This window comes from Eretmochelys imbricata, chromosome 1, assembly GCF_965152235.1.
Source record: "Eretmochelys imbricata isolate rEreImb1 chromosome 1, rEreImb1.hap1, whole genome shotgun sequence".
NCBI lineage: Eukaryota > Metazoa > Chordata > Testudines > Cheloniidae > Eretmochelys > Eretmochelys imbricata.
Window position 1 is genome coordinate 204,959,878 of NC_135572.1, and position 144,179 is coordinate 205,104,056.

General features: G+C 46.1%; 2 protein-coding genes across 3 annotated transcripts in view; one reads left to right on the forward strand and one right to left on the reverse strand.

The window, feature by feature from the left end:
• The window catches only part of UPK1B (uroplakin 1B), a 10,587-nt gene extending 9,784 nt beyond the window's left edge, over window positions 1-803 (forward strand). For both annotated transcript variants that reach the window (XM_077807330.1, XM_077807331.1), the window contains one exon: window positions 753-803. In XM_077807330.1, the coding sequence (XP_077663456.1) occupies window positions 753-803 (51 nt within the window). The remainder of the gene's footprint in view (window positions 1-752) is intronic.
• A 15,794-nt stretch (window positions 804-16,597) lies between these two features.
• Window positions 16,598-101,357, reverse strand: ARHGAP31 (Rho GTPase activating protein 31). The gene is made up of 12 exons (XM_077807333.1): window positions 101,258-101,357; window positions 39,720-39,822; window positions 39,028-39,172; window positions 33,477-33,559; window positions 32,631-32,738; window positions 30,930-31,075; window positions 28,794-28,992; window positions 25,500-25,624; window positions 22,370-22,429; window positions 21,016-21,645; window positions 20,256-20,554; window positions 16,598-19,138 (listed from the first exon to the last, which is right to left on the reverse strand). The coding sequence occupies exons 1-12, from the start codon at window positions 101,355-101,357 to the stop codon at window positions 16,598-16,600; spliced, it is 4,539 nt and encodes a 1,512-aa protein (XP_077663459.1).
• Window positions 101,358-144,179: the final 42,822 nt, after the last annotated feature.

A 144,179-nucleotide genomic window follows, 5' to 3' on the forward strand; every position in this document is an offset into this window, starting at 1 on the left:
GATGTTCAGAATAAAATCTCTGTACTGTATAGCTAACTCTTAACTCTGCAAATCAAAAGCCTCTGTCAGTGGACTGATCCCATGGCCCACAAAGTGAAAGTAGTTAAGTGTGCTAATAAGTATGATCTCCCCAACCTTAGCCTACAGGTAGGTGATGAATGTTGCCAGTGTTGCTGCTGTTAATGCAAACAGATGTTCACTTGGGTATTCACCACTCCTCTTATTTGCTCTTTGCCAGCATTTGTGCAGCTCACAAGTCCTGTTCACAGAAAAGTGTCAATTACTCTTGCTGGAAGTGTTCATGTGGCCATTTCAAAGCTCTTTCGGCTTGAGTCATGAGAGCAGAAAAAATACACGACTTGGAGTATTTGCTATTCATGATGAGAGAAAGTCACCTAAAAAATAAATAGTCATGGCAAAAAGTTCAAGAGCAACCTCTAGACTGAAATCAATACATAGGCTGTGGAACAAAATGCTTAACTGCAGAGTTGTTAGCTGCAGATGGCTTGCCCTGCTCCAGCTCAACTGTTGTATTGAAGAGTTGGCTCCTGTGTGAAGACAGCAACCTTCTGTGGCTACCAGGGGTGGATTAGGTGATGGAAACCCCTGACTTGATCCACTGAAAGGATGAAATGTCATCTGACAATGGGATTGTCAGGGTGTGGTGTGTGTTTTGTTTGTTTTTATTTTTTGGGGGGGGGTTGGTAAATCTGCTTTCTTCATTATCTAATGGCCATTTTTTTTCTTTATAGTTCTGGGTTCTTATCTGCACTATGTTCTATTGGAGCAGAATTGAATACTGAGGATCCAGTGGCTTCCCAACAACCCCTCTGAAGTCTTGGCGCATGAAACTGCATTCGTTCATCTGTACTATTCCTCTTGTGCTAAGGAGGATTTGAGGCTCTCCCAGTGCCCCCATTATCATCCCACCCTCCATCTCCCTGAAAACCAGACAGACTGGTACACTGAGCTGATCCTTCCAAGAAAGAACATGCCTTCCTTTAGCCTCACTGGAGTTCTGTAGCTTTTATGCCTATTAACGGACCCAAATCCTTCACTGTTCTGAAGACTACTTGAGTCTGAGAGATGCTCTGATTATTCCAGAGATGGCCTTGAAAAGGGAAATGGCCCATAAATGTACTTGCTCTAGAAAACGATTTCTTTAAACTAGGGCTAATGTAAATGATACCAGAACAAATCTGACGCACAAGGCTGTTGGTGTATATAGTATATGTGAGAGATGCTGTCACCATGCCAGAGAGCCTTCCTCCTTGCAAGGAAGAGGAAAATTAGACATGTAACTGCAGGAATCGCCAAGTTTATTTAACATTCATATTTAGTTCTGGCCTCTATTAAAGATATCCGTCCTCTAAGAAGGAGGCAGACTCTCTTTTCTACCCTCTGCCATACCTAACTTCCCAGTCTTAAAAGCTAAAAGCAGGTTACTAGTCAACCCAAATCAAGGGCTAGTTCACTGCATCATAATATGCTTCCTATGTTCAAGCCTACCTCTGGTGTTTATCACTGATAAACTATAGGACCCCCATCTCTCTGAAATGGCGCCAACACATGCAATGTTTTACCTCCTCAAAACTGACTCAACAGTTTTTTCACAGCTCCTTGGAGATCTTGGGGGGCGGGGTGTGGATATGCAGTTTTGTTCTCTGATGTATTAACAGGACAAAATGTTCCTCCTTTCCCATCCCTACCAGCCTACTCCACTTTCCACCTCCAGCTAACTCAAGGCATAGAATTGAGCCCCCTTGATCAAGTAGAGTAACTTGCGTTCAAGGACAACTATTAATTCTTACTTGTATGTTCTTCTACAACCTCACTGAATCCCAGTTCTGTCCTAGCATAAGCAGTTAAAACTCCCAGTTAAGCAGGCAACTATTGACCTAAGTCAGACTTAAACGGGTCTGGTGTAATTCCTAATGAATGTCTTGTAAGTTACGTGCATTGTGTGACGCTTGCTCCTTGTACAGAATGTTTTATCTGAAATCTGTTTAAGTGTTGGGGGTCAGCCCCTAAGAACCTGCCAGCTGCCCTGATTGTTCCAGTGTTTCTGTATATTCTCCAAATCTTTAATAAAAAAGCTGAGTTTCAAATTCTCACTGTCCAGGATCTTGAGTAAATGGAGGCTCCACCAGTTGCCTCCAGACACCTGAATGTTGGACAGTGCTGGGTTCAAAAAGCTGGTGGCTCCAAACTTCTCGCAGGTACGGAGTTGCTACTGTCTGTGCATCTAGAATGTTGTGCTGTGGAAAAATCTGGCACTGAACCGACTTGCCAGCCTAATCAAAGGGCTGTGGGAATAGAACTCTTAGATTAGAGGTGGGTCACTGACCCTTGGTGGCATTTGGGGGCAGAGGTGGATGGTGGGGGGGAACCTAACGGAAGGCAGGCTGCCTTGGTGATGGGGTGGCTGCCTCCTTCAAGACTATGGACTCTAAAGCATCACTACAATCCAGTGTTTAGTCCCAAATACTCTCCCAGGGTTGACTTGGACGGATGGGTTGGTCCTCTTGCTTAGACCTCTCTTGAGGCTACAAGTTTAGTTTAAGGTGCTACAAGACACATGGGAACCAGTGACCCCTAACTCAGTGTAGCAACAGCAAAGAGTTGTAGCTTTTAATGTCAATTTAGAGGCAAAATCCCTGTGGGGAGTCAGGAGAGTAGAAATCAGTGTATCATTTTTATGTGAGCATGCACACACATGCAGCTTCTCCACTCTCTCCAAACACACCTCTGGTGTGACGGCCAGCCCTTCACAAACATGAATGAACACCTGTTTTTGTAACATACCCACTTCAGCATGAGATTCTGTGCTCTTACTTGGTTTTAGGCTGCCCCAGGAGCTCTGCAGAGCCACAATGCCTGGATGATGGTCCGCACAGCCTCCTCTGTACTGATGTCTCTGAAGAAGTGGCTTGCAAAAAATGAAATCAAAACCACAGGATTAGATTGCTGGGTTGAGAGAATATTTCCCGCAGGGAACTTCTGCTTTAATAGTGGTTGGTGAGGTGGGGCTATCCAGAGGGTAGAATAAAACACCCTGAAACTAATCTGACCAGTGGAATGGAGCGCAGATGCCAGATCCATCCCTTTTGTAAGTGAATGGGGAGTGAGACAGGCCTGGCTAGTGCTGTCTCAATACTGCTTCCCCCCAAGCACTCCAGTTGGGACTGGCTTAAAGCATTATTTCAAAATCTCAGGTTGGGGTTCTTTGTATTTTTGCCTTCTGGTTCCTGAGCCTCTGGGTTACTTGTTGGTCGTTTTAAACTTTCTCTTCAAGCAGGAGGTGCAGAAACGTCCTTTTAATTATTTTCAAATGTGATGGTTGCGTAATCACTTGATCCTAGTTCTATGGAGTTAAGAGAAACACCAACTATTGTGAGGGGCAGCAGTGCTGCTGTCTGGAACGGCAGTTTCGAGACAACAGCGGTTCCATTGAGGTGGCAAGAGCAGAATGGAGTGATGGTAGAATGTTGTCAAGCCGGCTCGGAGGAATCCTGCACAGCTCTTTCTGGTTTTCTTGCTTTGAGGGTCCTCATTCCAATTGCTGCAGATCCCCACTGGGGTTGTAGGATTCCCGTAGTGGGTGGGGAAGCTCAGAGCAGTAGAGACAAGGTAGCGCAAGAGATGAGGAATGGCAGCAAACAGGTTCATGTGCTAATTAATAGCTATCTAGGGCCCCTCCTAGCTTTCCACATTCTGGACTACAGCTTGGTGTAGGTCTTGCCTTACCTCTGAAATAGCCATCCTGCTTGGCTATGCGAATAAGTAATGTAGAACTGAGATAAGGTGGCAATAAAACTCATGAAAGTGCATCTGTGTCCTCACCGCACACATGCTGCGTAATCTCCCTAGATGAAGGGCTCGGAGGCTCAAATCTTTATCATCATTTGCACACAAAAATGTGCATTTGTAACTTTCATGTCCAGCTATCAACTGTATATGCAGAGCAGTACCTTTCTGTAGGGCCACCTCTGGTCACTTTCATCATACAACTTGAGATAGTCACTATTTTTCTGAAATGCCCAGTTCCTGGAACTGTGAGAAGAAGCTGTTTTTATGTATAACCTTTCCCGCTCTTGGCGTGGTCGAGAAAAGCTTGGGAAACATAGAGTGCCTTCAGGGCTTAACATCAGGCACCAAATATACCCTACATTTAGTGTGGGTTTATTTTATAAAAGCGTGGTTTTGTTCTTTAATGCTTGGTGTCAGCGACCCTGAGTGTTCTCGTTTTTCTGGGTGACATTACAGTTTAGTTCTGCCTTCGTTCCATGTACGCAGCCTACCCCCTCCCTTGTGCTATCATTCTCCTGTGGCCTCACTCAGAAAAGTACCTTCCTTCTCACACATGCTCTTGTCTCCTTGTGCAGGGGCTTGCACCTAGGCCCTCACTCGCTCTCCTCCTCAGCCTGTTATTGACCCACACTATCTCTGGCCAGTAGCTTTTGACACCTATTGGACAACATGACGGGCATTGCTTGTAGCTACCCTTACTGCTGCAGCCAGACACCATGTAGTGCTGTGGTGCATCCTAGTATTGGCCTGAGCCATCCTGCATCAAGAGCAGGGCTGGCAAGGAAAAATGTGATCTAAAATTTGCCAGCCAGCTTGTAACGGACTTCCTCTCACCTGCAGCAGCAATTAAGAAAAGCCTCTGAAATGTTGCTCATGGAGGCAGAACTCCCCCCTGCAATGGGTAGCCTCCCCTCTAGTTAGGGAAGAGGCTTTACTCATCAAGGAGCTGGGGCAGGATGCTGAGGCCTAGTTTTCACTAGGGTTTTTACCACGTTAGCTACTAGCTGAGGTGAACTCCAGGTACTGCAGATGCTGTTTGTAGTTCTCCCAGGGAAGTTAGTTCAGGGAAACACTCGGATGTTACCACGTTAGTTTAAGGGGATAAAATCCCAACTTTTTTTTTGCTAGTGTGGGGGCACCTTTGTTAGGGTGCTGTGGCTGGTGGAGAGATTGCAGAGGTGGTGGAGGCAGCTCCAAACCGAGTCTCTGCCACTTTCAATGCTCCAATGAATCAATCAGGCTTCGAGCAGCCCATTCCTGGTCCCAGCAATAGCTACACTCGCCCAGGCATTTGGTACTTAAAGTAAAATGTTTCATGGTACAAAAATGAATAATACTGCTTGCTGAGCATGAATGTTTGCTGCATTCAAGAACCGTGTCCCACTGCTTTTGAAGGGGGTTTTAGTGTATTTTAGGCTGTATCCATCATCATTCGTTAGGTTTTTTTCCTTCTCTTCAGGTCTTGCCTGTTTGCACCCTTCCTTCATGAGAGGTTTAACAAGGACAAGTGCAGAGTCCTGCACTTAGGACAGAAGAATCCCATGCACCGCTACAGATTAGGGATCGAATGGCTCGGCTGCAGTTCTGCAGAAAAGGACCTGGAGATTACAATGGATGAGAAGCTGGATATGAGTCAACAGTGTGCCTTTGTTGCCAAGAAGGCTAACAGCATATTGGGCTACATTAGTAGGAGCATTGCCAGCAGATCGAGGGAAGTGATTATTCCCCTTTTCTCGGCACTGGTGAGGCCACATCTGGAGTATTGCTTCCAGTTTTGGTCCCCCCACTACAAAAAGGAGGTGGACAACTTATAGAGAATCCCGCAGAGGGCAACAAAAATGATTAGGGGGCTGGAACACATGATCTATGAGTAGAGGCTGAGGGAACTGGAATTATTTAGTCTGCAGAAGAGAAGAGTGAGGCAGGATTTGATAGCTGCTTTCAACTACCTGAAAGGGGGTTCCAAACAGGATGGATCTAGGCTGTGCTCAGTGGTAGCAGACAACAGAACAAGGAGTAATCGTCTCAAGTTGCAGTGGGGGAGGTTTAGGTTGGATATTAGGAAAAACTTTTTCACTAGGAGGGTGGTGAAACACTGGAATGGGTTACCTACGGAGGTGGTGGAATCGCCTTCCTTAGAAGTTTTTAAGGTCAGGCTTGACAAAGCCCTGGCTGGGATGATTTAGTTGGGGACTGGTCCTGCTTTGAGCAGGGGGTGGACTAGATGACCTCCTGAGGTCCCTTCCAACCCTGATAGTCTATGATTCTATGTTTTATTCGCCCATCTCAACCCAGCTCTAGCCACAGTCACATCCTGAATCCTTGTGGCTTGTTCTTAAGCAGCAATTGCATAATCTTTGACATAGTGAAGCCTCTTCCACCAGAAGCTGGGAATGGGTGACAGGGGGATGGATCACTTGAGGATTGCCTGTTCTGTTCATTCCCTCCGCAGCACCCGGCATTGGCCACTGTTGGAAGACAGGATACTGGGCTAGATGGACCTTTGGTCTGACCCAGTATGGCTGTTCATAAATTTAAGAAGAACATAAATATGTCCAGGTCCTTTAAGATAAAGGATTTAAATACTCTCTATATATATATACATATATACGCACACACATTGCCACAGATGTGCTGTGAACACAATACAGCTCATTTGTAAAGCAAGGCCTGGACTGACAGCCTGGATCTGGATGCCCAAGGGCTTTGTCAAAGCTCAAAAACGAACCCTGGCGCCTGAGCCACATTTTGTAAGCTCCATTTTTTAATAATGGGCTGAACCAAAAGCCCTCACCTTAACACACATGCTCGAGCTAAGTTCTGGGAGCCTGAAAGCCAGACCCAGAGCTGAATTTTGCAGCTCTAGTCTGCCTGTAATCCCCAGTGCCCTGAATCACCTCATCCTTAACCGTCAGAGAGCTCCAGATGAGTTAGCCTAATGTATCCTATATCTGAGGACTGGCTCCCGCCTTGGCAGAGAATGGCCTCAAAGATCTAACAGCCCTTTTCCATCTCTCGCTATTATCCTGTACGTGGTTTTGGTTTTTTCTTTCACAGGCAGAGGTGCTGAACCTAGCGATGCTGGGGGGTGCTGCCGCAGCCCCTGGCTTGCAGTGGTTTCCATCATATCCAGGGTTTACAGTTGGGTTCAGTGGCTGTCAGCACCCCCAATGCACAAACTATTCCAGTGCCCTTGTTCACACACCAATACCCCGCCTCCCCCCACCAGGGCTAATGCCCTTTCCTACCCTGTTTGTCTCTCCTCTTTGCTACCAGTTTGCCTCCAGTTCTATGCTGGTTGCTGGCCAGGTCAGGTCAAGAACTGGCAGCAGCGAGGTGTGTCTTGTTGACAGCCCTTGGAGGGCTGGGGTGTGAAGCAGCAGGGCAGGTTTCTACAGGAGCCTTCCCCGGTGCCAGGTTTAACAACCTGTCTCCTGGGTAGAAATGGAAAGCAACCACTTTGGAAACATGCTTAGACATGGAGCTGTCATGTTGTAACCAGTGCCTCCAGCACAAACACTCTTGGTTCAGGCTAGGCTGTAATTTGTACTGTGTCAGCCTTTCAAACCCACAGTGATTTGCAATCAGGGAAAAATGACTTGGTGGAAAGTGTGCTGGAGCATTTCCATGTGTTGCAACATGGTGGCTGCCAGCACAGTTTAACTGTCGTACGTGCAGGGCTTTAGTGTGTAATTTGCTTGATTTCTTTAATCATGGAAATCTTGGAAGTCTGTTGAGTGTTCTGGGCAGGTTTATAAAATGCTCTTGGTGGCAAGCGAACAATAAGATGGGTATAAAGAGAGAAAAACCCTGTGAGCAAAATTAGTCATCAGCTAGTGGAGATCACAGTCAAGACAGAGTGTATTATGCTATTTAATGGCCACGTGACTGGTATGCTGCTTATATGCCAGTTGCCATAGAAATTTACAGGAAGCATATTCTAGTAATTTTCCTAAAGGGAAAGCAAAATTAAGGAAGGGTGTCACGGTGGAGGCTTTATTTGGAGTTGAAATCAAGCCCCATGCAGAGCTGGACAGGAAATCATTTTCCTGTTCCCCCAAGAATTTTGAGATTTTGACAAATTTTCCCATCCAAAATGGGACAAAACGTCAAATCTCAAAAAATTTTCTGAACGGAACAAAAAAAATTTAGCTTTGGGTCAAGCAAAAATATTTGTTTGGCTCATTCTAAACCATTGTTTTGACTTTTGATCTTTCCCAATGTTTCTGACACTTGTATTTTTTTATACTATATATTCATTTAAATTTTGAAACTAAAAGTTGTTTCAGAACAAAACATGGAATTTTTTGTTCTGAAAATGCCCAAATAGGGCATTCTGAAAGTTTTTCCGATGTTTTTTTAAATGGCAAATTAGTTTAAACTAATTCTTTCCAATTACCAGTGTCCATTTTGATGAACTGGGATTTTCCAGTGAAAAAATGTTAGTCAAAAGCATTCCCAACCAATTCTAGTCCCAGACTCAGCTGGTGCGTGGACAAAATGTATTTTCTTGAGCCGAAAGGCTCAGTTGTTCTGAGGAAGTGAACCGTAGGTCAGATTGCAGGGTGGGCGGCAGAGTTTACAAAGGGCTAGCAGCTCCATTTTTTCAAGACAGAGGACAGGTGTAAACAAAAAGTAATGTCACTAAGGCAGTGGCTCTCAACCTTTTCAGACTACTGTACCCCTCTCAGGAGTCTGATTTGTCTTATGTATCCCCAAGTTTCACCTCACTTAAAAACTACTTGCTTACAAATTGCTTACTATCTCATTTTAACCATATAATTATAAAATCAGTTGGAATATAAATATTTATTTCAGTGTATAGTATAGAGAGCAGTATAAACAAGTCATTGTCTGTATGAAATTTTAGTTTGTACTGACTTCGCTAGAGCTTTTTCCGTAGCCTGTTGTAAAACCAGGCAAATATCTAGATGAGTCTATGTACCCCCTGGAAGATCTCTGTGTACCCCCAGGGGTACAGGTAACCCTAGTTGAGAACCACTGACTTAATGCACTAATGGCAGGTGCTCAGATGCTATGGCAATAAGGAAGTTATAGCAGAGAAATCCAGTTTATGACTTTAGTTAGGTTCATAGTTTTCCTTTATCATTCATAATTATACGCAAGAAACATCAAACTAAAATGAAGTGCTGGGTCTTGTAGTAATTTCTTGTGTTGTTTTTTTTCTAGCCTGGTTTAATTTTTCCTTTTAGTGTTAGCAATGCATTGACCACCTATCTTTTTATTTCCCTTCTGTTGTTTGAAATAAAGCAGACTCCAGCGTGTAATGTACTAATGAGGAAACGTGCACTAACACCATGGAAACATCATCTAGTCAATATTATAAGAGGCTGGCAGGAACATGACCTCTAGCACATAAAACTTTAAACTCTTAAAATAAGGGTGAGTTTGTGACAGCCAAAAACCTCTGGCCTGACCTTCAAAGCTGCTGAGCAGCATCCACATCCCCCATCGGCTTCAGGAGGAGTCATGAGCGCTCAGAACCTCTGAAAATCCAACTACTCACTTATTTTGCTCCCTTAATGGAAACCCCCCTCCGCATTCCATGGTGCTTCTAGATGGCAAATTAGGGGTGAGAGGTGATAACAGAGGGAGACGGAAGTATTCATTCATCACATTCACCAGGATCATACGGGGGATAAGAAAGTCTCAAATCACCACTAGGGCACGGGTCTGTTTTATAAAAACTCCAGTTTAATCTCATGGTTGAGATCTGGCAAAACTTAAATTCTTAAAGCAATAAAAGGCACAAAGGCAGGCAATCCACCTGGACAATAAGGCTTAACAAAAATACGATCCATCGGGACTAGCAGAAGAAATAATCAATAGCCCATAAGCCAGTCCTTTTCACCCAACATCTGATTTCCAACCATTCCCCTTGACTTGCATCAAGTCAGTATTTTGAAGGGGACTAATGGATGCAGGAGTGAGCTGCAAGCTTTTCTGGGGTCTGCACTGACCACTGGGCCCTAAACAGGACTTGGCTACTGATTTCCTTCTCTTTCCAGGCTCAGTTCAGCTCCCACTGAAGTCAATGGCAAGCTTTCCATGCATTATGCTAGTAGTTGGAGCAGGCTGTTACTACTAAGCATTATGTTAATCAGGATCAGTTTAAGACTAAACAGGGTTTGGATCAACCATAGGATCTCACCAACCCATGTATATTTATTTTTGAGAGAAAAGATAGCAGAGAAGTAAAAATCAGGGAGCCTCAGGGAAAATGTGGAGTTGAAACTCCATCGGACATCTAAGGAAGAAATCTGTCATGGTATTTTGGGACTCGCCAATCTATTCCATCCTCTTCTAGGACCCAGTTCCGCTCCCGTTGATTTCAGTGGGAGTTTTACCATTGACTTCAATGATAGTAGGATCTACCATCGACCCACAACTAACAATAATCAGATCTAAGAATCTAGCTTCACCTTCCTGTGCTGGTTATAACTTGTTCCAGCTCACACTCTCAGCAGTAAAGAAATTTTAATGGAAAACTATATCTGTACATCAGCCCAAGTTTCACAGATGTGATGGACCTGTTTAGACAATTCCTTCATTTTTAATTACATTTTAATATATTTATATATAATGTTCTTTTATATATATATATATATATAAAAATTAACACAGTATTCATCAGTACAGGCATTATACAATCTAAAGAAAGAAAAGATAAAAAGATTTTGATTGCACTTTTTGGACTCTGGCTGGTGGAAACAGTTGCAGGCTTTTCTGCTGCTGTCTGCTGCAGACCTAACTTCCTCCAGAGCCCTAACGTGCTGAAAGGCTGCATCGAAGAAGTGCTTCAGCCTTTGTAAAATGAGCGAATGGGATGGACAGTCTAAGTTAATATAGTTTACAATGTAATGTACAGTCCTAGCTCCTGCTTTCCCCCAAGGACATGACTGCACCAGCCAGTCTCACACTCATCAATGCTCCTGCCATGGAACCAGGTGACTCCCTCCCCCCCCCCCACAAGCCACCAAAGCTCTTCCCTGTCAGCCAGGTGATCCCCCCCCCCCAACATCCAACACCCCTCCCATCCAGCTGGGTGGTCCCTACATCCAGCACCCCTCCCATTCAGCCAAGTGACCCCCATACCATACTACCTATCCAGCTAGGTGAATCCCACTTCCACCTCCCCTTGATGCAGGTGACCCCCACCATCCAACACCTCTCCCATCCAGCCAGGTGACCCCCCATACCCACCAACACCCTGCAATTAATGGGAGCTGCATGCATCCCCTCCTTGTACTGTATAGAACGGGAATTGACCCATCTGGGTATTCCTTGTCCCCTCTTCTAGATCTCATAAATTAACAGAAGTGTGATATACAATGTCAGGATTAGGCCTGAGGGCATAAGAGGCCACCTGAAAACCCTAAAAGAGAGGCCCTCACACTCTTCACAGGATGGGAGTGGGGGAGGAACTGTAGCCTTGTGATCTAGTTAGGAAAAGCATTTCCATGCTAATAAAACCAGGCAACAGATACCTCCCCTACACTTAGGAAGATCCTATATTGTGGGATGAACCTGTCTCCCATAAATGCTACTCCAATGGGTGCAGGGTATGCTGCACATGGACATGGGGCAGAAGTGCACCCAAAAATGGGATGGCTAATGTGAATGTGCTACACTATTACAACTTACTCTGGTTCAGCTGCACTGGTGCAAGCTGCAATGGTGCAGTTCTCTATTGCACATATGGTTCTACCAACTTCACCAAGACCCTACAGCATAGCTTGGACCTTTTCTCTAAGCTAGTAGCAACTGGTCTGAAACAGATTCCCAGTTCCAAGCCCTATGAATTCTGGGAAAGTTTGTTTCCAGAGCTGAACTTGGTGTCTTGGGCCCAGCTCTACAATCAGCTGACATGGATAATTTAATCTAAATCCTCCCAACTCCGCAGAACTTGATTTCCTGATCCAAACTTTGTGGCACAGGTCCATCTCTGATTGCTCTCTGGAGAAAATAATTAAGCAATCAATTTGCAAACAGCTACAAGATAATAAGGTGATAAGCAACAGCCATCATGGATTTGTAAAGAAGAAATCATGTCAAACCAACCTGATAGCTTTCTTTGACACGGTAACAAGCCTTGTGGATAGGGGGAAGCAGTAGACGTATATCTTGACTTTAGTAAGGCTTTTGATACTGTCTCACATGACCTTCTCATAAAACAAACTAGGGAAATACAACTTAGATGGGGCTACTATAAGGTGTGTGAATAACTGGTTGGAAAACCGTTTCCAGACAGTAGTTATCAGTGGTTCACAGTCAAGCTGGAAGGGCATGAGTGGGGTCCCACAGGGATCAATTCTGGGTCTGGTTCTGTTCAATACCTACATCAATTATTTAGATAATGGCATAGAGAGTGTGCTTATCGAGTTGGGAGGAGTTGCAAGTGCTTTGGAGGATATGATCTGGACAAACTGGAGAAATGGTCTGAAGTAAATAGGATGAAATTCAATAAGGACAAATGCAAAGTACTCCACTTAGGAAGGAACAATCACTTGCACACATACAAAATGGGAAATGACTGCCTAGGAAGGAGTACTGAGGAAAGGGATCTGGGGATCATTGTGGATCACAAGCTAAATATGAGTCAACAGTGTAACACTGTTGCAAAAAAAGCGAACATCATTCTGGGATGTGTTAACAAGAATGTTGTAAGCAAGATACGAGAAGTAATTCTTCCACTCTCCTCCGCACTGATAAGGCCTCAACTGGAATATTGTGTCCAGTTTTGGGTGCCACATTTCAGGAAAGATGTGGACAAATCACAGAAAGTCCAGATAAGAGCAACAAAAATGATTAAAAGTCTAGAAAACATGACCTATGAAGGAAGATCGAAAAAAATGGGTTTGTTTAGTCTGGAAAAGAGAAGACTGAGAAGGGGACATGATAACAGTTTTCAAGTACATAAAAGGTTGTTACAAGGAGGAGGGAAAAGAATTGTTCTTCTTAACCTCTGAGGATAGGACAAGAAGCAATGCGCTTAAATTGCAGCAAGGGTGGTTTAGGTTGGACATTAGCAAAAAAATTTCCTGTCAGGGTAGTTAAAGCACTGGAATAAATTGTCCAGGGAGGTTGTGGAATTTCCATCACTGGAGATTTTTAAGAGCAGGTAAGGCAAACACCATCAGGGATGGTCTAGATAATATTTAGTCCTGCCATGAATACAGGGGACTGGAGTAGATGACCTCTTGAGGTCCCTTCCAGTCCTATAATCCTATGATTCCATAAGTCTAGGAGTGTTTCTGTTAGACCAGAGGTATCAAACACACGGCCCGCGGGGTTATTTCCTGTGGCCCACCAAGCTCCCTGCCCCTCCCCCGGAGTTATTTCCTGCGGACCGCCAAGCTCCTCTCCCGCCAGCGCACCATGGCCCCGCTCCTCTGCCTACCTCCAGGCACTTCCTGCCGCCAAACAGCTGTTTGGCAGTGCTTAGCACTTTCCAGGAGGGAGGGGGAGGAGCGGGGAGCCACATGCTCAGGGGAGGAGGCAGAGAAGAGGTGGGGCAGGGGCGGGGATTTGGAGAAGGGGTTGGAATGGGGCAGAGTTGGGGACTTTGGGGAAGGGGTTGGAATGGAGGTGGGGAAGGGGTGGGAAGAAACGGGGCAGGGGCGAGGCCTCATGGAAGGGGTGGAGTGGGGGCAGGCCAGGGGCAGCGGGGCGGGAAGTGTCAGTGATGTAGCCCTTGGGCCAATGTACTAGTCCTCATGTGGCCCTCATGGTGATTCGAGTTTGAGATCACTGTGCTAGACCTTACCTAGCTTGCCACAGAGCTGTCCCTCTCTGTGGCCTACCTTAGTACTTTATGCATCAGCTGAAGCCAGTTAGTTTTCAAGGAGAAATGGGATCAAGCTGCAAAATTCGGATAAGATTTCAGACACCACAAGATTTGGGGATGTTCATGTCCAAGGTTTTGCCCATTATCAAAAGAGTGCTCATTTGTAAAATCCAGATCTGGGAGCTGGCTCAAATTTTGAAGACCCTCAAAGGGCTGTGGTGTTTGGGTCCAGGCTTTGGTAGTGTTAAGTAGCATTTCCTAATAAAGTGATCTTCTCTTGAAGGGTTTTCCCACTTAACCCAGAGACTTATTTCTTGAAGGGACACTGTCAAGATTAAAATTCTATATTTCTATAGAGTGACTCTGCCTCCGTTTCAGTAACAGGTTTGATTAAATGAAAGAATTTAAGGAGTCAGATTTTTGTTTTTGTTGTTGTTGTTTTTTTTGGACAGTACACTTTGTGAACCTAGCCTGGTCTATTTCTACTTTCACATTCCAGTTCCCAGTTACCGGCACAATGCCGCAATGGTTGGATTCCTACAAGGTCAGGGAGAAGGTGTAAATCACCACCCAAAATAAATGCATTCCCTGAAACTGAAAAACCCGGGAACCCTTTCCAGTCACATTACCATTTGCAGAATTGTGTAATAAACCCCTAAATATTGCAGCTAACCTACTTTAACAATTTCCCGTGGCGATGGTTAAGCCTCCACCCAGAGGAGCTACACAAGGGCACTTGGCATTCGTGGAACTGCAGCTCCATGCTGTATCACATTAAATGAAAGCTGGAGGACTAGCTATGCCCCTCTTTTAGTGGGGGGCTGCTGAGGGTTTTGTGTAGGCAGGGGCCAGGAGGACATCACTGCTGAGGGGCTGCATGCTCAGGCCCAGCTCCCACAGTGCTTACTCAAGTAAAAACCCTGCTGAAATCTATGGGAAAGCATGAATCTGGGTGAGGATTATAGGTTCTTTCCAGACTACTATCCCACCTGAGTTTATGAACCCACATGAGTTTGATTCTCCACCACCTTGCTTCTTGTGTGGTCTTTTACGTCCGGGCAAAGCAGGGGTCAAATGGTAAGATGATGTTGAAGGGCAGAGCATTCTGACTCAGTAATTTGTCCTTGCTTTGCACAAGAGTAAATAAGAAAATTGGATGCCAAGTGGTGGGGAATCATCCTTGGGTTCTTGGAGTCTATACACCGCTAGTCCCAACCAGACCAATGACATGGGAGTTTACTCTCCACCCAGACCGAATGGTCAACATTGGCTGGGTTTGCAAACCAGCAGACATTTCACCTGAGACACCAAGAATGCAGGTGCCTTCAAATAAAGATCTAAACACAGACAACTAACAGATGTTAATGAATTTATAACTTTGGATGGGAGCACCTCCTGATTGCCATTGGCCATGGGATTCATAGGCCTGCCCTTCCAGCTGCTCAGTTACTATTCCTGCCACAGCCCATGCTAGCTCGCAGAGGGACTATGAGCTCTAAGACTGGCTAAGAATGGCCCTCATGGACACCGTTACTAGGATTGTATCAGTACTGATGTCTCTATCTGCTGTAGGGTCACAAGTGACATTTTAACTGCAGAGACACCGAGGATAGTACAAGGCCAAGCACTTGCCTCTGGTCACACACCAGCTGACAGACGAGCCTGCGATTAACCCTAAGTCAAAGACTTTGTAGCGGAAGCCTTAATTCCATTCCTACGGCAGCTGTCCCTGTATGACCACGTATTGACAGTAATGATAACAGCCCCTCGGCATACAGTTTAATTCCAACAGAATTCCCTCCTGGGATAACATGCATGTTGCTCCTCCATTCCTGTGCACCAACAAATCATCCTCTCTATAATGTTCCTCCTAATCAATCTGAAGGCACCAACGGCCGGGGAGGTAAAAGTCAGCCAGGCTCTCAGTGACCTGGCCTCAAATCTCAGGAATCTGAAGTGCAAAAGTAGCAAGAGACCAGTGGCTGGGAACATGCAAACCAGGAGGGGAGGGGGCACCGGCCAAGGATGTGCTGATCAGAGGATTCTCATGATCTTGTCTAGCTGCTCGGATCCCACTGTGCCACTGCAGGTGGGAAAAACGATTGGGGGACGCTGTGGACAGGTCATTAAGCCCTAGGCGATGGTGAAAACTGATACTCTTGGTCTTTGTTTGGCCAGAACCTTTCTTCCACTAAAATAAGCCAGAGTGATGTCTAACACCCTGGAACCAGAGTGCCAGCTACAAGCCAACCCCCAACAAATAAGGAGGGACTGACTGCAAGACAGCCAGGCAAGTGGGAATCACTAAGTTGAAAGGGAAGCTGGGCTTATCTTGTTCAGCCACCTTCATTCCAGACATTGCACATTCAGGGACACCATGTCTGTGTTACAAAAGAACAGCTATAGGCAATGCCTTCAAGACAGAGTGTTTGCCATTGGAAGCTCTTTAGGTTAACGCACTCAGTGTGATCTTTACAGGTCAGCTTTACTTTCCCACCTTCAGCTATCACCGTTCTCCTCTGCAGTTTGCTTATGCTACGCAGAGCAGTACAGCAGGGATGGCTGGACAGATGATCCTGCATCATCACCAGGGGGTGCAAGGGAGAAAAATGTACCCGTCTGGTCTTACCTCCTTCACATACAGTGCACCCATGTCCATTGGACCATGCCATGTTTTTTTCAGACAAAGGGTGAGACTTTCACAGGGTGTGTTAGAAAACAAGACTGAAGAAAACAAACTTCCTTGGGAATTTTTTTTCCAAAGAGCAGATAATGTGGGGTTGCCCGAAAAGGAGGAAGGGAGATAAAGAGAATGAGAACCTCAGGAGCAAAATGCTCTGCAGGAGGAAATAAAGGATTTGTGTCCTTTTTGCATACAATATTTATAATCATAACAACAACAACAACAATAGCACAGTTGGTCTCAAGGTGGGCACTCCCATCTCATCCACCAGGGAAGAGGGGTTAGGCGAGCTGGCATTATTCTATCTGCCTCCCGCTTCTCCCGTCGAGAATCACTGACCTCCTCTGGGGCTGATAAAAGCAGCTGGTGGAGGTCTCCAGTCTCTGCCCATTTTTGGGGATGGTCATTTTGTTCCGCAGAGTGACCCCCTCAGGCGTTGTCTGCAGGTTCCCAGACAGGTCGCCACAAATAGGGTTTGGAGAGTTGCTCTGAGAGGGGCTTCTTATGGGTGATAACAACACTCTGGAGTCTGCTGAGGAAGATGGATGGTCCATGATGGGGAAGGGTGGGCTGAAGAGGATAAGGCTCTGGGGCCTTCCTGGTCTGGATCTGTAGGAAGGCTTGGAAAACCCCGATGGCCTCTCCATTTTTGAGAATTGTGGGCTGTCTCCTGCGGTCTCCCCCTCTGAAGTGCGCTTTCGGCGCAACACGGGCACCTCCTGGGTGGAATTACAACTGGAGAGGGAGAGATCTGGGAGAGGGTTGAGGCTGCCGTGCCTAGAAGATGTTGAATCCATTTGAGTGGGGTCACTGTTTTCTTTCTCCTCTTTGGCTTTCTTCTCTACCCGAGGGCTCTTTGGGGGCTCCAGCTGTCCCCGAGCTGCTCGGGGGGTCTGCCTGCTGCCTGAGTGGGCTTCTGTTTCCTTCCTCCCCAGCGATGCAGGGATGTCACGGTCGACGTTCTGAGTCTGTAGTGGCTGTGGGACCTGTGTGTACTGGATCTTGGGTGGTATCACTGGCACAGCTCTGGCCTGGCACATCTTAATCATGAAGGAGGTCCTCACCGCTGACACGCTCACAGGGGCAGAGTTACGACGGCCGGTGGCAGCATGGGCCACTGCCATGTAATCCAGGTCTAGCTCCCGGGGATCGAAGCGAGATCCCCAGGGGTCACCTATGTTCCCGGCAGGGCAGGCAGCAGGCAGTGACAGGACAGAATCACTGCTCTTCCCTTCCTTCTGCACACATAGGAGGTTTCCAGGTGAAGTGGGCACCGCCAGGCTCTCAAACTTGAAGAAATCAGGGGCAGGGAGGAGTGAATCCAAGTTGAGAGATGATGGCCTGGTTCTCACTTTACGGGGAGTGTCTTCACTTTTGTTGTTACTCAGCTGTGACTCACTGGTAGAACACAGCCCTTTGGTGACAGCCACTCCAGTGGGAGCAGCGTCCTGAGGCCTGGGTGGATCTTCATCTATTTTCTTTGCCTGCAAGAAACTGTCTGGGGTATTACAGTGTGGAAAAGGCAACTCAGATGTCAAGTCCTGAGGGTTTTCTTTGCTGCCATCCACTTCCTTCTCCCCTGGCTCCGAAAGAGAGGCAGCGCGTAGTTCCTCATGCCTGGCTAGCAGACTCCCTGCTGCAGGCTCTGCCTCGCTGCTCAGGGCATCACTTGATCCCTCAGGCTCTAAAGAGTCCTCTCGAGGACTCTGAGAGGTCTCGGCTCGCTCGACGTGGCTCAGCCTGGGTGGTGAGGTTGGCAGTGTTTCTAACAGGTCCTTGGTCCCCGATCTAGTGCAGCCACGTGGGAGCTCTTCAGCTGCACTTGTGAAAGATGGTTGAATAGCCCACACACTCAGCACCATGTCTTTGCTATCCAGAGAAAGACTGCGACTGAAACGTGGCCGAGCAGAAAGGCCCCTTTCCACTCCGTAGCTCTGTGACTGGAAGTCCTGCATTGCCTTTTCCTGGAGGTTCTTGAAGGTAGGGGAATGGAGAGGGCTGGTGACCCACTGGTGATCCTCCCATGGCTCTACCAGCTCAAAGCCCTGGACATTGTCTGTCCATGCATCCTCCTCTTCATGGTCGAAAGAGTCCTGGGCTTTGTTGGCCATGCCGCCCTCTTTGGGCTTCTCGGCTCCAGCTCCACTTGCCCTCTTTGATGAGATCAGGCCACCTCCTACAGTCACTCTATCAGGTTTCTCCCTCTGGGTCAGGACTCCATCCTGGCCTACAGCAATGCCATCCTTTTCACTATGCAGCAGGCCAGTGTTGCCTTTCTCCTTGGCTTGGTCTGGACGCATCCTTTTGGGATTTGAGACACCTTCTTTTAAAGGACGCTCAATGAGCTGCTGCTCATCATAAAGCTTCTGGTCTTGGTGGGGAGGTGGAAGATCACTGCTGACATTCTCCACCATTAGATGATTCTTTGGAGAAGCTGTCCCAGACAGGACAGTACCCAGTTCGGGTATGTTAGGAGAGCAGTCACGCTGTGCTACCACTTTAGGTTTACCACCCTGGAGGCCGCCAGGCTCCTTCAAACTTTCTTTGGAGGTGACACCAAATAAAGGCAACTGAGATGTGACCTGTGGGGTTCTGGCTGGAGTTTCCTGTTCAGCCAGTGTCAGGGCAAGCACAGAACCAGAAGAGAAGCTGTCCGTTTGTGGTGATGCAGAGGATGCAGAAGCTAGTGCTGAGTGCATTATTTCCTGGTGTGGGCCTGTCTTGGGGACATCTGTAGGCAAGAATGAGAGCTCCTCTTCAGATTCAATAATTTTGAGTTCCTGTTGAATCTCCGGCCACAGAGGTTCCATCAGGGCATTGGCAGCATCATCTTCAGCCTGAAAAACATCAGAAATGTCATAACCTGACAGCCATCACTCGACGTGCCCATCTGCCTTCTGCCCACAACGCTGCCTGTAGCAGCCCTCCAGGAATACCGTCAGACTAGTGGAAATGCTGGCCACCAGAAATCTGGTTAAATAAAATAATAATACCTTGCTCTTATGTAGCATTTTCATCAGTGGATCTCAAAGTGCTTTACAAAGGAGGTCAATATCACTACCCCCAGTTTACAGAAACTGAGGCATGGGGCAGTGAAGTGACTTGCCCATGGTTACCCAGCAGGCCACTGACAGAGCCAGGGATAGAATCCAGATCTCCTGATTTCCAGTTCAGTGCTCTATCCACTAGGCCACACTGCCTCCTTTGCATTTGCCTGTAAACAAATGGGTTTACCGGGGAGATCATCAGAGGTGGAGCTAGGACTCAGGTCTGGTGGCAAGTGGGCAAAGTGAATTAGCTGAGAAACAATAGCTACAATTCCTCAGACTGCCTCCCAACCTGCCCCATGAAATAGACTCACCTACCCCAGCAGGGGGCGCTACACACCCCATAAAGAAATGTTGCCAAATGCAAGGTCATGCACACTGGAAGGAATCATTGGAACTACTCATACACATTGCTGGACTCCACTAATCTGTAACCACTCAGAGGAAAGATCTGGGGTGACTAAGTGACTCAAATCAAAACTCCGCTCAGCGTGCAGCAGTGGGCCCACAAAATGTTTGGGTGATCAGGAATGGAATTAAAAAATCAGACTGAGAAAATCACAGTCCTGATAAAGAACCTGGCAGAAATAGGGGGAGGAGGGTCAGAGATGGAGGGTCAAAACGATTAGACATATGGAGAAGCTTCCAGAGACAGTACCGACAGCAGGGTATAGTTAACAGAAGAGGGGAGTGAGAGAGGACATGACAGCTGTATACTGAATAGAGTCTAACCCTGCTTAGCCTATATTATATGTCAAGATCACAGCTTGAGGTTGCTCGAATGCAGCCACACATGCAGCAGTTCCCCAGTGCCCCGTAGCAGTCCCCAGCAAGATGGGGATACTTCCATCTCCCTCGGGTGCTTTGAGACAACGGATATTCCTTCCTTTCAAGGCTCCCTCCTTACCAGCTCTCTCGGGAACAAGGCCTCCTCCGCTTTAACCCTTGGCGTCGCCTCCTGCCGGCTGCCTCTCTCTGAGAGGTTTTCCTGCGTCCTGAGCTGGCCTTGCTCGATCTCACCTGCCAAGTGCAGGCCTGCCGGGCCCTCGGGTGCTGGTGTCTGTTTCAAGCCAGGGCTCTGCTCTGGGGCTTGTCTTCCACTGGTGCTGCTGCCACTGCCTAGCAGCTCCTGGTTTTCTGTTGTTGGCTTTGAGGTTTCCGAGGTCTCAGGCTCCTTGGCTGCCATCAGTTGCTCGGTGGTAGGACCTGGATTAGAAACACGGATCAGCAATATAAACCACTCACGACACAGGGCCTGCAGCTGGCCCAGGGCATTGAGATAAAGGACCTGTGTAGGTTCAACTCATCCTGACTGATAAAACCCAAAATCCTGCACTATACTGCTTAGAGTCCCTGCCGTCATGGACAGGGCACTGCTGTCAGGAAGTTCACATGGCTTAAGTCCCACATTCCCATGCCCCCGTGGAATGACCTTACTTCTCTACACCCACCCAGCGCTTTTCCCCTGAATGCCCACCCTCCCCCCAAGCCTCCACTGGGACCACTGAGCTTCTCCCTACCCAAGGTGTGCCACTAGGAGCCCCTAGTCTCTCCACTGCCTTGCACTGGATGGAATGGCCTCACTGGACCATGGTCCCTACCAGGGGCAATTCCTCAGCCCTGCTTTAGCCCTGCATAGCTCATTGCGGGGGCTGTGCGCTGCTCACCTCTGTAAGTTTTACCTGATGCAGACTCAGCCCTGGGCTGCTTCTCCTCCCTGTCTGTGGCCTGCTCAGTCCTGGGCTGGCCATTCGCTTCTGGCTCTGTGGGAGCGGTGCTGCCTGGCCCCAGAGCAGATGATTCCTCCAGGCTGGAGAGGGCAGGCTTGTCCTTGGCAGGCACGCGGCATGGGGTGCTGTTGGTGCTGATGACTGCGGACACCCGAAGGGGCACGGAAACGGCGAAGGGCTCTGAGATGTTCAGGGCTTTCCGCTGGTGCCGGGGGGAGGCTTCCAGAGGGAAGAGGCTGCTGGGGAAGCCTGATTTGGAGGCTGTGTCGGAGGTGTAGAACATGCGGCATGTCTTTGGGGAGGTCTGCTCGCTTTCAGCATCCTCCATGGCCCGGAACACCTTCAACTGCTCTGGGGGTGGCCTCGCCTCGGGGGCCCTGGGGCCAGCTTTATCCCCGCTGAGCTCTGAGCCTCCCTCGGCCCCCACTGGAGCCCCCTCACGGTCCCATTCACTCTCCTTGCTGAGGTCACCTGAGCTGCTTGTGCCTCCTGTCCGCGTTTTCATCACCGGGATGAAAAACCCTCCAGCAGTGACTGTGCGTTTGAACCGGCCTTTCTCATCCTCCCCTGGGGGGAGGAGACAAATGGAGAATTGGCAAAGGGAGCAGTGACAGCGGAAAGCCTTCTTCCATACACCCAGGAGACAGGGCAGGCCCTAGTGAACAGCCCCAGCCCTGCAGAGTCTCCGATACAGGGCAAGGGACAGAACCTACATCCGTCAGGCTCCTCCCCCAGGGACTCTACCCAGAGTTGGCAGCTGTCACAGATAGCTGAAGCTAGACAGGATCCTCTCCACTGGAAACTGTGCAGGATCCTTACTGGCTCTGGGCATCGTCGTGTGCCCTTGCCAATCAGCCATGTCTGGGCCTTGCTGGCTGGTTGCAGGTGCCAGGCACTGCCTCGTCCTCTTTCCAGGCAGCCTTCCCACAAATAGGGACCTCGTGCCCACTGGAATAATGCAGAGCTGAATGAAGCCCATTGTACTGGTAACAGATATTCACACAAGCAAATATTTATACATGCCTGGACCCATATGCCACCATACAAGCACACAGACTGGTAGAGCAGTGCATATACACATGTATGGTAATGCATGGACATGTGTAAACATCTGATGGAAGAACATGAGAACATCCAACACAGAGAGAAACGTAACCACAGACACAGGTGGGTGAGCATGCATAGAAACAAAAACACCTGCCAACACCTATGCACACACTCGTGAGAGCTAAGAGCTCACAGGCCCATCCCGCAGCTCGGCAGCCCTAGGTACAGGCTGTCAGGGTCTCACCTTCTACAGGCAGGGAGCACAGCGAGTCCATGCTTTTAGCTGGTCGAATAGTTGCTTTTTCTGTGAAAAAATAAGTTTAGAAACCTACATCAGATCCTGGGACCTGTCAGTTTACAACCAGCTGGAGAGCACAGCACAATTAAAGCCAATACAATGACCGGAGGGTGGGTTAATGCAGTGAAAAGGCATTTAGTGTCCCATTATTAACAAAAAAACAGCCTGATCTCCCTCAGTGCACTGTTTAGTATAGATCTGGGCCCAGAAAGAACCCCAGGCTCCCACACCCCTACATTTTGGGAGAGGTCAGGCCTGGAAATGAGCACTGTAGCTCAGGTCCATGACTGGTTTGGGATGGTAGCGTGTTAAAAGTATTCCTTATCAGAGAGGTAGGATGGTCTTGTGGTTAAAACAGAGACAGCCACAGGCTTCTTGTGTGACCTTGCACTGCATATGCAAATCACATGGGGTGGGTGTGATTGCAGGTGCGCAAGTACACTGTCAGAGACGGGCTGGAGCCACAAAGCTTGGATCAGGATCTGAACTCTCCCAAAGTTCGAGGGGATTTGGCTCCAGGATTTTGATCCAACCTCACCTCTAATTATTATACAGTACCAACCATACAAGTGATACTGCAGTGTTGCCAACTCTAGTGAGTTTAGCGATATTTTTGTGATATTAAGGTTTTTTTCTGTAAAGTCTCAGCTCCTGGATTCATGAGACTATGTGAGACTCAATCCCACCTTTTTTAAAAAAAGAAAAAGAAAAAGAAAAAAAAGTAAGTTTCTGGCCCTCATGATTGCAGAGAAAAACTTGAACACATGAACCCTAAAGGCTCCAACACCGGACAGCTAATTAAAAGAACCCAAAATGTATTTTTTTAGGGCTGTCAAGCCATGAAAAAAATTAATCATGATTAATTGTGCTGTTAAACAATAATAGAATACCATTTATTTAAATAGTTTTGGATGTTTTCTACATTTTCAAATATATTGATTTCAATTACCACACAGAAAACAAAGTGTACAGTGCTCACTTTGTATTTATTTTTGATTACAAATATATGCACTGTAAAAAACAAAAGAAATAGTATTTTTCAATTAACCTAATACCAGTGGTGCAATCTCTTTATCATGAAAGTTAAACTTACAAATGTAGAATTATGTACAAAAAATAACTGCATTCAAAAATAAAACAGTGTAAAACTTTAGAGCCTACAAGTCCGTTCAGTCCTACTTCAGCCAATCGCTCAGACAAACAAGTTTGGTTACAATATGCAGGAGATAATGCTGCCTACGTCTTGTTTATAACATCACCTGAAAGTGAGAACAGGTGTTTGCATGGCACTGTTGTAGCCAGCATCGCAAGGTATTTATGTGCCAGATGTGCTAAAGATTCATATGTCCCTTCATGCTTCAACCGCCATTCCAGAGGACATGCGTCCATGCTGATGATGGGTTCCGCTCAATAACAATCCAAAGCGGAGTGGACTGACTCATGTTCATTTTCGTCATCTGAGCCAGACGCCACCAGAAGAAGGTTGATTTTTTCTTTTGATGGTTTGGGTTTTGTAGTTTCTGCATCTGAGTGTTGCTCTTTTAAGACTTCGGAAAGCATGCTCCCCACATCGTCCCTCTCAGATTTCGGACCACACTTCAGACTCTTAAACCTTGGGTCGAGTGCTGTAGCTATTTTTAGAAATCTCACATTGGTATCTTCTTTATGTTTTGTCAAATCTGCTGTAAAAGTGTTCTTAAAATGAACATGTGCTGGGTCATCATCCAAGACTGCTATCACATGAAATATATGGCAGAATACAGGTAAAACAGAGCAGGAGACATACAGTTCTCCCCCAAGGAGTTTAGTTGCAAATTTAATTAATGCATTATTTTTTTAATGAGTATCATCAGCATGGAAGCATGTCTTCTGGAATGGTGGCTGAAGCATGAAGGGGCATACGAATGTTTAGCATATCTGGCACATAAATACCTTGCAACGCTGGCTACAAAAGTGCCATGTGAATGCCTGTTCTCACTTTCAGGTGGCATTGTAAATAAGAAGTAGGCAGCATTATCTCCCGTAAATATAAACAAAATTGTTTGTCTTAGCGATTGGCTGAACAAGAAGTAGGACTGAGTGGACTTGTAGGCTCTAAAGTTTTACACTGTTTTGTTTTTTTGAATGCAGTTATGTAACAAAAAAAATCTACATTTGTAAGTTACACTTTCATGATAAAAAGACTGCACTACAGTACTTGTATGAGGTGAATCGAAAAACACTTTCTTTTGTCTATAATTTTTACAGTGCAAATATTTGTAATAAAAAATAATAATATAAAGTGAGCACTGTATACTTTGTATTCTGTGTTGTAATAGAAATCAATATATTTGAAAATGTAGAAAAATATCCAAAAATATTTAATACTTTTCATTTGGTATTCAGTGCAGGAGAATCTAGAGTTTGGGATGCTGGCCATTAGGAAAAACATCTTTTCGCCTGTAAACTCTGAAAATGTGATCTTATTTATCCAAATACCACGAGACAATAAACATGGGAACTCATGATGCCAGTTTATACAAAGACACTTTGGGTCTTTAATGCCCTGGAGGCATAGAACAGTCTCTCACTCAGTACCACATAGGGTGTGTTAACCTGGCCATGCGCCATTTCTTATGAGATATAATACTTCCAGGAGTGCAGCTTCCCCTAAATCCACTCTGGGTTAGCCAATCCATCAAATACAACACTTAAGGCCGAAATCCTCCATGGTATTTAGGCTCTTAAGCCTAAAAAGCTTTGCAGAACTGGGGCTTAGTGCTTCCTAGGCCCAGGGTAGGGTCTGGGCAACGAAGCACATTCACCCCAGCATTACAATGGATGTTCTGGGTTAGTGTTCCCTGGTTCTGACTGCCTCTCATTTCCATACTCAAGTGAAAGGCCCATGATGGAAGGAGCCAACTATGTGACTCCTCCCGCCTCCCAACTCTCGAAGCCTAATCTGATTTTCACCCCAGATCTGAATTCTTGCAGCACTAACATCAACAGGCTATCTATTGTACCATTGCCATACCAGAGAGGAGTGATTAGGGGAAGCTGGCTGAGAGAGGAAATTAACTGACAAGCTGGTTCTTACCAGAGAGTTTCTGCCCTCTCACAAACACACTCCCATTTCGACTCAGTTTTGATTTTGAATCTGATCCAGACCGGCCCAGGTTAAATATTGACTTCCATTTCTTGGATTTGGTGGATAATTTTCTCCTGGAAGAGAAAATGTACAGGAGATTAGTGCCAGGTACCTGGGGCTGAACACTAGTCCTGGTGTGCCACAAAAACCTGTCTCCCCCATCCCCCTCAGCCTCTGCTCTTCTTTTAGTGTCTCTCTCTCTCTCTCTTTTTAATACTGCGGTTTGCAAGGCAAACATTAGAATAACCTTAAGGCAGAGGTTTTTGAAGAGTCCCAGGGGTTTAGGCCCACAAATCCTAGTGACTTTCAATGGAAGTTGGGTGCTAAGCCCCTTGGGCCCCTTTGAAAAGCTCGGTGTAAAACTGCAGAAGCACCACATCTCATGCATATTCTCCTTTGTATACAGTATTGTGTGGATCTTTGTCTTCATCTCTCTGCCTCAGTCCCTCTGTTCATCTAGCATCAGACTGATCTTCTCTCTTCCCACACTCTCACCAATCTTGGTGGAAGAACCTTCTCTGCAGCTCCTGCTTTCAGACACAGACTCCCTGCATCTCTGCCTTGCCGTCAACAACCCTTCCTATCAGTTTGGTACAGAGAAGAGGATGTTAGAGGTACAGAGTCTCCTCTCATTGTGTTACGGAGGGACCAGGGGTTTAGAGGTAGGCCCGTTCTCCTGAAAGTGTGAGGAAAAGGACACTCGGGGGGAGGGCAGGAGGGGTTGAGGTATCCTATTCGGGGAGCGGGCTGCCTCTGTACCTCTTCCCTTTGTTGTGTGGTCCTTTGCTGTTACTATATGAAGTATGTAGATACATCACTGCTAAGGTTCCTTATGGGTCACTAATAAGTCTCCAGATGTAGAGGTTATTATCTCTGAGCCACGGCAATTCAGCTCCCATATTTTATTTAGATTAGATTAGAATAGATTAGATTAGGATTAGATAGATAATACTCTGTATTTATCTAAATATATATCTACCTGGCAACTGCAGCAAGGTCATCTGATTTCATCTTTTCGGCTATACCTCCACTACTGACAGCGCTGGTTCACAGGGTATGTGTAGATACACACGGCAGCGAGAGGAAGGCTGTGTCCACACCGTGGTATGTAGCTACGCACATCAGTGAAAGGCTCTGACACGGAAGAGGCAATGGGGAAAGGCTCCAGCAGCTCCCCGCTCTCTTCTCCCTTCAGAGTCTTTTCCTGTCTCACCATCTACACTGCTATTTATACCCGTACTAGCGGGGCGTGCAGGGCATGTACTCTACATGCTGCCATGAGGAGTGTGCAGTGTAGATGTACTCTTAGTGATACAGCAGGAGTGATATTTGTCCTAGTGGCTCTTCTCTTTGCATGAAGGGACACAGTGAATCATATAACTAAGCTAGGTTTCAGAGTAGCAGCCGTGTTAGTCTGTATCTGCAAAACAAAAAGGAGTACTTGTGGCACCTTAGAGACTAACCAATTTATTTGAGCATAAGCTTTCGTGAGCTACAGCTCACTTCATTGGATGCATTCAGTGGAAAATACAGTGGGGAGATTTATATACACAGAGAACATGAAACAGTGGGTGTTACCATACACACTGTAAGGAGAGCGATCAGGTAAGGTGAGCTATTACCAGCAGGAGAGTCGGGGGCCGGGGAGGGGGGTGGAGAAACCTTTTGTAGTGATAATCAAGGTGGGCCATTTCCAGCAGTTGACAAGAACGTCTGAGGAACAGCAGGTGGGCAGGCAGGGGAAATAAACATGGGGAAATAGTTTTACTTTGTGTAATGACCCATCCACTCCCAGTCTTTATTCAAGCCTAAGTTAATCGTATCCAGTTTGCAAATTAATTCCAATTAATGAATTGGAATTCATTTTCAAACTGGATACAATTAACATAGGCTTGAATAAAGACTGGGAGTGGATGGGTCATTACACAAAGTAAAACTATTTCCCCATGTTTATTCCCCCAAACTGGATACAATTAACTTAGGCTTGAATAAAGACTGGGAGTGGATGGGTCATTACACAAAGTAAAATTATTTCCCCATGTTTATTCCCCCTGCCCCCGCTGTTCCTCAGACGTTCTTGTCAACTGCTGGAAGTGGCCCACCTTGATTATCACTACAAAAGGTTTCCCCCCCCACTCTCCTGCTGGTAATAGCTCACCTTACCTGATCACTCTCCTTACAATGTGTATGGTAATACCCATTGTTTCATGTTCTCTGTGTATATAATTCGCCCCACTGTATTTTCCACTGAATGCATCCAATGAAGTGAGCTGTAGCTCACGAAAGCTTATGCTCAAATAAATTTGTTAGTCTCTAAGGTGCCACAAGTCCTCCTTTTCTTTTTACAACTAAGCTAGTGGTTTTAAATCCTTTTTTCATTTGCGGGCTGCTAAAAAATTTCGAATGGAGCTGTGGAACCTGTTGGAAATCTTAGTCCGCAGACCACAGGTTGAAAACTACTGAATTAGGCAGATGGACACCTCATGCTGCAGTTCAAACCAGCCACCAGCAGGAGGAGCTCTTACAACAAATGATTTCAAGATCTGTTTCATATTCAATCAGGTTGGGCAGATTCAGGGAAGTCAAGGCAGCTGCCTTACAGGATGGGCCTGTCTGGTTCTGTGCTGAGGAATGGTGGACGTATGAGAACACAGAGACCTAGAAAAGTTGTATAATCACATTTTCAATGCTTGCAAAGAGACAGACTGATTTCTTCTCCTTGGAGATGGGAGCACAGTAACCCCGATGGTGTTGGTATGTTCATCGATGGGTGGAGAAGGGGATCACAATGTAGGGAGTGGGCGTGCAGCAGGAGGGGGAGCATTCTGTCTTTCACATAACATTTCAAATGGCTAAAGTGGGACACAGCTGGTCACCACCATCCCCAGCTGCAGGAACCGTCACCAGAGCTTCACTTGCTGAGTGTGCGCCACACTCAGTCCCTGTCTTCCCGCCCAGCCCACTCAGAAGCAGTATCATTCCCCATCCCTGTGCTCCCCTGCAGCCACTGAGCACGCCCAAAGGGGCTGAGCATGCCCTGGAGCAGCTGAAGGCACTGTCTTCGCTAGCTCTGGCCCAGCCAATGGTGTGTACAGCTGCGGGCGCCACCGAATGCGGGAAATGTTCCACTTCAGTCAGCACAGGAGGTTTTTGGGAATCAAAGCGGGACAGTCCCGCCAAACTCATGACCGTGGGGAGGTATGCTTTCATCGGTTTGTATTTCAGCTTTCTCTGGGCACATACTTGCTGTCGGGTAGGTCAACGACAGTGTGGAAGAGGGATCCGGTGACTGGGACAATTTCAGGCAAGCTGTTCTCTCTCCTCTCTTTCCGGGCAGGGTGGGAGGCTGACAGACTCCGTGCCTGAGCTTCTTCCAGACTCACCAGTTTCATAGGCAGGGAGGCAGAGGGCAGGGTCAGACTCTTCACAATAGGCATATTCTCTGAAAAGGAAAAAAGAAGATTCAAGCCCTGAAGGGGGGACCTAAGAAGGGTTCTCATATGTTTCCTCCACAGGATCACCTCTTGCAGGGGCAAAATCACTTGCTTAGAGATGCGCCTGTCCAATGTGTCCTCTGTCTCCACAGCAATCTTCTTCATCAGACTGCAGTGCCTCCCAACAAGGCTCTGCTCACTAGCCACACTCTGTATTACGCTCTACTTGCTGCTGCTGAAGCCTGAGTATGAAAGATGTGTGTCCCTCCAAAACACCTGGATCTCAATTCTCCTGAACTTTGGGGAAGTTCAGATCCAGATCCCAACTTTGTGGCTGGCCCTTGTCTCTACTCTGTAGTCTTTCTCCCTGTTTGTTTAGGGGGGTTGTTTTGAACAGTGACATTACTTTTTCCTTCATAATTAATTTTAGTTCTGGCAAAAGGACAATCAGGGAGAGTGAAGGCCCCTGTTTGTGTGGGCAATAGCAAGACTAGATTCCCACACACTGCCTCACCAATGGGCCAGCCTCCTCTCAGAGTGGGAGGGGAGTTCAGCCTCTACAGTCTAATCAATTTTGGCCTTTCTGCTGAACAAGGGAATCAATGAGGGCCAGTGCTGGTGGCTTCTGTGATATGGGAACTTCCCCACTAAGAACTGGACTAAGACCGTCCGTGTATTCCTCACAGGACTCCACACAGCTGTTACAGGCAACAACGTTCAGTCACTACCAAAACAGGCCAGATTTGAACTGGTGACCTGGAGATCAAAGGCTCTGCAACGCATCACCAACCCTTTATGTTGGTGAGTCACTACTCCATCATGACATTTGTGCCAGTTTGAACTAATCCTAGGGCAGAATTATTCATTCTGCGGCCTCTAACCTCTGCCATGAGAGAACAGAAGGCCATAGGCATTGCATTAGCACTGGAAGAACAGGGGTGTCTGCAGGTCAGGGCTGGAGCTCTGAGCGGGTGATTTCCAGCAGAGGACTTTAAGGGTAGTGACAGAGCTGGGTGTGGGGAGGTTGCATAGCCACTGCCTACACTGTGTCTTTAGGCAACATGGTAAGTCCCTCACTTCCTTAAGTGCTAAACATTCCCCTAAAGCTCAAATAAAAGGTGAAAAGAATTACAAACTTATAGGGGTGCACATTTTTGAGGTTATGTGAGGCTAATCAGGACCAAGAGCCCCCGTTAAAAGCACTTTCTCTACAAGCCTGTATCTGAGTAACAAGAACAGTATTTCCCAATTCTGCTGAAGTCCAGGACAAATTCTCAGTTTATGAAATAATGCCCCCAGTTATAAAGCAGCAAATCCTTAGACATATGATCCGAATGCCATGCAAAGCACACACTGTAGTTTTGGACATGTTTTTTTGATGGCAGGAAGGGCTGGGATTAGACATGACAAGCAAAGGGAGGAGAAGGCTGTCGACAGAAATGGGGACAAGGGTGTGAAGAGCTATGATTGGAGAAGGCCTGACATTGCAAGGAGAAGATTTTAGGCTGGGCTCAGGCTGTTGGTGGGAAGGTTTAGGGTTCTAGGCATTGGTGAGAAGAGCTAAGTGGGGTGGCTAAGGTTAGGATGGATTGGAATATCAAGGGTAGATCTGTGAGCGTCAATGGGAAAGGTTAATGTTGGGATTGGGAGTACTGTCACGCTGGTGAGGAGGGAGTTGATGAAAAGTGTCACGATTAGTCGGGTCAGGCATTGGTGAGGTTTAGGGTGGGTTTGCATTTTGGTAGGGACTATCGGGGATGTTGAAGAGAAGGATCTGAGGTGTTGGTGAGAAGTGTTACAGTCAGTGAGGGGCTAGGGTACTAGTGAGAAGGTTTGGGAGCATCTATGAGAAAGGACGGGGTTGAAATTGGGGTGTTGGTGGGAGGGGATGGGGCTAGGGTTAGAGCGGCCAGCAGTTAGCGTATGTGGCAGGGGAGGTAGTTACCATCATTCTCCATGGAGCTGGTTGTTATATTGTTGCTGAAGATCTGATCCACATGATTCAAGATAAACTCAATCACCAACTGTTGGACTCGCACCTCCAGGAAAGCTGCATCTCCGTTGCAGCCAACAGCCTCGATCTCCTTCGACCTGTACCACAGGGGGAGCAGCCATAAATACAATAAAACCCCTGCATCCTAAGATACAGTATGTGAGGGAGAGAATTGCTTTGACCTTCCCCAGTAGGTCATGGGTGGAACCTTTCCCTGATACAGCAGGAATGTTCTGGAATAGGAATTTTTTACCCACTGTTGCTCTGAGTCTTGTTCTTTTTACTCTTCCAGTCCTTTATTCTCTCTTTAACTTTCCATTCTTTCTTTATTCTTTCCCCATTTCCTTTCTCATCTCTCCTTTTTCCTTTTGTGTTGCTTTCTCCATTTCCTCTCCCCTTTGCATTTTAACTAATTTTATTCATCAGAAGTTTTCTTTTTCCTATTTCCACCATTCTATTTTTCCTTTCCCACCTTCTCTCGGTCCTCTTACGCTATTCCTTTTAGAGACTAAACCGAACACTGGGCCCAGCACCCCCTCAGACTTTGGCTCCAGCTCCAAACTTTGTGGTTTGAGCTTATCTCTGTAAGGTGGATTTGAAGCCAAACCACCAGAACTGAACCCAATCAAATGTGAGGGAAGAGCAGATTTGAATTCCATGTCTTGGGTTCTTCTTTTTCCTGCTATTTTTTATGACTGTCTTTTATGACCTTAATATCTATGAGTCTATGAGTCCCTGTCCCTTCCTTCACTCCACCCAGCACTCTTGCATTCTCACTCGCTCAGCAGAAAAACCTTCCTTATCTTGACATGCCAAAGTGTTACTGAAGAAATTATCTCTGGGCAATGGATCCTTTGTAAAGTTAATGAGTGGTTTGTTAGATAACGGTTTGGGGCATTGCCAATGGGATAACCATGTAAGGAGACTGCAGTTGCATTGCCTGCCGCTTTCTTGTCCTCCCTGGGACTTGCATTACAAAGGAAACAGACTTCAGGTCATTTGACAAGAAGGACAGAAGCTGGAATGGAAATGTCTGAGTAGTAAATGTCCACTTTGCAATGTTCAATAGTTTCAACATTTGATCCAATCACAGGATTGGCTCTCAGCATTGATTTTCACGCATGGTAAATTACGAAAAACTGCTTGGTGATCTTGTGATACCAGCAAACGTCCACTAGCAACTATCTTAAGATCTTCAAACTCATTTCACTTGTGACCGAAATGGATTTGGATTCAAGTCATCTATAACATGTAGCACTATCTCCCCTTCCCGAGTCACTCATTGCTCTGTCCTATCAAACTCAATCACCGATATTTTGAAAACAGTTGCTTCAATCCCATAATGATGAGCAAACGCCTCATTTTTAAATGGACACTGTCAAAAAGAATATAGTTTTTAGAAATCCATAAATTTCCTTCCCTAGATATTATTAGTAAAACCTCAGGTTATTCAACTTGGGAGAATTTTTTAAATGATATTTACTTTGCACTATTATTTATGTTGTTTATTTCTTTGCATTTTTCTCAGCGGGCTCGTCTGTGACTGACTGGTCAGTCTCTGTTTACTGTCTGGTCAGTTTCACTCTTAGATGATCCAGCAGTAGCTCAGCAGCGCTCCCCTAAGAGTGAAGTGAAAAGAAGTCCTTACTGTACCTGAGGAGATTAGGTGCCCACACTAGGGCCAGGTTCCTGGTGTGCATGTTCGTCATGTTGCTGAAGGAGGCCAGATGAGTCAGATGCTTGATCAGGTATTCCAGAGTCCTGCAAGCATTTGGTTTGGATAAAGAAAAAGTCTTCAGCTCCTGCACATGTGATCAAGTCTCCCATTAGTTGCTAGCCCCCGAGATTACAGCAGTCTGCCATATAAGATCTGCTAACAGAATGCTCCTTTAGCTCAAGAGGTAGAGGCCTGTGTTTTGGTGCTGATAGTACTGGTTTCAGTCTCCCGCAGTGACTGTGGGGTCTGTATATATGAGACTGGCAAAATGGGCACCATGGCTCAAAGCCAGAGCAGCGATTTGTGATGTCAGAGTTTATGAGCAGTGGTGCAGAACACTGTGGATGTTGTTATTGCAGATGGCTTCATGTGGCACAACCCAAATGAATTTGAGGAGGAAGGTCAGTAGGAAGCAGAAAGAAGGGGGCTACTGATGCATATGGTGGCTGTGGAAATTCAGATCACATTGTATGCTTAAATACACGTGCTTAATTGCCTTCTCCCACTTGGACAGCACTGAGCAACTGGCCAAGTACGTTATGGCAGCTGGGAGGGAGAGTCGGGTTGACGGAAGCTAGAAAGGGCTGGTTGCTCTTTCAGACACATAATGCAATGATCTGTTTAATTTTATTTCGAGGACAGGTGAATTGCTCTTGAATTTGGTGGCAATGAATGAACCCACCTCTCAGCTCCTCCCCGAAGCTGAAGCTGTTTCAGAGAATCCTTCCCACAGCTAAGAGACACCGTATGGATCCCCACAGCCTCAACGGCTGAGTTCTTACCTGTAATGTGATGGTGGAAGTTCCTGGATGACATTTTGAATTCGGGCCAATTGCTCCTCCTCTGGGCAGCGAGATATTGCCTCCTGTGGAGAGAAAGGAAATAGTCCATTGAGGTGATGGATTTAGAGGAAGTGAGGAAGTGACAGAGAGAGACGCGTACAGAGGCCTGGCAGGTGTCAGAGGGAGCACTGTCTCATTACATTACAGAGCTATGAGTATGAAGTCCTGCCACTGACTTTCTGTGAGACCTTGGGCAAGTCACTTCACCTCCCTGTAAGGATAACCATACTTACCCACCTCGCTGCGGGGCATAGAGCCCTAGTCTCCTTCAGTTCACAGCTGAAAGTCTGGGCCTTAATTCATTAAACACTTTGAGATCTTCAGCTGCGAGATGTATTTCCTTTTTCTTCTTTTTGACTCCTGCCTTCTCCCTCCCCTCCTTCCTCCCACTCATTTTTGAAAATTGATTCCCCCCCCCCCCGACACACACACACAATGACTGGGAGAAAAATGGAAAGAAAAAAAACAAAAAAATACGGAGAGCGGGTGGAGGAAGAGAGGGAAAATAAATGAAAGGAAAAGAGGAGGAAATGATAAATAACAAATGAAAAATATTGAAACTTTTTCCAAAAAAAGTTTGAGAACAAATAAAAAATGGGTCCTTTTTAAACCCTGTGAAATGAAAACAGCTTGGGACTTGTGGGCATGAAAGGCAAAGTAATTTATAAATAAAAACAAGCATTATTATCTACTGTATGTAGATACAGCAGCTCCTGTGATGATGAGGTATTTTAGATGAGCTACAATGACAGGTGCCTAGAAATACAATTGCATAGACAGAATAACAAACATCTGCATTAGCCATTAGAGTGGAATAGCGTCGATAAAACGGAGGTGAGGCACCTCCCCACCACCACTAGCCCGGCAGTTCTCTGCAAAGCAGGAGCTGAGAGGGGATTTAAGAACGTATTGTCTGAATTCCTGAGAGTTCTTCTCTGCATTGTTAGTCTTCTGTCAGCTATTCCCTTTCAACATTACAATGGGAGAGGAGAAGCCATTAGGAACTTCAAACAATGTGAGGCTATCTAGGATCCACCTGCCCACTCTGCTACTGCTGGGGGTTGGAGTGAGTTCAAAGAAAGACACGGTGACCGCTCCTGCCAACTGGAGTTTTGCCTACATAAGGACGTCAGCAAATCTAGAACTGAGATGAAGAAAACAAGCCTTTCCTAACCATCAGTTGCTTAAATATAATTAATTTGAAATCACCAACCACAACCACAGAAACCCCTTCCTGTGTTTTCACTGTCACTACTACATTCCCATTATTTATTCTGCTGTCACTATTCTCGTCACTATTCTTTTCACTATCAGCCATCCTTTATGCAAAACCACATGTAAATTGCCATAATCAATTTCGCTACCAGAGATGGGCATTAACTGCATGCCGGGATCCAAGCAGCCCCCACTTTGGGAACCCAGATTTGAATTCTGTGCCTTGAACCTATTTCTGATCTTTGTTGTCAGCCCACAACCACAGGTGCATAGACACCACCACCATCACAATTACCACACCAAGCAACAGAAGCATCCACAATGTCATCAGTCAATACCTTCACCATTGTTACCAATGATCTCACCAATAAGAGCATAGCCAGGATCACCAACACAAGTCCTTTAATATCACTGACATGGTACACGTGTGCTGTCAAACTTATATACCATCAGGCATCGATCGAGGAGAGGGCTTTGCAGCAATAATGAATATATAGAGAGAGATCAGGTGTTCATATACCACCAGCCTGCCTCCAATGTCAAAACAGTTGATGGGGAGAGAGAGACGGACACCTTATTTGGATTAAATGAGCTCTAACCTTAATCTTCATTCAAAGCAGGAACTGAGCCTTTTCTGAGGTTCAAAGAAGTTAGTGGGGTGAAAGTTAACCTGTCATTTTTTTTTTTTATCTCCACAAGCCTCAGCTCCAGAGATAGTCCCAGATAAAAAGACAGCTCTGATACCTCTGAACTTGGGAAATCCAAATCTGAGCTTTGTGCCTGACCCCATCTCTGCTATGGGCTGAACTGAAAACCCAGAGATGAAAACTCCTGAATTGGGGGAAGTTCCACTCCAGATTTAAATCTTACAACTCAGACCCATCTCAGCTGATTATTTTTGTTTCAATCCACCAGTGAAAGTACTGACCTATAAAAAAGCCTGTTTCCACCATTCGAGAGAGAAGAAGCACAATAAATCCTACGCTTCTCATGTGAGATTTCCAGGCCATTGATTCTGACCAAAGATGGATCAGGAGAAGCATCCAAACATTTGGATGCAAAACTGAAACATCAGACATCAGCTGGGTTTTGGCTCACACATTTCATTTCTAGGTTCTAGGAAAGGAAGCTGAAACAGACAGCAAGCAAATGCTGATTCATGTGATGTCATGACTGACTCAGACCCAACAGCCATACTTCTCAGCCAACTGAGCTAGAAACCCATGGCATGGCTTACAAAACCATGGGGCACCATCTTCAACATGTGGAATTATAGATTCGGAGCATCAAGAAGGAGAGGACACAGAATCCCAGGAAAAGCCAACTGCTTTTATTTAATGTATTTTTTTCAAATGTAGCATTAATTGCTGATTGTTTCACCTTTCACCTTGTGAATGGGAAGAAAAAATTGGAAAGAGACAGGGAGTTTCAGATACACAGTCAAGGACAGACATGATCTCTTACCCTTCTACTACACTGACCACACTGGGTGTGCTCAGCTGGTACCCTGTTCCTCCTAACCTCTGGCTAGCAAGTGGAGTAAAACTGAGGGAAGAAGAAGGTGTGTGGCCTTCTGTTTTTGAATTGGTTCGATGGAGCAATCAGTCCCTTTACACTAGTGTTAGAATGAGTCTGTCAGTGCCAGAGTCACCAACTCGATCAGAACTGGATTATGAGCTGGTGAAGGCCCAGAGCAAGAGGGAGTGTCACACTGCAAAGGTAAATATGCAGCAATGCCATGGCAGGGTCATCGCATTTATAAATGTGATACCACTGAAGCCGAAAGGCTAATCCCTCTCTGGTCATTAAGAATTTTCCTATCCTGAGACACTAATGTCTGAATTACTGTGGTGACTCAAAGCTGTGCCTAGCCTTCCTCAGACACAGTGTTGAATGAGGCAGACAGGGTGGGATTACCAGGCATCCCTGCCTCCCACCCACACCCTGCTGTCTAGGCACTGGGGCACCCATCCTACATTCAACCAGACTCCCCATCTGGTGGTTTTCGCTAGACTTTGGGGAATAGTTTCTTTTTTGGGGGCTTCTGTTAGTATTTCTAGTCAAATGAGTTACCCACTGTAAGTAGAAATACCTATAGTTAAGGCTGCCCAACAGTTCCCATTATAAGACCCTGAAGCCAACATTTTTCAAAATGTTCAGCGAATCAAAATCTTGAAAAAAAATTGCTTCGGGTCAAAAAAAAGATATTTCATTTGACCCGAAACAAAATGTTTCATTTTGATTTTGAGTGTTTTTTTCACATTTTAATTTTAAAAAAAAATGTGAAGGAAATTTCCAAACAAAAAGTCATTTAGAGCTGAAAAAATGAAACATTTCCTTTAAAAAATGTCATAATGAAACATTTTCACATTTTTGGATTTTTTAAAATTATTTTACCTACACAATTTGGCAAAATCAACACAAATTCACAAAACGTTCCAGTGTCATCTAATCTTGCATTTTTTGCCGAAAAAGGTTTTGGCTGAACAATTTCACACAGCTGTAATAAGAACCTGTTTTCAGTTGCTTTTAACTTTGCCAAATCTTAATCATCCCAGTCCTCTATCCCCTCTACTCCTTATCCCAGTCTCCTCCCACACTACCCCCGCAGACCCGGCTCCTCACCCCTTTGCATTCCTATCAGCTTTTTCTTCCTTCTTGTCCTCCTGCCTGGGCCCAGCAGTGAAAGCACAAGAGAGATCATCTTCCTGCTCTCAGTTCCTATGTCGGGCATGATAGTTGTCCCTGGGCAGCCAAGAGAAGTAACTGCAGGGAAAGTCCTGTTCAGCCCCTGCAGCCCTTAGTTAGAGCATGCTCAATACAGATGGAATCTTTGGAGAATTTAGCTGCCAAACTCTAACAAGTCTCTAGTGAGCAAGTGCAAACTGAGATTGTTCAAAGACTTAAAACTTGGCCAACTTGCGCATATTTTCAAGGGGAAAACAAAAGGCTATTCTGTTCTACATACATTCATATACCATGCTCATCACTATAATATCTAACATTCCTGACACCAGAGTGATCCCCCTGCCAAATTTCTAGTCTCTGCTTCAAAGTTAAGGGGAGACACCAGAGCTTCTCAACAAAACAGTTCTAAGAATTTTTGAACATGGGCAATACAATGTACTTTTCCCTAATATCATTCTGAGAAATGAATGAACTGTTTTATCTGAAACTTTCCAAAAACATTCAATATGAGTCAGCCAGCCAGCGTGGAAAATTTCAGCCCAAATGATTAAAGATTGGCAAAGTTATAACCAAATGAATGCAGGGTTTTATAGTGGAAAGCATCAGGCAACCTTAACTACAGGTGTTACTATCTGCAGTGCCAATAATAAAATATTATCTGTCATCAAATTGTCCAGTTCTTTTAGAAATCCAGCTATGGTCATCAGCACAGACTTAGGGAGGCTCAGCAGCAAGGGTCATTGTCTATTTTTTCTGCCCCCAGCAGTCTGCTCCCAGACTCCTACTTGTATCCACACATAATCTGCATTCGCTTTGCAGAATGGAGTTATTACACTTTGAATTACAGTTACTTTAAATGAGGTTACAGATTTCTGCTTGAACAGTTTCCACCTTCACCTGCTCTTTGTATCCAGGACATGATCATTATGGCCTGATTTTCCATTGCCCTCTACTTTGTGTCATAATTTACATCAATGCAAACTGAGTGCACACTAGCACATCTGCAAGATGTAGTATTTTACACCCACTGTGCACTCACTGTGAACAGGTGTAAATGACTGCACAGTGCATCAGACAATCAGGCCCTGTGAATTCACATGTTATAAAAATTACAAGCAAAGGACAGCAATGGGGGAAAGAATCAGAATTAGGGAGGAAGGGAGGGAGGGCCAGAGGAAGGAAGGAAGGAAGGAAGGAAGGAAGGAAAGGTTCAATGAGACAAAGAGAAAAAAAAAGGGGGGGGGGAGCGAGTAAGAGAAAGAATGAGAAAAAAACAGAATGAGAGAGGGAGATATGGAAGAGAAGGAGACAGTGTAACACAAAGATAGAGGGATGGAAATAGCGAAGAGAATGAGGGAAACAATGAAGGGACAGAGAGAAACAAAGTGAGAAAGGGCGAGACAGCAACAGACAAAATGAAAAGATAGCAGGAGTGTGCATGAGCACTGATGGATGATCCCCCTACACACACACACACACACACACAAACCCCTGACACGGGGTCATCAGAGTGAGACTAAAACACAACCAACTACCTTTACCAAAACACATGTGCATGCCGGGCTGTGAAAAAGAATAAAAGGCTCACCGTAAATTTCTTGTAGAGCTCATAAGTGAGGAGCGGGTTTGGCAGCTCCCTGAAATACAGCTTGCAGAGTGACCCCACACAGTGAATGTCCTGAAGGTAAACTTCCCTTGTCAGGTCTGGACATTGATCAGAGCCAAACTCCTGCCTGAAACAACACAGAAAGAGACATAACAGCCTGGAAGAACAGGAGCTGGAAACAGTCCATGCCTAGTTGTCTGTCACAGGCAGAGGGGAAAGAGAAATATGTTATAGGCTGGAAAGCAGAGATCTGCCTCTTTTACCTGCAACCTGGACCAGATCTTCTCCTGAAGCTCAGGCTCCAGGTTCATTCTTCTCTGGTTTTCCTCACACAGCTCCACTGATGGGTCCTAAAACTGACATACAGCAACTACCCTCTCCTGAGGTTGGATACTCCTGGACTGCCCCCAAAGTACTCTGTTAATGGACCCAGAGTGGGGTGCTTTTGGGGGGACAAAAGTTAGTCTCCATAAAGTAGTGTGTTTGGTCTTTACCAGTGTTAGGAACTAAGGTTTTCTCTAAATCTGGTCTCCTCTTTACCGGGGCTGGGCCCTGCTGCCCTCATTACACCACCTTGGGACAACATTCAACAAGTCTATGCCTGGACTAGCCCCAAACAATGGTACTGAGCAATGCCACTGAACCCCCCTTTGCAGTCAGACCCCTGCCCTTACCTCAGCTTCTGTATGTTGGATGTCACTCCAGAGAGCCGGTAGATTCCATCCACAATGCCATGGGTCTCAATGAACTCGGCACAGCTCCTCAGCACGTAAGGGACTAATAAAGGAAAGGAAGATGAGGTCAGCAGTGACTAGGCAGAGAGAAGATCTTTCATGAGGGTCCTCAGAGGAGAGAGTCCCATTAAACGGTGGCAGAGCCTCTCTGCAGTGACCAGGAAAGGATATTGTAATTGGTGAGATCAAGAATAGCAAAATAAAATCATTGAGGTGGCCACAAATTGATTTACAGACCTAGACAGCAGGTCGCACGACAGTTCTGCAGCAGCCATGGTCATCATCTGCTCTGACAATAACGGCCTCTAATCACACGGCTGCTCTAGCCATACCATGAAATGCAAGAAAAAGGCTTTTTCCAGAGGGGAAAGTGATTCAATCGTAACTGGGAGCATGAAGAAGTGGGAATCCTCCAAGCAAGCTGTTCTCAAGAGGTCTCCAGCTTAGCTGTGTTGTGCCAACTGGTCTGATTAGTTTGCTTAAAAATCAGAGAAGCATCTACTCTTGTGTGTGAGCCTAGTGCCCAGTGACTAGGGTTTAGAAATACCTAGAGAGATTAGATTAGATGGAAATATAGGCCAGATCCTCAAATTGACATAGCTCCTTGGGCTTCAAAAGAGCTCCACCAATTTATACCAGCTAAGGATTTAGAAAAGAGCCCAAACTACTAAATTCATATCCAGATCTGGAGTTCAGGTGTGTTTCAATCTGAGGTTTTGCTTTCTCCCATTACACAAGTATCTGAGCCAGTCATCCTTTTGGTTCAGATCCATCCCCTGCAGTCCCCAGTGCACTCAGCTGGCAGAGTCCTTCCCTATTAAATGCAAATCACTACACTAATGCAGTATGAAGGCTGTACAGTTATAATCCCAAGACAGTCAGGAAATGCAGACGTTAAGGTTCCTCACAGCAGCATTAACTCGGCCACATTGTGTGTCCCATATTCTCTGTAGGACAAACAGTAATAGATTAAGCTGTACATTTAACCAGAAAACCAGGCCTAGCCAGTACCGTGAAGCGAGGCTACTGGCTGAACCTTTCCTGGGTTCTAGTGGTTATAATATGCAGCAGTAAGGTCATATCAGCAGGGATTTTGATATTTAGGACCCAGATCCAGCAGACCAAGGAGGGTCTGAATATAGCACAACTGGTGCGGTCCCACTGCACAACGGAGAAGGCATGCGGGAGCCATCCCAGGGGGGCTGTACCTCTTACGTACCATGCAGCACAGCACCACTGGGGCCATAACATGGAGCAGTGCATTGGGGAGGGATGGGAAGGGGTTATTGGATCCATTTCCTACACCAACCCACCAGTGCTGTTTTTTCTTGTCCTGGCCATTAAGGGAAAGGTTTTTGTTTTTTTCCTGGAGGATTTTGCTACTTAATGTAGCATGACACTTACATGTCCCCTCATGCCCACTCTCTCCCAGCAGTAGGATCCTGCTCAGGTCAGGCAGGGAGAATGTGTGGAGAGGTCACAAGAGGAGTAGTCATCTTTGCACTCCACTAAAAGTCTTAGCAGATGCCATGAGGTCAGTCAGAAGTGATTTTTCAACCTTTTATAACATTTTCATGCCTGCCCCTGCAAGCCAAGCCAAGGCACCAGTCCTTAGTGAGGTCTCTGCCCATGCCGAGGATCAGGTTTCAAACTTCAGCCACCGTCACTGTACTCCCATTCAGAACACAATGGGCCAGATATATCAGGGACAATTTGTTGTTTCAGAAAGTGGAGGCGGTAACCAAGGAGACAGCCATTTTAGACTTGATTCTGACCAACAAGGAGGAGTTGGTAGAGAATTTGAAGATGGAAGGCAATTTAAGTGAAAGTGATCATGAAAGGATTGATTTCATGATTCTAAGGAAAGAAAGGAGTGACAACAGCAGAATAAGGACAATGGACTTCAAAAAAGCAGACTGTAACAGACCCAGAGAACTGGTAGGCACAGTCCCATAGGAAGAAAATCTGAGGGAAAAAGGAGTTCAAAGAGAGCTGGCAGTTTCTCAAAGAGTCAATATTAAAGGTGCAACAGCAAACTATCCCAGTGCAAAGGAAAGATAGAAAGAATAGTGAGAAGCCAGCGTTGCTCCCTCAGGAGCTCTTTAATGACCTGAAAATCAAAAAGGAATCCTATAAGGAATGGAAACATGAACAAATTGCTAAGGGTAAGAACAAAAGAATAGCTCAAGCATGAAGGGACAACATCAGAAAGGCTAAGGCACAAAATGAGTTATACATAACAAGGGACATAAAAGGCAATAAGAACTGGTTCTTTAAATAATTTAGGAGCAAGAAAAGATGAAGAAAAGTGCAGGTACTCTCCTTAGCGGGGAAGCAGAGCTAATAACTGATGATATCAAGAAGGATGAGGTATTTCATGCCTATTTTACTTCAATTTTCACTAAAAAGGTTAATGGTGACCACATACTCAGCATAATTAATATTAACAACCACCAGGAAGGAATGCAATCAAAACAGGAAAAGAACAGGTTAAACAACATTTAGATAATTTAGGTGTATTAAATTCAGCAGGGCCTGATGAAATGCACCCTAAGGTACTGAAGGAACTAGCTGAAACAATCTCACAATCATTAATGATTATATCTGAGAAATGGAGAACAGGTGAGGTCCCACAAGACTGGAGAATGGGAAACATAGTACCCGTCTTTAAAAAGAGAAAAAAAGAAAAATTGGGGAATTATGGACCAATCAATCTAACCTCGATACTTGGAAAGATACTGGAACAAACTCCTAGAGGACAATAGTGTTATAAGTAATAGCCAACATGGATTTATCAAGAACAAATCATAGCAAACCAACCTTCTTTGTCAGGGTTATTGTCCTACTGGATGGGGAAGCTGTAGATGTGATATCTCTTGATTTTAGTAAGGCTTTTGACACTGTCTAACATAACATTCTCATAAGCAAACTAGGGAAATGTGGTCTAAATGAAATTACTATAAAATGGATACAAAACAGTTTTAAATACTATACTCAAAGAGTAGTTATCAATGGTTCGCTGTCAAAGTTGGGGAATATATCTACTGAGGTACTGCAGGAGTCTGTTCTGGATCTGGTACTATTCAATATTTTCATTAATGACTTGCTTAATGGACTGGAAAGTATGCTTATAAAATTCACAAATGACACCAAGGTAGGAGGGGTTTCAAGCACCTTGGAGGACATGATTAGAATTCAAAATGACCTTGACAAATTGGAGAATTGGTCTGAAATCAACAAGATGAAATTCAATAAAGATAAGTGCAAAATCCTACACACTCAGGAAGAAAAAAATCATATGCACAGCTACAAAATGGGGAATAACTGGTTAGGCAGTAGTACTGTTGAAAAGAAGTTATAGTGGATCACAAACTGAATACGAGTCAACAGCATGAGGCAGTTGCTAAAAATGTTAATATAATTCTGGGGTGTATTAACAGGAGTGTCATACATAAAACATGGGAGGTAATTGTCCCCAGTCTACTTGGCCTGGTGAGGCCTCAGCTGAAGCACTGTGTCCAGTTCTTTAGGAAAGATGTTTAGAAATTGGAGGGAATCCAGAAAAGAGCAATAAAAATGATACAAGGTTTAGAAAACCTGACCGATGAGGAAAGGTTAATAAAACTGGGCATATTTAGTCTTGAGAAAAGAAGGCGGAGGAAGGGCCTGATAACAGTCTTCAAATATGTTGAGGGCTGTTATAGAGAGGATGGTGATCAATTGTTCTCCATGTCCACTGAAGGTAGAACAAGAAGTAATAGGCTTACTCTGCGGCAAGTGAGATTTAGGTCACATATTAGGAAAAACTTTCTAACTATGAGGGTAGTTAAGCACTGGAATAGGTTTCCCAGAGAGGTTGTGGAATCCCCGTCACTGGAGGTTTTTCAGAATAGGTTGGACAAACACCTGTCAGGGATGGTCCAGGTTTACATGGTCCTTCCTCAGTGCAGGGGGCTGGACTAGATGAGCTCTTGAGGTCCCTTCCAGCCCTACATTTCTACGATTTGGTGCTCCCGGCTAAGTGGCTCTCTGAGGTTTAATCAGCAGAACGGAATCTTCGTGTGGTGTTGAGCCAGTTTTATGCCATCTCTGTTACTGACAACCCCCCTACCCCCAGTGTAAAAGATGGGGCCAAGAGAAAGGAAGCATGGCCAGAGCACTGTTACACTCTAGCAATCCCCAGCTGCAGGAATGGCCCCTTAAGGTTGTTCTAAGTTTCTCTGCAAGACCAGCAGCCTGAGGATCAGACTGCCCCAAAGGTGACTAACAGCAACCCTGGTGGCTCCCCACACCTCTGAACTGTACTGGGTACAAGATAATCTGGCCTAATGTGGTTCCGATTTGTTTGTTTGACCATTTTGCAATGGGAAACATTAATTTTATTCAATTTTTCATAACTCAAAAATGGGGGAAGAAAAGGGTTTTCCTCAAACTTTCCTCCTCCTCCTCCTAATCTAATACACCTTTGGGGAAGGCACCAAGTATGAAAAATTTCAGCCCGAATGTTGAGTGTTATGAAAGGTTGTGAAAATGCTGGAATAGAAATATCCCAAGCTATATATGTACTGGGTGCTCACGGGCATCTCTTTTCATATGCAGGGCTTTGGAGCGGAGCACGGAGCAGTGGAGCTGCAGGTTTTTGCCTGGAGCTGGAGTGGAGCCGGAGCACAGAAAATCCTGACCGCTCCACTGCTCCAGTTTTTTTTTTTCATTTTCAATCCAAAATGAATTATATTTAGCAAGAAAGTCCTAAAGATGCCAAAAAGTTTCAAATTGTATAACAACTGATATTAACATTTACTTTACCACTTTACGTAATATGTCACAGTTATTCTCACTTCGGCCGAAATCAAGATTTAATGTACAGATACAAAATTACAAAGTTTTGTGGAGATATGTTTTATTAAAGAATCAGATAATTATCAGACATCCTGCAACACTGCAGACGGCTCCCACCCTTGTGCCAAGGTTAGGCGAGTACGTACTCATGTAGATTAGTTAGATAAGTATGTGTTGATACTTCTTTTGTAAGGATTGATCAATGAGACGTGCTGAGTGCTGCGATTACGGAAAAGTGTGATGCAAAACGCAACGTTTAAGATATCACGAACAGGTATATTGCAAAAAACTAATGTTTTTGTTTATTGATATATTATGATATCGCAAGAGATATGAACCACTTACGCTCATTTCTCACACTGGCTCCCATTACCGGTACATTTGTTCATTTATACATGTTCCCGTATCATTCTGGCGGACTTATTTGATATGTCATCTGTTCAACGGCCTTTTGGTAGCGTTGTTTGTAATTTTAAATTTACTGAAAAAGTTGTGTGCAGCAGGCATATAAATATACAGTAAACATTTTTGCATAAATTAGGAGTGATTTTTGTGATATATCCAGAGTGATTGGAAAATGTCCAACACAATTTTGGGGGTGAATCCTTAGGTCATTTTAAGAAAAAATGTTTCTGTGAACACGTGTCCTAAAATTCTTCCTAAGGGAGCTACAGTCCCTTCAAGGAGGTGATGAAAAGTTAATTTCTGATTAATATCTCAAAAACGCTTTAATATAAAGTAATGAAATTATGTCTGTGTCTTAGCATTAGTATGTGCTACCATATTACGTTATCCAAAATTATTTAAACCATAGGCATCCTGAACTGGCGGTTGCTCATTTTTATTTCATATTTCAAGAAAGGCTTGTCATCGACTGCCCCTGGCTACGACCAGTACTACTTTGTTCCATAATAAAGTTAATAATTTTTGGTTATTATTTATTACATTTAAAAATTATGGTTCCAAAGCTGAAAAATAAGTAATAAGTAAAATTGTTTGTATCATTCTAAGCAGATTAAAATTTTTAAACAGTTTTCTCAGAAACGGTTAATTATACAAAATAAATTAAGAGTATCATTTTAATGCATGTTTTAGCATTAAATCATATTCCAGGGTTGTATCTGTTAAATACTAGTTTTTCACTAGGAGGGTGGTGAAACACTGGAATGCGTTACCTAGGGAGGTGGTGGAATCTCCTTCCTTAGAAGTTTTTAAGGTCAGGCTTGACAAAGCCCTGGCTGGGATGATTTAATTGGGGATCGGTCCTGCTTTGAGCAGGGGGTTGGACTAAATGACCTCCTGAGGTCCCTTCCAACCCTGATATTCTATGATTCTATGAAATAGTCGAAGATTTAAAAAATATTAAATAAAATTGGCCCAGTCCCCCCAGTTCACGATGCCTGTAGTTTAAATAATTTTATTTGAATGATGTTGTATGATAGAACGTTGGAAATAAACTTTAACGGGAAAGCGGATTCAAATTGCAAGCACAGTCCTTTTAGTAAAGAGAGCAAATTTTCAGAAATACATTTTTTCTTCATCAGGCTGGAAACATTATACAAGAGAGAGCAAATAACAGGTTCTATCTTGTATAATCTATTCAGGCTGATGAAACAAAAACCTATTTCCGAAAATTTGATCTCTTTACTAAAAGGACCGTGCTTGCAATTTGAATCCGCTTTCCCATTAAAGTTTATTTTCAACCTTGTAACGTGTAGCCTCGTTACTTCCCAACAAGTAATGTTGTAGAATAGCAATAGCACATACTAACGCTATGGCACATACCAAATTTCATTGATATATCTATATTAAAGTGTTTTTGAGATATTAATTAAAAACTTGGAAAATATTTTGAATATTTTTACCGCAAAATTTCATAAGAAAAACTAACTTGCAATTTATAAATAAAAATTTATATTATGTATATTAAAATACTTCTTACTTCATTAAAACTGCAAGAAACATGTTACAATATTAAAATATACTTTAATAATAATTTTGTGTAAAAAGAAAATGCGATCATTTTTGTCCAGAAAATCCAAAATAAATTCAAAGTACCTTAACTGGTTAAGATATCACAAGCAGGTACATTATAAAAAAAATGTAATGCTTTTGTTCATTGCTTTTCGAAGATCATAACAAGAAACATTTGGATGCAATAGCAGCACAAGAAGATCTGGCCATGGCTTCCACAAAAAAATCAAATCTGCCCCCCATGATTGATAGCCGATTTATGGAAAAGGATCTCAACTACGTCTTTACTTTTGAATTTGAAAAGCCCAAATTTGGGCTTTTGGGAAAAGCAAAGAAGAAATCTGCAACGTGCAAGGTGGAAAAGGAAGTGAATGGCGAGCTCAAACCATGTAGCTTCAAGACAAGTGAAGCAAGTGCCGTGAAAAGTTTCAGCCTTTGGCGGCATGTAAAACGTAACCATTCTGAAAACTATGCGGCTCTAGTTACAAAAAGGGACCAGGAAGATGAGGCAAAACAAAAAGTTGACGCAGCTAAATGACGTCCATCTGGCTCTTTGAAAACTCCTGTAGAAAAGATTTTTTGCGGAGCTTCATCTGAAAGGAAACCCAAAATTAAGCAAACAAAACTTGACTCATATTTGAAGTCCTCAAAGGTTACAATCACCATGGATGCCAATACTTTCTGTGAAGGGCTGATGGAAATGGTTTGCTTGAGTTCAACACCACTCACTACCTTCAGGCTAAAGAACAAAAGATCCAAAAAATTGCAGGTGAAATGGGTTGGCAGCTTGGCGTTTTGACAGGGCATGATGCGGTTCATCATTTAGTTGTCAGCACAGCTGAGTCTGGTCGCGAAGAGCTCAAGAAAGCTTTGGAGCAAAAGCTGTGCTACCTGAAAATGGATGCGGCAACCTGTGGAAACAGAAATTTCCTTGCAATCAATGCTCAGTACTACGGAGAAGGAAAAAATAAAGCTGTGGTAAAAATCTTGGACATAATTGACACTGAAGGGCGTCACAATTCTTCGTATGTGAAAAGTCAAGTAAAAGCTATTTTAGAAAAATTTGGGATCAGTGAAATGCAAGTGCTGAGCATCTGCGTTAACAATGCAGCAAACATGACGTGTTGCCGTCAAAAATTTCAGCGAGGACAATAAAACCATTTCTACCTCTGAGAACTGGTATGTGGACAGAACTGAAGCTATTTTGCCTGATGAAGGAACTAAAGGAATGGATGAAATCAAACTCAACATGGATGCTGCTGCGCAACGGGTTAATGACCCTAGCCTCATATTTCCAACATGGCTTCATGAGGACTACTCAAAAGTCCAACTGATGAGGTGTGGTATTCACACTCTTCAGTTGGCAATCTGGGATGGACTGAACAAAGAACATGCGAAGAAATTTCTAGCAAAAATTTGACAAGTCGTTGTCAAACTACGAACCCCAAGTATTCCAAGTGTTCTGCTTGATTTACGTGGGGTAACTCAATCATTGGATACTGTGACTCGCTGGGGTTCAACATTTGCGATGATTGATGAGCTTCTTGTTTTTCAATCTTACTGTGAACAAGTGGCTGCTGCTGGAACAAGAGAACTCAAGTTAACAAAAGCTGAATGGGACGAAGTGAAATACCTGCGAGACCTCTTGGCAAAGGCAAACCAAATAACCATGAATCTTCAAGCTGTCGATATAACCCTGGGAGTTTTAATGAAGGAATGGTGAAAACTGTCAAAATTCTTGCAAGAAAATGGTGGACAAATTGCAGAAGGAATTCTATCCTCCATGCAGAAATGTGAAGAGAAGCTTTTTGACAATATTCATTTCCTTGCTGGAGTTTATGTTGACCCACTGTATTGGATTCTTCTTACCTCAAGGGAAATACCAAAGGCAAAAGAAGGGCTCTTGATATTGCTTGACGACTTGAAAAACAAAATCTATTGCTACATTTGAACTCGGCGAAAGAGGTTGAAGTAAACGAAACACAACAAAAGGAGTCATCGACAATCGAATTTGCAGTTTCGGAAAGTTCACATCCTTCAGAAATAGCAGGCTGTTCTCAAACTTCCCTCTCCACTCTGAACTTGTTTGAGCGTCCATCCCTGAGACGTCTTCAACCATCACAGGGAAATGGAGATAATTCAAGCACCAATTCTTCAGAAGATGACGCCTTCTAAAAGGAATTGGATAAACAAGAAAGACGCCGGCAAGTTTCTGAGATTCATAATTGTAATGAAGCGAGAAACTTTTGGGGAAGATTGTGAGGCGATGGAGTCTATTGGTAGGCTAAAAGTTAAGTCTGTTTTTGAGGCCACAGCTACCCACACCGCATTCAGGCTGCCTGTAGAATTGCTTCGAGCATGCCAACAACTCAAGCTAGTGTAGAGCGACTGTTTTCGGCTTTAAAGTTAATTTTAAATGATTTGCAGCAGGCTATGAAACATGACTTGATTGCTGCAATAATTTTTTACAGAATGAATTATGAATTATTCTAGTTTGTATCATTGTTGATGACATTAAATTGTTTTAAAAGTCTGAATAAAAATGTTTTTTCAAAATTACAGTACGCACTTTTTTATTTAGTTAAAAATTAATTTGAGTCAGAGCGTGGAGCGGAGCTGTCACAATTGGTGCTGGAGCAGAGCTGGAGTGGAGCAATTCAAAAATTTGATTGCTCCAAATTCCTGTTCATATGTGTTCATTTGGCAATGTAAAAATGACACCAATCATTTCAGCAGCACATGAGCAAGTCATGTAAATTAAACCAATAAGACAGCGTGACTGCTTGTCACCCCGCCCTCTCCCATTGCCATTTCACAAATCCCATCCCTCCTTAGCCTACCTACAGTCTCCCTAAGCCACCCCCTTGTCAAAAGCCAGGGAATAGAAAGGCTTTGCAACATGGCTTGATAATCAACAGGTTTAAGCTGTGTCAGAATAGTCTCTATAGCACTGAGCTGGGAAGCCCTCCCTACAGAATTATTTCTATGTGGAGTTTCATCTGGGTGATTACATCGATGACTCCTCATGATGATTAATTTGAGCACCCACCCACTGCAGTCATTTTGGGAATTCTTGACCTTTAGTCTCCTGTGCGTTAGCCTGAGAATGCCCTCTTTCATATCCCTATTCTGCTTCCACACACATGCACTGAACCCCAGCAATGCATAGATCTCATACATCTGCCAGCAATTACTCTGAAAGTCACATGATCCAAACAAGTAACTCTCCTCTCTGGAGATTTCAAAGTTGTTGCACCAAAGTAACAGAGAGGAGAATTTGTCCTGTGTCTTTACAGCACAGGGCTCATTATACTGTCTCACTATCCAATACTGAATCAAACTCAAGGACCTTGTGCTGATTAAAGACCCTCAAGAGGATGGGTCAGGACTAACCCAGAGATGTGACTTCTGTCTCTGTGGCCTTCACCTGCTGTAATAGCTGTGTTCATTAGAAACCATGAAACTGTCTACAAAACAGGGAAAATGCATGGCAGCAAGAGACAGAACCTTCTCAGTAGCAGCCCCTTGGCTATACAACTCCATCCTGAAGGATTAGTTCAAACAGGAATTATTCTAGTTCAGACAGAAATTATTTCCAGGAAGTTTTATGACCTGTGCCATGCAGGAAGTCACACTAGATACTCAGACAGGTCCCTCCTGGCCTTCAAAACTATGCATCTATGGTTCTTCCATGATGTCACTGCCTTCGAGATGAAATGTGAGACTCATCCTTTCACAGTAACAGCATCCTCCTCCCAGCAACGGCAACTGTCCAGTTTTTTCACAGTTGCTATCTGGTCACCCTACCTTAGTCAGACAGCATGAAGGATAATCAGATATAAGAAAAAAATACCAGAAATTCAAGAGTCATTTACAAGTGACTAATTTGACCTCAGGGGAAAAAAACTTGTTTAAAAAAATCTCTTTTCATCTACTGAGCCTGGGATTTGTATGGAATAAATCAGGGCAAGAGGCCTCAGGCAGATGAGAGAATCTCTTATGCACCAGTGTGGATAAAAATCAGTGAAGCTGGGAATGAGTGACAGGGGATGGATCACTGATGATTACCTGTTCTGTTCATTCCCTCTGGGGCACCTGGCACTGGCCACTGTCGGAAGACAGGTTACTGAGCTAGATGGATCATAAATTCTTTTTTAAAAAAAAAACTGGATTTTTTTAATTTAAATCAGATTTTTTGATAAAATGCTTTTTTTTTTAGGAAAAAACCTGTCTAAAGATAGTTTTAATTAAGATGCATTATAGCGCAAAGATATCTCATCATGGCATAGGGATTACAAATTCTAATTCTATAGTATGAGAGAATATATTCATGTAACGTTTAAGAAAAGTTTTGTAAATGAGTTCCAATAGTTCATGGATTAGGGACCCAATCTTATGGGGCTCCAGGAGCTTCTGCATAGATTATTTAGGTTAATCTTTCTATCTACCCAATGGGACTCAGTGCTCAGTCTACAAGATACTATCAGAAATGCTTAGTTTTGAAGTTCTCAAATTGGATTTGTGTCTCCAGAGATAACATGCTTGTTAACAGCAAAAATGTTTTAAATAAAATAAATAAATAAATAATATATAGAGGTGAGAAATAACAGACCTCAACCCTATTGTCCCTCTGCAAATTTGTGTACACAGAGTCAATTCCTTATCTCTCTCTAAAAGAGCAAAGTTTCAAAAAGTTCAATGAATCGAAGATTTTTGGGGGCGGAATAGATCTGGACAAGGAGAAGAAGTCTGGAGGTAAATGTGAGAAGGGAGGGACAGGCAGTAGAAACAAAAATGAAACTGTTTGAGCAGCATATTCCAGAAGTCTTGAGGTCCTTCTGAGTGTAGCCTTCATTGATTTGAGATCTACCATGCCATTCTCTCATTAGAAAGGAAAATCTATAATGGCAGCAGGCTGTAAAAGAGACCCAGTTTGGGAATATTTTAATGATGTTCCTCTATCTGCGGGTAAGACAGGCATGCGTGCAAAATGCAAACAGTGGAACAAAGAAATGCAAGGCCTGGTTGCCCAAATGAAATAACATCATGAGAAGTGTTCCTTCGCAGGAGGAAGCTGCCTTGAAGATGATGAAAGGAACATGCAGGATCTTCAGGTTGGTAAATTTTTTTTATTTCTTATTTGTTTCTTAAGGACTGCCTGTCTTCCTTCTGGACTATTCTTGAATTCTCATGTTTGAGCAAAAAAATATAGTTGTTACTCCATGGTACTATCATTTTAGATGCAGTTGTGATAAAAAATAAACAGCTGAAATAGGCAGATCTTCCTTTTACAATTTCATCTTTAAAGTAGTACTGAGTATCAGTGAATGCAATGATGGAATTGGGCGCAGACTCACCCAGTGGCGCCTCCTGCTGGCTGTCTGGGAATTAGCTCTTTTTACCAGCTCTGGAGCGCCCTCTGCCAGTGTCTCGCCGTCGCTGGCCCCCGTGTCCCTCCCGGACCCCCGTGCCCTTTTACCTGGGGTGCTGCCCCTCCAAACCCACAGATCTGGGTCTCCCCTCCCCAGGGAATCCCTACCCACTATCTCCACTTTCCCTCAGCCTATGGGCTACTGCTAGTCACCATCTAGCCCCCTTTCACTGAGGCCAACTGCAGTCTGTACAAGCCAGTCATCATAGACAAGGGAGGTTTTGACTTGCTGCCTTCCCCTGCAACCCAGTACCTCCAAGGGCCTTGTACAAGGCCCTGCAGCCTGGGGAGTTGCTGGCCTGGAGCTCCCCAGCTCCTCTGGCCTTCCCCCAGCCCTGCTTCATTCCAGTACCCTTTAGCACTCAGGCAGCTAGGTCCATCTCCCTCCTCAGCTAGAGGGAGATTTTGTGTGCTTCTGGCCCACTACCCTCTTATAAGGGCCAGCTGGGCCCTGATTAAGCCAGCCGTGGCCTGACTGGGGTGTGGCCCCAGGGCCGGCTCCAGCTTTTTTGCTACCCCAAGCGGCAAAGAAAAAAAAAAAGAAGCAGGGCCCACCGTCGAATTGCAGCTGAAGAGGGAGAGAGGGAGTGAACCACCCGCTGCCGAATTGCCGCCGAAGACGCAGACGTGCCGCCCCAATCTCGGACAGAGTGCCACCCCTTTCTATTGGCCACCCCAGGCACCTGCTTCCTTCACTGGTGCCTGGAGCTGGCCCTGCGTGGCCCCCAGCTAAGGCTGCTTCTCCCAATCAGCCCTGCTTTTCCTTCCCTGCCATAGCCCTCTCCTCAGGCTGTTTTAAGCCTTTTAAGGCAGGAGCGGGTGACCACCCCTCTACAAATGAGTAATACTAAATGAGCAGTATGGTAATAATAATTAAATAACTGCATTGACTTATTTTGTTTAGGAGAATCCATCCTCAATATGCAGGATTCTGAAGACTATCCACCTTCAAGATCACCATCATTTTCTACAGTTTCAGAGTTATCTGCCAATGATAGTGTTTCAGTCACATCATGTATGTCACATAGCCACAGTATATCAACTGTAGCAAAAAGAAAAAAAAAATCTCCATTATCCAGAAACAACCATAGATAAATTTGTGATAAGAACCAGCAGATTACAAAAAGAGGTAATTGATGAAAAAATTGCCCGGTTTGTTTATGCAACAAACTCTCCTTTCCGTCTGATTGAGAACCCACACTTCATTAACATGGTTCAGTCACGGAGACCAGGATACAATCCACCCAACAGAGCAGATGTCGCAGGCAATTTGCTGGATAAAGTATATGTAAGAGAAATTGAGCAGTGTCCAAAAGGTCTAGAGGGTAAAATTGTTAACCTGAGTCTGATGGGTGGAGCAATGTCCACAATGATCCTGTTGTATGTGCTTGTGTGACAACACAAGAAGGGAATGTCTTCCTTACAGAAACAATTGATACATCAGGAAATGCACACACAGCAGAATACCTACAAGTAGCAGCAGTAAAAGCTATAACAAACTGTGAAAAAATATTCAAATGTCTAGTACACAGCTTGGTCACAGACAATGCTGCAAATGTATCCAAGATGAGAAGAAATGATTCAGAAGAGAGTGAAGAGAGTCCCAAGCTAGTAACATATAGCTGCAGTGTTCATTTGGTGCACCTCCTAGCCAAAGACTTTAAAGGCTAATGTTGTTCAAATTGAAAAATACTTCCATAACAACCACTTTGCACAGCTGCTCTGAAAAAAAAGTGGGAAGAACCACGCTAACTCTCCCACAAGACGAGCGATGGAACTCACTAGTGGACTGTTTTGAGCACTCTATCAAAAACTGGCCTAATCTGATGACAGTTTGTGAACAAAATCATGAAAAAACAGATGGCACTGTCACAGCCAAAGTTCTCAACACTGGACTTAAGAGAAATGTTGAACACATGCCGAGTACCCTGAAGCCTATTTCTGTAGCCTTGAACAAAATGCAGGGAAATAGCTGTTTTATTGCTGACGCTGTTGAAATTTGGAAGGAACCGAGTGAGAGCTTAAAAAGAGAAATATGCAATGACGGAGTTAAATTACAAGCATTAAAAAAACGAATGGGACAAGCACTATCTCCAGCTCATTTTCTTGCATATATTCTCAATACTCGGTACCAGGGTCAAACCTTAACTGCTGAAGAAGAGGAGCTGGCTATGACATGGACATCCAGCAATCATCCCTCCATAATGCCAACTATAATAAACTTCAAAGCTAAGGGTGAACCATTCAAGAAATATATATGTTTGCTGATGATGTTTTAAAGAAAGTCACACCAGTGAACTGGTGGAAGTCACTTAAGCACTTGGATTCAGAGACTTTTGAAGCGATAATCTCACTTTTAACAGCAATAGCTTCTTCTGCCGGAAAGGAAAGAATATTTTCTTCCTTTGGACTAATTAATTCCAAATTGAGAAATCATTTGGGACCTGAAAAAGCAGGAAAGCTTGTTTTTCTTTTCCAGAATATGAACAAACAGGAAAATGAAGGTGAAGACGACTGAGCTTGCTGCAAAAGCCAATATTTTAAGTTTCTCATGTTGACCTGGCTGACATAGTCAATTTAACTATTTTAGTTAAAAACAATTTTAACAAAAACAAACCTGATTTTAAAAAACTTGAACGTTTAACTAAATTCAAAAATTCATATGCTTGTTTTGTTAAAATATTATATGTTTGCTGTTGAAGAAAAAAAATCCAGAATACATAATGTTGTTGTTTTAGTTAAATAAAACAATTTAAATATCTGTCTGGTGATGTTCTCCTCCTAATACAGCATGGCAAGAAAATCCTCCAAATATTAATGATTAACCTGTTGAACTGGAGATAGTTCACCTGCAAATGACTTCATAAATATCTGCTTCAATTACCTATTGTAAATGAAATAACCAAACAATCAAACCAAACTGATACAGCTGTAAAACTAATCTGAAAAGTTTTCAAAATAAATCACTTTAAAAATATATTATGTGTACCTTCTAAAAATGAAACCTACATCTATCTCTGAGTTGTGAAGAATATGTATTAAGGTTATAACAACCAACAAGAATGCACTTTTATGTAGAAATCCATAATTAAATTGAGCCTTCCTGACTAGTGATTTAAATCATGATTTAAATGAATTTCATTTAAATCAATTTGATTTAAAGCAAATCTACCCTGTTATGCACCAATTGAGGGAGGCTAACCCAATCCACAGGCAAGCAACAGAAGGGACCTGAGGGAATACAGGTCAGCAGCAAACCTTTTCAATACTTTTACCGAGTTTAAACATTTGTGTGAATTTAGTATTCATGGAAGTGAGGGGCAGATAACTATGGAGACAGCCTAACATAGCATAAACAGGTAATATACAAACAGAGCCCCTGCTGTTCCAGTGCTGGGCTCCCCACACAGCTCTGCCAGTGCCCCTCAATCATCATGCACCATGATTTCCTTCTATTCCAGTCATTGGATTCTTCTGAACAGAAACACCCAGTTGTGTCAAATTGTGTCGTGGTTTTGTGATTCAAAAAAATTTCACATGGGACTCATTTCACTTGTGGCCAGAAATTATAGACTTGACCTCAGATCTCTGGAGGTGAAAGGACTGTATCAATTTCCTGCAAAGCAAGCCCCTAAATGCAGCCCTTGTGTGAAACTGGAGCACAATAAATGTTCTGTTTCAGCAGAACCTGCAGCACTGAAATCCCTCAGCAGAGCTGATCTCCTACAGAGCTGATTTATTAGGGCATTAGGAGGGAAGGGGAGAGTGGTAGTGGGCAGCTGACCCCCATTCTGTGCCAATCTGAGATCATTTCATTCTGGTTTGGCTGTTTTTCTATTTCAGAGATGAGTCAGAACCAAAACAATGGGTCCAATCATCCCTGAACTTGGGGATAAGTTCAGATCCAAATGTGAATTTTACAACAGGATTCTAGCTCTATAAGAGGCCAACCAGAAATCTTGGATCTGAACATTCTGGGGTTCTGAGGAAGTTCAGATTTGGATCTGAACTTTGCAGCAATGTGTGTGTGTGTGATGTGTGCATGAGAGACAGAGAGAGAGAGAGAGAGATGGGGGTAGATGTCCCAATCCTCATGAGTTTCTATAATTAAAAGCATGCTGGAGGCTTGGAAGTTGGAAGAGGCAGCTGGTGTCACACAAACCCCCGCTTGTTCTGCCAGACAGCCAAAATGTCCTCATTTGAAACTACAATAAAAAACAGATGGAGAAGAAGAGGAGAGTGTGGAACCAGGCATCAGTCAGAAGGGAAACTGAGTTATAAACATAACGCAGAGAGAGAAAATTATGCTTCTCTTCCCCTTAGACAAAAATAAAACAAAAGGCCAGTTTCAGTGATTAACACCATTCTTGCTGAATGCCGATGGTGGGGCCCTATGGTATGGGACTATGTACTTTTATCATAGACTCATTCCATGAACATGTGTCATGCCACATTCCTATACAAGTCACACTCCTCATACAGCAGTTACATATCATGCCTCCCTTCTATCCTGATCAATATCCCTCTGATGAAGGCCATGAATGGTCACGGTTTCCTACCTCCCACCAGGCTCCTGACTAAAGCTGGGAATGAAATTATTTTCCCATCCCATAAATATTTCTAGATATAGAACAATATTCCCATCCCAAAAATCAGTTTGGGTCAATCAAAATGTTGTATTTTGATTCTGACCAATTTTTTTATTTGAAAAGGCTCTATATCCCTTCTAAATTGCTTAATCCTAGCTAATGTAACTGCGGATGCTCATATTATCCACGTCTAATCCTTCTAAACTCTCGGCTTCAGTGAAATTTTGTGGCAGTGAGTTCCACGTGTTATATATGCACAAAGTGCAAATTAATTATTCCCTTTGTCAGTTTTGCTTGTTTTTCAATTTAATTTTATACCTCTTTGTTCTGAGATTAGAAGAGAGGGTAAAGAAGAGCACCTGATTTACCTCCATTCTACCACCCATTATTTTATACACTATACATTTATACAAATGTATTTTATACATTTATACATTATACATCATACAGCTAGGGCACACATTTTACCACATAAACAGTATTATGTTATTAACCTGCCTTCATATCACAAAAAGGAATAGCCATTATTACATATTGCAGCACAACTGAGTTAATGTCACTTTTATTTTTGCATTTCCTTACTTTTAATGACTTTAACTCTCCAATCTTATGCTGCATTAGCACTGCATTTTGCATTTATTGTTAGGTAAATACAGTCAATACACATAAATACAGTCAATGATGCTTTACATTTACAGAACTGCTTTCAACTGAGGATTTCAAAGCACTTGGCAATGGTGGGATTATTATCCCTGATTTACAGATAAGGAATCTGAGATCCAGAGGTGACGTGACCCTCTCGGGATCACACAGCAAATCAGTGGCAGAGCAGGGAATAGAATCCAAGGCTTTTGTACCAGTATAACTATTTCTGGCAGGAGTATGATTCTTTACTCCCGTTATACTAGGGTGACCAGATGTCCCAATTTTATAGGGACAGTCCAGATTTTTGGGTCTTTTTTGTATATAGGCTCCTATTACCCCCTACCCCGTCCCGATTTTTCACACTTGCTGTCTGGTCACCCTACTTTATACCATTAAAAGACCTCCTGTGGATGCCATTGTACCATGTAAAGGTGCCTTCCCCTCACCCTGCAAGAACAGTTATACCGGCATAAACACACGTATACCAGCATAACTGAATTCACATGAGGAGGGTTGTACCACTTTATCTATACTAGTGTATAACTAAAGTGTTAAAACTTTTTTGTGTAGATATCCCCTTACCAACATAGCTATGCCAGCAAAACCTCCGGTGTAGACACTGGTATGCTGATAGAGGAGTGCTTTTGTCGGCATGGCTAATGTTTGGAGAGTTGGTGTAGCTATGCCAGCAGAATTCCTACTGTTGGCTTATTCTGTATCTACACTAGGGGGCTCTGCCCTCCTATTAAACTCAGCTCTTAACGTTCCAACTTGCCTTCAAATTCTTAATTGCAATTTGTGACTGTTCCAAACACAACCTGAATCCCCTCCCCCACCCCCATCTCATTGTACTGGCACTGAATGGCCCCCCTGTTGGCAGCCTCAGACTGAACGGACCAGGGAGCCTGAACTCCCCTCTCGCCCCCAGAGAAATCCCTCCAACTCAGGGATAAGGCCCACTGGTGTGGAGCAGCATGGGGGAAAGCCTGTCCTGCATAGCTATGGGGATAGACAGAGAGCTTCAGTCTCCAGGGCTGTCAATGCAACACCTTTCACCAGCACGAGATTCACTTTATAGAAGAAGAAAAAATAAACTGCCTCGCCATCAGATTCCACTGTTAGTTTTGGCTGTGATGGCTGCGCTGCCGGAACCCTCACGCACCCTGTGTTTAAACAGTAAGAGGCAACTAAACAGCATCAAATAGGTTTAAAAATGAATCATCTCATTGGAGCCCTCCTTCCCTCTTCCCCCTTGGCTGCCATCAAGTCAGTCAAAAAGATGAATCGCTGGCACTGCTCTGATCCTGTCTATGCAGGAGCCAGAGCAACTAAATCATCGAACAACCAACACACTCTCTTTTATTCGTTTGTGGGAACCGTTGCTGCACTGGCACTGGGGTTTCCACAAAAATACCATTAGCAATCTATCCCAGCGACTAAAGCACAGCCCTGTGTTATCATTTTGACTGGCAAATCCATTCACAAAACGAGCCTAATCCTGCAAATCACTGAGCACTCTCAACTTCCGCAGACTACGCTGGTTCTAGTCCTTTGATTCTAAGATGATGCAATTCAATACGGTATTCAATTCTTTGGGCCAAACTTGAGTTCCATCGAAGGCAAAGGCAAAACTCATTGAACTTCAAACAGACCAGGATTTTGCTCCTTGATACAGTACCCATCTTGTGTTCAGTACACTCTTTGAGGGAGCTAAAATGAGGGCTGGGGGTGTGGGCTATGGGGTGGGGCTGGGGATGAGGGGTTTGGAGTGGAGGAAGGTGCTCCAGGCTGGGACCGAGAGGTCCAGAGGGCGGGAGGGGGATCAGGGCTGGGGCAGGGGGTTGGGGCGTGGCAGGAGGTCAGGGGTGCAGGCTCTGGGCGGCGCTTACCGCAAGCAGCTCCCAGAAGCAGCGGCATGCCCCCATCCGGCTCCTACACAGAGGTGCGGCCAGGCAGCTCTGCACGCTGTCCCGTCCACAGGCGCTGCTCCTGCAGCTCCCACTGGCCGCAGTTCCAGGGAGAACTGCTGTGGGGGCAATGCTTGGGGCAGGGGAAGAGCCCCCTGGCTGCCCCTATGCATAGAAGCTAGAGGGAGGACATGTTGCTTCTTCCGGGAGCCGTGCAGAGCCATGGCATGCATGGAGCAGGACAAGCCCCAGACCCTGCTCCCCAGCGGGAGCTCAAGGGCTGGATTAAAACGTCTGATGGGCCGGAAGCGGTCCACAAGCTGTAGTTTGCCCACCCCTGGTGTAATGTAATAATCTCCCTAGTAGTAAAGGCTTAGGTATATGAAAATGAGCAGGGCTCGGATGCTGGTGTTACAGAAGTTTCACCATTCACCTTGCTTCTGATGACACATGGCGAAAAGGATGCCTAGTTTAAGTGCTGTATCAAAAGCTGATAGAATATGGAAGCAAGCGGGTGCCATATACAGATGGGACATTCGAGGGAGCTGAGGGAAGGAGTCAGCAGGAGAATAATAAAAGTGCAAAGCTGTAATTGGAGAGTTTTCTGTTAATGAAGACTCCCCTGCTGATGCCTCCTGAGCACTCACTGATTTCAGTCAAAATCAGTAAACAGGTCCACAGCCCATGGGTGTGACATTATGTCCGCTTCTTTCTCTCTTTGCTCTGTTATACCCTCATCTACCTTCTTTTTCTCAGTTCTCTCCCTCTGTTAAAAGGAATGGGGAAAGACATAAGCCACATTAGTTCATCTTCGGGTTGTTAGGCAAACAGGAAAACATATAGTTTTTGTATATTTCTCATTCACTCTCAGCATGAGAGATACAACCCACAAGGGCATCAGCAGCAGGTTTATGGTGAACAGCAAGCCTGCTTCCATTTGCTGTCTCTACTCTCCTGCTGAAATACATTTGCCCAGTCACTTGCAATCAGTCCTCTTGAGGTGCCAGCAGAGCCCCATCAGCCATTACTTTAAGAGACCATGGGAAACAGCATCTCCCATGAAGAATGGGAGCAGTTGCAAAGGATTCCTAGAATCATTGAATCTAGTGGTGAAGTTAAAAACAGCTTGGTCCCTTCTAGTCCATCTCCCTGATGGCCAGTACAGAACTGTTCCTTGCTATAGTGTTTTGTTCAGTCTCGTTTTAACTATGCCAAGCAATGCGGATTCTTCCCTCACTTTTGGGGGGGTGGGGTAAGAAAGGCCCATAGGTCTCACTGTTAGAATACTGTTCTGGGTGCAGAGGTTCTGGGGTACACCTGAAGAGGACCAGCAGATAGTATAAGTTAGACAGTTTTAGAACCCCAGTGCTATGTCCCTCTTTTATCCCAGTTGCTCTCTCTCACACACACAATTTAGCCTACAGTATTTTCTATGATACAGAATTCTTCCTCATTTTCTGCCCTACACGGTAGTGCCATGTTGCTGTGTAGTTCTAAACAGCTGCCATATTCCACACCAGAGATGACTGCATTTTAATGGTGGGCAAAGTGATGTCTGTGTACAGTTAGTAATGTGTTTTAGGAGCCCTCAGGATTAAAGGTGCTCCATCTAAGTTATTACTATAATTAGATAGACTGAAGAGACACTAAGATGAAGAAAAGCAGATGGGCAGTGCTGCAGGTCTGTTACCCTCTCCTCAGGTCTGGCTCTAGGTTTTGCTGGGTCCTGTTTGAAGTAAAGCATGACTGGCTCTTGACAGACTTCAATGACTCTCACAGCACCTCAGGAATGGCTGTGGTAGGCAATTAGAGGGAGGGAGGGTTTCAGCAGTTGGTTGGGGCTGGCTCCTTGTGATTGTTGGGCCATGGAGGTTTGAGCCCCTAAGGTTCTTTCAAGCTTAGGGGGAAAAGGACAGGGAAGCTGGATGTGTGAGTTGGGAGAGGATGCTGACAAACTGGGATCCCCAAAAAATCAGTGCTCTGTATGGCCTCATACTGGGCACATATCTAGGGGCTGGACCTGAGTCTCACCTCCTCCAGAGCACATTGCTGAAGAATAGGGATGGGCTTAATCTGAAACCCTGGATCTGAATATCCATGATATTCAAATTCAGAGAAGTCTGGATCCAGGACAAACTTTGGACCAGAACTGGCCAGACATCCTGGAGGGAGAATGCTGGACCCCCTCCAGGTGTGTAACAGGTAGAATGCTCCCCCTGCACACCAATGAGATGCCTGGGGCAAAGTCCCTCCCGGAACATCCCAGGGGTAGTACATCTCCACTCTGCCCCCAGTGCCAATCAGGCACAGTTGATCCCTCTGCTGGCCCACGTCTCTGTCACAGTCCAAACCAAAACCACAGAGCTGAACATCTACAGACAGTGTAAGAAAATCAAGAACTGGATCCGGATCTAAACTTCACAGCTCAGGACCGCCTCCAGATCGCTCGAGTAGGCAACTATTCCCTTGCACAGTCAGGGGAATCTTTTCACTATAAATGTTTTTCTGGTAGTCAAACAGATTTGTAGTCTGGAAAGCAGAGAGCTGAATCCTGGAAGTGACAGGCCTGATTCCCCACCACCTGGCATCTTGCATCATTATTTGTATCTGCACTAAGTGGGCATGAAAGGATTTGGAAGAATTTTACACCCACTTAGTGCAGATGTAAATGACAACATGGTGCAAGGCAGTGGAGAATCAGACCTGGTATCCTTGTTTCCCTGTGGGCAGAAGACTGTTTGGCTGCACCCCATGTAGTATATCTTTGGCTTTAGGTCATGGTTTTCTTTTAAATGTTGCCCTTGGTCACACTGATACAGATTGACACTTTCACTCAGGCTTTTCACTGATCCACTGACAAAGAGCAGGCACAGCAATTTCCAGATGTTACCTCAATGGGCTTCTTTAAAGACAGCCCATGATTTAGGGCAAACAGCTACAAAACTTTTTAAGAAGCTGTGACGTTATTGACATGAACTGGGACCCTATAGATCATTGTTGCAACTAAAGTCCTGTAGTGGCCCCAAGTCTTGTATAAAGGGGTCAAATAAGGTGTCTAAGACAAGGTTATGGTTTGCTGGTTATGATTATGCTATCTGTATAGGGGTATCATTTTTGTAGTTAAAGTTATGAATATTGGCTCTATACTGTCTGTATTTCAAACTTATGCTATGCTTCTGGGGAACACCCCAGACAAGTTGACGTCAGCTCTGCCTAGCCTGCTTGATGGCCCATTCAGGACCATCAGCTATACAACTGACCCATTGAGAGAAGGCAGACACAACTTGTGACTCAGCAAGGTATGTACCTATGGACAGAACTCTGAGGTTTTTCCATGCCGTGTGATGGACAACATGTCTTTGGAACAAAGAAAGACAGACCACATGGCAAGAGAATATAAAAAGCTGCTGCAGCTCCTCCATCTGGTCTTCAATCCTGCTTCTCACCGCTGGAGGAACTTCACTACAAATGGAAGCTCTGCATAAAGGACTGATGACCTATCCCAGCTGTGGATGTACTCTAGAGACACGATTTGAACCTGCAGTTTATTCCATCACTGCTACAAGCCTGAACCAAGAACTTTGCCATTACTGTATGTAATTGATTCCATTTAACCAATTCTACCTCTCATCCCTATCTTTTTCCTTTTATGACTAAACCTTTGGATTTTAGATTCTAAAGGATTGGCAACAGAGTGATTTGTGGGTAAGATCTAATGTGTATATTGACCTGGGTCTGGGGCTTGGTCCTTTGGGATCGGGAGAACCTCTTTTCTTTTACTGGGGCATTGGTTTTCATAACCATTTGTCCCCATAACAAGTGGCACTGGTGGTGATACTGGGAAACTGGAGTGTCTAAGGGGATTGCTTGTGTGACTTGTGGTTAGCCAGTGGGGTAAAACCAAAGTCTTCTCTGTTTGGCTGGTTTGGTTTGCCATGGTGTGCAAAGGAACCCCAGCCTTGGGCTGTAACTGCCCTGCTTTCAGCAATTTGTCCTGAATTGGCACTCTCAGTTGTATCCCGCCAGAACCAGCCTCGTTACAGAAGCACTATGCATCACGGAAAGACAGCTAAAGAGCTCCGACTTAGCCTGCTGCAAATGAGAAACTGAAAAGTGAATGCAAACAGCAGCCTGGGAAAAAAGGAAATAAGGATTTAAGATGTCAAATTGGTAAGAGAAAATATGTGCAAGCGACTTAGAAATAATAAATAAAGAACTTAAAACAAGTTAAAAACAGTTCCATCTTTGCTTACTCACCAAGGCATGTATTTAGGGTTCAGTATTACCCTTGCAAGAATTGCTCCTGTTGGGCCTGTTCCAGGAGACCTCACACATGCACAACTCCCACTGACTTCAGCAGGCCTTTGTACACTAGGAAAATAACCCATTGGTGCCAATTCGCTGCTGCCTTACACTTTGTCATTTACACCTGTCCTAAGTGAGTGTACACGGCTACCAAATTTGACTGAAAGAAGTATTTACACTCATTTTCTACAGGTGTAATTAACGACAAAAGCTGCAAGGGAGAGTGGAGATTCAGACTTATTGCTGACACGCATTCCTTTCAGCCTCACTCAGATGAGGCTGAAAACAGTTTACCTACTAAGTGCCCTGTAAATTCCTTATAAGCAGCCTATTAAGCACAGGCACTCAGGGAACCCAGCCCCAGTGGACCTGCTGCAGCTGAGGGACAGGCGCCCCTCCCCCCGGCCCAAACAGGACCCTGCCACAGCCAGGGGAGAGGCGCCTATCCCCCAGACCTGCTGCAGCCAGGGGACAGGTGACCCGGCCCCAACCCAGCCCCGGACCTGCTGCAGCCAGGGGAGAGGCATCTATCCTTTGGCCCCAGCCCTGGAGCTGTCGCAGCGGGGAGAGGCACCTCTCACCCCCGCAGCCTAGGTGCTGCTACATGGACAAAGAACTGGGGGGAGTCTTTTCTCCCCACTGTAGCCCCGGGGCGGCCTGCACCCCAAACCCCTCATCCCCAGCCCCACCCCAGAGCCTGCACCCCAAACCTCTGCCCCAGCCCTGAGCCCCTCATCCCCAGCCCCACCCCAGAGCCCACACCCCCAGCTGAAGCCCTCACACCCCTGCACTCCAACCCTCTGCCCCAGCCCTGAGCCCCCTGCACACATCACCTCCATACTGGTGCACATAACAAAATTCATTTGGCACATGTGTGGGAAAAATTAGAGGAAACACTGCCCACCACTATAAGAGGGTGAAGTCATTTTAACTCAGAAAGCTGATGCTTCCCTGGTAGAATGAGGGGCTAGACCCTTGATGAAACCTGCTCCTGTTACACCAAAGTGTTAGACTTCTGGTGAAATTTCTGGTGCAACAAAGTTGCTCGACCTCTGGGAGAAAACCTGTAAAAGCCGGGAGCTAGATATACTGTGGAAGTTCAAGTGGAACAAGTTGTCTAACAACCAAAACATTTTCAACCTTAGTGAAGAAAAAGACCCCTGGAGTGCATAGTTGCCACACGTTGTAAACAAGTCATTCCCTAGTTTCGGCACACCCAATGGGAGATACATACATGTAAGGGTTAAAAGAAGTCACAAGCACGTAAATCACCTGCACTAACATGGGAGGAGCACCTGTGTAGATCATGCATGGTTGTTTTTATCCTCAGGGTGTCTAACGCTGAGCAGTAACCTGCCCACCTGAGGACATGGACTCTGTTTCTGGGCAGTATGGAGAAAACACTGCCAATAAAAGCAGGACAAATCTCTCAAGCTTCAGATAAGTTCATAACTGAACTCAGCTTCACTCAGGGGACTAGTCTACAGATGCAGCCTTTAGCTGATGAATGCTTGGTGATTTCAGACATATCTTTTAATCCTCAGGGCTGCAGTTTTCTCAGGTGCACCAGCCCTGATCTCAGGGGTCTCTTTAATTTTCCTTTCCATTTAATAAAGAGGACAGAAATGGGGGAGTGGTGTGTGCTATAAGACTCCTAACTGGCGTGGCTCCAACATCTGGATGCATGCTGTGCACCATGTCTCTTTCAAAGTCGGCAGCAAATACTATTGCAGGGGTGGCCAAACTGTGGCTCATGAGCCACATGTGGCTCACTTACAGTTAAAGTGTGGCTCGTGGACCTCCTCATGCCCTCTCCCCATTCTCCGCCTGCCACACTGGAGGGAGAGCTCAGAGCTTCTTCCCTGGGGCAGAGTTGTGGGGCAGGGGCTCTTGTCCAGCGGGGAAAGGGGTCTCGGGGCTTCAGCCCTGCAGGAGGTGCCTGCCAAGGCTCAGGGCTTCAGCAGGAGCAAGGTTGAAGCCCCGAGCCTCAGCAGGTGCCTCCCACAAGGCTGAAGCCCCCAGCCCCAGCAGGTGTGCCCAGCTCTCGAACTTCTGAAGATTATTGTATGCAGTTTGGAAGATCAGTAAGTTTGGCCAACCCTGTACTATTGTGTTCCATCTGCTGTCCTTGTCAGATCAATACTCCGCACGTGCTCAAAGTGACAGTTGTTTCCCACAACACTCTGCAAAGGTCAGAGGTGACAAACAGGAAGGTACGACTGCATCTGCAGCGAGCAGTGTGCCGGAATGCTGCTGGCAGCCACTGCTGCAGCACAGCCTCCAACCGGGTTCACTGCCTCCTTTTTTGAAGGGAGAATACCTGAGCCTCACTGTGCACTGTGTTCCGACCTGGCTCAATCAAGCAACCAGAGGTCTCTCGGCTGGGACACTAAATTATATCAGTGTAAAAGAGAGATCGGGCAGGGCAAAACTTTGCTCAGTTTTTAAGAGTTCAAAAACATGTTGTTATGGCAGGTGTTACTCAGTGTTGTTTTAACACCTAGTATTTCAAGGTCTTTCACTTAGTGTGTAAGCAAATATTCAGTCTTGGGAAAACATGCTTTGTGGTGCTGGTGGTTTTGTTATGCAATGTTCTGAGTACAGGGAGCCATGTAAGCAGCAGGAGAGTTTGCACCCTCCATTGGTCTATTATTAATGCCACTTCTTGAGGCAGAGTTGCTACCTGGGAACCTGGCATTGTTGTTGAGCTGAGATTCCTGGAAGAAGAGTTTGCCTCTATGTGCTGTTTATGACCACCTCTGTTCCCGGACTGGTGTATCTGTATAGATAAAGCAAGGTACACTTAGGGTATGTCTTCACTACGACCGGCTCGGCGGGTAGTGATCTATCTATCAGGGATCGATTTATCGCATCTCATCTAAATGTGATAAATCGATCCCCGAATCGACGCCTGTACTCCACCTCGGCAGGAGGAGTAAGCGGAGTCGACGGGGGAGCCGCCATGGTCAACTCACTGCCATGACGACAGCCAGGTAACTCAAACTAAGATACTTCGACTTCAGCTATGCGAATAGCGTAGCGGAAGTTGTGTATCTTAGTTTGAATTCCCCCCCCCCCCCCCCGTGTAGCCCAGGTCTTAAAATACACCCAGATTCCACATCACTGATTTCTCCTCCCCTGGGAAGCTGACCTACAAGGTCCCAGACATCTGCTACTGCTGGGTGAAAGAGCAACACTGAAGTTGGAAGAAGGGGCAACAATATAATGAGGCTGAACATGTGGTCACCCTCACAGTGACTCATAAAGGGGCAGCCCCTCTGAATTGGAACAGGGTTGAGTTGAACACTGCAGAATAAGTCTGCTCCTTCATCCACTAAGAGAAACAACCTGTAAAGGAGGTAATTACAGTCAGTATTTCTCTTAAATTCCAGAGTTTCTTTTCCTCGGCTGTAGGGGGAAGGCTGTTCAGCAGTGTTATCTGTATTTCTTTATCCTCATTCTTCTTTCTATCCCATGGCCTCCTCTGTCCCAGACTGTGAGGAGCTGTCTCTATACTTCTCCCTTGACCTCCTCCCTCACCCCCGTTCCCCTAGAGTCCCCTTTTCCCCCACACTGGGAAGGTTAAATCTTCATATCCCTTCAGTCACTCAATAGATATGCATGTGCGGCCACGTGGGGAGGGTATCTTCAATGCTAGCACTGGGAAGAAGCCAGCACCCAGCTGTTACAGCAATAATAAATACACTCTCTCTTCTCAGTTGTAGTCCCTGGCTTCCATACTACCCAGTGGATTTCTGGTATATTCCATATTTTGTTCATTTTGTTTTCCATTTGACAAATGACAGGCTCTGAACTAACGTGAAAAAAAACAAACACCTTTTTTTCCCCCATTTTGCTATCTCTGCTCCAAGTCAAAGCAGGTAGCGCTTATCATTTCCTCTCTACCACACACACCAGCGTGCATTCATTTCCTGCGAGCTAGTTCTAAACTACAGGCCGATATTGTTTTCGAGGCCTCTCTCACTTGGAAGCAGCAGTAGCTATGCTGCACAGGGCTTCCTGTTGATGTCAGGCCCCACTTCCTCCTAAAGCAAATGGACTTCCTGTCAGCATATGTAACCTTTTCCATGAGGACTGGAAGGAGCCATTTTCCTACACAGGAGCAGAAAAAAAAATGGGGATGGGAATAATGGGGAGGCTGCCAGGATTGTTTTATTCTTGCATTTGTGTGTTCAGTCAGGATAGAGCCCTTATCTCTAACAAGAAAGAAAGAGAAAGACAATACAATTATATCTCAGCGTCACCAGTGTTTGTGAATACCAGAGAAATAATTTATTGCACAGAACATCAGAGAATGATTAGGCTCCCAGATTTCCCACTGAGGAATTTAGTCTTAGTAAAGACAAGCTACAGCAATAGCCACCTTGGCCTCCTACATGGCTAATGGGTGGATGGCAAGCCAGGTGTGAATCTACAGTGCACCAGCCTGCTATTCAGGAACTCACCACGTGGACGCTGCTACAATGCAGTAAGAGTCCCACGGTGCCGTTTAGCGAACTCAAAGAAGCCAAATTTACTCCAGATTTACACATATCTAAATGAGAGCAGATTTGGTCCCCAAGGCTATCACTGTCTGCCCTGCAGATCCAGCTCCATCGCATGTGAATAAACTGGATTGTATTCCATCTCGTGCATCATCAGCAGAATTGTCAGCTAGGGTACAATTGAGACATCTTTATTGCTGGAGAGGGCAGCAGGGGCAGAAAGAATCCAGTTGCAGTCTCATATCAGGGATAGCGTGCAGGGCCCTGGTGAAGTCTGCAGCACTGACAATTAGAAAATCATTTGCCAAACAAACAAACTCAGCAGATTGGATCTGAAATCACTGATGCCCCAATCCCACACAATCCAAGTCACACTCTAAATAACAAGCTCTCTACAGAAACGGATCAGGGATTCCACAGAAAGTCACATTTTCCTTTTGCACCTCCTCTCTCTCTCTTTTAGTAGCTTTCTGTTCGTGAATGAATTACTTCAGTCCCTCTCAAGCACTGCACTGACCAGGAAAAGGGTGTGGGGATTATTAATGGAAAAATCCTTGAATCCTTCAGCCTCGTGCATGACTGTAGTTACAAGTAAAAGCAAACAGGATACCACACTGTATGTGCAGAGAGAGAACAGAAACTCAAAACGATCTCCAGCAACTGACTTATGAGGGAAGAATAACACACCTATGGTAAATAGGCATAGCTGGACCAAATTATGATGTATGGGGAGATGGGCACATAAACTTCTGGACATGGGTGTAAACACCAAGAACGGAGAGGGATTGTTTAGGTTCATCAAGGGGGTGTACCTATGGGGAATTTATGCTGAACAGTAGAAAAAAAATGTCCTAACGGTGAGAGAGTATTATGCTGTGGAATAGTCTGCTCAAAGGAAGTAGTGGGAATGCCATCACTTGAAACATTTAAAAGTTGGTTGAAGAATACACTGTAGGGAACAGTCTTGCATTGACCTCTGGGAGACAAACAAAATAATCCTGCTGGTCTTTTCTGTCTCTATTATCAGGTGAGACTTTCAGACAAAAGATCTGGCAAGTCCACCTGGAGAGTTTATTATATAGCAATAATAAATGAAAGCATATACAGCACGTACTCCATACAGCCAAATGCAGCTTCATTTTGAACTGGATCCTGAACAACAGGGGAAGCAAAGCCAATTGAAAATTTTCTGTTGGCAGTTTTATTTGGAAAATGCTGATTCAACTAAATTAAGATGTTGCATGGGAAGGTATGGATTTTGTTGAAATGTTGAATGAAAAAATATTTAAACATCGTTTTGAAAATGCTGAAGAGCTTCATTTTGACATTTATTATAAAAATCAAAACAATAAGTATCATATGATATTAATTTTTTCAGAAATTTCATTTTGCAGGAAGTTTCCATCTTTTGTTCCAAGTAGGGATGAAATTCCGAGTTTTGACCAGCTCTAGGGGGAAGCTAGTGAATTTGACTGAGCATGGGAAGAATGCGCTTGCTCTTCTTTGCACATGCGAAAAGAGGGGCAGCAATGTTCTGCATGGATGGGAGTCTAGGCAACTGAGATTTACTCAGGGCAAGACTACACTACAAAATTAAATTGCCCGAAGTTTCATCAACATACAGCCATCGCAGTAATTGAATCAGTTTTGCATGTCCAGTCTACACTCCCTGTGTCGGCAGTGCACATCCTCACCAGCAGAGCTTGCACCAATTTAACTACCAGTGTGGGGCATTGTGGGTTGGCTTCTGAAAAGCAGCAACAACCAATGTAAGCAACGCAGAGTCTACACTGAAACTGTCAACCTAAGCACTACACTTCTCATGGAAGTGGAGTTATTAAATTGGTGTAGTGAGTGAGTTACATCCACGGGAACTGCATTTTAGTGTAAACACTTACAGGTTAGGTCAACGTAAGCTGCCTCACTCCGTAATGTAGACCGGACCTTGGTCTGGGATACTGTGTGTGTTTCTAGAGCTTGTATATCACCCCACACCATACACGTAACTCTCATTTAAATCAATCAGTTACTCAAATCCCACAGTGAAAGGATCAGGCTCCAGCACAGTCTTACAAAAATGTATTTCACTTCCATCCGAGAAGCTCAAAGCTCTTGACAAACAGTAATGAATTCAGCCTCACAAAGCCCCTGGACGGAGAGCAATTATCATCTTCATCTCAGATGGGGGAAGTGACTTTGTCCAGGGTCACATGGTGAGGCAGAGCTGGGAGTGGAACCTAAATCTTGTGACTTGCACTCCCTGACTCAACCACAAGACCAGCCATCCTCCATATGAGCCTCACAGCAATAAGCACAGCTCTGAGTTCAGAGGGTTGGTGACGTACCCAGACATTTATATGAGCTTACTAGAATCACTGGGTCTAGAAATCAGGCTGGAAAACTCACAAGGACAGGCTTTTCTGGGAGATACCCTGTACTTCCAAGGCAGAAATACCTTTCTCACCCCAGATTTCCATCGCTATCTGAAACCTAGATGCAAACAGGCATATGACATTTAAATAAATAAATACACTGGAACCTCCTAAAAGGTTTTGGCCAGGGTTAGCAGGTTCAAGTTTGGGGCAAAGTTCTAGGCTGGTTCTTATGAGAGACCAGTGAGAGACTAAAACCCCGGACCAAAACTTCTCCTTGGGAATGTTTAGAACTGAATTCAATCTTTATTGCTCGTTCCCACCTCTAGTCCTTATTTTTTCCTAACTGGTTCCCCCATGACTAAATACCACCATAATGGCAAGAAGCTACCCAGAGGCCCTCTAGGGAGAAGCTACATGTCTAATTTTCTCAGGAAAGGCTAAAAGAGATGCAGGTTAAGTTCTCACTGGAAAAGAAGAACTTTCTGCCTGCTTCAAAAGCCAATCATGTCAGTCCCTAGGCATTCACTAAGGCCGCGTCCATTTCTTTCTGTCATCTGATCTCTTCCACCTCTTTTCTTTTTTCATTTCCTCTTCTTCTTTTCACAGGACACTTGGTTTCTTATATTTTTTCTTCCCCATCTCAGCCTGGCAAAGCTGACAGTCCCAAGCCACAAATTTTTAACCTGAATCCACATTTAGAACACACCAAAAATTAAGGATGTTTGGATCTGGGGTTTTGGTTCAGGCCCACCTCTTCTGACTAGAACTCTAAATTGGGTTGAAGTCAAACAACCTAGCCTTTGTTCAGCTCTCTGTTCCCCTGAAATGTCAGCAAACATCATGGTTTTGCTGATGCCATCATCTGGGTGGTCTGAACATCTCCCACACTGCATGCTGTGAGGGGGTGGGTGTTCAGCAGTCATCCAATCATAGGGATAGTTGCTTTAGGACATTATTGTTCCTCTCACCAAGGCGGCGGCCTGAAGCAGCAACAGTGCCATGAAATCTACACAGACACATACACCTCCAGCTGCCCTGGCTAGCAAGAGACACACATACTGTTGGTTTCAAACCACTAGCTGATTGTGCTGCTGGGAGCACAGGAAACCACACTGGAACTCAGGACTCTCCTAGAACATTGGGATGGGTGGCTAGACTCCCCCTTTCCTTAACACATGCCCTCCTCTTTACATAGCCTGCTTCTGCTGGGAGAGAAATGAGAAGAAAAGAACACTTGCTTGCCTGCATCACGGCTGACCCTGGGTTGGCACACAGCTGTGGGGCAGTCTGAGCTCCTCACTGCTGCTCTAGCGCCATCCTGCCTGGGTGCTAGTTTCTCTGTCTAGGTGGGAAGGGGTCCAACCTGTGGCCCAGAAGCCACTTGTCGCCCACAAGTCTCTGAACTGTGGCCCTCAAGGGTGTCTGTGTTCAAAAACTGCGTGTTTGATTGGGAATGGAAAACGTGCTCCCTGAGCCGTGTCCTGTGATTTTAAACCCAGGTGTTTCAGTCAGGCCGGATACTCTGAGGGAGAGATGGGGGCAACTCCTTCCCAGCTGCCTCCCATTGTTTCCCCTGCAGCCCCGGTGTGAGCTGGGTGCTCTGAACAGCTGCTGTCCCTTCTCTGCTCAGCAGTTCCCCACTGACTACCTGCTGCACCTCAGGGGAGGGAGGAGAGACCTGGTCTGACTGCTCTGTGGCCTGTTTCCAAGCTGGGCTGTAAGAGCCCCAGGGCGAGAAGGATCAGAGCTCACAGGGCTCTGCCTAAGCGTAGGGAAGTGCTAACAAAGGGTGTACCCCTCCCCACAGCCCCAGGCAGCCCAGGAGAGTGAGGAAAGGGAGACGCTGAGAATCACAGCCCCTGATTCACCACCCAGCCTGGGGACTGCTCTAACCTGCACTGTCTGGCAATGGTCCCCTCGGCACCATACTGCACCTGGGAGAGAGCTGGAGTGCAGTGTACACTGGCTACCACCACCACACCCCATAGCCCTCTCAAGATGCCCCTCCATCAGGGGCTGTGAGGAGGGAGGCCTAGGAGCCCCAGCATAGCTCACAGTAGGGGAATCCCCAGCAAGGGACCTGTGAGTTGCTCCTTCTGAGAGGACTCCCTCTGCACTGCCTGAGAGTCTGCGATTGTGATCTTTTGGAAATAACATGTTGGGCCCTCAGTCTGAAAAGGTTGGGCATCACGGCTCTGTCATATTCCTCAGCTGTTCACTGTACTGTATGAGCACCATTTACAATACTCAAGGGTCATATGGAATTCTCCTTAGTCTCTGCTCTGCACCTCTCCCAAGGCCAATAGATTTTGCTTTACAGCCATTTTTTTGTTTCGTGCTGGTCTGGTTCCTTGTCTCCAATTATTGTAGGGAAGGTTTGGCCAAATGGTGAGGTTTGCTTCATGCTCTGAAGGTGGTCACTCTTATCCCCTCCTTTAGGACATTCCCCACACAACTGCTCTCAGTGGTCAATGCCTGTTCTCTGACTTTATACACCCTGGGCATTGTCAGCTCCAGTGTCACTCTGACACAGCCATATCCCAACTCATTGAGGGCCCTGAAGAATTTTAAGACCAGGGGCTTGGGTTGCCTCCACCAGTGGAAGGTGCAGAGGATGGGCATGATGTGTTCTCAGCAGTTTGTCCTGCTAAACAGGTGTGCTGGTGCACAAGTTCTGCACAAGTTGCAGTTTGTGTTGCCTCTATCTTTAACTCCAGATGCAATTCCAATACAATACACTGGCAGTGACAAATGCATGTTAGACCTCATTATCCTCTCACTTACACAATGGACTTCATTGGAGTTACTCCTGCCTCAGAATGGCAGTAACTGGGAGAAGAATCTGTGTTCAGTCTAGAAGCAGCCTGTCACTGTGCTCTCTCCTGGAGATTTTACTTTTGTTCTTTCTTGTTGCTTCACTTAGACTACATGAAAAGCCACTGAAACTTTTAAAAAGAACAAGGAGTACTTGTGGCGCCTTAGAGACTAACAAATGTATTTGGGCATAAGCTTTTGTGGGCTAAAACCCACTTCATCAGATGCATGTTGCTCTTTGCATATGGAAAACAGCATGCCGGTATAAATCCAGAGTAATTCCACATGAGTCAATGGAGGCACCCCAAATTTATAGCAGTGTAATTGAGATCAGAATCAGGCCCAAGGCCACACAAACTATGCATCTGGAGTGACTCAGTGGTAAAAGGCAGCTTGTGAGAACACACAAATGCTGATACCAAGACCAGGGCTGCCTCTCATTGCATGCTCTCCTCTGTGGGAAGGAGCGAGGTATCACAGTGACACGTGGTGCTAGGACAGCCATAAACTTTGCAGAGCCAAGCACAGTAGGGTGACCAGATGTCCTGCTTTTATAGGGGCAGTCCTGATTTTTGGGTCTTTTTCTCACATAGGCACCTATTACTCCCTACCTCCTGTCTCGATACTTGCTATCTGGTCAGCCTAAAGCACAGTAATATACTGAAGAGGCCTTTTCCCCACCAGCACTTCAGACTGGGCTTGAAAGCAAACTGCAGTTCCAGTGCCTGATCCTGTATTCCTTCCACAACCAAACCTCCTATCAGTTTTTGGGGAATCTTGAGTGTGCAAGGAATGCAGGATCAGGCACCAAGTCGGGAAGACTGGGGAATGTGTAATTCACTGTGGACTCAGGATAGATTGGGATACAGTGCACCATGGAATTGATGCCCAGAACAGCCATACTAGGTGTTTGTCAAGTCCAAGCCAGGTGCTATGTCACAGTTGTGCTGCCAGTGCAGAAATATCCCATATCAGTTTGAAACTGGAATAAGAATCAACGGAAATCTTGTAAAAGATCATGAAATTTCTGAGCAAATCCAAGGAATTTATGAACCTGGCTTGCCTGCCAGTGACCTGAATCTACTTTATAAATCACATCAACGAGCCAGCGTTGGCTGGTGGAACACAATGGCTAATCACAAACTCCAAAGAACATCCATTATATGCTCAGCAGGTGATATGTAAAGCCTGTAAACATTTGCATCTGCTTTATGCATACATCCTGTGCTCGTGACCGGTGATTGCCTGCCCCCCCCTCCCCCCCCACACACACACACAGCAGAGAGAGCACAGGGCTCTGAACAAGAGATGGAGTCAGACAGCTAACAAAATCATCAGACAGCTAACAAAATCATCCAAAGCACAGGACTTGGTGGTGATGGGGGACTTCAACTACCCAGACATCTGTTGGGAAAATAACATAGCAGGGCACAGATTATCCAATAAGTTATTGGAATGTATTGGAGACAATTTCTTATTTCAGAAGGTGGAGACAGCTACCCAGGGAGAGGCTGCTCTAGATTTGATTTTGACAAACAGGGAGGAACTGGCTGAGAATTTGAAAGTGGAAGGCAGCTTGGGTGAACATGATCATGAAATGGTAGCATTCATGATTCTAAGGAATGGTAGGAGGGAGAACAGCAAAATAAAGACAATGGATTTTAAGAAGGCAGACTTTAGCAAACTCAGGGAGTTGGTAGGTAAGATCCCATGGGAAGCAAGTCTAAGGGGAAAAACAACAGAAGACAACTGGCAGTTTTTCAAAGAGACATTATTAAGGGCATAAGAGGAAACTATCCCCTGAGTAGGAAAGATAGGAAGTATGGCAAGAGACCACCCTGGCTTAACCAGGAGATCTTCAGTGACCTAAAAATCAAAAAGAGAGTCCTACAAAAAGTGGAAACTGGGTCATATTACAAAGGATGAATATAAACAAATAACACATGTATGTAGGGACAAAATTAGAAAGGCCAAGGCACAAAACGAGATCGAACTAGCTAGAGACATAAAGGGTAACAAGAAAACATTCTACAAATACATTAGAAGCAAGAGGAAGACCAAGGACAGGGCAGGCCCATTACTCAATGGGGGGAGGGGGGAAAATAACAGAAAATGTGGAAATGGCAGAAGTGCTTAATGACTTCTTTGTTTCAGTTTTCACCAAGAAGCTTGGTGGTGATTGGATGTCTCACACAGTGAATGCCAGTGAAAATGAGGTAGGATCAGAAGAGGCTAAAATAGGGAAAGAACAAGTTAAAAATTACTTGGACAAATTAAATGTCTTCAAGTCACAAGGGCCTGATGAAATGCATCGTAGAATACTCAAGGAGCTGACTGAGGAGATATCTGAGCCACTAGAGATTATCTTTGAGAAGTCAAGGAAGACAGGAGAGATTCCAGAAGACTGGAAAAGGGTAAATATAGTGCCAATCTATAAAAGGGGAAATAAGGACAACCCAGGGAATTACAGACCAGTCAGATTAACGTCTGTACCTGGAAAGATAATGGAGCAAATAATTAAGCAATCAATTTGCAAACATCTAGAAGATAATAAGGTGATAAGTAACAGACAGCATGGATTTGTCAAAAACAAATTGTGTCAAACCAACCTAATAGCTTTCTTTGACAGGTTAACAAGACTTGTGATGGGGGGGGAGTGGTAGATGTGGTATATCTTGACTTTAGTAAAGCTTATGATACTGTCCCGCATGACCTTCTCATAAATAAACTAGGGAAATGCAACCTAGATGGAGCTACTATAAGGTGCGTGCATAACTGGTTGGGAAACCGTTCCCAGAGAGCAGTGATTAGTGGTTCACAATCAGACTGGAAGGGCATAACAAGTGGGGTCCCACAGGGATCAGTTCTGGGTCCAGTTCTGTTCAATATCTTCATCAATTATTTGGATAATGGCAAAGAGAGTACACTTATCAAGTTTGCGGACGATACCAAGCTGGGAGGGGTTGCAAGTGCTTTGGAGGACAGAATTAAAATTCAAAATGATCTGGGCAAACTGGAGAAATGGTCTGAAGTAAATAGGATGAAATTCAATAAGGAAAAATGCAAAATACTCCACTTAGGAAGGAACAATCAGTTGCACACGTACAAAATGGGAAATGACTGCCTAGGAAGGAGTACTGCAGAAAGGGATCTGGGGGTCATAGTGGACCACAAGCTAAATATGAGTCAACAGTGTAACACTTGCAAAAAAAGCTAACATCATTCTGGGATGTATTAGCAGGAGTGTTGTAAGCAAGACACTAGAAGTAATTATTCAGCTCTATTCTGCTCTGACTAGGCCTCAACTGGAGTATTGTGTCCAGTACCAGGCGTCACATTTCAGGAACTTCCAAACTGTCAGGGTGGCTAAGCACTGTATTAAATTGCCCAGGGAGGTTGTGGAATCTAAGAGCACATTAGACAAACACCTGTCAGGAATGGTCTAGATAATTAGCCCTGCCACAAGTGCAGGGGACTTGACTAGATGACCTCTCGAGGTCCCTTCCAGTTCTATGATTCTATTATTCCAATTCTATGATTATATGAAAAACACTGGCCCTGAGCACCCCGAACACTGCGGATATTCAGATCCATAATTTGCCTCTCTGTCTCAACTCTCTTCAGAGCCATTTGAAAAGAACAAACCTGGAATCAGACAGGTTGCCTAGTGGGGCCTTTCTCACTCTTCACCTTAGCCTGATAAACAGCAAGAAGATCTGTGCTGGGATTCCAGAGACATAGGCCAAGTAGGATTCAAGGATGGGAAGCTGTATATATTTCCTCCCCCTAGGCCCGGACCTGGGATATCCCAGGACCTGGATACAACCCAAGCCAGCTTCACAGATTCATAGATTCTAAGGCTAGAAGGGACCATCCCTTGGCTTCTCACTGGGATATGCCAGCACTGAAGCCCTCCTTTTGAAGGGGAAGCTTTGTTTCTCAGTTTATTCTGGAATTCATAGAACCATAGGGTTAGAAGGGACTGCAGGGGTCATCTAGTATAACCCCCTGCCAAGATGCAGGATTTGTTATGTCTAAACCATCCAAGACAGACAGCTATCCAGCCTTCTTTTGAAAACCTACAGTGAAGTAGCTTCTACAACCTCCCAAGGCAGTCTGTTCCATTGTCCTACTGTTTTTACAGACAGATTAAATCTCAGGAAAAACTTCCTAGATCTGCTATGCTGTGGTTTGAACCCATTGCCTCTTGTTCCTGCTCTTATGGCAAGGGAGAAAAAAAATTCTCCATGTTTTTTATGTAAGCCTTTCAAGTATTTGAAGACTGTTATCACGTCCCCCCTTAATCTCCTCTTTTCCAAACTAAACATATTCATTTCCTTCAGCCTTTGCTCATATGGCTTGCATTCCATCCCTTTGATCATCTTTGTCGCTTGCCTCTAGATTATTATTGTACCTGTGTCTTTTATATTAAAGATGGGGGGAGCCCAGATTCACCAGCTTTTCTGACATTTGCAGGCCAGTCCCAGCATCACTGGTCTGAGCTGGCTTACAGAACATTTAAACAGTTCTGTATTTATTTCCAGTTTCCAGGCATCACACAGCAAGGAGTGGATGTCAAATATTCACATCCTGAAACAGCTGTGATGCACAATGTCAGCATGACACCATGGGGACCCAAATGTTACAATATTGTATACGATGCAGTGTCGCACTGTGGCAATCCAGTTGCTGCAATATCATGATGCAGTGTCAAGCCATGATATGATTATACTGTTCCACAGGGCAAATATATTTCAGGCAGCCACTGGGACTGGGTGAGATAGCGGTTTTAGGTCACAAAAATCTTTTATTTCCAGTTTTTCTTCACAAAGCCACAAACTGACAGCAAAACTCAGCCAAGATTCTCAAGTTTCACCTGGTTTCTACTCATATGGCCCAGCTTAAACCCAAAATGCCACCAAAGTTTGCCTCAAAAATGCTCTAGATTTGGCCAAAGGGTTTGCAAACCAAGCCCCAGGTTTAGTTCATAACAAAACCTAAATCCAGGCAGGTTTCCCCTACTTTCAGACTTTGTTATGGAAGTTTCATACATTTTGATTGGCCACCTTAGTAGAGCTTGTGTGACCTAACGCCCCTTTCACACAATAGCATGGGCACTCCTGATGGTAATTTTTATAGATGGCTTTAAAATGGAGGATTGGAAAACAAGAACTCAGGGAACAGTACAGCCATGATCCTAATAATCAGAGGGCAACAGGCACCCACTCACCCCTCTGCACCTGCATTGAAACTTGGAAGCAGCAACAGCAAAATCCGGTGAAGGAAAGCAGCATTGATTTTCATTATTGCCTTAGAGGACTTCAGAAAATTCAGTCAGTCAGAAAGTTAAACAAGGAAATTACAAAGCTGTATTTAAAAACACTTGAAAATGTTTCAAAATCTCCTTTGAGATGAATTGGGCCACTGTGTAATCCCAGGGTTTGCCAAATCCATCAGGAAACACAGACTGATGGGATGTATCAAGACAGGAAGGTTCAGGGCTGCAGTTGGAGAGATAGGGAACATCAGGAGATTCCCACAGTTCCTTTTTGGTAAAAAATATTAGTGCTATATGGATGTGCACACTAAACAAAAAGAGAAAAAAAAACACAGAACTAAAAAGTCCTCTTGGAATCTCCTGCTGGTATTTGTCTCTCTTTCTTTGCTCTTACCTCCCCAACTTGATTCATATGACCAGGATGACCATATGGCTGCTTCCTGCTTTGATATGTCATATTTAGATGCCTTTTCTATATAAAAAAAAATTAAAGGAGATAATTATTAGTGACTTGGCTGCATTGGATCAAGGGATTGGAAACTATTTTATTACCCACCGCTGTTTTTCTTTAAGAGACAGGTTGGCCACTTTTCTAAACACTTCCCAGGACAGGGCTGTTCACAGCTGACATGAAGAGGGCAACCCAATGCAGGCCTTAAATAAAGAGGCTCTCATATGGGCATGCTGGTACCTGGGGTCACTAAAGGAAATGTGTTCCCAGCAAAGTTCTATTTCACAGAGACTGCTGCTGCACGAAAACGCCCTGGGGGGAACAGATCTGTGCTTATTCCACAGCAGTCTATGAAAGAAGCAACTGTTCTGTGTTCTGAATTCTGAGAACCCCCTGGCCAATAGTGTCCGCTGCAAGCACCCTGATTAAATCCCCATTTTTACACCATTTCCAGTAGTGCTACTAAATCTCTCCCTGATGAAGAGCCCATCTGCCCAGTGATTCAGGGCGGGGAGAGGGAACTGGGTAGCTGCTGGGAATAAAGAGGAACAAGGGAAGGAACTAGGAAGGAGGGAGTAGAGAACAAGAAAGAAGAGGGCATGAAGAACAAAAGAAAATCCCCATGTAGTCTACAACACTGGGGTTCTCAACATTCCAATGCCAAATGCTTGGTTTTTCTGGGCCCTGCTTCCTTTGTGTCTCTTCTAGATAGATCCTCAAATGACTTGTCCTGCAAGTAGAGTTTGCTGTGCCATTGGCTTTAAGACGTTAATTATACAGCAGAAATCAGAAGTTGCAATATAAGGAGAGTTGTTGCAGGAAAAGAGTGTTGAGCTCATGTTTAATCAAACTTCCTTACATTTTGATGGCTTGTTGCATGGTAAATCAACTATCCCTCTCATTTCTAGGAGACTATGAAATGTGAGCACTTTCAGATCTTTGTACCATGGTGCATGCTTCCAGAATTAAGGAAGCTGATGCACTCTCAGAAGGCAACTTTTAAATGTCTATGACTTTACTTCAAAGTCAAATTTCTTCAAGTGAAGCACAAATACCTGGTGATCACGGAGCACTCCATGGACACATCGAATTTGGCGTTGTTCTGAGAATGAAGCTTGGTATTTTGTTTTTGTTTTTTAATTATCCAGGCACTAAAAGAACAGTGGGCAAATTTTTTTAACTGGTGAAAAGCTTGATTGCTCATGTTCCAGTCACACAGAAAACAGCTGAATGGCATTTTCTCAAACTTTCCAAAACAAGATTTGTTTCTTAGACTGAAAACAACCAGGAGCAATTTCACCGAAAAAGGTCAATGTTTTTCGGAGTCTGGAAATAGGAGATTAGGATAATAAAAAGAATTCTTTGCACTTCTATATTATATTCTCTCTCTCTCTTTCTGTTGCCTCTCCTGAGCACTACATCTGTTGCTGGCAGTGTAATTGTCTTGTACCTACCTAAACAGAAGAGTCTTTCCATTGGCTCTACCCCTAGCACTAAATCTGCCATGACTTTAAGTCTTGTTCAGAAAGTTTTGCACCTGCCCTTATTCTCCTGCCTATGGCAGGACAGTTCTTTGTCTTCTACCACTGCATGTCACTCTTCAGTTCTCCCTCCATGCCTTCCCCACGGCCATCCGCTCTCATTCAGCACCATTATTTGGCTTGCAGATTCCTCACACAGTTTCTCTCTGCCACCTTCACCTCTCTTTCATTTCCCCATTCTTTCCCTCCATTCTGCTCCACCACAGGATTTTTTCATCTCTCATACACACTCTGCTCCTTTCAGCCATTTCTTTAGCCAGCTGCTCCCCTGGCTGTGATATCAGCTGTGACAAATTAATTAGGGTAGGACGTAGCTAGTACTTGGATAAGAGATCTTCAGGATAAACCTAGGTGGTGGTGGCAGTCTTTGCTATGAGTCAGTAGCACTAATATCCAAGCATGGGCTCAGGAAAGGCTGGACTGCTGAAGGTGCTGTCTTTTAGAATGGCTGCAAAATGGAGGTTCTGGTCTCCAAAGCTCTCTTAGCACTCTTTGCCAGAATATCAGGGTTAAAGCCAGAGCCCTGGCCAAATCCCTGTTCAGGTTATCCCTTTTGCTCTTTCATTTAGACACTATTTTTTTTTCTTTCCTGTCCTAAGGTGTTGGGCAGTGTTGCTAGGTACTATTAAAGAGCTACCATGTTCTCTTCAAGATATAAAACCTCATCCTTCAGTGCATAAGCTAACCACTATCCCACCGGGGGCAGGAAGGCACTTCCCTTACAGGCATATAATCCCATAACTGTCCACTCTGCCAGTCCTGGCACCTCCGTCTGGAGCAGCTGGTGCTGGCCACTGTCAGCCAGAGGATACTGGACCAGATGGACCACGGTCTGATCCAGAAAGACAGTTCCTATGTTCCCTAAGGTGACTGCATTTCAGTAATAGGTGAAGTAATTCATGAGATCCAAGACCCTTCAAACCGTGTAACAATAATAATGAGTCCACACAGAGCACTTTCCCCCATAGCTCTTCAGAAAGATGGGTTAGTATCATTACTCCTATTTTTCAAATGGGGAAACTGAGGCACAGAGCAGGGAAGTGACTTGCTCAAAGTCACACAGTAAGTCAACAGCAACCCTGAAGTAGAATCCTGAACCTATTGCAGTGCCCTATTTACAGGCCTATACTCCCTCCGATTGCTTCTGTATTTTAGATAGATCAATAAACTGATAGATGGATGAAGCATTTTCAGATGAAAGGTCCTTCAGAAAGCTAAGGTGTTATTACTGTACTATGTCTGCACCACGTTATTAAACTGCCCACAGAAAAAGAAAACAACTTGAGACTCCAAAGACTCATTTCACATATGAATTTTTATGCCGCTGAGCATTCAAGTCATCAGCAGCTTCTTCCATTCTGTGCATTCCTCAATGGGCTCTTGGTGGGAGCGAAGTCATTCCTAATATTTCAGACAACTATGTTGCTGGTAGCTCGGAAAAGTGCTCGGCTGAAACTGCTGACACGTCTCAAATTCCCCAAGCAGTGTTACTGGCCCTAGCCAAGTAAGTTCAAGGAGCCATCTGGCTGGGGTTGTGACATCCACGTGCCAGCAGCCTGCCTCTCGCTCCCTGAGCTGGGATAATTGGACATTGTTCGGTCACTGAATCACATCTCTGTAGGGCTGCAAGCTTGTCTCGTACAGATGAGCTAATTAACGTGCAAACAGCCAGAGGAAGGAGGGAGTCAGTCAGTCAGTCAGAGATAGCCCTTACCCCTTCCCTTCCCAGATAATAAACAGAAGGTTTATGTGTAAGCAGGATGCTTAATGACACTGGGGGAGGAGAGGAGAAGAGGAGGAGCCCCCTTCTTAATGTTTAATATTTGAGCCCTACATGTAACACATAGCCTGCCTTGGGTTTGGGTGTGGGATTCTTCCACAGCCTTGTTCCCATGAGAAAGCAAGGGTTCTGAACTCCCAAGTAAGGCCCAAAGCAGCCTGGAATCCTGCAGCATCTGCTGCTGCACTTGCCATTTGATTTCTGGGGTTTGCGGTATGATATAAATAACTCTTTGCCTTCTCCAGCACCCCCACCCGCTAGAATCTCAAAGTGCTTAATGAAGAGGAACTAATTCAGCTTTGCAAGCTCCACTTGCCCCTTTCTGTGAGGGACAATAGGCCAGTACTATCATGGATGGTCAACTCCTCAATTTCCGACATCTCCAAACAAAATCTAATTGACATCACTGATCCTTCAGTATGCAGATGACGGAGTCATTCTTGCACACACCGAGACCGACCTGCAAAATATCCTAAACCTTTTTTCAGGTGCCTATCGCAGCCTGGGTCTCTCTCTCAACATTGGGAAAACCAAGGTAGTTTACCAACCCTCATCTGCACAAACTACAATTTGTACTCCACAAAACACCATCAGTGGAGAACCCCTGGAAAATGTGGACCATTTTCCATACCTTGGCAGCCACCTCTCGCAAACAGCCATCATTGACACAGAAATTGAATACAGGATCCGCTGTGCCAATAGTCTTCAATTATAGGGATCGGCAAACAGGCACCAAGATCTTGGTTTACAAGGCAGTTGTCATCCCCACCCTTCTCTATGGGTGTGAGACCTGGGTAACCTACCGACGACATCTCAAATGGCTGGAGTGGTTCCAACAGCACTGCCTCAGGAGGATTCTCAGGATCAGCTGGGAAGACTGACGCACTAACATCAGCCTTCTCTCTGCAGCCAACATCAGCAGTATAGAAGTGCAGGTCAGGAAACACCAACTCTGCTGGGCTGGCCACTGTGCACATATGCCCGACACTTGCCTCCTGAAGCAAGTACTTTTATCTCAGTTAAGTCAGGGAAACAGGGCTCACGGAGGGCAGTGGAAGCGCTTTAAAGACATACTGAAAGTACACCTTAAAACGGGAGGCATCAGCCCAACAAACTGGGAGGACTCGGCGTGGAACAGAACACAGTGGCGCCACCCATACACCAAGCCACAGCTCACTTGGAGGAGAACAGACGTGCTCAGGAAACAGAGAAGCGACAAGGGAGGAAAGAAAGGGCACAACAGTCCAGCCAACAACTAGATTTCCTCCAAAATTACACCTGCCACTTCTGTGGGAAAACCTGCAGGGCACGAACTAGGCTCCTCAGCCACTTAAAAACTCACCAGTGAACCCCCTTGGCAGACATGATCCTCGCGTAGAGCGATGGCCAAAGATTAGCAGCCTCATTTAACAGGCGGGGAAACTGAGGCACAAAGCAGCTAAAGGGACTTTCTTAAAGCACCGTGCAGGGCATCAAGGACGCTATTTGTCTCCCCTGGGTTGTGAGTGGCATCCCTTTTTATGTTCTACAGTGAGGCTCTGGAAGAGGGCAGGACCCCCCATGAACAAGGGGTTAACCTCAATTTACCCCATCTCTGGCACAGGGTTTTAACAGGTGGGGTATAACCCAGGGAGGCCAAGGGTACAGGGTGCCTTTGGGGAGGCTGGATGCCACAATCAAGGTCACAATTCCGAGCTGAATCCCAAACGTGGAACAGTTTTCTCTTCGCTTATCTATGGTCACTTAATTTTCTTCCCTTAAGGAAGAGACCCTGCTGATTGACTGCAACTGTATTTTCTTCTGCTAAATCATTCCACCACCTTACAAAGATTTAATCTCTATAATAAAAGATGCACTAAAATCAGACACAGGGAACCATTATTATTTCCCTTCTAGGCTGGGATGCGGCTGCTGTTTAACAGAGTACAGAAACACTATACAACAGCTCAGGACAGGGAATGAAGACAAATCATGGATCCAACTGAAACTGTAGAAAGGGAATTGAGGGATGCAGAAAGTACATATGCAAATGATAATCTGACCAGATAATCACCATGAACTTCTCTATCCTGGAGAAAAAAAGAAAACCAGCATTTTTTAACAGTGCTCAAGCAGTCAGGCGGCCCTTTGTTTTAACAAAGGGCAGTACCTCCTCACACCATCCTGGTGCATTCACTGTGTTGAGTGAGAAGGAAGGCTATCATCTATCTACTGAATCATCAACACCACTTCCTGCAACAGATTTCCTTGGAAGACTCCAATCCTGGATAGTGTATATGAAAGTGCTTCAAGCACAGTTTAAGGCTGTAGGTTTAGGTCTGCCATGTTTAGAACTCTACATCCACTTAATCTTCTTCACTATTGCAGCAGAATGACAGACAGGTATTTAACAAGGATACAGTTGAGGGCTAATTGGAACTCGTCACCCTTCTCTGGGCTGATTAGATGCTTCCTCCTCTCCCTCTCCAATGCCAGAAACTGGGTCTCCACTGGAAACCTCTCCTCACTGCTGATCTGGACACTGCCCCAGAATGAAGTGTTAGCCCAACAGTTCTAGTGACTAGGCCAGATCAGAGCTTCCCCACTCACTGCTATTACTGCAAGCCTAAACCGGAACCTCACATCCAAACCATCGGGAGCCCCCCGATCTAAACTTCACTGTTCAGATCTCTCTTGCCTATGCACAGCAAAGCCCAAAGCCACAACACGTGGCAGGCTGCCGCCACCTAGTCAGAAAGGAACAATAACAGACATCATATATCAAACATAGCTCTCCCGTTGCTACTGTTAAGCCTGCCCTGGGCACAGACGCTTAATGTATTGACTTTGGCAAGATGCGTGTATCTTGTCATGCCAATAAAGTAACTGAAATGGAAACACAAGCAACTAGGGATGGGTGAGTGAACCAGTTCAGATAAAACAAGAATTCTTTGTCCCCTCCCCACAATCCCAAATCTTTGCCTCAAACCAAACCCCAAACCTTTTCTGAGGTTCCAAACCATTTGGTTTAACTTTTCTTTGTTTCATTCCTCTGCCCTGTTGTACTTCTGGGTTCCAACTGGGATTGAAACGAAAAGTACTAAAATATACATGGGCGTTGCTCTATATTTCTGGTCTGATCAAAAGCAGGAGGTAGAACAAGTCTCATGAGAGAGCCTGTTTTCATTTGCTCTCTAGCCCAGATGGGAAGGAAGGTGTAGCTAAAGCTAACTGAACACAGGAGTGAGAAGATAAAATACCCACTTGAGAGCACTAGAGGCAAACAGGACAGGAGAGAGAAGGGAGGTAAAAGAAGAGCAATATGGTTCAAAGCTGTTATCATCAATTTGATCCTGCTGATTGCTTGTTTATTTCATTCAAATTACAACACAGACCCAAGACGTTCTGGATGGTTATCCAGAACGAAGGATCATCCTCCCTGATCAAAACTCAAACTTCTGAGGTTTAACCATCATTACTATAAGCAAAGCAACCCACTAATGAGGAAGTTCAAAAAGGAAACCAGTGCAGGCCTCACATGAGACTCTGAGAGTCTCCAACATCTTGTTTAACACACTTGCTCTGCCAGCCTCTCTTGGTGCAAGCCAACAACAAGATACTGAATAGCACACACTGCCAGAGACAGAACATGTGAAACATTATTGTTCTGAAATACAGATAGGCTCAAATTTCACAATTTGGATCCAGATTTCCAAACATCCACAATCGAAGTTTTAGGGGTGCTCAGATCAGTGGTTTTGATTTAGCCCATTATAAAGACAGGGGCCATTTACTCAATTCTGATCTGGAACTCATCTTAGGGTTTGAAGATGACCTTATTAAAAAAAACCCGAAGTACTACAGTATCAATTCCAAACAATATACAGTACAGATACTGCAGTGTTTGCGGCAATCACAGTGGTATTTTTTTAAATAAGGATTGGATCTGAGAGTTTGGTTGGGGCTTATGTCTAATTGCCTGCCTTTACTAAAATTAGAAATAAGTCAAGGGACCCAATTACAACATGACTGTCCTCTGCCCATTTGGACCATCCAGGTTTTTGACCCAGTTTCAGAGACACACAACACGACAACCTTTAGCTGTCTCACAAACCATGTCCCAACCCAGCTATAACTGGGAGAATGTAAAGTAGGGCCTAAGACAGAGGTGGGCAAACTATGGCCCATGGCCCACATCCAGTCCGCAGAACTGTCCTGCCCGGTCCTTGAGCTCCCAGCCAGGAAGGCTAGCCCCCAGACCCTCCCCTGCTGTCCCCCCTCCCTGCAGCCTCAGCTCGCCGTGTCACCAGCACTCTGGGCGGCGTACCTGCGAGCTCCTGCCGGGCAGCACAGCGGCATGACTGGCTGCGGCCGGGCAGCGCAGCTGCCAGACATGCTGCTCTGAGCGGCATGGTAAGGGGACGGGGAGTGGGGGGCGGGAAGTGGGATCCTGGGGGGGGCAGTCAGGGGACAGGGAGCAGGGGGCGGTTGGATGAGGGGGCAGTTAAGGGGCGGGAAGTGGGAGGGGGCGGATAGGGGACAGGGGACAGGCTGTTTGGGGAGGCACAGCCTTCCCTACCTCGCCCTCCATACAGTTTCAGAACCTCGATGTGGCCCTCAGGCCAAAAAATTTGCCCACCCATGGCCTAAGATGTAGGTTGGTTTGATTTTTTTAAACGGTTCTATAATTGTAGAAACAGACATAGCCTCCTGTTCCAAATGATAAGTCTTTGAGCTGCTCCTGGGCTTGGGGAGCATGTGGGATATTAGCATCTCTGAAGGCATTCAGTTAGTCAAGCTCTAAACATGGAAGGAACAGGAGCAGAAGATGAATAGCTGCAACCCTGCTCAGCTGCTAGAGCAGAATTCCAAGAGTAGCAGCAGGCAGCTGAGAATCTGGCAGCAGGACATGCATTCCCCATCCTCTTGCCTGTTCCCCACTCCAGGGAGGGGCATGCAACAAAGCCTCTGTGAAAGAGTCTGGGCATGTGTCAGGTGCTGGTGCACATGGGATCGCTTTACAGTGGCGTGTGCCGACCAAGAATCATCAGGGGAGGGAGGCCACTGCAGGCACCATACATTGCTGCCCCAGAATTTTATTTGTATGCTTTTATTTAGACAAAGATCCTGCATAGACCTGTGTGACCTATTATGAAATCTGTGTGTTAATAAAGCACCCATTTGTTCGTTGTTCAAGCTCAGCAGCAGTGGGACTGCAGAACTAACTACGACACAGAGGATCTAACCACAGTACCTTAAAGGACTCTCAGCACTAGTGTGATCTGAAGCTGTCATTAACCAAATACCAAATTCCCCTTCCTTCTTGTTTAGTTACAGACTCAAAGTCCGACCCTGGCCTGAGTTTTAAACAAACTTGAGGCTAATTTATAATAGGAATTGTCTCACATGTTCACTCAATAGTACTAAACACTAAGCTACTTGTGTTAGTGTCTCTGCCCTGCCTATATGTGTGCCTAGACAGGGGCACTGTTTGGAGCTTCTGCAATGATGCTGAGGCACACAGCATTAGCTGTTGGTAGCAGGGGGAGGAAAGAGGTTGGGCTCCTACTAAAGTCAAGGGTGTTTTCTCCACCTATGATTTTATTTCCCTTCCACACACCCAATTATTATTATTGAGGCATGGGTGCCCAATTCCCCTCTGCAATCAGTACAGTAACCTCTGTATTATTTAATTTGACACTAAATTCAATTTGTGCTACAATGTCCTCTGTGCAGTCCATGTCAGTCTTTGACTGTTGTAGATGTTTGTGTTGAAAATATATAACTGGACTGCAGAAGTTGTTAAGGGAGAAGCTGAAGGATTTGAGGAGCAGTATTGAGGACAATTGGGGTTTTTGGCACTGGGAAAGCCTGGGAAGCTGTTTGGGATTGTAGGACAGGCATGTTAGCTGGATGTGTCTCCCATATGATCAGCAATGCACCAATTGCAATGTTTACATTTATGTTATCATCTTTAGGATTCTGAGTCAACATCCCAAAGAAGATGAATCAAGCAGTTCACTCTGTTAAAGGTATTGTTTCAGGATGGCTGCTGACTCAGACAGACATCACTGCATCACTCACCCTCAGCTCATAGTCTCAAATTTTACTTCACAATTAATCTGGAGAAGAGAGGACTGAGAGGGGGACATGATAACAGTTTCAAGTACATAAAAGGCTGTTACAAGGAGGAGGGAGAAAAATTGTTTTTCTTAATCTCTGAGGATAGGACAAGAAGCAATGGGCTTAAATTGCAGCAAGGGTGGTTAAGGGCAGATATTAGGAAAAACTTCCCAACTGTCAGGGTGGATAAGCAATGTAATAAATTGCCCAGGGAGGTTGTGAAATTACCAACATTGGAGATTTTTAAGAACAGGTTAGATAAACACCTGTCCGGGATGGTCTAGATCACGGGTGGGCAAACTACGGCACGCGGGCCACATCCGGCCCATCAGGGTTTTGGATCCAGCTCACAGGATTGCCACCCCTGTGGCGCTGCAGGGCCAAGGCAGACTCCTTGCCTGCCCTGGCCCCGCGCCGCTCCCAGAAGTGGCCGGCACCACGTCCCTGTAGCCCCTGGGGGACGGGGGAGAGGCAGAGGGCTCTGTGCGCTGCCCTCGCCTGCAGGTACCTCCCCCAAAGCTACCATTGGCCACATTTCCCCGTTCCCAACCAATGGCAGCTGTGGGGGGCGGTACCCGCAGGCAAGAGCAGTGCACGGAGACCTCTGAGCCCCCCCGCCCCCAGGGGCCGCAGGGACATGGTGCCGGCCACTTCTGGGAGCGGCGCGGGGCCAGGGCAGGCAAGGAGTCTGCCTTAGCCCTGCTGCACGCCGTTGCCACCCAGGAGCCGCACAAGGTAAGTGGCCCCGGGCCGGAGCCCACACCCAGAACCTCTCCTGCACCCTGCACCCCAACCCCCTGCCCTGAGCCCCCTCCAGTACCCTGCACCCCAACCCCTTCCCCTGAGCCCCCTCGTGCACACCGCACCCCCTCCTACACCCCACACTCCCTCCTCCACCCCAACCCCCTGCCCTGAGCCCCCTCTAGTACCGCATACCCCTCCTGCACCCCAACCCCTTGCCCTGAGACCCTTCCTCCACACCACACCTCCTCCCACACCCCACATTCCCCCCTGCACCCCAACTCCTTGCCCCAGCCCTATATTCATGGCCCTGCATGCAATTTTCCCACCCAAATGTGGCCTTGGGCCAAAAAGTTTGCCCACCCCTGGTCTAGATAATACTTAGTCCTACCATGAGGACTGCAGTGGACTGGACTAGATGACCTCTCAAGGTCCCTTCCAGTCCTATGATCCCATGATTCTATGATTAAGAGGACTCCAATTTTTTTTAAATGAGAACTAAGATACTGAAGCAGAAATCCGTGGCACAGTATATACTCTGCAGCAAATATGGTGGTTGTAGAATTGCAGAATATACATAAGGCCACGGTTACAGATTAACCATTCTGGTACTGTGTCTGAATCATGAGAGCTCCAGTCTAGAGCGGGTCCTGACCCAAAATCTAGTTCCAAAATCAAAAACTCAAATTTGGGAAAAGTCAAATCTGGATAAGAGTTCTGCAGTATCTTTACTTCAGCTGTTGCCTTTGTATCATGCTAGCATCTCACCCAGTAAGGATATCTCCCTGTGCCTTTTGGAGCTGTGAAATCCTGTATACTGCAGCCCCCAGCAGTTTGCGAACAAGTCTAGATAAAATGTGCTGTTACCAATAAAGAGAAAATGTTTGCTAATTCAGAATGTGTCTTCTGTAAAACCTAGTTCAAATTATGCAGCCAGAACATGTGATTCATGCTGTTTGCAAGGGAAATGCAGGATCAAAACAGAGGGAGGCATGCAAACAACATGTCTGTCTCATGCAGTGGTTGATGAGGTAAATGTAAAGCAGGAAGCTGCCTGGACCCAGAATATGTGATTCACACATGAGTTAGCCAGGGAAATATAGATACAAAGCAGGGAGAGCTGTGCTTGCAACACAAATCTTCAACCAAGCTACAGGGATATGAAAACTCAGCTCCCAGAAACCAACAAACAGACTGAGGAAGTAATACAAACAACATCCAAAACAAGGAAGAACAGCAAAGTAACAACAGCAAACAGATGGCTTCTGCTCCCATTGTTTCCAGTGTTAACACCCAGCTCAGATTTGCTTTCTTGTTGCTTTCACAGTGCTGCTATAAAGGCTGGTGTCTGGGACCTGCAATATGACGCACTGCTAGTGAAAGTGGGTGTAGAGAAAGCAACCTTGGGATTATTACATATTCGCACACACTATCCATTGTGGCTGCCTACATCTATGTAGGAATCTACAGAAGCACCCCCTTCACCTATGCAGACCCAGGTGCTCCATGATACCATCCCTCTTCTCCCTCCACACATGAGTACATGCCCCATAGTTCATACATTCAACCTTTGATTCCCTATGCAGCAACTGTCTTGAAAAAAAGTTTGGTCCCATACTCACTGGGAGGGGTTCAATTTACTAATACATTCCTCAAAGAGTCAAATCACAGCACCTTGAAACTGACTCCAGTTCTCAGAGCTGCAGTCTCTGCCCACCACAAGACCATGGAAACACCGACCTGAGGAGAAACCACACACATACATCTATATACACCACGAATCGACAGCCTGCAACATGTTCCACATAGTATAGTGAATTTATTTGCATTAGTATATTAGTGACATTCATTTTAATATGTTCTCCAGCTGATACCCAGGTAAGGAGATGACTTAGAAGTCTAAACTTCAAGGTTGAAATCCTTGGCACTCCACATTCAAAACACAGGAGGGAGAATCTAGCCTTTCATCCTTCTGCAGTAGATGTACATTGGGTCTTTCCAATGAGACCTTAAGAAGTGCCCTCTTATGTCTTCTGCATGGGCATTAATGATTCTTCAGCACTTTTCATAAAAGTGAGGGTTTGTGCATGCATTCTTACACACAAATATAGGCCTGCAAGTTGCACAGTCATAAAGGCAAACACATACCCATGTACACACACTTTCATTTGCAGACAAACATACTTAAAAAGGCAGACCCCAATGCACACAAACACATCTTTATGAACATACAAACACAAACTAGCTTACACAGACCTCGGTGTTTACTGTATATAATCACACCCATGTGTCCCTGTGCACAGAAACACTCACATGAGCATGCAAATACATTTGCACACACAGAGCAATGCATCAAAACATTCCGCACATACATGTGTGCAAGGACACACATGGAGGGAGGGATAGCTCAGTGGTTTGAGCATTGGCCTGCTAAACCCAGGGTTGTGAGTTCAATCCTTAAGGGGGCCATTTAGGGATCTGGGGCAAAAATTCGTCCTGCTTTGAGCAGGGTGTTGGACTAGATGACCTCCTGAGGTCCCTACCAACCTCGATATTCTATGATTCTCTCTCTCTATGATTCACACACACATCCATGCATGATAACACAGCATACAAACATATGCTTGAGCACGCTTATGCGTGCGGCTGCAAAGCCACATGTCCTGGAGAAGCCAGCTTCACATCTGCACAGCAGGTTTCAAAGTTGGCTCCATCTGGACCATCTCCTTACAGCAAATCACATGCTGCCTGCAAGGTAGGTCTCCCTGCTCATCGGAGCAAGGGCAGCAGTATGACTGTAAAATAAATGGCATAAAACTCTGTTTCCCTAGCACATGGTCATTATGGCTGATGTGGTGACAAGATACTGTCCCAAGATCGGGAGTAAGTGACTGGAGAACTGGCTAGGGCTCTGTGTTTTCTTTCTTCTGTGCAAAGTATTTAGTATTTAGTTATTATTAATTTACCTCCTTAAAAAAATATTGATATCTCCTACAGTAATGCTCTGAAACATTACAATGCACAACAGTGCTACTGCAATGCATTCGGAGAGCTATTACAGTCCAAAATTGCAGTATTTTTTTTATTAGGGTCCTAACACTAAATGAGCCGTGTTTTAATGCTCACTCAATGCAGTCATCCTAATGCTTCTTCTGTAGGAACGGTGAGTGTGAAGAGATGGGTGTTGAGGGAGGAATGTTAGAAGGGTTTTATTAGTTTTGCCAGAGAGGGTACGGGACGTGATGGAGACGGGGAGTGGAAAGACGGTGGATACTGTAGGATGGGTACTGGAGACACCGTTATTGGAGGAGGATTTATATTGGTAGATTAATGATAGGCACTGGGGAGAGATTTTAGGGTTGTATGGTAGGGATTGGGGAGAGCAATGAGGGATGAGTAATGGGACCAGGAGTAAAGGGTACTGTGAGAGCAGGTGATGTGTACGGGGAGACTGATAAGAAGATCCATATTGAGGAAGTGGGTATTGGAAAGGACAGGGTGATGGATATTAAGGATGGGTGTCGGTGGAGTGAGGAAGTAGGGAATGGCATTGTGGAGTCATTTCCACTCCCATGTCCTGGAGAGATACGCATCCTCATCCCTTGCTTGTATCCTTTGCATGCCTAGTTTGAGTTCCTACATTCACAGACTCCAAGGCCAGAATGGACCATTGTGATCACTTAGTCTGACCTCCTGTATAATGCAGGCCATAGAACTTCCCCAAAATAATTCCTAGAGCAGATCCTCTAGACAAACATCCAATCTTGATTTTAAAATTATTAGTGATGGAGAATCCACCATAATCCTGGTAAATTGTTCCAATGGCTAATTACCCTCACTGTCAAAAATGTACACCTTATTTCCAGTCTGAATTTGTCTAGCTTCACCTTCCAGCCACTGGACCGTGTTATACCTTTCTCTGCTATATTGAAGAGCCCATTATTAAATATTTGTTCTCCATGTAGATATGCTCAGTCTGTAATTAAATCACTTTTTAATTGTCTTTTTGTTAAACTAAATAGATTAAGCTCCTTGAGTCTATCACTATAAGGCATGTTTTCTAATCTTTTAATCATTCTTGTGGCTCTTCTCTGAATCCTGTAAAAATTGTGGGTACCAGAATTAGACATAGTATTCCAGCAGCAATCACACTTGTGCCAAATATAAACTTCTCTACCACTAAAATAACCTCTACTCCCACTAGAGATTCCCCTGTTTATGCATCACAAGTTCTCATTAGCTCTTTTCATCACAGCATCACATTGTTCAGCTAGGGCCAGCAGTTGATTTTCCACCATGACCCCCAAATCCTCTTCAGAGTCACTGCTTCCCAGGACAGAGTCCCTATCCTGTAAGTATTTTCTCCAAAATGCATACATTTACATTTAGCCATACTAAATTGCACATTGTTTGCTTGCGCCCAGTTTACCAAGTGACCCAGATCGCTCTCAACCAGTTACCTGTCCTCTTCATTATTTATCATTCCCGCAATCATTGTGTCATCTGCAAACTTTATCAGTGATGATTTATTGTTTTAGGTCATTGATAAAAATGTTTAAATAATGTAGCGCCAAGAACTAATCCCTGCGGGTCCCCAGTGGAAACAGACCCACATGATGATGATTTCCCATTTACAATTATATTTTGAGGCCTATAAATTAGCCAGCTTTGAATCCATTTAACATGTGAAATGTGAACTTCATATAATTCTAGTTTTTTAATCAAAATGTTGTGTGGTACCAAGTTAAGTGTCTTACAGAAGTCTAAATATATTACGTCAACACTATTACCTTTATCAACCAATCTTATAATCTCATAAAAAAGATATCAAGTCAGTTTGACAGGATAATTTTCCATAAACCCATGTTGATTGGCATTAATTACATTACTCTCCTTTAATTCTTTATTAATCAAGTCCTATACAGCTGCTCCATTATCTTGTCCAGTATCAATGTCAGACTGACAGGCCTATAATTACCCAGGTCAGACCGTTTACCTGCTTTAAAAATTGGCACATTTGCTTTCTACCAGACTTCTGGAAGCACTGTCCAGTGCTCCAAGACTTACTGAAAATCATCATTAACAGTCCAGCAAGCTCCTCAGCCAGCTCTTTTAAAATTTTTACATGCAAGTTAACTGGACCTACTGTTTTAAAAAACACCTAACTTTAGCAGCTTCTGTTTAACATCCTCCAGAGATACTAATGGAATGGAAAGACTGTTTTCATACCATATGATAAGACTACATCATCTGTTTTTTCCACAAATACAGAACAGAAATATGTATTGAACACCTCTGCTTTTTATGCATTATTATTGATAATTCTACCATTTCCATCTAGTAATGAAGCAATACCATTCTCAGGATTCTTTTTGTTCCTGTTATATTTTTAAAACTCCTTCTGATTGTCCTTAACTCTGTTGGTCAGAGATTTTTCCTTGTGTCCCTTTGCTGCCCTCATCAATTTTTTACAATTCCTAACTTCTGATGTATATTCATTACTATCAACTTTCCCTTTCTTCCATGTGTTCAATATATTTTTTTAATAGATAACCTTCACTTCCCCTATAAATCTATTCAGTTTTTTAACCAGCACAGCCTTCTTCCTCAATTGTGGGATTGTGGCTTTTGAGGCATCTAGTAAAGTCCTCTTAAATGATTCCCAATTATCATTCACACTTTTCTGTTTAAATTCTTCCTCCAAGCTGATTTGGCTCATAATTGTTTTCGGTTTTGTGAAATTGGTCCTATTAAAGCACCAAGTATATATAGTACTGGTCTGGACTTTATTCTGCTTGCACATTATTAATGTGATCAAGGCCATTAATTCTTAGTTGTGTTATCAGTTTCTCTTTCTCTGTTAGGACAAGACGTACTATAGAATTCTCCCATGTTGGCTGCAACACGTTTTGAGTTAGGAAACTGTCATCTATAAAGTTTAAAAATTCCAAATACGTTTTAGTACTGGCAACATGAGACCTCCAGCATATGTCATTCAAACTGAAGCCCCCCATGATCATACAGGGTTTTTTCCCAACATATTATAGATAACAGGATGAATGTCACATAACATATTCTAGCGTGATTTGATGGTCTGTAGCAGTCACCAAATAATATCATATCTTGAGCTTTATCTGTTGGGATGTCGATCCATACAGATTCAAGGTCATTTTCTGCTTCTTGCTCCAGCCAAACACTCCCACACAACAGAACAAGAAGTCCTGTTTTCATGTGTCATTTTAAATCCTTTTTGAGGGTCATCAAGAGGACAGGCCTTGGTTGTGTGTGCTTTCCGAAACCCTGTTGTGTGTCTGAGGCTGTCTGCAGGCTCAGGAAGATGTTGATGCAGTGCTCACACTTGGATCAGATTTTCAAGCTTTTCTATGTAACTAGGAGGGCTGGAGATTTACTTGAAATCAAATGAAATATGTGATTCTGACATAGTCACCTGTCTCCGGCAGCCAGGCACTAGGCATATAAAATATGCCTATGTCTTAATCCAACCCAGAGAGAGTAGGAGCACTGTGCCTGGTTTCCCTCCCCATGTGCAAACGTCACAGGGCTCCTCTTGATCTGACAGTTGTCAGGTGGGCACTAACCGTTCTCAACATGTTCTAGTTTCTATACAAGCTGCCCTGTTGTTGAATCTTACCATAATGGCTAAGGCATAGGACAGGCAGCATCTACCTGATGAGAAGTTAGTGGTGAGGGTTGGTATTTCCCATAATGCAAACAATCTTGCGACCCCCAGACCTGCTACCAAGGTTTCCTATTAATTAATGGGCAAATCCAGAAGTCCTAACTCAGACAAAATTCCCAGTGAACTCAGTGGAAATTTGTGCCTGAGTCAAATGTGAGTATGGCTTTCAGGATTTGGCCTTGGTATATGGATAGCTGGATGAACTGACTAAATAACCTTCTCTCAGGCCTGGGGGGTTAGAGATTAACAATGTGATCAAGTCCCACCTGGGGGCTGTGCCACAGTGAAGGGGAGGAGCTACAAAGAGCAACACGTCATAGTGTGTCTAGAGCACAGGGACTGCCTTCTTCCAACCTTGCTCTGATCCAGCCTCCACCGGGGCAAGCCTTGCCCACCCTGGCCCAGGCCCAGCACCCCCACTACTAAACTCCATAGTTGTCTCCCCACGGTCAATACTATTTCAGGGCTTGCAGGAGGGTGAGCAGAGTGTTACATTGGCAGCAGCCAGAAAACACTGACCCCTTTTTCCTCTACAGAGGGCACTGCTAGCAGGCCCCACTTCACAGCCACATCAGAGTCCTCTGCTCATGAAAAGAAGGAGCCTCAACCACTGAGCACAAGAGGGCCGTTTGTTTCAAGGGCCATTAACGAAGCAACCCCACTTTTTCAGCCAGAGAACAAAACCAACAACTGGAGTCAAACAAAGGAATTTAAAGAGCTCTGGGTGCTATCGGCGAAGGACTTCAGCCATTGAGGGAACTACAGAGAGTGGGTGGGGGGCGGTGTGGGGAAAATCTGAGGTCACTGCATCCCAATCAGACAGCATCATGCAGGAAACAGATGTGCAACAAACCACAGAAGGGTACAGCAGCAGGAGAATTAACTCTACTGAAAATGGGACAAGATGGGACACAGAGCAGCTCCTCCAGTCTTGGAACAAGGGGGTTATCTGAAGCTTTTCTGTTTTTTTTCTTGAGAGAGAGAGTTTCTGGTTCTCCCAGTTGCAGAGAAAAACTGGACATCGTGAGCTGAGTGCACCCCAAAAGCTTAGAAACCAGAAGGCAAAGAAAAAAGCCCCATGTTTGTCATTTTAGAAAATCTCATGATTTTTAAACCAATCTCATGTTTTGGGGCAGCCGACTCATGATTATTGAATGCTTAGGACTGGCAGTACTGGTTTATCCCCACAAAAGGTACAGCGCCCTCTGTCACCCTCCAGTCAACCAATGTGCTTCATTTCTGCCCCAGAGGGATCACCTCTAAGGGTAAAAGGGGAGTTCAGACACCCCACCCACTCAGTTGAGACGGTCAAGGAAGGCAGGAAGGATCAAGTGCGGTGATAATAGGAACCGGATTGAGACCCAGCAAATACATTTCACACAAGCAGAGGTGAAAGTAAGCCGGTACAGGATATCGGTAAGAAAATGGCTGCTGGTACACAGCCAAAGTTCAAGCGCTGCCACAGCAGTGCTTTAAGCACCGTACCCACAAAAGGGGCAGTGTCCCAGGGCCCGGCAATTTAAAAGGGCCCGTGGCTCCCAGCAGCAGCCAGAGCCCCAGGCTCTTTAAATCACCACCAGAGCCCCAGGCAGCATGGGCCGGGCAGCACTGAAGGGTTGCCTGGGGGAGTCTGGCCCCAGCCCCGCCTATTCCGACTGAGGCCCCGCACCTTCTGGGGGCCAAGAGTCTTCCCCCCAACCTTGTCCAGGACCCGGCCACGCTGCGTACCAGTAAGTCCTTTAAGTTACTTCCACCCCTGCACACAGGCAACCAACCAGACATCAAACAGCAACAACTTTCAGCCCCTGCTGATCCATGCTGGACTTGAAGAATTATCCTAGAGGAGAAATGCACAGTATCACATTATCAATGCCCTGAGCCATCCATTATACCTGCTAACATATTTTGACTCTCTGCCCCTATTTAATAATACTACTTTGTACTTTTACACCAACTTTCATCCTATGATTGTAAAGCACTTTACAAGCAATTGTTAATTAAGCCTTAGGTATAGTAGGTAAGGAATACAGAAGCATCTTCTCATCCACCATTAAAATACAGCCATCTCTGGGGTGGAATGTAGTAGCTGTTTAACAATTAAGGACAAAAAACTATAGAAGGAGAAAAGTTAATACCTTAAGCAAAATATAATTTTCTCCATTGGAATTTGGTAAGGACATCAGGACTAAAGCCCTTACAAAAAACACCACTGGCTCTTAAATGAATTGACCACAAGAATTCAGGAGCTCAGTATTATCTCTCATCTGAAAAGCAGCACCCCATTATTTGAGGACTTCAGTAACTCAGCCAGAGGTTAGCGTTCTTTACAAGGTGGGATGAGTAAGGCTCTGTGGCCTGAGATGTGCAGGAGGTCAGACTGCCTGATCACAATGGTCCCTTCTGGTCTTAAATTCTATGAGCACAGCACCCCTGAAGAGCATGCTGAGTTAATGATTATGTACTGACCCAGAGGGAAGAAAACCATACAGAATTGCCAGCTCTACATCCTGCAGCACCCAGATGTTCCTTAGAGATCTCCCTTCCAAGCACAGAGCTGGTCTAACACTCACTGGTTTATGAGAGCTTGTGGAATCACTGCACAAGGCAGCTTTGCAAGCTGGGAAAAAGCCACTCTGTGTGAAGTAGAACCAGTTTGAGTTGGCTCCAGTCCCTTCTACACCCTTGCCTGCTGTTCCAGTTAATCCTTCTGAGTGCATTTGAAAATCTGCTTTCACAAAGTTCCACATTAGAATGTCTTTTCTGGACACCAATCAAAGTGCTCCATCCCCATGTCCTGACTACCAGATGCTCTGGACCAGCACCTCGGTCCCATATTGCTTCTGAATAGGCAATAGCTAAAGCCAGCATCATTCCCCCCCAAAACGTACTCACACCCTCTAGGATCCTGCCTGCACAGGAGAGAAAGTTATCTCCTATTACCTCCACAAAGCCCCTGCCTGCAGGGATACTGGCTTGTTCCTGCAGCCAGTTGATTTTTGGATAGTTAAATTGTCCCACTGACAATTATCTTCCATGCCTTCACAGCCCTTCGAATTTCATCCCATAGTTCCAATTAGAGGAGAGCTGCAGGCTTGTAAACCCATCAGTGACATTTGGCCCCCTCATTGCCCTCACAGTCACTCTGATAGATTTTATTTCATGAGTATTGATCCTGCTAATAGAGGAATGAATGCTCCCACGTCTCTTCCATCCTCCCCTAGCCCTCTGATTTAACTTCTACCCTATGATCTAACTCATATCCTTCTAAAGGAATATATAACAATTGGGCCTTTCATTTCTGAATCATACAGCACTGTGCAATGTGACATACTATTCAAAAAATAACACAGTATTATATAAGAGAAAGGGATATCCACATTTTCCCACATTGCTTTTCAAGACAGACCATGTAAGTAGATTGAATTGTGAACCATCCTACAAATGACACCTAAGACAAGGTCATCACCACTCATTGTCATAAAAAAACAACCCACTGTATTTTTTGTAATAAACGCTTGCTTTTTAGTCCAGCTGCTCTGGCCTAATTTCACCTGGGACAATGCTGTTCTTTCCCTCTAAATTGCCTCAGCAGTTTCCACTGGATATGCTTGTTCTTTCCTATCCTAAACTGTTGTGCAGCGTTGCTATGAGCTGCTGTAAACAGCTCCTCACCAGAGGTGGCTGCTGGGGTGATGGGTGGAATTCACTAGCACACATAATTCGTGTATCAATGTGTTATGTTTGCAAAATGATTTGTTATATTTGTTTGCTGTTTGGAGCATTGGGCATTAAGGCACTGTATACGTAGAAGATATTCTAAGTACTTAATATTACTGCTGATTTGCATTGTAAACTGTCTTTTCCACTAACCAGAGAGATGCACATATGTAACATGCACATGTATATGAATATCACACACACATATATAGCACATCTTTCATGTGTGATAGAAAAGATTTACTACATAATCTAGTCTATCTCTCTGCCAAGGCAGGCATGTTAAGTACATCATTAATCATCCTAATCATCATAGAGTGAAAGACCCAATTGTAAGGCCCACCCTACATGGAGCTGACGTTGCTGCAAGAGCTTTGTCACTCAGAGTAGCCCGAATCTGGGGAAAGTAACTCAGTAACTGGAACATTATGCTAACTTAGATGCAGGAGCTGGGGCAGACACATATTTATTCTTTCCCCCATCTACTTGGCAAGCAGAGTCTATCTGTTGAGGTCTCAGCTGCTTCTCCCATCATCCCATCCCTCTTTTAAGAAATCAGCTCTTTTCCTTTCCTCATCCCAAACCAGTCATTTAAAAACCAAAACCCTCTGACTTTACTGCAGCCACCCCCAGTCTGACCCACCACATGCAGGACCAGCTCTAGGCACCAGCAAAGCAAGCACATGCCTGGGGCGGCACATTTCCAGAGGCGGCATTCCGGCCATCCTTTTTTGGGGGGGGCAGTTGCGCTTTCGGAGCTGCGCCACTTAGACGGGGCGAGGGCGCCGTGCCTCCGGCCACAGCGGGAAGGGGAAGCCCCAGCCCCAGGATGCTGAGCTGCCAGGGCACAGCCGCTACCTAGGGAGAAGAGGGCGAGTCCTGCCGGGAAGCCTGGGCTGCGCCACCTCATCTGCGCACTGGCTGCTGCGCTGCCTTGTGCCACCCCTTGTATTGGGGCTTCTCTGCGCAGCAGGTGGGGGAGGGGGTCAAGCCCCTGCAGGCGCTGGGAGAAGGTGACATCACTCCCTCCGCTTCCAGCGCCGCCTGCAAGCCCCAGCCCCACCTGAACTTGGGGCGGCAAATTTTTTGCTTGGGGCGGCAAAAAACCTAGAGCCGGCCCTGACCACATGCTCATCTGAAAGCCCAGAAGGAGGAGAGGCGAGGATAGAGAGAGACCAAGCAAGGATGTGGTTATATGATCTCAGCTGACCCCCTGAAGCCCCACACACGTCCCTCCCTCATCCCTTCTGTCCTTGCCCAGCACAGCAACAGAAAGAGGAGATGGGAGCCTTACTGGACATAGGGATGAGGGGCGTTCCGGGTTCCTCTTTAAGACCCTGTTGTGTGGGTGCTGAGTGCCCTCTCCCCCCATGCTTCATTTGGAATGAAAGAGTTGCCCGGGGCTCAAGCAATTAGGCAGCAGGTCCCAAGCAAGTTTTTCACATTCATAAGGGATGTGGCAAGCCCAGAGGTGCCGGGGCTATACAGTGCCAAGCCTAGAGGTGAGTTAAGCACTGACCCATGGACTTCAGTGGCAATTCAGAGCCTGGAAGGAGCAGACCCTAGGCGTGACCCTGGCTTGCCAACCTGGAGCCCTTGGAAAGCAGGATCAGCCCCTTCTCCCCCGACACACCCAGTCTCCCCGGCCCGGCTCGCCCCACCCTGCAGGAGGAGGTCAGGCAGCAGCGAGCTTTCCGGCCGTTCGCTGCGGCCGCCCGTGCCCGGGGATCCCACATGCCGCGGCCCCGGCCCCGGCCCTCCCCAGGGCCTGAAGAGGCGATTACCATCCTGCCCCGAGCTCTCCAGGTGCTCCGTCAGGTCACAGCCGAAGGCGCCCGCGGCTCCCTTCCTCTTCGGCTTCGGCTTCGCTCCCTTGTTCTTCATGAGTTAGTCCCGCCAGCGGCTCGCCCCGCTCCGGCCGCCGCCCCGCGCGCTGCCCCTCACACCGCCGCCCCTGCCCCGCGCCCGGGGCGGGACACGGGGGCTCCGGCCGCAGCGCTCCGCCGGCAGGTCCGGGCGAGACGGGGCTGCCCGGCAGGCAGGCGGCCGCGGCGCGCACAGCCCGGGCCCGGCGGGCTTCTCATCAGCGGGGGCGGCGCCGGAGCGGTGCCCGCGGCGGAGCTGGACGACGGGGCGGGGGCGCTCCTCGAGCAAACCCCGCCCGGTTCCTCGGCGCCCCGCTAGCTGGGGCGGGAGGGGGACGGACCGCAGCACCCCGGGCAGAGGCCGAGCGAGCCGGCGGCCCCGCTCTCTCGCCTCCGGGAGCGGAGTGAGGAGCCCGCTTCCTGCCCTGGCTCCTCCGGCTGCCGCCTTCCTCCCCCCCCCCCGCCGCGCCGCCGCTGCCGCTGCGGGGACGCTCCAGCCCAGGAAAGGCTGGAAGGAAGTTGGCCGGGGAGGAGGCGGGGGGGGCGGAGAGAGGAGCTGGGGGGGGGTGTCCTGACAGATAACGGGCCGGCCTGAGAGCGGGCGCTGCCTGGGCCACCAGCGCTCCGCCTCGGGGCGGCCCGGGGGGAGGAGAGACCAGACATGGCTTCGATCAGTGCCCGGCTCCGGTCACTGGTTCCTCTCTCCGGAGCCCTCTCCCGCCGGGACGCTTCCCTCCCGGAGACGCCAGTGCTAGAGCTCTGCAAGGGCCGGGGGAGGGGTCCCTTCCCCCGCAGAGAGCAGAAACAGATGCTGCTGGGCTCCTACGTTCATGCCCTTTGGAGTCAATTGCCAGGAAAGGCTCCTTTGGGGCTTCCCCGTGAAGGGAGTTGGAGGCAAGGAACCGAAATCTCCCCAGGGGCTGGGGAGCACACAGCTGGGGGCCTGGAGTTCAGCTCAGACTGCCACCCGTGCCCCAGCCCAGCGTTGGCGGGGCTGCCTGGCACAGACGCACAGTCTGTCTCGCCAACAGAAGTTGGGCGTAGGTGCTGGAACCGGGGGTGCTGCTGCAGCCCCCGGCTTGAAGTGGTTTTCATCATATACAGGGTTTACAGTTGGGTTCAATGGCTGTCAGCACCCCCACTATACAAATTGTTCCAGCACCCCTTATTGGGCCAATAAAAATATGACCTCACTCACCCATCTTGTCTCTCTCACAACTAATCGTGCTAATAATAAAAACATAAGAACGGCCACAGTTGGTCAAACCAAAGGTCCACCTAGCCCAGGATCCTGTTTTCTGACCGGGGCCAAGCCAGGTGCTCCAGAGAGAATGAACAGAATACAGCAATCATCAAGTGATCCATCCCCTGTCACCCATTCCCAGCTTCTGGCAAACAGAGGCTAGGGACACCATCCCTGCCCATCCTGGCTCATAGCCATTGATGGACCTATCCTCCATGAACTTATCTAGTTCTTTTTTTAACCTTGTTATAGTCTTGGCCTTCACAACATCCTCTGGCAAGGAGTTCCATGCATTGACTGCGTTGTGTGAAGAAATCTGCACTTCTGTTGCACCTATCTTCCCAGGCTCTCCAAATGCTTTACATAGGGGGTAAACTAGAGGGTCAATAGGCTTTGTTGCTTATGTAGGCCCTGCTGTACACCCAGCCTGCCCCCCCCCCCCACAACTCTACTCAGTTTTGATTAATTTGATTAATTAATTTTTGATTAATTTTTGATCTATTTTCCAGTAAATTCAGGTTTTTCTAGTTTCCCCATTTTTATCAAAATCAATAGGACTCTGAGCTTGGGGAGAGGGGTGGTCATGAGAGGTTCAGCTAGAGTGAGACCTGATTGGAACTGGGGTATCAAGGGGTCCAGCTGAGGGGGGTGGGGGACTGGCCATAATGCGGTGAGGGGCTCACCTTCCCTAACTTAGTACTCACCCTGAATTCAAAGTGACTCTGTTGCCCACCCACAGGCTTCTGTGGGCATCTGTACACTGAAATTAAACACCCGAGGCTGGCCCATGTCAGTGGACTTGGGCTCACAGGGCTATAAAACTGCCGTGTAGATGCATGGCTTGGGCTGGAGCCCATGCTCTGGGAGCCTGCAAGGGGGAGGGTCCCATAGCCCAGGCTCCAACCCAATCCTAAATGTCTACACTGCAATTTTATAGCCATTTAGCCTGAGCCTGCAAGTCTGAGTGAGCTGACACACGCCAGCCATGAGTGTTTTATTGCAGTGTAGAGACATCCCCTATGAGGCCACTGACTCATCTCTTATCTTGAGTGACCAACTAGTGATTTTAATTGAAATCAGACTTTTCTGGTCTTCAGATTGTCACCAAAATCAATAGGGTTCCACCCATTGATGCCTAGACTATTCCCTGAAATATTAGAACTGATCAGCTGTAGCTTTAAAAGGTTATCCTGTTACACATGGTTAGACAGAAAAACACCATCAAGTTGTGTGTAGGACCTCACTTTGCTTACCCAATTAATCTCATTCCCATTTTACAGCTAGAGAAACTGAGGCACAAAAAGAGGAAATGACTGCTCCACAGACAAACAGGAAGTCAATTTCAGAGCTGAGAATGGTACTCAACTCTCCTGATTCCCAGCCCTCTGCTCTCACCACGAGATCACAGTGCTTCCAGAGCCAGAATCTGGAACTCCTGACTTTCCACTTCCTGCTCTCACTACTAGCCTCCTCTCTGTTCCCTTAGTGCTAGCCTGGCTTGCAGAAGATTTGAAACATCCTGAATTTATTCTGGGCTTCTTGCAACACCTTGATGTTGAGTCAATACATCAGGATCTGCTCTATAACATAATGCTACAAACACATCACACACCACAGCAACATCTTGCTGCAAAAATTCATATACTGTGACTGATGAGAGGCAAACTTCAAAAGGGTCCAGTGGCTGGTTCATAAAAAAAGACACTAGGATGCAGATGTTTCTCTGAATCTCATTCAAACCAGCTGCTGGCTGACTTCTTTAGGAAGAGAAAGCCCATCTGGGTGGCTTCAAAGGAAGCATTTCCTTCCACACACAACAGCTTCTTCTTGAGGGGCTGAGGAGCTCTGACACTATTGCAGAAGGCTGGACTTATGTGCAACATGTTTCATTTGTCTGTATCTTACACCATGTCCAGTGATCCAATTCTGAAAGGTATCGCCACCTGCCTTCTCTCAAGATCTTTGCTAGACTCTTCTGCCAGAGTTACAGGATGTTCAGATCAAGACATCTCCAAAATAAAGGTTGATGATGATTGTCTACTATTAACCCCCATGGTACAGACAGTTTAGTCCCTGCTGCCTGCTAATCTGCCGTGCAAACTACACACAGAAGAGAGGGGAGAATGATGGAAAAAACACTGAGGAGTTCTTGGGCTTCCTTACAGAAGGCCAGATCCTGACGGTCTGAGCGGTTACCGAGTCCTTATTCAGTCCCAATCTCAGTGGACTCTTTAGGGGCTTCAGCTGAGTAAAAACTGACTAAGTTCACCAGAATTTGGGCCGGGGAGGTGCTCCTCTGAGCACCCAGATTTTGATACCTTTGCTCGTATTCAGTCATTCTTGAATAGTACCTTAATCCATAACCTAGCCCCAGTGAAGTCAAATGGGGCTAATGGTGAAGTAAGGCAGTGGTTCTCAACCAGCAGTCTGGGGCCCCTGCGGGGACCGCAAGCAGGTTTCAGGGGGGCCTCCTAGCAGGGCCAGCATTAGACTTGCTGGCACCCAGGGCAGAAAGCCAAAGCCCCACCTCATGGGACTGAAGCCCAGATCGTTGAGCCCCGCCACCCAGGGCTGAAGCCAAAGCCTGAGCAATTTAGCTTCAAGGGGGCCCCTGTGGCATGGGGCCCCGGGCAATTGCCATGCTTGCTACCCCCTAATGCCAGCCTTGGCTGTTATATGCAGAAAACAAGTTGTTGTGGCACAGGTGGGCCATGGAGTTTTTATAGCATGTTGGGGGGGCCTTGGAAAGAAAAAGGTTGAGAACCCCAGGAGTAAGGTACTACTCATTGTGAGCAAGAATATCATAATTTGGCACTCAGTAATTATGGTAAGCAGCAGAAACCCGCTCCCCCAAAGGAAACATCTCTATTTTAAACAAGAAGTGGGAGGAGGCTGAGGGAGGCCTGTAGTGGCCCAGGGTAGAAGCCCAGGTTACTTGTTATTTTTAGTTGTTTATTAAGATACTGCTAATTTCTCTCTCCCCCTACACACACAGCAGTCACACTGGCTTCAGTGCATGTTCTGCATTCATTGAGCTTGCAGAATAGAATCTTGTGTCTGTCATTCTGAGTCCCTCCCTCTGTCTTTCTCTTCTCTAATGTACTTTCCTTCTTTCTATCACGTAAGGGCTTCCTGGAGATTCTGCCCCATACTAGAATCCAATTCAATGCAACTTCAGTTTGTACAGCATCTTCCAGTCTATCCCAGAATGCTTCACTGAGCTGAACAAAACAATGAAAGAAAGGAGTAGGAGGGGGAGAGGAATGAAGAGGTATAAGATGCAAGGAAGAAAGATCTGTTTTCAGTTGAGACTTAGTAAGTGGCAGAGCATTGAGTGGAGCAGTGCAGATAACTGATTTTTCAGTGTGCTGACCAAAACAAAAAATGAAATTTAAAAAAAATAACTTTGGGCCAATGGAGGCAAATCGAAAAAGTTGTTTACAAAATTCTTTTGGGTCAAATAAAACATTTTTTTTTACCTGAAATGAAATGTTTCATTTTGGTTTTGAGTTTTTTAAGGTTTTTTTTACAAATAAAATTGAAGTCAAATACTAAAAAAAAATTGAACCGTTTCATTTAAAAAATGTCAAAACAAAATGTTGTGACTTTGGGGGACTTTTTTTTGGGGGGGGGGTTGGCTGGTGGATTTGATTTTCTTCCAACTGAAAACATCTGGTGAACTCAACACAAATTTGCTCAATGTTTCAGCCAACCCATAACTGCAATTTTCTATGAAAAAATGTTTGTCCAAAAATTTTTGCCCAGCTCTAGTGTTGAGGAGACAGAGCAGCACAGGAAGCCCTGTCAGGCAGCAGGAGCTTCAGAGGAGAAGCAGCACTGACACAGTTCTGTGAAAGGACAGAGGGGAGGTCATTGCTGGATCACCCGAGGGACTGAGGGGCTGACTAGAGACAGACAAGGTCAGTGAGATAGGCTGGAGCAGAACAATGGAGGCTTTTCAAAACTAGGACATTTTTATACTGAAACCTGAAATAACAGTGGAGCCAGTAGGTCCTATTTCTTTGTATAACTTAGAAAGTGAGCCGTGTGAGGATGAGCTACAGATACGTGCTGGAGTCTAGGATACCTCCTGGAGTCAGAAGAGCACATAGAGAAAAAGAGCTGCCATAGTTAAGGTTAGAGCAGATGACGGCAGGAATGAGGGTTCCAAAAAAAACAGAGCCAAGCACATGTCATTCATGGAAGAGTTTGTGAAGATGAGGATGGGCAAAGTGGAAGAAGACAATGAGTTCAGGCCAAAAGTACAGACAGTGGAAGCAAAACAGAATTCGAAGCTGGAGATGGAAGCTGGGCGGTGCGGGGCAGGAGGAAGAGAATCATCCCTCCTGAAAATGAGACTGCAGATTAAGAGCGGCACAAAATCAGGTTGGTATCCTCACAGAAACAAGGTTTCTCAGGAGATCCCCATTGCTTCCTGGTCTCAGCTCGGAATATGGAAACACCATGAAAACAGCTTGTTCCACAGTACCTCAGCCCAACCCAGGAAGTCAAAGCCCGTAACATTTATTTTAATATCTTCACTTTGAACCTTTTCAGGATTTGGAGCTAGTAGAGATTTGGCTTGGTTAGTACATTATTTCCTCAGTTTGTCCTCCCTGGCTCTTTGTGCTGAAGAATAGGTTATGATGTTGCAGTACATGCTGCTGGCTGTAATATTTGACTATTAGCCTGCTGTACAATACGTGACAGAGGCTGACCACAGCACAAGCACATGCTGTCACAAAAGCTCCATTGTTAGAAGGGGCTGACCCACCAATGCATGCAGTGAGGTGGGCTTTGTGACAGAAGGTCAACCCAACACAGCCAGCTTCTCTAGGGATTTAGTGTGCCTCACAAATTTGATGCCGCAGGCAGGTTTGTGTGACTGAATATGGGACAGTTAATGACTCTGTAATTTCTCCACAGATGGGACATTTGTGCCCTGGAAACAGAGAAAGGGCCCCAGGAAAAGCTTTAGCCATAATGCCTAGGTATGGTGCCCTCCCCTTCTGAGACCTAGGGACTGTGGGGGAGGCGCCACTCAGGGGCTATTTCTGGGAGCATGTCCCTGCCCTCCCTGTTGTGTTTCCGTCATTGTGTTGAACTCTTTCCCATCCGTGGCTTTTAAATCTCCAGCAATCTTCCAGGCGCCGCTCAGCACAAAAGGCAGGGTGGGGACAAGGGGGAGGGGAAGAGCTGAGGAAAAAAATGAACCCCTAAAAATAGCTCTGCCAAGTAAGATTGTTTTCCTGACACAGACGGTTCATTGTTAGGCCCTGACACGTCAGTTCAACCTCCCTCCCCATCCTTGCTTTTTTCTCCCACCCCTCTCCGGCCCAGCTTCCTGTCTACTCCCATCCACAGAGCTGGACTGTATTGTGGAGTTGCACAGCTGTCTTTGTTTTTATGGGTGCATGATAGGATCAGGCATTGGGGACAACTCTCACCCTGCATGGGTTTCCCACCACATTCATCACTTAGCTCTCTCCGCCACAATAGCACCTCCTCCCACTCCCATCTTCCTCTCCTTCTGCCATGGGACACCCGCCATTCCCACCAACCCTTCTGCTATGGGACACCCACCACTCTCACCTCCCTCCTCCTCCCCTGCCATGGGACTCCCACCAAGTCCCTTGCCATGGGAGGCCCTCCATTCTTACCTCTCTCTTTCCCCCCATGGGACACCCTCCACTCCCACACCCCTCCTCTGCCCTCCCAGCCCCCTGCCATGGCATTCCCACCACTCTTATCTTTTTCTTCCTTCTTCCTGTTAAAAACTAAAACCTTATTTTGTAGCATGGCTCAGAGCCCCAGTGCTTCAGACACTTAAGGGCACCATGGGTGAAGGGGGCACATCATACCTGCATGCTGTGGGACAGCCCTACCGCTTGCCCTGTGCTGGGGACAGATTAACCACTAGACACAATAGGCCCATACCTAGAGCTGTAGCTGTGAGCTCATGTAATGATGTCACTGCTGTCGTGTGCTGTCAGAGGAGAGCAGGTGGAGCAGACTGCACGCAGCATGAGATTGCCAGGCTCCACCCCATTGCCGATATTTGGATGATTGAGGGCAGGTCTGAGATGATGCTGCCTTTTCTTCTCCTTGAACAGTGGAGCACAGGTGCATCCTGGGCCATCACTGATGGCTATGGATATGTCTACACTGCAGTTAGATAGTGGTGGCTGGTCTATAGCAGCTGACTCAGGCTTGCAGGGATCAGGCTAAGGGCTGTTTAATTGCAGTGTAAGCATTCGGGCTCAGTCCCTGTGGACACTACCACCACCTGTCACTTAGGCCCATACCTTAAGTACTCTCTTTGACTCAGCCCTCTCTCCTGACCCTCACCTCCAGACCCTGTCCAAGTCTCATGCTTCTTTCTGCACAACATCTCTAAGGGCTTGTCCATACCGCAACTTGATGTGCAGCAAGCTGGGGTGTAACTCTACAGCGTACAGCCTGCTGCACATTCAATTGTTGAGTGGACCCTGCTGCTGAGCACCAAAAGTTTTGTAGTGCACTTTGATCTACTGCTGTTTGAAATGGGAGTATGTCAAAACACATTATAGAACGTATAGTGCACAGCAACAAGGTCCACACAGCAGCTTAGTGCACGGCAGGCTGATATGCTGTAGACTTACACCCCAGCTTGCCATGCAGTATGTCTCCCTATAGACAAGCCCTTAGATCCATCCCTTTCTCTTCATTCACACAGCTAAAACTCTTGCCCAGGCCCTCATCATCTTAACTACTATAAACGCCTCTTTGGCGTTCTTATAGCTGGCAAATGCCAGCTTGCCCCATCTACATCAATTCAAAATGCTGCTTGTGACAGAGTACTGGAAGCTAACACTATTGAAATCCTGGGGGTGGGTGGGCATAAGCCCATCTGCATCTGAAAGCCTAAGAGGAGGAGCTACTGAACCCAGGGTTCAAGTAAAGTCAGGGAGGCAACAAATGAGAAAACAGGAATGGGCATGAGAGTCACAGGGTCATAAGCAGGAAGCCAGAGGGGGACACCAAGCGGAGAACCCCAGACAGCACCCACCTCTCCTTGAAGGTGTCCAGGGGGTCAGTGGACATGGCCCAGAGGAACTCTTCCCAGATGTACTCCTTTTCTTTTTGTGAATAGACTAACACGGCTACTACTCTGAAACCTGTCTTCCCAGATGCTTGATCAAAGGGAGGAGCGGAAATAGGCCCCACAGTCACAGAGCAACTCCCCATCCAGCATCCTCCTCCTGGTATGGTGGATGGCCAACTTGGCCAGCGCCAGGAGGAGGTTGATAAGGAGGTCTTGTGACTTCGTGGAGCCATGGATGGGGAATACATAAATCAGGACGTGGGGGAAAAGTGCAGCCAGAACCTTAGGCCTGGTCTACACTAGGAGTTGAGGTCGGATTTAGCAGCATTATCTCAATTTAACCCTGCACCCGTCCACACGATGAAGCCCTTTTTTTTTACTTAAAGTTAAACTCTTAAAATTGATTTCTTTACTCCATCCCCGATGAGAGGATTAGTGCTGAAATCAGCCTTGCGTCCACAGTACCCCAAATTCGACATGGCAATTGGCCTCCGGGAGCTATCCCAGAGTACTTGGTTGTGACAGCTCTGTACAGTGCTCTCAACTCAGATGCACTGGCCAGGTAGACAGGAAAAGGCCCGCGAACATTTGAATATCATTTCCTGTTTGGCCAGCGAGGCGAGCTGATCAGCACAGGTCACCATGCAGAGCTCATCATCACAGGAGACCATGCAGTTTCAGAATTGCCGAAGAGCTCCAGCATGGACTGAACGGGAGGTACGGGATCTGATCGCTGTATGGGGAGATGAATCCATGTTGGCAGAACTCTGTTCGAAAAGACGAAATGCCAAAATATTTGAAAAAATCTCCAATGGCATGAAGGACAGAGGCTATAACAGGGACCCACAGCAGTGCCACATGAAAATTAAGGAGCTCAGGCAAGCCTACCAAAAAACCAGAGAGGCAAATGGCTGCTCCGGTTCAGAGCCCCAGACATGCCGCTTCTATGATGAGCTGCTTGCCATTCTAGGGGGTGCAGCCACCACTACACCAACCCTGTGCTTTGACTCCGTCCAAGGAGTGGGAGGCAACATGGAAGAGGGTTTTGGGGGCGAGGAAGAGGAGGAGGAGGAGGAGGTTGTAGATAGCTCACAGCAAGCAAGCAGAGAAACCGGTTTCCCCAACAGCCAGGATCTGTTTAGCACTGTGGACCTGGAGCCAGTAGCCCCCCAACTCACCCAAGGTGGGCTCCTGGACCCTGAAGGCGGAGAATGGACCTCGGGTGAGCATACCTTTTAAAATAGTATATATGGTTTAAAAGCAAGCGAGTTTAATTATTAATTTGCCCTGGCATTCGCGGCCAGTACAGCTACTGGAAAAGTCTGTTAACGTGTCTGGGGATGGAGCGGAAATCCTCCAGGGACAGCTCCATAAAGCTTTCCTGGATGTACTCCCAAAGCCTTTGCAAAAGGTTTCTCGGGAGGGCAGTCTCATTCCGTCCTCCATGGTAGGACACTTTACCACACCAGGCCAGTAGCACGTAATCGGGAATCATTGCAGAACAAAGCATGGCAGTGTGTGGTCCCAGTGATTGCTGGCATTCAAGCAACATCCATTCTTTATCTCTCTGTGTTACCCTCAGGAGAGTGATATCATTCATGGTCACCTGGTTGAAAGAGGGTGGTTTTAGTAAGCGGACATTCAGAGGTGCCTGTTCCTGCTGGGCTGTTTGCCTATGGCTGAACAGAAATCTTCCCCGCTGTTCGCCATGCGGTGCAGGGAGGGGTGAAGCGATCATCCCAGAGAATTGGGGGTGTGCGTGGTGGTGGGGGGGTTAGTTGGGTTTTTGCTGCACGTGAACCCAGAAACCGCAGCCCCTCCTTTTAATTTGCCAACCCACTTTTAATGGCCAACCCAACGGCTACTTCGTATGGGAAATGAGAGCGCTGCTGTTTGAAGCCATTCCCAGATGTTATGAAGGTTAAAGAAGCCAAAAGACTGTGGCTTACCCTGGCTGCCTGCAAGCCGAATTCTGCTGCCCGGCCCTGCGTGAGTGATCTCTCCAACCAAACCGACATACCCTCAATATGAGGCAAAATGCAACCTTGTAATGAAAGCACATGTTCTATGTAATGTTAACAGCAAGGTTTACTGTGAAAGAGTCTACCCACTGTTCTATAAAATGTCTCTTTTTAACTACCACTCTCCCTTTTTTTTTCCTCCACCAGCTGCATATGTTTCTCCTTCCCAGAGGCTAGCGAAGATTAGAAGGCGAAAAAAACGCACTTGTGATGAAATGTTCTCTGACCTCATGCTGTCCTCTCACACTGACAGAGCACAGCAAAATACATGGAGGCAGACAATCTCAGAGTGCAGGAAAACACAATATGACCGCGAGGAGAGGTGGCAGGCTGAAGATGGTAGGTGGCGTCAACTTGCTGAAAGAAGGCAGGAGTCAATGCTCAGGCTGCTGGAGGATCAAACTCATATGCTCCAGCGTATGGTTGAGCTGCAGGAAAAGCAGCTGAGCACAGACTGCCGCTACAGCCCCTGTGTAACCAACCACCTTCCTCCCCAAGTTCCATAGCCTCCTCACCCAAACGGCCAAGAACGCGATGCGGGGCCTCCGGCCACCCAGCCACTCCACCTGAGAGGATTGCCGAAGCAACAGAAGGCTGGCATTCAATAAGTTTTAAAGTTTTAAAGTGCTGTGTGACCTTGTCCTTCCCTCCTCCGCCACCCCTCCTGGGCTACCTTGGCAGTTATCCCCCTATTTGTGTGATGAATAAATAAAGAATTCATGAGTGTGAAGAAACAATGACTTTATTGCCTCTGCAAGCGGTGATCAAAGGGGGGAGGGGTGGGTGCTTCGCTTACAGGAAAGTAGAGTGAAACTGGGTGCTGGGGGAGGGGGGTTTCCATCAAGGAGAAACAAAAAGAAATTTCACACCATAGCCTGGCCATTCCTGAAACTGGTTTTCAAAGCTTCTCTGATGTGCACCACGCCCTCCTGTACTCTTCTAACCGTCCTGGTGTCTGGCTGCGCGTAATCAGTGGCCAGGCAATTTGCCTCAACCTCCCACCCCGCCATAAACATCTCCCCCTTACTCTCACAGATATTGTGAAGCGCACAGCAAGCAGTAATAACAATGGGAATATTGGTTTCGCTGAGGTCTAACCAAGTCAGTAAACTGCGCCAGCGCACTTTTAAATGCTCAAATGCACATTCTACCACCATTCTGCACTTGCTCAGCCTGCAGTTGAATAGCTCCTGACTACTGTCCAGGGTGCCTGTGTATGGCTTCATAAGCCATGGCATTAAGGGGTAGGCTGGGTCCCCAAGGATAACTATAGGCATTTCAACATCCCCAATGGTTATTTTCTGGTCTGGAAAGTAAGTCCCTTCTTGCAGCTGTTGAAACAGACCAGAGCTCCTGAAGAAGCGAGTGTCATGTACCTTTCCCGGCCATCCCACGTTGATGTTGGTGAAACGTCCCTTGTGATCCCCACCACAGTTAGGGAATCCCATTGCAGCAAAGCCATCCACTATGACCTGCACATTTCTCAGAGTCACCACACTTCATATCAGCAGCTCAGTGACAGCATTGGCTACTTGCATCACAGCAGCCCCCACAGTAGATTTTCCCATTCCATATTGATTCCTGACTGACTGGTAGCTGTCTGGCTTTGCAAGTTGCCACTCGCTTCTCAACTGTGAGGGCTTCTCTCATCTTGGTATTCTTGAGCGTCAGAGCAGGGGAAAGCAAATCACAAAGTTCCATGAAAGTGCCTTTACGCATGCGAAAGTGTCGCAGCCACTGGGAATCATCCCAGACCTGCAACACTATGCAGTCCCACCAGTCTGTGCTTGTTTCCTGGGCCCAGAATCGGCATTCCATGGCATGAACCTGCCCAATTGACACCATGATGTGCACACTGCAGGGGCCCGTACTTTGTGAGAGGTCTATGTCCATGTCCTCATCACTCTCGTCACCGCGCTGCAGTTGCCTCCTCCTTGCCTGGTTTCGCTTTTCTTGCAGGTTATGGTTCTGCATATCCTGCTGGATAACACACCTGGTGTTTATAGTGCTCATAATTGCCGCGGTGATCTGAGCAGGCTCCATGTTCCCAGTGCTATAGTGTTTGCGCTGAAAAAAGGTGCAAAACGATTGTCTGCCGTTGCTTTCATGGAGGGAGGAAGGGAAGGGGGGCCTGACGATATGTACCCAGAACCACCCGCAACAATGGTTTAGCCCCATCAGGCATTGGGATTTCTACCCAGAATTCAAATGGGCGGCGGAGACTGTGGGAACTGTGGGATAGCTCCCCACAGTGCAACGCTCCAGAAGTCGATGGTTGCCTTGGTACTGTGGATGCACTCCGCCGACTAAATGCACTTAGAGCATTTGTGTGGGGACACCCACAATCGACTGTAAAAAAAAGCTTTCTGCAAAACTGACTTCTATAAATTTGACCTAATTTCGTAGTGTAGCCTTAGGAGAACATCTTTCTCCTCTGCTCTAGCAGTGCTGGTCTGAAATGAGATTTCTGGTTGGTTGAGGAACTGTACTACTGAATGGATGCTCTAATACCCTTATGATCTCATTGGCCAATAATGATGTCAATCCACTATGGAAAATAAAATCCTCATATGGACAATTTTTAATTGGATGAGAGCACTGCCATTCAAAGATTGCCCCTGCACCGCTCCCCTCTTGAGCACATGATGTCTTACCTTTACAGTGTGATTGGCTTGTACTGCCTCTGTCACACTGCCCGAGAAGAAAGGAATTCTGGGTTAACCTGGCACTATAAAAATAGCAGTATGCCAGTGCAATAGAGTGATTAAGGTGGTAGGAGTGTTGGTTAAGGGAGTTATTTGGTGGGTGTTTGTGGGTGGTGTTAGGCTGGTGGATGACGTATGTTCTTTATACACATGGGTAGGAAGGAAGGATAGACAGTCAGTCTAACTAACCAGTGTGTAGGGATGTGTGGTGTCTTATGGTGAGTAGTCTTGCCTGAAGGCAGGAATGGGTTTTAGCCACTTAGTCCCTCAAACAGAACTCTCCTGCTATCAGGATTACCTCCTATGGAAGATGGGGACTGTTTTGAAAAGGTCCCACTGAATTTTTGAATAATTAAATTATTTAAAGGGATGTTCATTATTTCTCTGTTGCCCATTGTTCTAGGAGTTGTGGGATTTTTGTTTTACTCACGAATCTTCCCCAACTACCAGTGGGGGGAGAGGGGGCTCCCATGGGAGGCTTTTGCCATCTTCTAGCATAAATTTTAATTTAGGAATCTCTAAAAAACTGTTTCTAAACTGCCCTAAACCTCCAGGCAGTGGCATTTGTTTTTGCTGCCGTGACTACTTAGCCATGACTGTGAAGCCATCGCTGCCTCCAATCCTCACAGCCCCAGCTGCTATTTCCCCTCCCCCACCAACACAAAAAAAACTTAAACTGGATTAAAAGGAATCAAACTCCTAAATACTAATCTTTCCCTCCTTCCCCTGCAATCAGCTGTGAGCAGTAGCACCCACTGGCAGCTGCAGACATAGGCTGTAGCTGAGAGAACCAGGTGCTACTGCAACTGGCAGGTCCTGCTCTTGTTTATTGCCCTAACATTGTACAAATGCTAAAGGAAACCCTGGTAGGAAAAATGCCAGTTCCTCTCCCCGGTATGCTCTCTCTGCCTGCCAGGAAGGCACTTCCCTAGCCACGGCCAGACTCATTGCCTCGTTTGCTGGATAAATACCTGTCCTTCTGACCTGCTCACCAACCACTGAAGCCCGCATTGACATTTTCCCTAGTGTGGGGGACACTGAGCAGGGAAATTAGCTATGGGGGGCACCCCTCATGGTCCAGGGAGTCCTTCCCTACCAGGATGCTGGTGCTCCAAACTGAGAAAATTCCTCCTCCTCCTCTTCCCTTCCCTCCCCACAAGAATCTTGGTCATGTATGTAGTTGCTATCTCTGCTGCTGAGCTGGGATCTGTGCTCTGGGATACCTCTGGCTGCAGCACTTCCTCTCCCCAGGCATCTTTTTACCCTGACAAGTGCCAGGGTGTGCAGTGGCCAGCAGCAGTTGATGCCACAGCATGGATCCCAATTCAGCTAAGGCAATGCTACTATAGTCTATTTTTGCCACTTCTGAATCACTTATAATATTGACTCCACATGAAGTTACAAAAGCAAATATCCCTAGTAGTGCATCATTGTCTTCAGCATTATGCAGAGGTAGGGGTCTACCAGCTGCAGCGACTAGGCAGTAGGGAATGGGGCCTAAAATCTCCAAGCAAGGAGGGACAAAAACATCCTTTCATCATGCCAGGCTTGCGTTGGCTCTTTCACCCTGTCAGCGACAGGTTCAAGTTCTTTCCTGACAGACTGGGGTGTTGTAGATTGTGAGTTACAGCAGGAGTTGGTCCAAAGAGTTTTGGACAGAGTCAGAAGTGCATCAAGAGGCTGTCAACTCAGCGTACCTGGCTTGTTGGGCCAGGTCTTATGGCTACAGCTGAGAGCAGTCAGAGCATGGCCCTGTGTAGTAGTGGTGGCAGTAGCAAATTAGCCCGACAGAGCAAGAGGGTTTTGTTCTCTTTGCAGTAGATTATGACCAAGAAGCCTGGCTTCTGGAGCTACCCTTCTATTTTTAGACCCTCTCATGTGCCCACCCAGTGCTGTTCCCCCTGTTTGTTTCCTACCAAACAATGAGACCTGAAAGAATTGTTTGGAAAGGAGCCAGCACTTGCTAATGAAACTGTCAGGCATCCAAGCGTCATGCAGCCCTTTGTAACCTACTACTAGAGTGGGAAAAAGAAACAATTGCCCCTTTTACTTCAGGCCTCTCTGGAAAGAAACACCGCTTGTATCACAATGTTGTTAAACCCATGGGGTAATCAGCCTGGTCCACAGCACAGAAGGGATGAGTTATGAAGCTAGGGCACAGGGGAAGAGCTTGGATCTGCCTCAGCTGGATGTTCCTGGGAAGACTTTCCTACGTGCTCGCCCACCAGGACAGCTCCTAATGCAGTAGAAGCCACTCACACATATTGGGCTGCAGGTGCAGACAACAACCCGCAACTTCTCCTCTGTCCTGCGTGCCCCCAATGGACAACTTCTTTCACAGCCCAAGACTTATGGAAAGAGAAGCAAAAAAGCATGGGTGTTAAAAATATAGAACATATGGGAAAATGGGGCAAGGGGGAGAAGAGTTCCAGTGAAAAGGGGGGAAAGAAAGAAAAGGAAAAAGAGAATAGACAGGAAAAGTCATAGATGGAGGTGTCTCTCTGCCAATCCATCAGTCTCTACAATGAAAGTCAGGAATCTCAGCAGCACAGCTGAACACTGCAATTCCAACTCCGCTACTTCCGCTAGGCCTCCCAAACCAATCCATCTATACACAAAAGGGCATGACCCTAGCCTAGGGGAAATTACAGGAGCAGCAACTAGTCTGTGTTGGGGTCTACTGGAAGTGCAGAAGCCTAGGGTGTCAATAATATCTGTTCCAAAACCTAGATGCCAACTAACATTGGCATTTCCATTAGGGAAGGAAAAAATGAGCCAAAGAGTGGGCACAAGGAGGTGAGTACATTATGCCTGTGACCTTTCTGAGCGCTGGTCTACACTAGGAGTTGAGGTCGAATTTAGCAGCGTTAAATCAATTTAACCCTGCACCCGTCCATAAGAGGAAGCCCTTTTTTCCGACTTAAAGGACTCTTAAAATCGATTTCCTTACTCCACCCACGACAAGGGGATTAGCACTGAAATCGGCCTTGCTGGGTCGAATTTGGGGTACTTGTGGACACAATTAGACAGTATTGGACTCCGGGAGCTATCCCAGAGTGCTCCATTGTGACCGCTCTGGACAGCACTCTCAACTCAGATGCACTGGCCAGGTAGACAGGAAAAGGCCCGTGAACTTTTGAATTTCAATTTCCTGTTTGGCCAGCATGGCAAGCTGCAGGTGACCATGCAGAGCTCATCAGCAGAGGTGACCATGATGGAGTCCCAGAATGGCAAAAGAGCTCCAGCATGGACCGAACTGGGGGTACGGGATCTGATTGCTGTATGGGGAGAGGAATCAGTGCGATCAGAACTCCGTTCCAGTTTTTGAAATGCCAAAACATTTGTCAAAATCTCCCAGGGCATGAAGGACAGAGGCCATAACAGGGACCCGAAGCAGTGCCGCGTGAAACTTAAGGAGCTGAGGCAAGCCTACCAGAAAACCAGAGAGACGAACGGCCGCTCCGGGTCCAAGCCCCAAACATGCTGCATCTATGATGAGCTGCATGCCATTTTAGGGGGTTCAGCCACTACTACCCCAGCCATGTTGTTTGACTCCTTCAGTGGAGATGGAGGCAACACAGAAGCAGGTTTTGGGGATGAGGAAGATGATGAGGAGGAGGTTGTAGGTAGCTCACAGCAAGCAAGCAGAGAAACCATTTTTCCCGACAGCCAGAAACTGTTTCTCACCCTGGACCTGGAGCCAGTACCCCCCGAACCCACTCAAGGTGGGCTCCTGGACCCGCCAGGCAGAGAAGAGACCTCTGATGAGTGTATCTTTTAAAATACTATACATGGTTTAAAAGCAAGCATGTTTAATGATTAATTTGCCGTGGCATTCGTGGCTCTCCTGGATATACTCCCAAAGCCTTTGCAAAAGGTTTCTGGGGAGGACAGCCTTATTCCATCCACCATGGTAGGACACTTTACAACTCCAGGCCAGTAGCACGTACTCGGGAATCATTGTAGAACAAAGCATTGCAGTGTATGTTTGCTGGCGTTCAAACAACATCCGTTCTTTATCTCTCTGTGTTATCCTCAGGAGAGTGATATCATTCATGGTCACCTGGTTGAAATAGGGTGCTTTCCTTAAGGGGACATTCAGAGGTGCCCGTTCCTGCTGGGCTGTTTGCCTGTGGCTGAACAAAAATGTTCCCCGCTGTTAGCCGCGGGGAGGGTGGAGGGGCTAGCCACGCGCTGGGGGGAGGCAAAATGCGACCTTGTAACGAAAGCACATGTGCTGTGTATGTAATGTTAACAGCAAGGTTTACCGTGAAAGAGTGTACCTATTGTTCTATAAAATGTGTCTTTTTAAATACCATTGCCCCTTTCTTTTTCTCCACCAGCTGCATGTGTTTCAAGGATCACAGAATCTTCTCCTTCCCAGAGGCTAGTGAAGATTAGAAGGTGAAAAAAATGCACTCGTGATGAAATGTTCTCTGAGCTCATGCTGTCCTCCCACACTGACAGAGCACAGACGAATGCGTGGAGGTAGACAATGTCAGAGTGCAGGAAAGCACAAAATGACCGGGAGGAGAGGTGGTGGGCTGAAGAGAGAGAGGTGGCGGGCTGAAGCTGAAAGGTGGTGGCAGCATGATGAGAGGAGGCAGGATTCAATGCTGCCTTTCCTGCAGCTCAACCATATGCTGGAGGATCAAACCAATATGCTCCAGCATATGGTTGAGCTGCAGGAAAGGCAGCAGGAGCACAGACTGCCGCTACAGCCCCTGTGTAACCAACCGCCCTCCTCCCCAAGTTCCACAGCCTCCTCATCCAGATGGCCAAGAACGCGGTGGGGGGGCCTCTGGCCACCCAGCCACTCCACTACAGAGGATTGCCCAAGCAACAGAAGGCTGGCATTCAATAAGTTTTAAAGTTTTAAACTTTTAAAGTGCTGTTTGGCCTTATCCTTCCCTCCTCCACCACCCCTCCTGGTGCTTCTCTCCTCCACCACCCCTCCTGGGCTACCTTGGTAGTTATCCCCCTATTTGTGTGATGAATGAATAAAGAATGCATGAATGTGAAGCAACAATGACTTTATTGCCTCTGCAAGTGGTGATCAAAGGGAGGTGGGGAGAGTGGTTAGCTTACAGGGAAGTAGAGTGAACCAAGGGGCGGGGGTTTCATCAAGGAAAAACAAATAGAACTTTCACACCGTAGCCTGGCCAGTCATGAAACTGGTTTTCAAAGCTTCTCTGATGTGCACCGCACCCTCCTGTGCTCTTCTAACCGCCCTGGTGTCTGGCTGTGCGTAACCAGCGGCCAGGCAATTTGCCTAAACCTCCCACCCTGCCATAAACGTCTCCCCCTTACTCTCACAGATATTGTGGAGCGCACAGCAAGCAGTAAAAACAGTGGGAATATTGGTTTAGCTGAGGTCTAACCGAGTCAGTAAACTGCGCCAGCGTGCTTTTAAATGTCCAAATGCACATTCTACCACCATTCTGCACTTGCTCAGCCTGTAGTTGAACAGCTCTTGACTACTGTCCAGGGTGCCTGTGTATGGCTTCATGAGCCATGGCATTAAGGGGTAGGCTGGGTCCCCAAGGATAACTATAGGCATTTCAACATCCCCAACAGTTATTTTCTGGTCTGGGAATAAAGTTCCTTCCTGCAGCTTTTGAAACAGACCAGAGTTCCTGAAGATGCGAGCGTCATGTTCCTTTCCCGGCCATCCCACGTTGATGTTGCTGAAACATCCCTTGTGATCCATCAGTGCTTGCAGCACCATTAAAAAGTACCCCTTGCGGTTTATGTACTCGCCAGCTTCGTGCTCCGGTGCCAAGATAGGGATATGGGTTCCGTCTATGGCCCCACCACAGTTAGGGAATCCCATTGCAGCAAAGCCATCCACTATGACCTGCACATTTCCCAGGGTCACTACCCTTGATATCAGCAGATCTTTGATTGTGTTGGCTACTTGCATCACAGCAGCCCCCACAGCAGATTTACCCACTCCATATTGATTCCCGACTGACCGGTAGCTGTCTGGCGTTGCAAGCTTCCACAGGGCTATTGCCACTCGCTTCTCAGCTGTGAGGGCTGCTCTCATCTTGGTATTCTTGCGCCTCAGGGCAGGGGAAAGCAAGTCACAAAGTTCCATGAAAGTGCCCTTACACATGTGAAAGTTTCGCAGCCACTGGGAATCGTCCCAGACCTGCAACACTATGCGGTCCCACCAGTCTGTGCTTGTTTCCCGAGCCCAGAATCGGCATTCCACTGCATGAACCTGCCCCATTAGCACCATGATGCCCACATTGCCGGGGCCCGTGCTTTGAGAGAAGTCTGTGTCCATGTCCTCATCACTCACGTCACCGCGCTGACGTCGCCTACTCGCCCGGTATCGCTTTGCCAAGTTCTGGTGCTGCATACACTGCTGGATAATGCGTGTGGTGTTTAATGTGCTCCTAATTGCCAAAGTGATCTGAGCGGGCTCCATGCTTGCCGTGGTATGGCGTCTGCACAGAAAAAAGGCGCGGAACTATTGTCTGCCTTTGCCCTGACGGAGGGAGGGCGACTGACAACATGGCTTACAGGGTTGGCTTACAGGGAATTAAAATCACCAAAGGGGGTGGCTTAGCAAGAAACTGAATGGCCCCCTCAAGGATAGAACTCAAAACCTTAAGGATAGAACTCAAAACTGGGTTTAGCAGGCCGTTGATTTCACAGAGGGAAGGAGGGAGGGAGGAGAAAATGAATACAAAACAAATCTGGTCTATTTCTTGTTTTGAGCCACTTCATCTATCTTTATACATCTTGCTGGCAGCAGACTGTGGAGTACGACCGCTAGCCATCATCATTTCCTGGGTGCTCGGCAGAAGACGGTGCAGTATGATGACTAGCCATCATCTTCTGCTAGCTGGAGGTTAAAAGACAGCGCACTGCCGGTAGGACTGAATCGCCATGAGACAAAACAAGGGAAATGACCTGGCTGAGTCACTCCCATGTTTGCCCAGGCACCCAGTTAAGAGAGCACCCAGGACTATGTCGATGATGCTACCAGTCATACTGCACTGTCTGCTACCAAAAGGCAATTAACTGCTGCTGTATAGCAATGCAGTACCACGTCTGCCAGCACCCAGGAGACATACGGTGACGGTTAGCTGAGCGGGCTCCATGCTTGCCTTGGTATGGCGCCTGCACAGGTAACTCAAGAAAAAAGGCGCAAAATGATTGTCTGCCCTTGCTTTCACGGAGGGAGGGAGGGAACTGGGGCCTGACGATATGTACCCAGAACCACCCGCGACAATGTTTTAGCCCCATCAGGCACTGGGATTTCTACCTAGAATTCAAATAGGCGGCGGAGACTGCGGGAACTGTGGGATAGCCATCCACAGTGGAACGCTCCGGAAGTCGACGGTTGCCTCGGTACAGTGGACACACTCCACCGACTACATGCACTTAGAGCATTTGTGTGGGGACACCCACAATCGACTGTATAAAACCGCTTTCTACAAAACCAACTTCTATAAATTCGACCTAATTTCGTCGTGTAGACATACCCTGAGAAGCCTAATGCATGCTGGGTGAAATCCAATCCAGTGAACCATAGAAATGCAGGATTTGATTTTCAAGAGATGCTGAGCACTTGCAATACCTTTTGCTGTTTGAAAATCAGACCCACAATATTCCAAAGAAGGGTGTTAAAAGCAGTCCCATGTGTTGGCCAGTAGAAACCCCTCAGGAAGGAAAATAATCTGTAGGTAACCAGCTACACTTCTGCTGCTATGAAACACAAACCACCAGCTCACAGTCAGTGCAGAACAGTGGCCATGGGCAGAAATCAGTGTGAGCGAGTGGCAAAGTTGGGGATGCAGTATGTACACTGCAAAATGCAGATGCTAAAGGGGAGGTAGAAATGAGACGGCATATTTCACCCTGAACCACTGCAGGACACAGGGAACAGGGCCCTGCACAGCTGTACTTTAACATGTTTTGGAAGGCAGTAGAGAGTTCAAACAGTTTCAGCTATTACTTAACTCTTAATAGTAGCTCCTGGAGTCAGTGGTTACTGACCCCAGCCATGGCAGAAGGGGCCAGGAACTAAAGAGGAGTTTCCTGTGTATCACACTTCCTGTGTTGCCAACTACTCGTGACACTTGGCATTTTTTAAAAGACTTCGCTCCTGAAGGCAGATGATTTTTGTGAGATTCTCAGCTTTCTTTTTAAAAATAAATGTTTCTAGCCCTTCTGATTGTGGAGAAAAGCTTGAAAACACAAACTGGAAAAGCTCAAAAAACAGAAGATAGAATACAATTTGGAGCCTTTTTATTTATCTTTTAAAATCTCATGATTTGGGGGAGGCCTGACTCATGAATGCTGAAACCCTGGAGTTGGCAGCACTGCTCATTACATGGTCCCCAGTGATGATTGTGGCAATAACAAAGAGAGGTTTTTATTTCATACTTGCTCTTACAGTAGAGCACATTGGTCGGCTCTGCCCAGTGACTGAAGATCATTCGCAGAGCTTAAGAGTCAACAGGAATTTATATTTTTATTTGACAGTTCACTTTAAGTAAAGACGGCTTATCTATTTTCATGATTACTTAGGATTGTCTGAGAGGAATTAGGCTTCAGCCACCTCCTTCCCCTGCTCCCCCTAGACAATGCTTCTTCAGCCCTTTCTGTCCCCCTTACCTGTGAGAGAAGATCTTGTGAGACATGCAGCTCTTGGACTTGGTGCTGTCCTGAATCACAAAGCATCTTCACTCCCTACCTCCTTTTCTGACCTTTTAAGCACAGCAAGGCCAGATGCAGGCAATCCTGAACTCCAGCTGAAAAGGCAACTGAATAGCTCACAGGCTTTACGTTCATCACAGTCCAGCTGTCTTTTCTCTGTCACAAGGGACACTGAACTGTTAAGGGATTATTATAAATGTATTTGAGCTAGCTACCTGAATTCTAATACGCTGTTGTGTCCCAATGCAGTGTTGTTGTAGCCATGTCAGTCCTGGGATCTTAAAGACAAGTTGGGTGAGGTGATATCATTTATTGAACCAACTGCTGTTGGTGAGAAAGACAAGCTTTTGAGCCACACAGAGCTCTTCTTCAGGTCTGGGAAAGGAACGCAGAGGGTATGTCTAAACTTTAATTTAAAACTTGCAGCTGCTCTGTGCCAGCTGATTTTGGCTCATGAGACTCGGGCTAAGGGGCTGTTTAATTGCAGTGTAGACAATGGGGCTTGGGCTGCAGCCTGGGCTCTGGGACCCTCCCACCTCGGAGGGTCCTAGAACCCGGGTTCCAGCCTGAGCCTGAATGTCTACACCACAATTAAACAGCCCCTTAGCCCGAGCCCCACAAGCCTGAGTCAGCTGGCGCCAGCCATGGATGTCTAATTGCAGTGTAGACATATCCAGACTGTCACAGCTAAATACAAGGTGGAACAGATTGTTTAACATAAATAGTTAACACATAGTTCAAAGGACTATTCAAGGTGAAGTGGCACATTACCCCTCCAGTCATAGGGAGGAAAGGAGGCAGGAGGGAGAAAGCCAGTTGCGGGATGTTAGTGGATTATAGATTGTTGAAATAATCCATAAATCCAGTGTCTCTATTCAGTCAATGATTTGTAGTGTCTAGCAGAGTTATGAATTTAAGTTCCCAGGCTTGTCTTCTGAAGGTGTTGTGCAGCTTTCCTGTGCAGATGAGATCTGATAGGTCAGACACAGAGTGACCGCTCTGTGAAAAGTGTTCAGCCACAGGTGATAGAGTGTTTCTGTCTTTTATCATTTTCTTGTGTGACTTCATTCAAGAGCATCTGGGCGTGAAAGCAGACAATGTAGCCAGCATGTAGGCTGCAGAATAATAGCATTTGCTAAAAATGTAGCCCCTCCCCTGAGGTGTGGCTCAAACCTCCACTCTGGTGCATGCTACTTGGAGGGGCTTCCTCCCTCTCCTCGCCTGGGCTGGGTCTTTTTGTGACGCCTGGGGCCTCCACCTCACTGTGCCCAGGACACAAGGGGTGCTGTCCCTTGGGAAAATGAATGATGCTACCACTGCTGGCAAAGAGCATAAAACCCAGTACACAAGAAACAATAAACTACATCAACACAAATCCCAGCAAAGAAATGACACGTCCAAAACCAACAATATAACAAAGGGGAAGCTTTCCTGGGAGCAGGAAAATAGGATCTGGGGAAGAAAAGGGTTTGGCTTTAAGAAGTACTAAACATTAACAAATCAACCAGTTTCCCACCTCCCTGCACTTACAGCTCTTCCCAACCCCGAGCTCCCTCCAGCACACCTTCCCAGGCAGGCCGCAGGCTGAGGAGGAGTCCAGAGACAAGTGCTGCAGCACTGCGAACACTGGCCGGTTTAAACAAACACAACCTTCTAACGGCATCTTCTGGTCTGTTCTATCCCCAGCCCTGACTCCAAGCATGCTGGGAAATGGTGGCAGAGGCAGGGGTGAAAGTAAGCCGGTAGGGGCCGGTACGTCCCCCCGGTAAGAAAGGGGCTGCCGATACGGGCTGGTACACAGCTGACGTTAAAGCGCTGCTGCGGTGGCACTTTAAGGACTGTACCGGCAGGGCCGCTGACTGGTGTGGGGGGCAGCAAAAGGGGCAGCTACCCTGGGACCCGGCCATTTAAAAGGGCCCAGGGCGCCTGGCCACCACCACCACGACCGTGGGAGGGGCCGGAGCCCCAGGCCCTTTAAATCGCCACCAGAGCCCTGGGCAGCACGAGCTGGGCAGTGCTGAAGGGCTGGCTGGGGAAGTCTGGCCCCAGCCCCGCCCCTTCTGCCTAAGGCCACACCCCTTCTGGGGGCACAGAACCGCCCCCCACCTTGCCCAGGAGCCTGGCCACCCTGCGTACCAGTAAATCCTTTACATTTCTTTCACCTCTGGTCAGAGGGCTCTGGTAGCCTTTATTGTTGTAGTCATAGGCGCTGACTTCCTCTCTACCTGGAGGGTGCTCAATCCCCACTCTGTCCCAGACCCTGACCCCACTCCATCCCTTCCCCAAGTCCCCACCCTTCCCCGCCTCTTCCCACCCCTGCTCTGCCCCGTCCCTGCCCCGCCTCTGCCCCTTCCCCCAGGCCCCACTCTCAGCCCGCCTCTTCCCCCCCTCTTTCCACCCCCTTCCCAAGCGCACCCCATCTCTGCTCTTCCCCCGCCCTCTGAGCGCCTCCTGAATGCTGCGGAACAGCTGATCGTGGTGGATGGGAGGCACTGAGAGGGAGGGTGGGGAGCTTGGCTGCCAGTGAGTGCTAAGCACCCGCTAATTTTTTTCTGTGGGTGCTCCAGCCCTGGAGCATCCACGGAGCCGGCGCCCATGGTTGTAGTTCATAAGGCAGGACTCCACTACTGGCTCAGTCCAGGAGCTGGCAAACTCCAAGTGGGGGTTACAAAAATAAGAAATGGAAGAAAAATGCTCATACATACCATCAATAGAAAGTAAACATAAGATGATGATCTTTGGGCTGCAGATAAAAAGCTGCTTCTATTTTTCTTCCATAGCCTCATGTCTGAGTGACGTATATAGGAAACCAGATCCTCCTACAGTCACCACTCATGGGTAACAACAGGATCATCTCCTGCTGACAAAATCGTCACACCCCATAGTCTCTCTCTCTGGGTCCTAGAGCTTGGGAAATAATTTTCAGTGAATCACATATTCAGCAAATGTAGCTCTTTTTCCATTTGTGGACTATCCTGGAGCAGGCTGCAATGTCCTCAGATTTTTCATTATCTGAAGTTATCTGGCAGGTTTTGCGAACATGTCCATTTTTTCCAGCACTCTGTGGGTTGATTGCAAACAGTTCTGATATTTGGGATTTGGCTATTTCCTGTTCCAGCTTTGTTAGTTAGTTGTGACTGATTAGATCACCTTGTGTGGTTCCTATTGGATTAAGTAGGCAAGCACCAATACTTGGGTGTGCAAATTTGTTGTTGGGTTTCTACGGATCTTTGCACAACACCACTTTGAAATTCTGATATTTCCCTGAGAGTAAAGAGACAACTGATGATCAGGAAGTGCTGTTTGTAAGACTCCACAAGAGCTACTTCATCATACTGCTAACCTGCAGTGCCATGGGGTCTTCCATGTCCCCTTCCTCGCCCCTCATCCCCTGTGAACCCTCTGGATTCTTGCTGTTTGTTGTGGGAGGGGACTGTGGAGGGAAACTGGTATGGTTGCTCTAAAGACTAGATAGGCCTTTGTTGCCATAGTAAGGAAACCCGTCGGGTGTCTTTTAATGAATGTAGCAAGCGAGAGAGCCCCGTGGGGAAGGGCCTGGCTGCCATCCTGGGACCGTGCTGTGACACATCACACTGTAATGAGAACACAGGAAGCACAGAGATGCTGGGGGTCTCCCATACTCCCCTGAATTCCTTAATCTCCCTGTCGCTTGGTCTGCATTACAGAGTTAGGTTGACATAAGGCGGCTTACGTCAACCTAATTATGTCAGTGTACACACTACGACCTTGCTCCCACAGATGTAAGTGCCTTACTACACCAGCACAATAACGCCACCTCCATGAGCAGCTAGGGCAATACAGTGCCCATGTAGACACTGCGTTACTTACATTGGCTGTTGGCTAAAATTCTTGTCCATGCTGGAGCCAGGAAATTTACAAGAAAGCCAGGCTGTCACCATGGTGGGTGGAGGACTCCAGCGAGAGCCAGGCTTCTCCTGGGCTCCCTGCTCCCAGCCGGGCTGCACTTGTCCCACTCCCCACTTGGAGCCCACACTCCAAGGTGTGCAAGCAGGGCCACCAGGAAAGGCTCCATCGGTCACAGCTGGGCTCTGCAGCATCCTTTCATGTCTAGATCCCAGGTTTGCAAAGACAGCTTTGGGCCTAAGCTAAACAGCCCTGTTCATTCACAAACTCTCCAGACCTGCCAGCCAAAGCCCAATCCTGCATTCCCAGGCCTCTCTTATTTGGGTGCCAGTGGGTAGCCAAAGAGACCGAATTCCATACTCCCTTCTCCCCATGGAAAGTGGTGCTTCAGAGCCCCCTTCTGACTGCCCAGTCCCTGTGAAGGGGTCACAGGAGTGGGTCAGGTGCACAAGTAGACAGGGGAAGGCTGGCACCCGGCTATGAACATCATGCTTTCTAGCACGTCTAGGAAGCTGAGCATGTCTTTCTTGTGAGTGTGCTGAAGCCTTTGCATTTCAGGAATCCAGGGTGACAGCAGCAGGGGTATAAAGTTTAAGCCGCAACTCTCTTTATTAGATACATGACAAGATGGCGCCTGGAGGCCAAGAGTGTGTCTGGCCTCATGGCAGAGACCCCTTTACACTCGGAGGCTCTCTAGTGGTTACACAAGGCTAATGTTAGAGACAGTACCACAGTATACCACAATTAGAGGGGGTGCAGGCAGACAAGAGGCCAGCTGCATCACGGTACACAATGTGGTTCGTGGGATGAAGGGGGAGGGAGTTGCGGTCACAGATGCAGAGGGAGCCGGATGAGGCCCTGTCAGGGTTCCTTCCCCACTTTGAACTCTAGGGTACAGATGTGGGGACCTGCATGAAAGACCCCCTAAGCTTATTTCTACCAGCTTAGGTTAAAACTTCCCCAAGGCACAAAGTCTTTGCCCTTGGATTAGGTAAACGCTGCCACCACAAAGTGATTTAACAACTATCAGGGAAAGGACCACTTGGAGTTCCTATTTTCTACACCCCCTTTCCTGGGGAGGCTTGAGAATAAACAAGATGAGCACAGACCAGCCTTGGATTTTTAAGACCCAAAAAACCCAATCAGATTCTTAAAAAACAGAACTTTATTAGAAAAACAAAAAAAGATACAAGAACAATTCTGTAAGATCAGGATGGAAGATAATCTTACAGGCAGTCAGATTCAAAACATAGAGAATCCTAGGCAAAACCTTAAGTTACAAAAAGACACAAAAACAGGAATACACATTTCCTCCAGCACAGTGAATTTCACAAGACAAAACAAAGAAAACCTAATGCATTTTCTAGCTAGATTACTTACTAACTTTACAGGAGTTGGAGGGCTTGCGTCCTTGATCTGTTCCCGGAAAAGGTATCACACAGACAGACAAAAGCCTTTTCCCTGCCTCCAGATTTGAAAGTATCTTGTCCCCTCATTGTCATTTTGGGTCAGGTGCCAGCCAGGTTACCTGAGCTTCTTAACCCTTTACAGGTAAAAGGACTTTGCCTCTGGCCAGGAGGGATTTTATAGCACCATATACAGAAAGGTGATTACCCTTCCCTTTATATTTATGACAGGCCCCGTTCATGGTTATTCACAGTGGGCCCTGCCAAATCTATAAGGGCCTATATCTTCCCTGTGACGGCAGTGAAAAAAGACTGTTCCCATCTGATGGCTCATCAGTGATTGTGCGAAATGAGCTGGCTCCCAGTGGCCACCACTCTTGTTAATGATATGGGTGTGGAAGGGTTCAGGACTTCTAATGCTGCCTGCCCCCTTGGGAGGTGTAACACAGGACTGTTAAACACACACACACACACACAAACCCGTGGGGCCAGACTAAGGTGCCCAGCATCAACCAGGTCAATGCCAACCCATGCTGGGGTGGGAACACACCATAGCTTCACCTGGTAGCAATTGATTCCACAGGAAAGGGAAGGGAGGGACGAGGGGGCTGGCCACTTCTCCCACAAAGGAGGCCTGTACAGATCTCAGCCTGTTTCATGCTGGGCTGGTGCATCCTGTGGTGACATGCCGTGTCATGATGTCCAATGTGACAAAATCAAAAGAGACTGAAAGTACTAGAGAAGAAAGACCTGAGTGTGTTATTTTTGGAGGGAATTATCATGACCAGGGGTAGGCAACCTATGGCAGGCGTGCCAAAGGCGGCACGCGAGCTGAGTTTCAGTGGCACTCACACTGCCTGGGTCCTGGCCACAGGTCCAGGGGCTCTGCATTTTAATTTAATTTTAAATGAAGCTTCTTAAACATTTTAAAAACCTCATTTACTTTACATACAACAATAGTTTAGTTATATATTAAAGACTTATAGAAAGAAACCTAAATTAGAGTGAATAAATGAAGACTCGGCACACCACTTCCAAAAGGTTGCCGACCCTGATCATGACCCTGGATAAGCTGTTGGTGAGCCAAAAACCAGAGCAGTACACTCTCAGTCCATGACTGGCAAACTGTGTACTTTCTTCTGCACATTAACAACAAGAACTTATGTTTTACATAGCATCTTTCATAGACTCATAGGTTTTAAGGCCAAAAGAGATCATCATGATCATCTAGTCTGGCCTCATGCACATCGCAGGCCACATCACCTCACTCACACACGACTCCTGTAATAGACCCCTCAGCTCTGTCTGAGTTACTGAAGTCTTCAAATCGTGCTTTAAAGACCTGTTTGCAAGGCCCACTAGGTAGCCACCTGGGAAAGAATTATCTGTGTTAACTGAAAGCCCTCCCCCTCTAGTGCCCCATTTCTGGCTGTTGGAGATATTTGCTACTAGCAGTCGCAGATCGGCTATACGCCATTGTAGGCTGTCCCATCATACCATTCCCTCCATAAATGTATCAAGCTCAGTCTTTGAGCCAGTTAGGTTTTTTGCTCTCACTACTCCCCTTGCTCCCAGAGTTTCTTACACAGTGGAATCACTTTCACCTGCCACTGTAATACAACCCCTTCTGGGCTGGAACACTGGCTCTGTTTATCAGCACAGGGCACAGAATGAAGAAGAGCATATCCAAGAAATCAGACAGACAGAATGTACTGACTTGGAATTTGGCCAGAGCACTAGTCCTGCACACACCCTTGCAGGATGTGTCTGGGGATTTTTAATAACCACATGGCTTTGATTTTACAGTTCAGCCAAAAAAGACAGTGAGTGCCTCACCAACTAGGAACAAACAAAGCCACCTACTGAATCACCAGCAGCACTTGTGGGGCTCTTTTTGTACCCGAGGAGGTCTCTCATTCATGTATTGACCCATCCTGACCCTACTTAGGTTATGAAAGCTGCCAAGACCACAGTAAGGCTGAAGGCTCCTCTGTGCTGGCTCCTTGGTCTTTGTTTTGGGGAGAGGGGTTGCAGCGGTTGACAAAATATCTGCTTGCTCCCTCTTAGTCAGTAGGAGGTCCTATGGAGTAGAAGCCCTAGTATTTCATGCCTCTTCCACAATTCATGGGAAGGAAGGTGAGTTTATTTTTTGGAGGAGGGCAACAAGGTACACCTGACAGTGGCTATGGGGAAAAGCAGCTTGTTCTCCTGCTTGGAAAGGACTCTGGCTGCAGTAACTAACGCTGTTAAACCAAGTCAGTCGTTTTCCATTGAGAAAAATAAAATCAACCCTGTTGCTGAGATGGCTGCAGCTGTGGCATGATGGACTCCTGACTTGGTACCAGAGGACTTCTGGATATTGGGGCGTGGGTTGACATCTAATGGTAACATGTGGTATAACACCACAACCCACACTGGCAAAAGTGCAAGCAGCACACACATGGATGATGCAAGATGTATTGGAAGCATTATTCAAGGATCATGCCTATTTAAGGACACACTTGCATATTGCATCCATAATCCATGTATTACGAGAACTCACACACTCTGCCTAGCTCAGCTTACTGCCAGATGGAATTTCCTTAGATACGATCCTATTCAGAAAAGTAACATCTTCACAGGATTGGTTGCTGGTATGCGTCCCTAAATGTCATGTATGTTTGACCCATTTAATTGGGTGATGTTTTGTGGGGTGCTGTGCCAAAGCAAGTGTCTTGAGAAACGGGGCTCAGAGTGGAGTTTTGTAAAGATCTGGTGAATGAACACAATCAACACAGCTATCAGTATTAAAAACTAGGGAAAAGTCACTTGCTAACAATGTATCAATTTAGTCCGCACGCCCTAGGACTGCCAATGGCACCAGAGCTACGGGGAACCTTGGAAATGCTTCATAAACCCCCCAGGCCCATGGCCACTATGCATGCTTTAATAAGGAAGAGGAACTCCATTGGTCTGAAGTTCGTTATGAAAGCGTGGGAAGGGGAGTTAGCACAGCCCTTAAAAGAACCCCAGTGGCAGAGCCTGTTACAGAATGTTCAATATGCTTCTGTGATCTCAGGCTACACCTGATACCGCAAAAGATTTTAGTTAATATGGATTGGCTGCCGCAGAGGTTGTGCAAGATGGGGGCTGTGTCCTCTGATGTTTGTTGGCACTGTAATAGAAAAGGGAACCCTGATGCATATGCTATGGGACTGTCCATCAGGAAGGCATCTGTGGAAAGAGGTGAACACAAGAGTGAAAATAGTGCGTGGCTTCAGCAACCAAACCTCAGCTGAAAATTATATTCTAGGTTATGTACCTGCTGCGCTGGGTTTAACTCCGCCACAAAGACTTTAGTTCTTGAGGGCCACAAGTGCACGCTTTTACTAAAATGGAGGAGTAGGCTCGTGCCCAGAATAGAGCAGTGGTATTTGAACTGGTCTGAATTAGCAGCGAAAGAAAGGATAGCTTATCAAGATAGGACAATTATATGAATTCAAACAAACGTGGACCCCTTTTTTTGTTACATTTGGATAAAGAATGCTGAAATAGGTCAAATAATGCCAGACTTCCATTCCACTGGACCTCCTCACTTTCTCTCTCCCTCTTCCCACCCCCTCCTACAGCCTGGTCCTCTCCTTCCCTTTTTGGCTTATTTGTATATGTCCTTGTTAATTATGATGATTTATTATGATGATTTTATTATATATTATTAATTATTGTTGTTGTTGGTTTGTTTGTTATCCTCACCCTCACATGTTACGTCTGTGTAATATTTTCTGATTTTGTATTGTTTGGTCTTGCAGCTTTGACAAATAGTGAAGTTGTATAATTGTATCATTTTACTGGAGATCCTGTGAAACGTGAGGTAACATATACAAGCTGTAAGTTGTTTACCTTTTTATCTTTTATTGTTCATTTCTTTATGAAAATTGATACAAAATGAATTTTAAAAACCCATCAACAACTTAGGGAAAAATAAAATGGCTCAGATGACACAAGTACCAACCCAAACTTCCACCCTAGCCCTAACCTGAGATCCAAACTTAACCCTTCTGGAGAGTCAAAAGAAGAGGCTGATTTATTTCTCCCTATTTTCATACCTCTCTGTTTTTCCTGAGATCAGGACTGGAAACTACAATACCAAAATATATATAAAAAAATTATTTTGCTATTCCCACCCAGCCTCTAACCAAAATCTGATTGGAAATCTTGTTCTATTGAAACAATCTGATTTCCAGATCAGAGATGCTCAACTTGAAACTTTTGGGTGCTTATTTAAATAGATCCCCTGAACTTGCATGATCTACCTGTCACCAGTACAATCTACCTGCACACACAGCTGCTGCTAATTACTTGCAGCACCTGCAATGTCAGCCATTCCCTCCCCAGGAAGAACATTGTAGTCACTACGCTTTAAAATTGAACAGTCAGGCTGGTAGGAGCCTGCCTGCAGGTTTCCAGACAACAGCTTTCCTCAGAGCCCTAGCCTCAGAGACAGCCGCTTTCTGCAACAATCCAGTTTGTAGACAGAAGCTGCAACGAAGTCATACAGGGATATAATGTACTGTATGCCTTCTGGTGGTCACTCCGATAACACGGCTTGGTACAGGAATGGTCTGTTGAACCCCACTGCCCAACAGCCTGAACAGGGAGTTGGGTGTGTCTGTGGTGTTCCCTACAGTATATCCTCTATCGCCTTGCCTAGTTTTAAATGAACCAAACAGTGGCACTTTAAAAATTCCTTCTGAATTTCGATAGGACTAGAGGCCTAAATCATTTATGCCATACGTGGCAGGTGGCTAGGGCTAAAGCAGGCTCAGCCACTCTGTAATGGGGTGTTCACCCCAACCTGGAGAAGAAGGGGTTAATAGAGGCCTCATGGTCCTGCCACACCCTGTCCCAGAATGGAGCAGTGGAGATGGGTCTTCCAAGCAGCCTAGGAAGGCTGCACAGGAAGCAACCGATTGGAGGGAGGCTGCATGGAGCAGCCAATTAGGGCATAGAAGGATCACATAAAAGGAGCTGCAGGTCCGGAGACAGTCAGTTACTGCTGTGAGCCCAAGGGGTGAGGGCTGTGTCCCTAGCAGGCTCAAAGAAAGCTAGCACCTCAGGCAGGTCAATTGCTCTTAGGGACCGGGGGAGCAAGAGAGAGCTCCTAGCAGGCTCCAGGGACTGAGCAGCTGAGTGCCCTGAGGCAAGGGTGAAGAAGGTGCTGGGGCCATGGGAAGTGGCCTTGGTTTGGGGACCGTAGCTATGGTGAGAGGAACTAGAAGCGCAGCAGGAGGCTTCTATCCACAGGATCCCCCGGGTCCTGTCCCCCCAGTCACCACTGGGGAAGTGGCATGATTATTGGACTGCAACGCTAACCCCCAAAAGGGGAAACATGGATGGTGACACACTCGGTGAGTTGCAAAGAGGGCACTGCAGGTGGATGCAGACACTGAGTGATGGTGTGCAGACTGTGAAAGGGGGTGTCGGCCTCGAGCGAATCCCCAGAGCGACCAGGAGGAAGTGCCAGTCTGGCAGTGAGTGATGCACCCCATGACACAGCCCAGGGCAGCAGGCCAAACCACGTCTCCGGTGGTGCAGAACCAGGCTGGTGCTGAACCACCCCTTATATGTCAATGTAGAGCAGAGGACTTATGTTTGAAAATCTGGTCTAAAAGAGACATGTGGCCTGCATAGTGCTTGGTTATCGGCCTTGTAAGGAGGAAATTGATCTTGCTAAGTTTAACCCTGTGATTGCAGCACTGGCGGATTAAAGATTTTGCTGACCCTAGGCCCTGAAATAATTGCTGCCCCCACCCCAGCTCACCTCCCGCTCCGCCTCCACCTCCTCCCCTGAGCACGCCACCTGGTCCTGCTTCTCCCTGCCAGTGCTTGTGCGCAAAACAGCTTCATGAAGGAGGGGAGAAGAAGGGGGAACAGGGCATGCTCAGGAGAGGAGGCAGGGCTGGGATTTGGGGAAGGGGACCAATAGGGACAGGGAATGGGGGTGGGGAAAGGGTGGAGTTGGGGCGGGGAGCGGGAACCCGGCGCCGGGGGAAGCAGCCTCTGGCTGCTATTATAAATTTGCCACCCCTGCAAATTTGCAGCCTTAGGCCTAGGCATTAATACGGCGCTGGATTGCAGGGAGTCTAGTGTTTCAGATCTGTTCTTAGTCCTCTCTGGTAGCTTTGGGTGCTCAGTCATTCTTTTCGCAAATAGCTGCTTCTCTCTGAATAAATGCCAGCTTGTCCCCTTCCTACTTCTGGGAAGCAGGATTCATCTCTCTCACGTGTGGCATGTATGGTTCCTATGAGCCTCCGGCTGTATTAGGCTCCATTACACAACTGAAGAGGGCTTGGGGTGATTTTTCAGCATCTGAATGACTCAATCCTCTTTGGACATAACTGAATCCTCCCTGGCAGAGACAACATATCCCCAGGGCTCCAAAACACACTTTGAAAAGACACTAACACAGCTGCTACTCTGAAACCTGTCTTTTCTGTCTATAGAAAAGACCAGACTGCACCAACTGAGGAGTATGTGAAGAAATAAATCTCTCAAGGTAAAGACCCTTTGGCCCTTCTATAAAGACATCACTCCACTTCAGATGACCCCAGCTGAGCCCTGTGCTCCCCTAGCAACAGGCCCAGGAAGGTTTCCAGGGCCAAAGGATAAACCTTTACAGCAAAGTGTGGGTGAAGAGCGGTTGGTTTGCCCATCGGAGCTGCCTCCCTGCCTGGTGGCGGGGGGGAAGAGAGAGAATTTTTTGTTGAAACGGGATAACAAATAAATAGATCCCCCGCCCATCACTTGTCCTCTCTGCAATATATACACCCTGCTGGGACATAGGACTCATCATCATCTAAGGGGAGGAATTTCATGGGAGCCCGTTGTTAAAATATTGTCCATGCAGTTATTGTGTCTCCCCTTCTCCTGCTGCTTCCTCGTGCAACTGACCATCCTCATCACATTCCACCATGGCTTAGAGGAAAGGCTCCTTTGGCTGCTATTGCAAGAGGTTGCTACCTGGGAATGGGTTCCAAAGGCAGAAGTGGGAGCATTGAAGATATAATGGGTACAGCTGAGTCGAGCAGAGCACAGCTTCTGCTGGTTGGGTCAGGCAGAGATTGGCTGACTTCCAACCCATGGGAGAGGATTTGGGCTCTGACAGAAGAGCCCAGGAGGATCCTGGTTCTAGTCATGTTTGTGTCGATGTGCAGGACTCTTGGGCACAGCATATCTGATCAAGTTAGGGAACTTCACTAACAAATTGACTCAGCTCTGGCCACCAGGTGGCAGACACAGTCCAACGGGACGTCTGCACCTTTGTCATCACTGCAAAGGCAGGAGTGTTTAAGGATGAACACGAGGCAAATGTCAGCCTCCGAGTCAGGATTGGGCCCGACTTTGCAGAACTCTTAATAAAGTAGCCGAGGGTAAGGTGGCCCCAGCTCCCTCCTCTCCACCTCCGTATAGGCAGGACCCCCACTGCCCTCAGCCTGGTGGTCTCCTGCTTGCCTGTGGCCTCCTCCCTCATCTGTCGTCGAGGCTCTGGGTTCTCTGCTGACCCCACCTGCACAGGAAAGCCAGGAGATGAAGTTAAAACCTAAGGAAAAAGGACAGTGCAGGGGTTCAGCCTCTGTCACCGGTATCAGAGTCAAACCGGCCGGCAGATGGTGAATCAGAGGTGCCATGCTAGCTGGCAAGTAAAGTGAGTGGTGTTGGGATCCCTCTAAATACAGTCCCTACATGTCCATGTAAGTTGCATAGGTCCTAGAAGGTAGTGTTTAAACTGCGGCATCCCCGGATCATCTCTTACATCTCAAGAGCTGGAGCTGGGAGCAGAGACCCAAACTGCGGGAAGCTTCTTCCAGGATAGAAATAGCGTCCCCTTATGCTTCAAAATAATGGCTAATTTTCTTGCCACCTGAACTTTGTTTCTTTAAAATGAAGCGAGTAGCTGCTCTAATTTCAGTGCTCCCCGCTCATTTTGAAAGCGATTTCAGCATCCCTTTGATCTGCACCCGAGGACCACTGGGAATAGCATAGGCTGTGATCAAACAGACCCAGCCAAGAGAGGTGGGGGTTCTGTGATAATGCAGGCATTGTGCTTCCTGGGCCTTCTCCCAGCCCACCGTGCACCCAGGTAAGTTCCTACCCTCTAGGGAAAGTGTTTTACACTAGCAGTACCAGTATAGCACATAGGGTTTAGTGTTGTCATGAACATTTTTCCTCCCTAGAGAATCCTGTATCCAGCCTCTAATTAAGAGTTGGCTGATTATTTTTACAAATAAATTATCTGACTAATTTAGCCCTTTATCCTGGTCATGAATCATTCACAAACAGATTTTGGTTTTTATTCAGTATTTGTAATTCTTTGGTGAATGGTTTATGCAAATGAATTGCAGCCCATCGGGTTGTTTGCAGTCTGGTCTTGGTGTGTGATTGGTCACCGATGTCACATGGTATTATTTCTGATCTTTGATTTGAGGACTGATTTCTTTTATTTAGAAGAATTACAGATGACGAATACTAAATCCTCTTCCTCAGACACACATACCCTGGTAACAGCTGTGCAACAAACATTCCTGCCAAACAAAAACCCATTCACACAAATGTTCATGAATAAGAAATTAAAATGGGATGAACGAGAATGAGCTGAACAGTTGTGCAGAATCTGAACCAGTATTCGCTAACACTGTTTTTGTAGCACCTGACCAGGTCTGCTGTCAATTGATGATGCTCTTTCATGCTCCCTAATTCATATGTGAAAACTAAAGCATAGTGCATGACAAAGAATGTTTTGGTTTTTTTTTGTCCCATGCCATTGGCTGATCCACATAAAAACATCTAGTTCTTACCGAGCACTTGCCATCAGTAGACCTCAAAGTGTTTCATAATCTTTAATGTATTTATCTTCAACACCTCCGTGAAGTAGGATGGTACTGTTATCCCCATTGTACGGATGAGGGAAGAGAGAGATAGAGTAGCTAAGTGATTTTTGTCCAAGATCACAAAGGAAGTTTGTAGTAGAGCAGGGAATTGAAATCGGATATTCCAAGTCCTAGGCCATCCTTCCTCTTAGAGGTTTGTCTATTTGCAGATACAGATATCCCCATACTTGCTATTTCCCCCATTGCTGGATCTGAGCTCCATTTACACAAATATTCACAATATATTCTCTTAGACTGGATTGATTAACAAAGGTTGAGTGCTATAATTCTATGTGCACAGGAACATAGGTTTGGCATACCAAAATAGGACCACAGGAAAGGTAGGATCCATTCCTCGTCTATTACAGTATCCTATAACAGTCAACAAGGCCAGATGCTTTCTGGAGAAGGAGTAAAACCCCCATGATGCAACTACATATTGAATAATACACCAGGGGAGAAAATTCCTTCCTGACCCCAGCTGGTGATCAGTTTATGCCCTGAAGCATGAGGATTGATGGCCAGGGTTATGTTTATCCAAGGTAAGAGCACTGCAGATGCAATTCTGATTTGTATCTCTCTCTGAAATTTCCCATTTAATCCTTGTTGCCCATTACCCTCTACTGAATTTACAACCTTTCTGCCTGCTCTTTGAGATTATCGCACATAGCCCTGATGCAAAATAAAACATTTTCTGCCCTTTAAAAAATATAGAATGTCCTCAATTCATGCTTAGCCTGAATGATCTGCAAGCTGGTATTTGCCGGATCCCTAAAACAGAAGGCTGAGAGTTCTCTGATCAATGGCTCTAGCAGCTCTCTCATGATCTTTGTGATGCCACTTGCATTATGAAGTGTGCTCTAATAGGATGTCCGCTTGCCCTTGCTTTATCAACAACCCATATGTGCTGGAAAGATGTGGAAGGCTGATTAGCATTTGTGCCATGAGGACATGCGTGGCTGAGGAGATTGCCAAGGGGATGTGGTGCTTTTGATGTCTAAATAGCTAGTTTAAATCCCACTCAGCTCAGCAACAACTGAAAGTCATTGCTATTCAACAGCTTTCAGGTGGTCTGTGTGGAATGAGTCGATGAATCTCAGTTCAGTTCCTTGTGGACAGGTGTCCGCATCACACAAACCATTGTCACAAATGATTCTATGATTAAAGGGACCAGAAGTGTAGGACTGGAAGAGACCTCAGTAGGTCATCTAGTCCAGTCCCCTGCATTCAAGGCAGGGCTAAGTAATAACTAGACCATTCCTGGCAAGTGTTTGTCTAACCTGTCCTTTCAAATCTTGAATGACTGAGATTCCACAGGCTCCCTAGGCAATTTGTTCCAGTGCTTAACTAACAAGACTGTTAGGAAGTTTTTTCCTAATGTCCAGCCTACACCTCCCTTGCTGCAATTTAAGCCCATTGCTTCTTGTCCTATCCTCAGTGGTTAAGGAGAACAATTTTTCTTCCTCCTCCTTGTAACAACCTTTTATGTACTTGAAAACTGTTATGTCCCCTCTCATTCTTCTCTTCGCCAGACTAAACAGGGTTTTTTCCCCCCCATCTTAGAATCATAGAATCATAGAATATCAGGGTTGGAAGGGACCCCTGAAGGTCATCTAGTCCAACCCCCTGCTCGAAGCAGGACCAATTCCCAGTTAAATCATCCCAGCCAGGGCTTTGTCAAGCCTGACCTTAAAAACTTCTAAGGAAGGAGATTCCACCACCTCCCTAGGCAACGCATTCCAGTGTTTCACCACCCTCTTAGTGAAAAAGTTTTTCCTAATATCCAATCTAAACCTCCCCCACTGCAACTTGAGGCCATTACTCCTCGTTCTGTCATCTGCTACCATTGAGAACAGTCTAGAGCCATCCTCTTTGGAACCCCCTTTCAGGTAGTTGAAAGCAGCTATCAAATCCCCCCTCATTCTTCTCTTCTGCAGGCTAAACAATCCCAGCTCCCTCAGCCTCTCCTCATAAGTCATGTGTTCTAGACCCCTAATCATTTTTGTTGCCCTTCGCTGGACTCTCTCCAATTTATCCACATCCTTCTTGTAGTGTGGGGCCCAAAACTGGACACAGTACTCCAGATGAGGCCTCACCAATGTCGAATAGAGGGGGACAATCACGTCCCTCGATCTGCTCGTTATGCCCCTACGTATACATCCCAAAATGCCATTGGCCTTCTTGGCAACAAGGGCACACTGCTGACTCATATCCAGCTTCTCGTCCACTGTCACCCCTAGGTCCTTTTCCGCAGAACTGCTGCCTAGCCATTCGGTCCCTAGTCTGTAGCGGTGCATTGGATTCTTCCGTCCTAAGTGCAGGACCCTGCACTTATCCTTATTGAACCTCATCAGATTTCTTTTGGCCCAATCCTCCAATTTGTCTAGGTCCTTCTGTATCCTATCCCTCCCCTCCAGCGTATCTACCACTCCTCCCAGTTTAGTATCGTCCGCAAATTTGCTGAGAGTGCAATCCACACCATCCTCCAGATCATTTATGAAGATATTGAACAAAACCGGCCCCAGGACCGACCCCTGGGGCACTCCACTTGACACCGGCTGCCAACTAGACATGGAGCCATTGATCACTACCCGTTGAGCCCGACAATCTAGCCAGCTTTCTACCCACCCTATAGTGCATTCATCCAGCCCATACTTCCTTAACTTGCTGACAAGAATACTGTGGGAGACCGTGTCAAAAGCTTTGCTAAAGTCAAGAAACAATACATCCACTGCTTTCCCTTCATCCACAGAACCAGTAATCTCATGATAAAAGGCGATTAGATTAGTCAGGCATGACCTTCCCTTGGTGAATCCATGCTGGCTGTTCCTGATCACTTTCCTCTCATGCAAGTACTTCAAGATTGATTCTTTGAGGACCTGCTCCATGATTTTTCCAGGGACTGAGGTGAGGCTGACTGGCCTGTAGTTCCCAGGATCCTCCTTCTTCCCTTTTTTAAAGATTGGCACTACATTAGCCTTTTTCCAGTCATCCGGGACTTCCCCGGTTCGCCATGAGTTTTCAAAGATAATGGCCAATGGCTCTGCAATCACAGCCGCCAATTCCTTCAGCACTCTCGGATGCAACTCGTCCAGCCCCATGGACTTGTGCACGTCCAGCTTTTCTAAATAGTCCCTAACCACCTCTATCTCCACAGAGGGCTGGCCATCTCTTCCCCATTTTGTGATGCCCAGCGTAGCAGTCTGGGAGCTGACCTTGTTAGTGAAAACAGAGGCAAAAAAAGCATTGAGTACATTAGCTTTTTCCACATCCTCTGTCACTAGGTTGCCTCCCTCATTCAGTAAGGGTCCCACACTTTCCTTGGCTTTCTTCTTGTTGCCAACATACCTGAAGAAACCCTTCTTGTTACTCTTGACATCTCTCGCTAGCTGCAGCTCCAGGTGCGATTTGGCCCTCCTGATTTCATTCCTACATGCCCGAGCAATATTTTTATACTCTTCCCTGGTCATATGTCCAACCTTCCACTTCTTGTAAGCTTCTTTTTTATGTTTAAGATCCGCTAGGATTTCACCGTTAAGCCAAGCCGGTCGCCTGCCATATTTACTATTCTTTCGACTCATCGGGATGGTTTGTCCCTGTAACCTCAACAGGGATTCCTTGAAATACAGCCAGCTCTCCTGGACTCCTTTCCCCTTCATGTTAGTCCCCCAGGGGATCCTGGCCTTTTTTCTTCCCTCACAGGTCATGTTTTCTAGACCTTTAATCATTTTTGTTGCTCTTCTCTGGACTTTTTCCAATTTTTCTACATCTTTCCTGAAATGTGACATCCAGAACTGGACACTATTCCAGTGGAGACCTTATCAGTGCAGAGTACAGCAGAAGAATTACTTCTTATGTCTTTTCAGAGTAGCAGCCGTGTTCGTCTGCATCCGTAAAAAGAAAAGGAGTACTTGTGGTACAACACTGCTGCTGATACTTGTGGTACAACACTGCTGTTTTGCAGTCTCAGCAAAAAAAGGCTGTGGAGTCTGACCTGCATTTAGAGGCAGTCTCCCCAGGGAAGGTGTGAGGTACATTGTTAGAGGGAGGGACATTTGCATTGCAGCTATCTGCCCTGTGGGCAGATAATAGATTTCAGTCTCCAGGACTGTCAGGCTGACATCTTTCATCAGCAATATACTCAAAGAAAAATAAAAGAAATATAACATATGAATTATGGCCCCAACTTGGGGTCCCCGGCTACAACCCCTGTATAGCTCTGCCAGTGTGCAAAGGCTGCAAAGCCTGCAGATCTTCCCACTTGGAATTCCTCCAGCAAAAAAGAGATTTTCAGGTGGAATAAGGCTGGCATAATGGCTCTACTGAAGACCTCCAGCTAGAGGAGCGGGTGTATATATTGTGGGAGGAAAGGGGTGTGGCTGGAGCACCCTACTTTCTGGCTATTCTGTGTTACTACATCCTTCTATAGAAGGCCCTTAAACATAGCTGTGAATTTTAAGAGGTACCCATAGATATTTGAATCTGTTCCTTTTTGTTGCTGACACCACCTGGTAGAAGGGTTACTTTTAGTACTGCAGATAAGAGCTGGTTGCAAATTTTTCATCAAAAGCTTTTTTCAACAAAAAGTGGTTTTTCAAAGGAAATAAAACATTCATGAAAAGTATTCCCTTACAGATATTTCTATGCTTTAATTAAATAAACAAAAATGATCCTTTTGTGTCATATTAAAAAATGTTGTTGGGGGGAGATAAAAACAAACTCTTTCTGTGCAAACTGAATGGAAATGGTTTTGATTCCAATCAAACAAATCAATTCTCTACACACAAAACTAAGTGGAATTTTTGTTTCAATTTATTTCACCAAAAATATCAAAACTTTTGGTGAAAATTTTTGAACGAAATAAAATATTTTTATTTTGTTTGAAATTTTTCATGGAAGACACCTACCCTTTTCAAACCTACCCTAACTCTAGGGGAAAAGACAATGTTTGTACATGCTCTAAAAATGGCCAGTTTATTCTGACCTTTTGCCATGAGTTTCACAGCCAGTGGCTTCCTGCTGGCAGTGCTCTGCTTCCAGCACCTGTGGCTCACTAATTGTACCGGTAGCATGCACCTGTCCCAATGGGTTGCAGAGGGTGAGACTGCCTCTAAGACAGAAAGGCCTTCGCCAGCCAAGACAAAGGACCAGGATAGTGAAGATGCTCTGGAATCAAATGGGAAGCATGCACAACACTGGAACAATGGGGCCCCATAGATCTTCCTGGCTTAAGAAGTGGGCTGCTGAACTTTGTACTGATTGGAGCAGAATGATCAAAGAACCTTTGTTCAGCAAGGGGACTGGACAGCCAGCCACAATGAAATAACTTATCCAAGACAGAACCAGCTTCTGAAGACTGAAAAAGATCCTTCCACCTTCAATTCACTCTCCTCTTGGGTTATATCTCTGCCCTTCCATCCAAGCCCAGAAGAAGTGCTCAGGAACTATGATTGGCACTTTTCTGGGGGCAGTTCTGGCCTAGGAAGCCGCTTCTAGTAGGATTCCAGAATAATCTTGAAGGTTAGAATTTTTACTGCTGTCATGAGCTGAAGCATCTAGCCCATCACCACTTCCTAATCGCTAGTCTCTGCTCCTCTGTCGTCGGAACCAGCACCTAGTACATCCCCTTTTTAACTTTTCAGTTTCTCTGTCTCCTATAAAAGCAGTGATACCAAGTTGCCTGCTTCCAAGCACTGCCAGAAGGTCTCTCTCCCTTAATCATGATGGGACCGCACAGGCCTCTTGCATTCCCACAATTATTATATATAATAATATATTCCCCTATTAGTCATTTTTGACAAAAGAGAAGTCAAATATCTAAAAAACACTGGGGATGGGCGATGTTCTGGCATCATTCACCTTATTATCTAAACTCCTCATTCAGACCAATGGCATGAGTTCCTACTAGGCTCCTTGCAGATCTCAAGTTTGTATTGAGAGGTCGGGACCCAGCCCCCTCCACCCAGCTGTAGCAGTGTGTCTGGCCATGGTGGAGGTTGGTCAGAGAGGAACTTCCACTGTCTGGTAACCATCCTTCTGGCTCCTCAACTTTCCGTTTCTATTATTGTCCCAGAAACAGAATTTATATTCCCTGTTAGACAGTCTGACGCTATGTTCAGAAGCATGAGCCTAGACAGAGCAATAGATCAACCCCTCTGATAAAAACTTAGCATTTGATAGCAAACTATTTAAGATATTGCTAATCCACAAGGTGATCATATGGAACCATAATCTCCTAACATACCAGCTGAATTAAATCTGTCAGTCGTTTATGGCATTTATTTATGATAGGTGCAAGCACCAAACAATAGAGCTATAAGTACCATGAGATTCATAGGAATAACACTGATGTATTGATAATTAAAGTTAAGGGCTCAGATTTCACACTCGGGGGATCCATGATGACATCCAATTCCCCATTTAGGCCTCCAGATGCCTCTTATAGGTGCCCAATATGGTGTCTGTACACAGTAGGCCCACCTATCACCTGTGATGTCACGCACAAGTCAAAGGCTAAGTTCTGCAAACTACTAGGTCTCATTTCTACAGTATTTGTCAAAAGAAGGATCCTGGATATTGCCCAAGACTGGATTAATTCTCCCCAGTATCCATAGCGGCAGGTAGCCCCCGATAATCTGAGTGAGTTGAGTGCAAGTCCTCTAATTCATATGAATACCTGAGGGACAAAAATGAGCCCTGCATTTACTAGTGGTATCACAATGTAGCGCATGACCACACTTAGATACTGTAGTAATGGGCACTATGGAAACTCATAGCTAGAGAAATGTAAAGTCCTCGCAAAGCCAAATGAGTTGTGTTTGGGGCAGGGTCTCCCTAAAACTAACTTCCCAATTCCTAAAGCCAGCCCTTATTATTTCCACTACAGGGGTTTTCCATTTACGTCTTGTCCATTGG

What these genes read in the sequence shown, in the direction of transcription:
- ARHGAP31 (XM_077807333.1), bottom strand. Translation starts at nt 101,357, where the DNA reads ATGAAGAACAAGGGAGCGAAGCCGAAGCCGAAGAGGAAGGGAGCCGCG. An exon ending in TGGGCACCTAATCTCCTCAG is followed by an intron (nt 31,076 to 32,630) that starts GTACAGTAAGGA and finishes CCTGTGGTACAG; the next exon opens with GTCGAAGGAGATCGAGGCTG. An exon ending in GAGAGGGCAGAAACTCTCTG is followed by an intron (nt 22,430 to 25,499) that starts GTAAGAACCAGC and finishes ATTTTTTCACAG; the next exon opens with AAAAAGCAACTATTCGACCA.